The sequence below is a fragment of the Episyrphus balteatus genome, chromosome 4, assembly GCF_945859705.1.
Source record: "Episyrphus balteatus chromosome 4, idEpiBalt1.1, whole genome shotgun sequence".
NCBI classification, from domain to species: domain Eukaryota; kingdom Metazoa; phylum Arthropoda; class Insecta; order Diptera; family Syrphidae; genus Episyrphus; species Episyrphus balteatus.
Window position 1 is genome coordinate 63,364,493 of NC_079137.1, and position 144,179 is coordinate 63,508,671.

At 28.6% G+C, this 144,179-nt stretch overlaps 5 protein-coding genes and 1 long non-coding RNA gene across 8 annotated transcripts; 3 read left to right on the forward strand and 3 right to left on the reverse strand.

Annotated features, from left to right (window-relative positions):
• The first annotated feature begins 4,141 nt into the window (after nucleotides 1-4,141).
• On the forward strand, nucleotides 4,142-43,141 carry LOC129919309 (uncharacterized). The gene is made up of 9 exons (XM_056000165.1): nucleotides 4,142-4,230; nucleotides 37,238-37,445; nucleotides 37,509-37,647; nucleotides 38,081-38,190; nucleotides 38,249-38,411; nucleotides 38,473-38,540; nucleotides 38,595-38,739; nucleotides 42,611-42,668; nucleotides 42,773-43,141. Exons 2-9 carry the CDS (start codon nucleotides 37,241-37,243, stop codon nucleotides 43,139-43,141), a joined length of 1,257 nt encoding a protein of 418 aa, XP_055856140.1. The 5' UTR covers nucleotides 4,142-4,230; nucleotides 37,238-37,240.
• An 11,015-nt stretch (nucleotides 43,142-54,156) lies between these two features.
• Nucleotides 54,157-61,164, reverse strand: LOC129918648 (uncharacterized). Its single transcript, XM_055999275.1, has 5 exons — nucleotides 61,056-61,164; nucleotides 54,815-54,923; nucleotides 54,691-54,755; nucleotides 54,437-54,632; nucleotides 54,157-54,296 (listed from the first exon to the last, which is right to left on the reverse strand). The coding sequence occupies exons 2-5, from the start codon at nucleotides 54,919-54,921 to the stop codon at nucleotides 54,194-54,196; spliced, it is 471 nt and encodes a 156-aa protein (XP_055855250.1). The 5' UTR covers nucleotides 54,922-54,923; nucleotides 61,056-61,164; the 3' UTR covers nucleotides 54,157-54,193.
• Nucleotides 61,165-70,939: 9,775 nt separating this feature from the next.
• LOC129918650 (uncharacterized) lies at nucleotides 70,940-72,392 on the forward strand. Its single transcript, XR_008772980.1, has 4 exons — nucleotides 70,940-71,196; nucleotides 71,277-71,347; nucleotides 71,399-71,951; nucleotides 72,036-72,392. It is a non-coding gene; the product is annotated as an uncharacterized LOC129918650 (long non-coding RNA).
• Nucleotides 72,393-72,596: 204 nt separating this feature from the next.
• On the reverse strand, nucleotides 72,597-74,226 carry LOC129918649 (cytoplasmic dynein 1 intermediate chain-like). The gene is made up of 5 exons (XM_055999277.1): nucleotides 73,912-74,226; nucleotides 73,573-73,856; nucleotides 73,159-73,516; nucleotides 72,940-73,100; nucleotides 72,597-72,878 (listed from the first exon to the last, which is right to left on the reverse strand). The coding sequence occupies exons 3-5, from the start codon at nucleotides 73,325-73,327 to the stop codon at nucleotides 72,777-72,779; spliced, it is 432 nt and encodes a 143-aa protein (XP_055855252.1). The 5' UTR covers nucleotides 73,328-73,516; nucleotides 73,573-73,856; nucleotides 73,912-74,226; the 3' UTR covers nucleotides 72,597-72,776.
• A 32,468-nt stretch (nucleotides 74,227-106,694) lies between these two features.
• On the forward strand, nucleotides 106,695-107,666 carry LOC129919310 (uncharacterized). The gene is made up of 5 exons (XM_056000166.1): nucleotides 106,695-106,801; nucleotides 106,861-106,919; nucleotides 106,977-107,166; nucleotides 107,307-107,380; nucleotides 107,431-107,666. Exons 1-5 carry the CDS (start codon nucleotides 106,695-106,697, stop codon nucleotides 107,649-107,651), a joined length of 651 nt encoding a protein of 216 aa, XP_055856141.1. The 3' UTR covers nucleotides 107,652-107,666.
• A 6,494-nt stretch (nucleotides 107,667-114,160) lies between these two features.
• LOC129918644 (uncharacterized) lies at nucleotides 114,161-124,984 on the reverse strand. Of its 3 annotated transcripts, none has more exons than XM_055999271.1 (7): nucleotides 123,399-124,984; nucleotides 119,509-119,962; nucleotides 119,172-119,438; nucleotides 118,670-119,110; nucleotides 118,251-118,499; nucleotides 115,060-115,096; nucleotides 114,161-114,355 (listed from the first exon to the last, which is right to left on the reverse strand). In XM_055999271.1, the coding sequence occupies exons 1-7, from the start codon at nucleotides 124,883-124,885 to the stop codon at nucleotides 114,237-114,239; spliced, it is 3,054 nt and encodes a 1,017-aa protein (XP_055855246.1). In that variant the 5' UTR covers nucleotides 124,886-124,984; the 3' UTR covers nucleotides 114,161-114,236. The 3 variants fall into 3 exon arrangements, with proteins under 3 accessions (XP_055855246.1, XP_055855247.1, XP_055855245.1); XM_055999272.1 differs by having other exon boundaries at nucleotides 119,584-119,977; XM_055999270.1 differs by having other exon boundaries at nucleotides 119,509-119,977.
• Between the last annotated feature and the right edge of the window lie 19,195 nt (nucleotides 124,985-144,179).

Consider the following 144,179-nt stretch of genomic DNA (forward strand, 5'->3'; position numbering starts at 1 on the left):
TCATTTTTTTTTAACTCGTGGATGTTTAAAATCAAAGGATTTCAATCGCTTTACATAACTACAAATTACATTCCTATAGTTGAATTAAATTTTTTTTTTTTTTTAATATCTGCTGTTATGTGGCAATAACCCAAAACGACAGAAGGCGACTTATGCACAAAATTTAATAAATGATGCCGTAAACTTTGAACTAGTTAGCTATATGTACCTCTACCTATTCTACATTATTTTTATTTTGATAATTAATTTAAGCCAGGGTCTCCCAACCTTTTTTTTTTTGTGATATGTTGACATTTTGTTCCTAAAAAAAATTTAAAAGCAAACAAAAAATTTAAATGTAAAAAAAATTGTATGTCTAATAAAACTTTTTAAAATATTAAACAAAAATTAATTGACACAATAATGTCGTTTTCGATTGGCTCTCCGGAAGCGTCCGGAATCATTCAGAAGCCTTCTGAAAGCGTTTTATTCGCATGAATATGACAGGCAGAACGCTTCTCAGGATAGAAATTTATCTTCTTGATTTTTAAACAGAATTCAAATCAGAATTCACTCACATGTAAAAAAAAAAAAAAACACTCAATCAATGTTTTTTTGTTTTTCATTCAACAATAATTTATTGTTTTCTAAAATTTAAATTAATTACAAATCAAAAATTGATACATTAATTTAATAATAATTCATAATTTTCCAACTCTAACGCCAACGACGAAAGTTATCGTTTGCAAGAAAAAAAAAAATGGGCAGGTTCAGAAACGTTAGGCACTAAATATTTAGGTAATTTCTCGGTCTCTGATTGGTCAGCTGTCAAAAAAAATCTTTCCAATTTAGGTAATTTTATTGGAAAGCTAACTGGAAAGTTAGGCAAGAAAATTTTCCCTAAAAAATATAGGAAAGTTTTTTTTGTCAACATGACAGCAGATTGTTTTGAATTAAAGAAATAATTTAGCAAAATTAAATTTATTTCTGTGAAAAACGAGTAAAAAGTGAATTATTAATTATAATTAATATTATTTATTCATTAAAGTTAAGTGAAATTTAGTGTCTTCCCCATGCGATCAGTAAAATACTTAAGTAAATTTTGAAATTTGACAATAGCATCACATCCAAAATAATTTAGTCAATTTACTCAAATTTCCGTTCAGAAAATGACGTTGCCTAAATATCTAGTCCCTAATATTTCCTGAACGTGCCCAATAATACAAATATTTTACATTTGAAATTTCAGGCAAATAAAAAAAGAACAGAATTGAGTGGAAGCGATTTGACTTGTTCCATTGGGTTTCAGAATGAATAAATTCTTGAGTGAAACCAATCGAAAACGCCACACATTTGAAATAAAATAAAATCAATTGACGATAAATATTTGACAGCAAGTCTTGTCAGCTTTGAGAAGCTACAACAACATGTACATGTACATTTAATATTGTCAGAAATATGGTTCTAAGACGTTCTAATTCAAAAGCAGGTGGAGAAGATCTAGTTTTGAACTGTTCTAGACAGAGGGTATGCAGTTTTATTTGATATATTAACCCTCTGTAGGCACACCTCTTTTTTGCGAATTTGGTTTATACTTTTTCATGGCGCTAGAATTTTTTTTCGGTCTCACTATTTTATGGAGAATCATTTATGAAATTGATGAAGAATTTTCCGAGGAGTTCGAATACTGTATTCACAATTCCAAAAAATTGTATTTTCACCTTTATAAGGACACTTTTCTGTGATCACGTATGCCGCTGAATTTTCAAAAAAAAATTGTCAAAATCGTTAGAGCCGTTTTAAAAAAAAAACTAATTTTTTATAAATAGTTTTTTGGAAAAAAAGTTAAAAAAAAACTTGTATGCTATTTTGTAGAAATAACTGATCAATATCAAAAACTAAAATTTCAAAAAAACACAATGTACCGTTTTCGAAAATTTGATTTTTCAAAATAAAATACTAAAATCGGTGTATGACAAGTACCGTTATTTTTGGCCCAAAAAAATTAATTCCAAAAACTCTTCTGGAGAGTCACCAAATAACGCTACAAACCAAGTTTGACACCAATCGGTCTATCCGTTTAGGCTGTAGCTTCGTTTATAGACAGACAGACAGACGGACTTCCGGGACCCACTTTTTTGGCATTCTCTATCATCGTAATGTCATGGAAAAATGTTATCTCAACTTTTTTTTGTACGAATGCATAACTTGATATACCTATATCGCAAGTAAAAAAGTATTTAAGGACACATTTTTCATTGAATTTATTTTTTTTTATGCAGATAATTTAAAATTTTTATTTACAATAAAATATTATTTTCAATGCAAATATTTTTCAGTATCAATATTTTTTTTTTATGCAAAATATTTTAAGTTGCAATAAATATTTTTTATTTTAATGCAAATATTTGTTTTTTATTTAAATTATTATGCAAATAAATACAAATACTGGTTAACTTTCCTCAAAAACTTGCACTTTTTTGTAGTCTGATATTTATTTTCAAACTATTGCTTACTTTTATCGTGAAAAACCAAACTTGTATAAAACTTATACTATTGTTATCCAAAAATGTTTAACATTATTCACCAATTTCCATTATAACATTTATTTATTTATTTATACTTAAAGATAATAATAATTTAAAAAAATATATAATTTCTCATATAGCTATTATTTTTCATAGAAATTTTAAGCAACAAATTATATTCACCACACACATTAATCAAACTTTTCAATTAAAGTGTACCAAAAAAGTCTCCACTTACCTAATAATATCGGATAAAGGATGATTATGCAATATTTCTTCAAAAAGGACAACAACAACATATTAAAATGGTAAAGATGTGTGAAGTAAAATGACCAAGAACAAAAGGCGTTGAATATGGGAGGGGTTCTGATGATGGGGTCAATAATCCCCCCAAAAACTCAAAGCGGTTTTGTATACTTATTTAAACATAGTTTTTGAGATGATCGTACCTGATTGTTGATTTAAAAGAAAAATATTGTTATTTTAAAAGTATGAATGCGAGTGTTGTTATTGTTTAATGTGTTGAATTTATACAAGGGTTGTAAAATTACACAGCCACACAAAGTTCTGACCCGGGGTTGCGACTAGATTTTTCATATAGTTTTTGGGTCGTTGAAACCGAATCCGAAGTTCGTTTTGCCCCATCACGTCAGGTTTTCGAAATAACCTCAAAAAATGTCACGAAAAATAAAAAAGATTTTTTCTCTGATCTGGATGTGCGAATATGTTAATCATATAGTTTCTGAATCGCTGAATCCAGATTCGAAGTCAATTTTGCCCTATCAAGTCAGGTTTCTGAGATATCCTCAAAAAAATGGCAAAACCAAAAAAACAAAATTTCTTATCTGGGGTTGCGACTAAGTTTTTCATATATTTTTTGGGTTGCTTAAACCGAATCCGAAGTCTATTTAACCGTATCGCGTCAGGTTTTTGAGATATCCTCAACAAATGTCAGGTAAGAATTTTTTTTTTTTAGTTTAAACATTTTTTGAAGATTTTTCAAAAACCTGACGTGATAGGGCGAAATTGACTCCGAATCTGGATTCAGCGATACAAAAACTATATGATTAACATATTCGCACATCCAAATCAGAGAAAAAAATTTTTGTTTTCGTGACATTTTTTGAGGTTATCTCGAAAACCTGACGTGATTGGGGCAAAACGGACTTCGGATTCGGTTTAAGCGACCGAAAAACTTTATGAAAAACCTAGTCGCAACCCCAGGTCAAAACTTTTATATTTTTTTTGTGTGGCTGTGTTATCTATTAAAAATTGCAAATACAAAAAATTTTACTAAAAAAATATTTATTGCAATCGAGAAAAAAAGTTGCATTAAAAAATTTTTATTGCAGCTGAAAAATATTTGCATTAAAAAAATATTTGATGCATACATTTTGCATTGAGTTCTATTTCAATGCAGAAAATATTTTTAATTTGAAATAACATTTTTTTTTTCTAATGCAAAATATTTTTAGTTGCAATACAAATTTTATTTTCAAAGCAAATATTTTTCAGTTCCAATTACATTTTTTTAATGCAAAATATTAAATTATTAAAAATAAATATATATAAACCCCCCTCGAATTATTTTTACTACCCGAACCTGTTCAAACTTAGACTTTTAACATTCTGTTGAAAGTTATTAAACTTATAGAAAGTGCTTTTTGCTGTGAAATTTAAATTTTTCATTTTTTTTTTTTCAAAAAAATATCTAAAAAATCCTGTAAGTTTTTTTTTATTTATTTTTTTTTTTATGCAGAATATTTTTATTTGAACTTAAAATTTTATTTTAAAACACAAATATTCTTAAGTTGTATATATAATATAATCATTTTTATCAAAAAAAAAAAAACAAAACCGACTTCCATGGATTAAAACTGGGTTTTTTTGGTTTTTTTCATAGTTTCTATAGAATTATCAAAATTGGTTGACTCAGTCCAAAGTTATGAGGTAAAAAAAAAAAGAAAAATTGAATACCTCCTCCTTTTTGGAAGTCGTTAAAAATTATTTTTAATGCAAAATATTTTTTGTTGCAATCAATATTTTTTTTGTTTAATCCAAACAATTGCAATAAATTTTTGCAATGCCATTTTTTTCAGTTTCAATAAATATTATTTGTTCAATACAATATTGTATCTTTTTTTAATTTGTAAAGGAAAATAAAAAAAAAAAACATCGCATAGTGGGTGGGTCCAAAGATTGACGTAAGTTTTTTCATAGCTCATAGTTTACCTCCTCAAGCTGATAACAGCTAGGATAACCATGATGTGTGTGTCATCTTTCATGCGATCCCAATTTTGGCAATGAAAATATGTTTTGACGCTTTCCCGTCGGTTTATGCTAGACCGATATGCCGTCGGTGATTTGTATATTTGTATATTCAGCAAGATTAACTATTTAAAATAATTAATTTTTTGTAGGTAATTAATAATTAACTTTTTCATGTGGTTTCTTTTTATGAAAAGCAAAAAAAGTCACAAAAGAATTTCTATAATTAGGTATACATATCTCGTAGGTATGCGGTTTTGTAACTACTTGAGCATTTTTTTTTTGTCAAAGTTATGGGTTTTCGACTTCATTTAATTCCCGGTAAATACTTATTTCACATTTATAATATTTAAATAAATTAAAAATATTTTACTTTGCACCGCAAACTTCGTATAAAATGTTAACTATTTTGCGTTACCTGAAGTAACTGAAGTTTAATTTAATGTAGCTGTAGATATCTACATATATATAGATATATAAAATAAAACTTATAGCAAAGATTATAGAATACATTATTCTATATTCTATAATCTTTGCTTTAATGCATAGGTACGAATAGGTACTTTGAAATTAATAAAATTGTTTTTATTTTTTTTTTTTTTGTTTTGTGGTAAAAATTAAATCATACATACATACACATGTAATATTAAATAAAAAATAACCTATTTGCAAAGAGTTTTTTTTTTTATTTTTTGTAGAATTCTATATAAAATCTGAATATTCGTTTGTTTCCTAATAAAAAACGAATGAGAATGTATGTATGTAGGTATAACTATATTTTTCTATAACATAAACATTTTCTAGACTACAACATTTACATACCTATAAATTATGAAATGATTGATTTTAATTTAATTTTTTATCAAACAAATTACTAAGTACCAACAAGTAAATAAATTGATTTATTTATAACTACATAATTATTATTAAGAACTAACTATTAAATTACTGTAAGTAATACTGTAGTTTTTTTTATTGAATTTATACAGGAATTTGTAATTTAAATTTTTGTTTTTTCAAAATTTTCAAATTTTACTTTCATCAAATTTAAAAAAATGTTGTTTTTTGTTTTGTATGTTCAGCTAGAAAGGCTGATTGATACGAGACCCCAATAGAATAAACTATACTCCGCTTTTTTAGTTTTCTCAATCTTTGATTTTGTATTGGCTAAAAAATGAGATACCTACTTTGTTAGGTTGTTTTTTACTCATAGAAGTTTTTATTTCAGGTAGTATATTTACATAGTATTCGTATTTTTTTTGTTTAGGGTTCACTCAGTAAAGGAATAGATTTTATCGCAATTAACAGTTTCATCAGATAGGAATGAGTTGCTTCTTCTATACCATATTTATTAGGCGATGCGATGTAGTTCGCTTTTTAAAATTTTCTTTTTGAATACTAACATACATATTTATCACTTGAACAGGATAGTTATTTCTAATCAAAATGTGATTAAATTTTTTAATGTTATTTTCCATGACTAAATGAAAAACTTTTCTAATGAAACTTTTTACGGTGTTATACCTATTCAGGGTTGTAAAAAATCATTTTTGATGCATTTGTTTTCCATTGCAACTGAAAAATTATGCATTGAAAATATTTTTCTTTTTGCATATAAAAATTTCTGCATTGAAAAAATAATCAATGCAAAATTTGTGCGTTAAATATTTGTTTTTAATATTTGTCCAATTTTGAATACCTATTAAATAAATTGTATCTCCTTCGTATAGACCAGTGCCAATAATTTTTGAAAATAAAAAAATTATTAGCAGAATATAGGTGGTGGGAAAATTTAGGATAAATGGTATATGAAGGGGGAAAAATAAATTGCCCACAAAAAAATTGGGGGAAAGTGGGGTGGGTGTCAAAAATTATGGTTTTTTACGATTTCTGTCAAAACTAGACGTCCTATCGAAAAAAGTCAAATGCAAAAGTTGTAGGTAGTCTAAATGTCTACAACTTTTACTCAAACAATTTTTTTCTATAACCTCAAAAATATTGGAAAAAATGCAAAAATATGATTTTTTTATTTTTTATTTTTATCTTTTACAAAAATGGTTGGATTTTAACAAAACTTGGTTAAAAACTACTTTGTTATGATTTCTATCTATTAGAAATGTTTTTTGATCAAAAAGTGAGTTTTTGGATTTTTGACGAATTTAATTTGAAAAAATAGCCTAATTTTCAATCAAAAAAGTTACCGAAAAAATTTTTGATTTTTGAAAAGTTTGGAATGAAATTATTTAGATTAAAACCTATTATTTAAGATTGTGTGGAAAAACTATACTTTTGTTTAGAAAATATTGAGAAAAATTGAAAAAAAAAACAAAAAAAACATTTTTAAGATCGATTTTTCCGTAAATGACAATAATATTGGCGAGAAATAATTTTCCAAAGTAACTAAATTATACTTTTCTATTGTCCTTTAACTGTCTCAATTTTAATCTAGTATTAGAATAGCTCTAACAAGAAAAGTTTTTGAGATATTGAATTTTGGACGTCCAAAACACTATTTTTGTGATGTTTTGCATGGTAATACCTCAAAAACGTGATGTGCTTAACTAGTGAAATCGGACAGGGAAGAAAAAATCGAATGCCTTGTTCGAATTCACTAGTCAAAAAGTTTTTTTTAAAGAAATCAAAGTATATTTTTTTAATGTTTTTTTGTGCGCTGAGCTCGAATCTTTAGTCAGAAAAATTCTATCACATCACGTTGAGATATTACCATGCCAATACATCACAAAAATAGTGTTTTGAACGTTCAAAATTCAATATCTCAAAAACTTTGCACGTTAGAGCTATTCTAATGCTAGATTAAAATTAAGAAGGTCCAAAGGCCATTAGTATAAAAAAAGTATAATTTGGCTTGTACGGAAAATTATTTCTCGCCAATATTACTGTCATTTACGGAAAAATCGATCTTAAAAATCGTTTTATTGTTTTTTTTTTCAATTTTTCTCAATATTTTCTAAATCAAAAGTAAAGTTTTTCCATACAATCTTAAATAAAAGGTTTAAATCTAAGTAACTGCATTCCAAGCTTTTCAAAAATCAGAAACTTTTTGGATTGAAAAATAGGCTATTTTTTCAAATTAAATTCGTCAAAAGTCCAAACATTAACTTTTTGCTCAAAAAACATTTAAAAAAGATAGAAAACATAACAAAGTAATTTTTATAATGTTGCATTGTATTAATAGAATCTTCATATAAGAGCTCGCATTCTTGTTATCAGGATTTTTTTAAATTTTTGCTTCTTTTACTTGCCAGATATGTTACTGGTACAACTTATAGAGAATATTTTTTCACTTGTTCTTTATCTAAAAAAGAGAACAGAGGATTTTATTTTACTATTATTTTTAAAATAGTAAGGATTGAAAATTTGGGAATTTGGTAATTTTTCGCTTGAAGCAAATAAAACAGTGGTGTTGCAACGCAACATAATTTATTTTATATAGGTACCTAGTTAAATCGAAAATCTAGACTAGACCATTTATTACATGGTAAAAATGCAAATCACCGACGGCATGCATCAGCTTCAGCATAGCATAAACCGACGGCAAAACGTCACAAAACATAATTTTGGCAAAATTGGGAACACATGAAAAATGACACGCACGCCATTATCATATAGCTCTTATAAACTCGTGGGAAAAAATGGGCTTTGGCAGTCAGTCTTTCGACCCGCCCACAATGGGGGATGTTTTTTTTTTTTTAGCATTTATGCTTGTCACTATCGATCGATGAGAACTATAGAAATAAAACCTCTATAGTTTAATAACCTCAAAGAGAAAGCAGCTGATAGACGTCTGACAATAATGATGATTTCTTCCTTAATTGAAAAGTTGAAATTATTTAATTAATAGTAAAGTAGAGCTTTTTCTAAATCATTTCGCGCTTTTTTCCCTTTGAAATGATTTTATATATTTAAAAAAAAAAGTTGTGAAAATGGTTTTTTGTAAGAAAAAAATAGTGGAAGCATTTGAAAAAACTAAGAAAATTCAGACCTGTTTATTAATTTTATTATAAAAGGAAATTGTTAGTTTTGAGTAAATATGATACATTTTGATAATTTATTAATAAAATAATCAAAAAGTAAATTGTAGTTTGGAACATATTTTGGGTTTTAATGCAAAAGAATTGCATTTCTCTCTCAATGTTTCAGTATTCGGACAGGGTTACCTAAGTTAAAATATGTGTGTCCGGATACTGAAAAACTATATAGTTTGAATAGCTCTAAAATTATTTGAAAAGTATTGACCAGGAAGATATTTCCATTTATGACTAGAGACCAGTTTTTGTCTCTACCCAAAGTCTAGCAAAATTATATCACGGAGAAAACATAACGCCAGGGAAAACTTTACTTCTGGTATAAAAATCATAATATAGTTAATTATATTAGAAATTAGTTAAATGTACCAGAAATAAAGTATAATATACCAGAAGTTAAGTTATCCCTTCGTTATTTTCTCTGTGTAGCCTCCTAAGGCTGAGTAGTGAAACCTTTTTACTTGCTCAATAGGGCAAGTATTGGTTTCGTGTAAAAAAAAAAATTCGAGGTTTTAATCAAAACTAACATTACGATGATGGAGAAGCCCAAAAAAGTGGGTTTCGTCATGACGTCCGTCGGTCTGTGCGTCGGTGCGTCGGTGCGTCCGTGCGTCCATCTGTACAAGTAGCTACAGCCTAAACGAGTGGACGAATTTTCTTGAAATTTGGTATGGATGTTTTTTTCGTAATTTCCAAGGTTGGTTTTTTTTTGTTTTTTAATATCTCGCTTAGAACGTATACCTTCCATACAAAATTTTCGAGTTATTGCAATTTTATCGAAAACGGCTCTAACGATTTCGATTAAATTTAGCACACGTAATGCTGTATATAGTTCTAACATAACTGCGTTTTTAGTTTTTCTCAAAAAATACGGATAGTGGAAATATGGTCTTTATATTTTTTTAAATCGCGGATGTCGGCTCTTCCCGTACATTATTATGGAGTTATTGCAATTTTCTCAAAAATGGCTCTAAGGATTTTGATAAAATTTTGCATACGTAATATTCAAAGTAATTGCAGTAAAACTGCGTTTTTAGTTTTTCTCAAAAAAGTCAAGTCAAATAAAAAAAAAATTTATTTAACTAACATTTGGCCTCCTTCCCCTACATCAACCAAATTTCTTAAAAATGTATATAGAGGCAGCTCTAATAACCTACAAGTAAGCCAACATAAAAGTGCTTTGAACTGCAAGAGCAAGTACGTGCGGCCCCAGTCGTGCATTTTATTTGATTATGTTGCAAACTGCGGACACAAACACTTGATGACAAAGTGGAACATCCTGTGATGGACATAAGTCACACTAAAATTGAGTGAATTTTGTTCCAAAAATCTAGTTTTTTTTGCACGCATTGCCACCGAACACAACTCACATCATGCTGTCAATGTTAGTGTCTTTAAACCCCCCTAATCTGTTTGAGAGAAAACAATTCATGATTGGATTTAATCCAAGCACTTCCTAACTGAATTTTTCACCACTTTTAAATGAAGCAATAATGAAAAATATGGATATGGTACTAACAATGTGATATTATTGAGGAATGAGGACCCCTAAATTTTGTTGTCACCTTCAGTAATTATGAATTCTGGAAATATTCGTTCCGTGCTTCAATCAATCTCCAAGCCTACCAATTTTGACAATTCCTTCGTTTCCGAACGAGGTTTCAATTTCATCCCAAGAACCTCGTTTTAACATAAACGTACCTAAGTCCTCATTTATAATTGTTTTAGCGAAAAGTTTACTATAAGAAAAGTGGATTGTTACCCTTATTATAAGAACTAATTTCGTTTGTTTTGTAGGTACCCAATAAAAAAAGTTCTCATAGGATTTTTTTTAAACTGAAATGTATTATTAATTCTTTTAACAAATATAAGCTGTAAGTGTGTCCTTTTTGTTGATTGCTTAGTGATAACTTTTATTAAAAACTATTTTAACCTTTAAAAGTACCTACCAAACAGTTTCTTTCAACAATTAAGTTTTTTAATAAATTTTTTTGTATTTTTCAAAAACAAAAGATGTTTTATTTCATAAAAAAGAAAAAAAGAACCATAATTTCATACAAAATAATTGTGTCCGGATACTGAAATAAATTTGTCCGGAAACTAAATTTTGCGTCCGGACACTAGTGCAAATCGAACTTTTTTTATTGTTTTTATTTTTAAATATTAAAATGTTTTATTTAAAAATTATGTGAATGTAACATTATTACAAAAATGCCAAACTTTGAGAAACTACCAAAATATTTGCTCTAGCTTGAACAGCAATAAAACTATTCGACGTCAAAGTTCAAAAGTACCTTAACTGTCCGGATACTAGTGCCTTTACCCTATATGACAATTGTCGAAATGGATCGAAAATAATGATTAGAACAATTATTAAAAATTCATGCATATTACCAATAAAAGGTACAAGTTTCTATTAAAGGGACTTAATATCAGGTTGAGAAATTATTTAATTTTTTAAATAAAAAAGTAACCAAAAAAATATTCTTAGATAATCGAATTAGAATACAAAAAAAAGGGGCGAAATACAGTGAGCCCTCCAAAAGGGGTTGGGTTCGATATCCCGCTTTTTATATTCTCGTTTTTTTAAATCCCGCTTTTAAAATCCCGTTTTTCATAATCCCGCTTTTTATAATCCCGTTTCTCATAATCCCGATTTTTAAAATCCCGTTTTTTACTATCCCCATTTTGCAATCAAAACTTAGTTATTTTATTTTGATTGCAAAATCGGGATAGTGAAAAATTAAAACAAATTAAAAGTGATAGATTTTTCAAAACGCATCTAGCTAATTATAAGCTTTAACAAAAAAATATGACATATAAAAAAAATATATGAAAAAGTAAACAATGTAATATTAAAAAGAAATCAATTAACAAACTAATATTTACTTTTAAGTTTCCGAAGAGCAATCAAATCGTGATTTATATCTCATAGATTTATAATAACTTAAAATGATTACAACACCTTAAATTAATTACAAGTACAAGTACAAGTAATCAAAAGAAATTTCATTTAATTATATTTCAACTTTTAATCATTTTTTGTTTTTTTTTTTTTTTTAAGAAATACCGTTTTCATAATGTGCTGTAGGTACATATTCTGGGGGCTTTACGACGCAAAAAATTAGTTTTACTAATTTTTTGTCTATTTCTTATGATTTTTTTAATTTATGCATTAAGCATGTATTTTGTAAAAAACGGGATTTTCGGGATTTGACGGGATTTTAAAATGCGGGATTTTAGAAGACGGGATTTAAAAAATCGGTATTTTAGTAGACGGGATTTTGAAACTTTTTTTCGGGATTTTCGAATAACGGGATTTTAAAAAGTGGGATTCCGATACGCTCCCCTCCAAAAGGTATAGCCATCAAGAAATGGCTTTGCTTCGAATAACCAGTTTCAATACTATGAAATTAAAATTGATTGTTGTTTATACAGAGAAAAATAGTATAGGTACCACATAAAAAAGAAAAAAACAGATTGCCTTATTGAGCTGTTTTATATGGATATTAGAGTGGACCAAAAAAATTATTTTTCATTATTTTGATTTGCTCTACCGATAACTTGTTTTCTCGACACAAAATAATGCTACCCTAATTTTTTCAGAATTTTTCGATGATGTTTAGGGGTTGCGCGCACCCCTTTTATAAAAAAAATAAGCTCTTTTAGTTTTTATTTTTTTTATAGCTTAAATAATTTTTTAATCGAAAAGCTGTTTGAGTAAAAAGTATTGAGTTTCAATAGATCTACTTACATCAATTTTTCTTTTTTCAAAAAAAAATATTCTTGACTAACTACCAGGCGTTAGAAGTCGAAATTACTGATAAATGCTGGGAAAAAAGCCTTAAAACTATGTTTTACTGTTTTTTATAACGGTTAAAATTATTTTTATCGTATTCCTCATCAAATTTACTATAAAAACAGTGCTTTTATATTGCTCAATTCTTCTTAAATTGATAAAAAAAAAATAATTTTTAAAAAAGATCGTACCAAAACAAGTGAAGGAAAAATATGGGAGGGTACTATATCTTAGGCGCCGAGATTTGATAACGGTATTTTGTAGAGGAGTTGAAAACGATCATTTTTTACTATGGGAGGGGTGGTCTATCTGGCTCCATTTAGACGGGAATGGCAATTTTCTAAAAAATGACTTTAAATAATAAAAAAAATATTAAAAAACAATGGCAACACTTACAGTTATGAATGATACTTTTTTCAAAAGCTAGAACTGTACACTTTATTATAATTTTAAAGTGTAGTTATTTCAATCAATTGTTTTTGAAATAATCGATTTAAAAGTAACAAAATTGGGAAAAAAAGTTTAAAAAAACAAATTAAATACTATTTTTGTCAAGATTGTGGATTACAATACAAAAAATGGCTGATAAAATAAAGTGTCACAATTGATTCCTTATCAAATACTGAAGTCCACATGTTTGAATGCTTCCTAGTTTTTGAGAAAATTGAAAAATAAAAAAAAATCTTTTTTCTCAGATTATAGTTTTTATGGCTGTTTTCGATATTTTTTCCACCATCAAAAAACATATTCGATATTCAATATTATAAGACGCTGCATCAACAACAACATCATTAAAAAATATGGACAGATTTCAAATTAAAATTTCGTGGAACCAGAAGTACGATCTCGAGTTGGTCTGAGAAAAAAGATTTTTTTTTATTTTTCAATTTTCTCAAAAACTAGGAAGCATTCAAACATGTGGACTTCAGTATTTGATAAGGAATCAATTGTGACACTTTATTTTATCAGCCATTTTTTGTATTGTAATCCACAATCTTGACAAAAATAGTATTTAATTTGTTTTTTTAAACTTTTTTTCCCAATTTTGTTACTTTTAAATCGATTATTTCAAAAACAATTGATTGAAATAACTACACTTTAAAATTATAATAAAGTGTACAGTTCTAGCTTTTGAAAAAAGTATCATTCATAACTGTAAGTGTTGCCATTGTTTTTTAATATTTTTTTTATTATTTAAAGTCATTTTTTAGAAAATTGCCATTCCCGTCTAAATGGAGCCAGATAGACCACCCCTCCCATAGTAAAAAATGATCGTTTTCAACTCCTCTACAAAATACCGTTATCAAATCTCGGCGCCTAAGATATAGTACCCTCCCATATTTTTCCTTCACTTGTTTTGGTACGATCTTTTTTAAAAATTATTTTTTTTTTATCAATTTAAGAAGAATTGAGCAATATAAAAGCACTGTTTTTATAGTAAATTTGATGAGGAATACGATAAAAATAATTTTAACCGTTATAAAAAACAGTAAAACATAGTTTTAAGGCTTTTTTCCCAGCATTTATCAGTAATTTCGACTTCTAACGCCTGGTAATTAGTCAAGAATATTTTTTTTTGAAAAAAGAAAAATTGATGTAAGTAGATCTATTGAAACTTAATACTTTTTACTCAAACAGCTTTTCGATTAAAAAATTATTTAAGCTATAAAAAAAATAAAAACTAAAAGAGCTTATTTTTTTTATAAAAGGGGTGCGCGCAACCCCTAAACATCATCGAAAAATTCTGAAAAAATTAGGGTAGCATTATTTTGTGTCGAGAAAACAAGTTATCGGTAGAGCAAATTAAAATAATGAAAAAATGATTTTTTTGGTCCACCCTAATGGATATATATGGAAAATTAAAATCAACGATTAAGAAAGTTTTTCCATAGAGATTTCTTATTATTTTTATAGAGAAAATCTTATTAATATGTGAGTAAAAAATTCATTTATTTTTTAACTTGACACTAGATCAGACAATGCGACCAATATTTGTATAGTGAATTGGTTCACTATATAAAGTGTGCGACAGTCGCACTGCGACTAGTGATCTGATGCCAAGTTTTTAAAAAAATTATTTCTTGGTGAAAAATAAAAATTAACATTGAAATATTAGTATTAAAATAGTTTTAAGACCGAAAGGCATTAGTATTAAGAAAAATCAATTGTAACTTAGAATGCCCGTATAGGGCTAGTAAGTTAGTTTTAAGTAATTGATAAGAAGGATAGTTTTTATGAATTTTTTATCTAGCTTTAAGATAGTATTAAGTTGATGAATAATAAAAATGACTTTAAAATTGAAAAATAAAATGTGCGACTAGAGAGTTAACGTTTTGAGTTCGATCCCCGGCATGATCGTGTTGTTTTTTTCTTGGTAAAACCCTACAAATACAGATTTTAAAACAATAAGGAAAATTCGATTGTTTCAATAAGGATTCCTTTTCTTGGGAGAAATCTTTTCCATGGAGAAATCTTATTGTTTTTGTTCTATTTTATGTGGTCTATTTTTCTCTGTGTAGAAGATGAAGGTGCTAAGTGAAATTTAGCAGACAAAATTAATTGAGAAAGGTTTAAAAAGTTCTATTCGTGCACTTAAAAAGAAATCAACTCACACACCATTTTATATTTGTTGTTATTATTGAAATATGTTTGAATAGATTTTACTATTTGCTTATAGGGCAAACCAAAAAAATATGATTTTTACTCTTGAAAAAATATTTGTGTTTTGTGGTTTTTAAGGTGAAATGAAACAAATCAACTTAAGCTTCTTAACAGGAATTTTATATGTATGACGTTGAATCATTTAAGAATTCTAAGTCAAATAGAAATCGCCCACACCAGTGTATTTATTTTTTCTAAATGATAAATTAAAAAGAGGTCACTATGGTGTATGCGCTTGTGCAAGTTATGCCACCCATATTTCATATAAATCCAATTGCAATCTATGCAATAAGTAATCCATGAATTACTTTTTGGATTATTTTCGTATCTTTCAGATATAATATCCTACACCCCCACAAATAATGCATTATACTTCGTTGCAAAAGCAACACAGCATTATTCTTTATTCGTTGCAACTGCAACATGAAACCTTTTGCAATTCAGCAAAAGAACAAACAAAGAACATTCATTCACTTGGGCATCAATCGCTTCGCCCACACAATTTGGTTATGCTTCCCTAGCTTTAATAGATTATGCTAGGAATTGTATAGTTTAGTTTTTAAGAATAGTTCTAAGACTCCGGTCGTATGACCGTCAACGTTTATTATAAATAATAAAGGCTTTTAAGCCCAAAAAATATATTTTTTTATTCAAACGTGTGTGTAATTACTTAATTGGCGCCCAACTTAGTGGTAATCAACTAAATAAAAGTAACCTACGATAATTTCAAAAGCCCAACATAGTGGTAATCAATTAAATAAAAGTAACCTACGATAATTTCAAAAGCCCAACTTAGTGGTAATCAACTAAATAAAAGTAACCTACGATAATTTCAAAAGCCCAACATAGTGGTAATCAATTAAATAAAAGTAACCTACGATAATTTCAAAAGCCCAACATAGTGGTAATCAACTAAATAAAAGTAACCTACGATAATTTCAAAAGCCCAACATAGTGGTAATCAATTAAATAAAAGTAACCTACGATAATTTCAAAAGCCCAACATAGTGGTAATCAATTAAATAAAAGTAACCTACGATAATTTCAAAAGCCCAACATAGTGGTAATCAATTAAATAAAGGTAACCTACGATAATTTCAAAAGCCCAACATAGTGGTAATGAATTAAATAAAAAAACCCTTGATAATTTAAAAAGAAAGTGCAACTTAGTGGTAATTAAATAAAAAACCCACGATAATTTAAAAAAAAAAAGTGCAACTTAGTGGTAATTAAATAAAAAAAACCACGATAATTTAAAAAGAAAGTGCAACTTAGTGGTAATTAAATAAAAAACCCACGATAATTTAAAAAAAAAAAAAAGTGCAACTTAGTGGTAATTAAATAAAAAACCCACGATAATTTACAAAAAAATGCAACTTAGTGGTAATTAAATAAAAAATCCACGATAATTTACAAAAAAATGCAACTTAGTGGTAATTAAATAAAAACCCACGATAATTATAAAAAAAAACAAAACAAAAAAAGGTGCAACTTAGTGACAATTAAATAAAAATAACACGATAATTTTAAAAAGGACATAAAAGTGACAGAATTCCAATAAAAACTTTTCCACCTCTTCGATATCGATGGTCAAGGCTTCCTAGTGCAGGATCAATGGATAGAACACCTCAAAGGTCGATAAACTGAAGATCAACAAATATTTAGTAAGATATCATTTAGAGATAAATATAAAAAATATGAATATATTGTAAACATATATATATATATAAAAATATTCTGTAAATTTATCCACTCTTAAAACAAAAAAAACCTGGAGAATTTAATAGATAGATTCGCAAAACTAAAAGTATCTAAACCCATTAAAATTAAAAAACTCACAATGCCAGACTTAACTGTTGAGTTAATAACTCAACTCATAGCGACTTCGACTGCACCACTTTTAGACGAAATAAACAGACTCAAACAAGAACTAGAGAGCAAAAAGGACCAAGTCCTTGAATATGAAACTCAAAAAATTGACGAGCTGATTAAATGTGAAGAAACTTTAGACGTTATAAAGTCTCTTCCAGAGTTTTCGGGTAAACATACAACATACGTAAGCTGGCGAGAAGCCGCTTACAATTGTATGTCGTTGTATAAAATAGGGAGTAGAAAATTTTTCGCAGCGTTAACCATTCTGCGAAACAAGATCACAGCACAGGCCAATGATGTATTGACGAATCATGGCACGGTGCTAAACTTTGAAGCGATTATAGCTAGACTAGACTTCGCATACTCGGATAGAAGGCCTATCCACATTGTAGAGGAAGAACTTAGCGTTCTTCGACAAAACAATTTATCTGTAGTAGATTTCTACAACTCTGTCAACAAAAAACTGACTTTACTGATTAACAAAACGATAATGACACACGGAACTGACAGCTCTGTGACAAAAGAACTAAATGCAAAAAATAGAGCATATGCTCTTAGGGTATTCATAACGGGGTTAAATCCCCCATTGTCAAACATCATACATTCGATGTCACCGGTAGATCTCCCTAATGCCTTGGCAGCAGCCCAAGAAATAGAGTCTAATGAGCAAAGAGCTCTTTTTACGAGTATATATTACTCCCATAAAAATAAAAATAATAACAACAATAATTATAACAATAAAAATTATTCCCAAAATTATAAGACTCACCAAAATTTTAACACACTGAGATACCCTAAAAGGGAAACTAGTTCAAGGCCAAATAATTTTGCCTTAAGTAAACCTGAACCAATGGAAGTTGATCCTTCCACACAAATCTATCGACAGGCAACAAATTACCCTAATCATCAAAATCAACAGAATAACCCTAATGGTTATCAACAGCCGACGAACTATCCTCATCCTCAAAATCAGAGGAATAATCCTAATAGTTCAAAATTTTATCCAAATCAGTCTCAACCGAGAGGAACTTTCCAAAAAAGAGTTTGGGAGTCAACCCAAACGAATCAACCAAAACCAAAAAATCAAAGAATAAATAATATCACTGAAAATCATTTTTTAGGCGACTGGGGGCAGTCGGACTGCCATTCCTCTATAAAGTCGACCGAGACACGAACAAAGAATTAAAAATTTTAATTGACTCTGGGGCTACAGCCTGTTATATAAAAACAGGAACTTTTCCCAATAAAAAAGAACTTAACGTTTACAAGAGAGTCCAAACTGTTAATGGATTTTCCATTATTAAATACTATCATCAATGCGAAATCTTTGGCATTGATCAAATATTTTATGAAATAGATAATTTAGAATCCGATCTCTTAATAGGATTCAATTTACTTAAAAAAATTAATGCTATTATAAACCTTAAAGAAGGATATTTAGAATACGGAGATAAAAAAGAAAAAATATTTGATAATAATAATTATCAAAATAAAACTACCGCCTTGGAAAGGAATATTAATAAAAATAATTTAAATAAAAATAAAACTACCGCCTTGGAAAGGAATATTAACAAAAATAATTTAAATAAAAATAAAACTACCGCCTTGGAAAGGAATATTAATAAAAATAATGAAAATAAAAATAAAAATACCACCTTGGAAAGGAATTCAGAAATTACCGAATCCGAAAAGGATTCAAAAATTAAAAAATATTTAGCATCTGTTGCAAATGCAACAAATAATGATGTTTCAGAAACTTTAAGTGTAAACCCCACGATTCATGAGAATAATTGTATACAAAATCATGAATCAATTGATACAAAAATAATTCAGTTAAAATATTTTATTAAAAATAATATAAAGAAAAATCACTCAAAAATAAACATTAGTTTGCCTTTTCGAACTGATATTCGCGCTAGTATTCGCATGGAAACTGATACACCCATATGGAGTAGACAATACCCATATCCACACTCGTGTAATGATTTTGTAAATTCAGAAATAAATAGATTACTCAATGAAGGTATTATACGAAAAAGTAAAGGACCATACAATTCTCCGATTTGGATTGTGAATAAAAAAGGTTTCAATCCTGACGGAACGCGTAAAATGCGAATGGTCATAGATTATAAAAAAATAAATGAATTTACTATAGAGGACACATATCCTATCCCAGATACGAATATAATATTATCTAATTTAGGGAAGTCGAAATATTTTTCGACTATTGATCTCGAGTCAGGATTCCACCAAATCTTGATGGAAGAAAATGATATTGAAAAAACAGCTTTTTCAATTAATAACGGCAAATATGAATTTTTGCGTTTACCTTTCGGTCTCAAAAACGCGCCTCGAATCTTTCAAAGAGCAATGGATGATATATTACGAGACTTTATAGGCAAAATATGTCACGTCTATATGGATGACATAATTGTATTTTCAGAAGATTTAGACACTCATATCAAACACTTAGAAACCATTATCAACGTACTTAAAAACGCTCATATGAAAATCTCAATCGAAAAATCGAAATTTTTCGAAAAAGAAATCGAATTTTTAGGCTACATTGTAGCACACAAAGTCATTAAAACAGACCCAAAAAAGGTAGAAGTTATTGAAAACTATCCCATTCCCAAAACACTTTTTGAACTAAGAAGTTTCTTAGGAATCACGGGATACTACAGAAAATTCGTTGAAAATTATGCTTTTCTAGCAAAACCACTCACTAAAGTCTTATCAGGTGAAAATAGTAAAATATCAAAGCACATGTCAAAAAAAGTGAAAATAAATCTTAACGAGTCTGAAGTAGACTCCTTTAACAATCTCAGAAAAGCTTTATCAAATCATATTCAATTGGTCCAACCAGACTATACAAAACAATTCGTTCTAACCACAGATGCATCAAACGTAGCAATTGGTGCTGTACTATCCCAAGAAAACAATCCGATAACCTTTATTTCTAAAACACTAAACTCAACAGAGCGCAATTATGCGACTAACGAAAAAGAGCTTTATGCTATCGTTTGGGCACTAAAAACACTGAGAAACTACCTTTACGGGGTTTCAAACTTGTTGATATATACCGATCATCAACCTTTGTCATTTGCAATATCACCCAATAACCCAAATGCCAAAATGAAAAGGTGGCATTCATTTATTGAAGAATTCTCACCTAAAATTCAATATAAACCTGGCACAGCTAATAAGGTAGCCGATGCGCTATCACGAATAATCCTTTATAATATATCAGATGCTGACCCATCAGATACAGACATTGATTCAGACGATACCGATGAAGAAAATGAAATAGATGCTCAAAGCACCATTCATTCCGCTGCAAGTCTCGATAGTATAACTATACCAGAAACTAGGAAACCACTGAATCAATTTAAGCAACAATTACTTATCGCCCATAATGGCTTCACTACAATCCATGAATCCATTAAAATGTTTGGAAACACAAGACATTTAATTGAATTTGATACAGTAGAAAATCTACTTACAATTTTAAAAGAATTCTTACAACCCAAAGTTGTAACAGGAATTCACTGTACAATCGAAGATCTTTACCAAATCAAAAGATCACTCTTAGAAACTTTTAACATTAAATTTTTCTACACCAGGCACTTTGCTACAGATATAACAAATAAAGAAGATCAATTTATGATCATCGAACAAACACACAATCGAGCACATAGGAATTTTAAAGAAAATTTAAAACAAATTAACAAATTTTATTACTGGCCAAATATGGTTAAACAGTTCAAAGAATTCTCTAGAAATTGCGAAATTTGTTATAAACACAAATACAACAGACAACCCAAAAAGATACCTATTGGTCAAGCACCAATCCCTAGTAGTGAAGGCGAACACCTACACATAGATATTTTTTACGCACAGAAACTTAAATTTTTAACTTGTATCGACGCTTACTCAAAATACTTAACTATCAAATTTATTGATGATAAATCTGAAATTGAAGGAAAAATCTTAGAACTCCTTCAAATATTCCCATTTGCAAAACACATTACATTAGATAATGAGCCTAGTTTTGCCTCTGCTCAATTTAAATCATTTATGATGAGACAAAATATAGAAATATTTTATTCCGATCCTCACCATAGCACAACTAATGGTCAAGTGGAGCGTGTTCACTCCACAATCATAGAAATTGCAAGATGCATTAAAGAAGAATTTAACCTAATTAACGATTTAGAAATAATTCTCAGAGCCACTAAAGAATATAATAATTCAATACATTCTTCAACAGATCATAAACCCTCTGAAGTATTGTTCAATAAAATTGATCATAAAGGTTTACATAATAAATTATTTGCTATACAAACCAATATGCTTAAGACGCATAATAAAAATAGAGTAAAGAAAACTTATCAAACTGGTGATAAAATATTTGAAAAAAATTATGGAGAGAGAAATAAACTTAAACATAGATACAAAAAACAAATTGTCCATCAAGACAATAAAAGAAACGTTGTTATTAATAGCAGAAAAAGAATTGTTCACAAGGACAATATTAGATAAATAATTATTTTTACTTTTTATACCTTTAGCAAGTAGGGAAAATATTAAACATAAATATCCTATAATTACAGCAAAATGCTCATTCATATCATAATTACACAACTTTATATCATATCTGCACAAATCATTGAGTATACTAACGATGATTATATACTCCTGGAAAATGATGACGCACTGATATACCAAGACTACGGTGAATTATTTCATGTTTTTAATATTACATATTACGAAAATATTTTAACTGAGGAAAAAGAAAAATTTCTTACAAATAAGAAAAAAGTGTATTACACACATGAAGAGCACTTAGAGCTCGAATCAGAGCTAAATTTAATAGAATCATTTTTAACTCAATTAAAAATAAATAAGGTCAAAAGGGGAATAAACGAATTAGGAACTCTTTGGAAATGGATAGCAGGTACCCCTGACCACGATGATTTCCTCACAATATCCAATAAAGTTAATGATCTAATAGAAAATAATAATATCCAATTAACAACAAATACTGAAATTTTCAAAGAAGTAAAAAGACTTTCTGGACTTATAAACGACATAATTGGTGCAAAGTCATCAGTCGAAAAAATAATTAGAAAACAAAGACTACGGCTTACAGCCAGAGATTTACAAAATACACTACAAACAATAATTCTTGCAAAAGCAAACATCCTAAATACAAATTTTTTACATCTTCAGGAACTTAAAGACATAATAAAACATGAACACGAATCAATGACTTTAACGGACCTCTTAGACATTTCACAATTCAAAATTTTACAAAAAAATGAGTTAATAATTTTATATATTAATTATCCTATTATTTTAAAAAACTGTTCCTTATATGAAGCTAGAGCCATCGCACATGACGATGGAAAATTATTGATAGACAACAATATTCTTAAATGTAATAACACGTATTTTAATTCACACTATTGTAAAAACGAATTAAACAATAATTTTTGTAAAATTAACTTGAATAAAACCTGTTTTACAAATATCTTAAATAAAATTAAAACTAATTGCATTAAAATTAAAGAAAAAAACAAAAAAATTGAAGTGATTAAAGATGGAGCGATAATTATTTCGGGAACAAATATTGTAAACGACAAAATTTTAAATGGAACCTTTTTAATAATTTTTGAAATTAATGTTACTATCAATAATAATTTTTATTATAATCCTACGGGAAAAATAATCGAATTTTTGAAAAATTATCATTTTAAAGATTACATAATTACGGAATACATTATATCGAATAATGAAGAATTAAAATTCAGAAATATCAATTTTGTTAACAAAATCTTTGAACATTTTTCAAATAGTTCCGTCACTTCTAAAATAATCATATCTTGTACTTTTATTTTATTAATAATTTTTATATATAAATTATTTAAAATGTACAAGCGCAGGAAGCAAGAAGAAATTTTAATAAAACAAGAAAAAATTCTTTCGGAAATGTCCGATAAAATTCGAATTTTGCAAATTCGGCTGAATCGGGACGATTCAGTTTAAACAAGGGGGGAAGTTATGCCACCCATATTTCATATAAATCCAATTGCAATCTATGCAATAAGTAATCCATGAATTACTTTTTGGATTATTTTCGTATCTTTCAGATATAATATCCTACACCCCCACAAATAATGCATTATACTTCGTTGCAAAAGCAACACAGCATTATTCTTTATTCGTTGCAACTGCAACATGAAACCTTTTGCAATTCAGCAAAAGAACAAACAAAGAACATTCATTCACTTGGGCATCAATCGCTTCGCCCACACAATTTGGTTATGCTTCCCTAGCTTTAATAGATTATGCTAGGAATTGTATAGTTTAGTTTTTAAGAATAGTTCTAAGACTCCGGTCGTATGACCGTCAACGTTTATTATAAATAATAAAGGCTTTTAAGCCCAAAAAATATATTTTTTTATTCAAACGTGTGTGTAATTACTTAATTTGCATACTATTTTTTTGAGGTGAATAAAAACTAATGTTTCTATATAATTTTTAAATTAAGCGTAGGAAAGCGAAAACAAAAGTTGGGCTATCCTGGGGTCGAATTACGGCATACGTTCGTTAACGAATGGTTGCTATGTGTCCCTGTCGTTTTCTAATAATTAAATAGAGATAGAAATAGTCAAAACGTTAACGTATGATCGTAATCGTGTGCCGTAATTCGACCCCTGGACTAACTTTATGCAAACGAACTACAGTGCAAAACCGACAAGTTTTACACTGAACAAAATGATTTTTTGTTATATTTTTTATTTTGTTTCGCTAAAATTACAATATTAATATTTTGTGGTTGTATTGCTTCCTTTAATATTCATATAAAAACGCCATTTATTTTTAATTTGCCAATATATTTTGAGATATGAACCTCATCTTCAGGGCTAAAAATATATACAATAAGCGTTTTAAATATATTATAAACATATATAATATAAAAAACAATTTGTATGTTATAACAAAATATAATTTTATACATAATAGGTAATTTATTATTTTATTGACTATCTTGGGCTAACCTTGTGCAATCGAACCAGACAGGTTTGAAAAAAAAAAAAAAAAAATAGCATTTGGGGGTGCCAACTTCAAATAACCGTTAATGAAGTGTATTTTTCCTTAGCAAGTGCATGTGCTATAAAAAAAAAAACAGAATTGGCAGAGTTTGTTTGTTTAAATAAGTATATGCTGGCGGAGTTTTGAAAAGCATAATTTTAGAATAAAAGCAGAATTTAAAAAACCCAGAACTTTGAATTCAGAATTTTGACCGGTTGATATTCTTACAATCCTTCTCTTGTCTTATTTGAGATAAAGAATTTATTCGTTTATCATTTTAAAAGCATGTAAAACAATGGTGTTACAAGTAGGTAAAAGGCAACATGAATCATTTCAAATACATAGGTAGTTAATCGTAGTTAAATCAAAAACACAAAAATCTGACGGCATTCATCACTTGCCAAATAATGAAAATTACCGACGGCACATATCAGCATAGCATAGACCGACGGCAAAACATCAAAATTTATCTTGCCAAATTTGGGAGCTCATAAAAATGGAACTTACACCATTCTCATAGCTCTTATAAACCTGTGAACTATTTAAAAATGGGTTTTGACGTGTCAATCTTTAGACCTGCCCACTAAGCGATGTTTTTTCTTACCATGTACGCATTTCGATTAACAGTTGATAATAATCGATCTATAGAACTATATATAAAGTTCAATAATCTCTGGAGCAATCAGCTCATATGCAATAAAAAAAGTTCCTCCTCTTCCTCCACTTGTTGTTGGTGTGGCAAACGATCTCCACTGGTTTTTTTTGTGGAAATTTAGCACTTTTCGAATAATTAAAGACTAATTTAGGATTGTGTAGCTTGTAGAGCATTTAACTGTTTTGTGTGATTTATCCACTAGCGGCATAAAGTTAAGTCACCTATTAAAAAATAGATCATCTTTTTACCATTTTCTTAGAAATGTAACTACTTATGAAAATAATTGAATAATAATAAATTGAAAACGGATTTTTTTTTTGATGACCTAGTTTTGGAAATATATGTAGGTACATATGTATTAGAGCAAGAGCCCACGACGGCCAGACCTTCTTTATTTTATACCAGCTGAAAGTTTGTCTGTGCATATTCAATGTAATTTTTTAAACTTTTTTTTCACAAATTTTGACTTTGGAATCAATTATTTCAAAAACTATTGATTGAAATGACTTCATTTAAAAACTAAAATTAAGTGTACAATTCTGGCTTTTGAAAAAAGTATCATTTGTTACTGTAAGTGTTGCCGTCGTTTTTTAATATTTTTTTTTTATTTTGAGTAATTTTTTAGAAAATTGTGTCTGGCAAGGTGTTGCAACCATCAAAACTGTCTGGCTCTTGAGGTAACATCTTTTCATAGGACCCCAAATAACATATATAAAATTTAGCTGGTATACTATGACGAAAGTAGGGTCCTAATTTTTGCAAGTTTAGGGGTGTCTGGCAGGGGCAAACAACCGCCGTAGGTGTCTGGCAATGGACGACTAGACTTCTGAAGTTATCCTTAAGAAAATATAAAAAGATGAAGCGGTATACTATGACGAAAGTAAGGTCCTATTTTTTACACCTTTAGTACCGTTTACCTGCCAAAGCAACCACAACCCAGAATTAAAAAGTCTCTGGTCGTTCTTACCTCTATGGGGGGTATGCACAGACAAACTTTCAGCTGGTATAAAATAACGAAGGTCTGGCCGTCGTGGGCTCTAAGTCTATCATCGATCGATGAGAACTATAGAAATAAAACCTCTATAGTTCAATAACCTAAAATAGAAATCAGCTGATAGGTCCAGAGACTTCCGTCTGAAAATAATGATGAATTATTCCTTAGTTTGTAGTCAAGTTTAAATGATTTAATTAAAAGAAATTTTACACTTTTTTCCTTTTTAACTAACGAAAACTGTCGTATTTTAATGAAACTTTTCATAAAAAATTTTAATCGAGAATAAATGAATTTTTACATCCCTTTACTAAATTTTTTCATCGATTAACGTAAAATTTAATTAAAAACGGCGATATTTTTCGTTAGTCAATGTATTTTTTGATAAATTCATGTAAGGAACTGTCGTTTGCTAACGAGTTTTTTCGTAAATTTTATGAATATTTTAATTAAATAACGAACAAATATTCGTTAGCTAACGAAACTTGAAATGAAATTTTTCGTAATGCTACGAATTTTTTCGTTAATTTTTCTTCTCTAAATTTTGGAATAAAAAACCTGAAATTCAAAAAAAGTGGAGCAGAGCGAAAATTTTTAACCATTTCAGAAAAAACATTTATTATTTTGAATTTTTAATCATGGGAGGGAATATTGCAAATTGAATACATCGAATAAAAAAAATTAAATGAAATACATTGAAAAATTTGAATAATATGTATATGGTGAACTTAATCGTATCCGTTATTGTTTGGAACAGAACCCTTCCATTAGGATTAGGATGAGATCTATGGAATCTGAAATAAAAAACAAAAACAAAACAATAATGTTATAATATTTTAAGAGACAAAAATATTTTGTACCGACTTCCAAAAAGGAGGAGGTATTCAATTCGTCTGTATTTTTTTTTTGTGTTTGTTACCTCATAACTTTAGACTGAGTGAACCAATTTTTATAATTCTGGTTTTTGAAGTCCAATAAGTTTTGTTTTTCGATTCTCTCCATTCCACAGTGGGTCCCGCCATAGGTCAAAAATAAAAAAAGTAAATGTCAATTTTTTTAAATCCAATGATTAAACAACGTTCTACAATCTCCCATCGAACCAAAACCAAAAAAAAATTTGACGGTTACCCTTTTTTTCATTTCTTAATAGCCATTCAAAGTCGGTATATAAAAAAAGGTACAGTTTTTTAATCGCTGCAGTTATAAGGTGTGAACTTGCGATAGTGATAGCGGGTGTTAAAAATTGTGAACAGTATTAAATTGTTATGGATATTAAACGAGAAGGTTGATACTTTCTAAAAACATAAATTATATTGTTAAATAACATTAAGGCTAATTGTAATGGGGCTCGTTAGCGAAGCAATTTTAAAAATTTTTATTTAGCTCAATTTTCATTAAATTAGAGATTTAGTTGGTTTGCCTTCGAGTGCCCTCTACAATTTAAGTTCTCAAATGAAGAATACCGTCCTACCTTTCGAAATAAAAGCGCCGTTTTTTCCCCTTTTTTCCCCTTTTCGAGTAATACGAGTTTAAATGACGATAAAAAAATTACAACGTAAAACTAAAAAAATTCGTTTTTGGCACTATTATTTTTATAAAAGACTGAACTAGAGGGTAAGGGTAAAGTGCTCGACTGACAGGCAGGTCCATTTCCTACATTAACCATTTTTTTTTATATTTTCAAAAAAAAAATTTTTTTTACCTTTTTTTATTTTTCTTGATAATAACCAAAATTTAAAAAAACTGACTTGATGCATTTTTTTGCAATAATAAATCATATAAAATGATAATACAGGTGTTTCATTAAAAAAAAAATGGTCATTATATTCCAAATAGAAACACCTTATTTTTCTAACACAATATTTTTTTTATTTATTCCGCGTGATAAGTCTTCGCACTTTCGGGCAGTGCTGCCATTTCGAAATTTAAAAAAACATGATAAAAAACATGATTTCAGTTCAAAAAACATGATTTATACAAAAAGCAAAATTTGAAAGAAAATGAACAACCACATCGTGACTAGGGGTGAATAAAACAAATTATTTCGAGTTTATTTTAGAAAATAGTATAAAGTATCAGAGGTATAACTACACAGGGTAGGTACTTTTTGTTAAAATTCTTTAAGTGAAAATTATCAAACTCATTTTATGATGGAGAATTCTTAGATCTTGGCTTCAAAACGTTTATAGTTTTTTCATTGTATATATATTTCTATAGTACTATCAATCGAAGAAAATACTTTAGCGACATCTTTTGGTAGATCTGCATTTCAATTTTCTGCATAAGGTTCAAATATAAAATAAACTAGCGATCAAAGCGGTGGCGACGCAAAACAGAAAATTCTACTTCATGAGAGTACTATAGGAATATATATACAATGGTTTTTTTCGGGAAAAATTGCCCTTTGAAGGAAAAAATAACACTGTGCTACAAAATAAAAAAAAAGAAATACACCCGAGAAATAACATAGTGTAGGCTGTTCGTATGGTCGAATAATGCATAAAAATATTTTTGTTATATTTTTGGAACCCTGCATTTTTTTTTTATTTACAAAAAACCATTTTTACAGACCTTACGATGTAATCTATCAATATTTCAGTCATTTTTCTAACAACTCTCAATATGTTATATGTTTTTGGAAAGAGGATTTCCAGACCTTTTGAATGATGTATATAAGTCTATTGTTTAAACAAATTAAGTGTAGGTTTTTATCCCACAAATCTTGAAAAAGTGATTTTTTTCCCAATTTTTTCAACTTTACCCAATTTTTTTTGCAAAATAAAACAAACAAAAAAATAAAGTAAGGTTATATTCTGAAAGAATATACATTTAGGCACAAATTGGCGTATTTGTATGTTTTTTAAATTTTTGACATTAAACGTGTAAAAAGCAATTTTTGAAAAAGTCTGAAAAAATGACTTTTTTAACCAAGCTAAATCTCTAAAATTATAACAATTAAAAATCTGAAAAATTTTCACATGATAGCTACACTTATTAAATTTGAGTCTGTAAAGTTTTAAATTTTTTGAACGAATGGTTTGGCTGGAATTTAAAATTGATCGAACAAGGTCCAAGAAACCCCATGTTATTCCCATAAGAAACTTCAACCGCTTGGCGGCACGGGTTAGAATTAAGTTAGAGACTTGAAACTTGGAAAATATATTTTTTAGTTTATTTCCAACCATATAAAATCGTAGGAGCATAGAAATTCTTATTATTTTAAAATAATGAACACCCTATTGTGCACCTTGCAATTCACATCATGAAAAGCCACATTTTCTATTTACGAAAAAATAGCATAGATTCCGCAGTTTTGGTCAAATTCAATAAAAAAATACGCCAATTTGTGCCTAAATGTATATTCTTTCAGAATATAACCTTACTTTATTTTTTTGTTTGTTTTATTTTGCAAAAAAAATTGGGTAAAGTTGAAAAAATTGGGAAAAAATCACTTTTTCAAGATTTGTGGGATAAAAACCTACACTTAATTTGTTTAAACAATAGACTTATATACATCATTCAAAAGGTCTGGAAATCCTCTTTCCAAAAACATATAACATATTGAGAGTTGTTAGAAAAATGACTGAAATATTGATAGATTACATCGTAAGGTCTGTAAAAATGTTTTATTGTAAATAAAAAAAAAATGGAGGGTTCCAAAAATATAACAAAAATATTTTTATGCATTATTCGACCATACGAACAGCCTACACTATGTTATTTCTCGGGTGTATTTTCAGTGTCGCACCGTGTAATTATTTGCTTTTGTAATTTACCCACTTTTTTTCAAATGGTGGCCATTATAATTATAACTTAAATTACAAAAATGGCGGGAATAAGACTTGAAAACATAAATCAATTTATAATTTGTACTCATTTAAGGTTAATTTCATATATATGTACATACTTCATGTAGGTATTGAATGACTTATTGGGCCCTATCGTGAATCTCGAGGGGAATTTTGTTTCCCTCGGAATTTTTTGTGCGATTTTGAATCTCCCTCGGAATTTATTTTCAGTTAGCAAAAAATCGTAAGAAATGATGTCTACATTCCCCTGGAAAATTGATTGCCGATACCAATAAATTCCGAGGGAAACTTTTAATGATCATTTTCGATCCCATATTTAAAACATGGAAAACATTTCGAGGGAAATTTTTATTCATGATAACCCACATTAAAAATAACAGTTCATCTAGTGAAAAAGATACTGAATAACTAATAAATAATAAATTAGTTATAATTATGATCGAACAGTTTTCAAAATGGATCTAATAATGATTATAATAATAATTTTAAAAAATTCATGCATATTACTAATAAAAGGTACATGTTTCTATGAAGGGGCCTACTTCAGGATGAAAAAATTATTTAATTTTTTTAAATAATAAAAGTAACGAACAAAATAATTTTATAATCCAAATGAAGAAAAAAACTACGAAAAATGAATTAGAATTAAAACAATTTTGAAAATATAGAAAAAAAAAGAAATCCAGGGGGCGAAATACAGTGAGCCCTCCAAATGGCTTTGGTTCGAATAACTATAGTTTCAATAATGTAAAATTATAATTGAAGTGTTGTTTACACAGAGAAAAATAGTACCACCTAAAAAAAAAAAAAAAACAGATTGCTTTATTGAGCAGCTTTATATGGAAATCTTATTAAAATCAACGATTTCCATATAGATTTCTTATTATTTTTATAGAGAAAATCTTAATATTTGAGTTAAAAGTTTATGTATTTTTTAACTTAAGAAAATGCGACCAATACATATTTGTAATTTGTTCAGGTGGTAAAGTGTACGACTTGTGATCGTTTTTTTTTTTTCAAATTATTTCTTGGTGAAATTAATAACCATGAATAAAATAGTTTTAAGGCTGAAAGGCATTAGGTAGTATGTATGTATTAAGAAAAATGAATTGTAACTTAGAGTGCCCGCATAGCCATAGGGCCAGTAAGTTATTTGTAAGTAATTGATAAGTAGGCTAGTTTTTATGAATTTTTGTCTAGCTTTAAGATATATTTAAGTTGATGAATAATAAAAATGAATTTAAAATTGAAAAAAAAGTGTGTGACTATAGAGAGTTAACGTGTTGAGTTTGTTCTCCGGCATGATCGTAGTTTTTTTGTTTTTTTTTTTTGCAAAACTTTACAAATTCATACTTGAAAACAATAAGGAAATGGAAACCTCGATTGTTTTAATAAGAATTCCTTCTTGGATGAAAATATATTAGAGAAATCTTTTTGTTTTTGTTCTATTTTATGTGGTCTATTTTTCTCTGTGTAGAAAATGAAGGTGCTAAGTGAAATATAGCAAACAAAATTGTACCGCCTATGTTAGGTACATAGGTATAGGTACTCTATAATCATAAAAACATTAACAAAAAACACTTTTTAACCCAATATGATTGTGTGTTCACTCATTTTATTTTTTATTATTTTATTTTTATCATTAGTTGCACAAACACCATATTTTTCATCTATTTGTCTACTTATACCCTTAATTTTTAAAAACTAATCAAAAGTAATCGGTGATATTCTGGATCTGTGGTCATTATCTTTTAAAATTGTATTTGAGTTATTATAACATGAAATTTCTAAAACAAATCATTATCATTTTTCAAATTATAAAAAGTCTCAACATTACAGCTAACTTTACTATAAGAGCATGTACGGGCAGTCGTGCATTTTCACTAGCTAGTCATTGACCTTTATTTTTTTCTAAAATCAAGGATATTATTGTCTGGTTGATATTGGGAGCGGATGCAGTTATAATTCGGGTTTTTTCTTATATCTATGGTTTGTGGGGTTATTAAAGTGAACGCCGTTTTCCAACACTGAGAAAAAAAACCAAAAAGGTAGATTCATATTTGAATCAAACAGAAATACATTATGTTTTGGTATGGAATCGATTCGAGTTAAATTTAAACAAAGATTTATTTGAAATAATAGGTCTGTTCCAGACTTTTTGTGCACTAAATTAGGAAGTCTGTCAAATTAATGAGAGTTGGGAGAGAATTCTCTCAGTGGGAAATAAAACTACGAAATACTGCCAAAAAGTCAGGAACAAGTTGAACACCATTATACAACACAATTTCATATTTTATGCTTAATTCGATATACATTAACACTTTTTTAATGTAAAAAACACGTAAACGCGATTCAATTTAAAAATCACTACAATTTGATTTGTTTTCTTCTTTATTTATTTGTTTGACATACGTCAACTTTTCATTTGACAGAACTCATATTTCTGCCGGAAGAAATTCTTTGGGCTAAATTTGTCAGGGGGGGGAAATTTTTTACTCTCTCGTGTGCGCTCTCTTCTACACAATTTTTGAAGTTGGGAACAGACTCTGACCAAAAATAACCAAATATAACTAAATTCGGCAGTTGCAAACTGAGTGTGGAACGGACCTAATGTATAATCTGTTCGATTTAACTTCATTACAATTTGAAATTAATATCGTTGAAATTATAGATAAGCCAAAGAAAAACAAACAAAATTCAAAATTAGGAAAAATATCCAAAAATGGTATAAAAAGCTTTTTCTCAAAATTTAAGTTTTTTTTGAAAAATTTTAATTTTTTCTTGGTTTATCTTAGATTAAAACGGTATTTATCAATAAAATGTTCAAATAAACTCAAAAAAAAAATTGATTTTGCTCATAAAAAAGTAACAAGAAGTAAGTCATTTAGAACTGCAGAAATATGGTGTTTTACTTCATCTCAAAAGTTCAAACCTTCACAACAGAAAAACTGCTTGATGAATAAGCCTGAAACTTTGCATATTAATTTCAGGTATATTAAGCTTTAGTAATTAAGCCTCAGTTTAATCTTTTCGCCCATATAAATTAAATAGCGGTACATTTTCTAAAAAAACCGTAAAAATTCCTATTTTGATAGCTTTCCTAAATTAATCTCAAAAATAAGAAAACATTTTTTTTACAAAGCAAACTTAATTTCTTTGTAGAGAATTAAATGAAGTTTTTAAATGTGTCCTTAAATTTTCTGTTTAGTGATCCGTTGTTGAGATATTGATAGTCAAAGTCAAAAGTATGGTTTTTGGTTTGATGACTGATATTGCAGTGTAAAAAAAATCGTAGGAGTTTGAAACAAAAGGAATTCTATAGCCAAATAAAAAGCCTTTCTAAAAATAATAATCATTTTATCAGAAAAAATTTTCCCACTTCCTTATGAGAGAAGTAAAAACAAAAAAAAAATTTGAAAATTTGGGTTTTTGAACATTTCCAACAATTTTGCTATTTTACCGTTAGAAATAAAATAATTTAATATTTAATCCTAAAACTAGAAGAATAGAGCTTTCAGTTTTTACTGAGATACAGCCTATCGAAAATCACTAAAAAAATCACGTTTTTTTTTTGTTCCCTTAATTTTTTGGGCTATTGTATATATTAAACTGAGTACTTCCGGTTTTCCATGCACGAAGACCCCTCACTAAAACCTATGTATCTTCTAAACGACTTGAGATCCCACTGTGAAATTTGGCATGTAGTTTCTAAATTGTATAACCTTTATTTTAAGACTATTTAAAAAAATATCAAAATGGTCGAAGTTTCTTAAATTTGGATTTGAAGTGCCAACTTCCGGTTTTCTATCGAAAAAATAAATCTATTTCCGGTTTAGATTTCATATTTGAAAAGCACGTCTAATTTTGCATATAATCCATCATTAAAAGAATTTTGTTACCCCTTCGTTTAATTTATATAAATTTTTCAAATAAAATCTTCCCACAGTTTTCCAAAACTTTAGAAGCCCATAACTCCGCTATCAGGGCTTAAAATTCAAAATCCTTCCAGTTGTATTTTTTTAAGGAATTTGAGGAATACATATACCAAATATGAACAAATTTGACGACCCACGACATTTTTCGCTGCTGGTTTCACGTTTTTTTGTTTAAACATATGCTGGCCGAATTTTAAAAAGCAGAATTTTAGAAAGCACAGTTTTGAAAAACAGAATAGAATAAAAGCGGAATTATGAAAACACAGAATTTTCTTTAAAAAAGCAGAATTTTGAAGCCAGAATTTTGACGCGGCTCCCTGCAAAATATTTTTAATCGCAATAAAAATTTTGTTTGCAATGCAAATATTTTTTAGCTGCAATAGCATTTTTTTTAATGCAATTTTTTTAATTGCAATTAATATTTTGTTGTTTTTTTTTAATTTCAAATGCATTTTTACCTATTCAATTGATATTTTTACAACTATGCTCTCGTGTTATTTGAACTAAAGAATTTATTTGTTTTTCATTTTAAAAGCATGTAAAACAATGGTGTTACAAATATTGCTACAAAGCAATATGAATTATTTCAAATAGTTAATCGTTGTTAAATTTAAAACCTAGACAAAAATCTGAAGGCATTCATCACTGGACAAATAATGCAAATCACCGACGGCATGCATCAGCATAGCATAGACCGAAGGCAAAACGTAAAATTTAACGTTTGCCAAAATTGGGAGTTCATAAAAAATGGCACAACACCATTCTCATAGCTCTTATAAACTTGTGAACTATGTAAAAATGGGCTTCGACGTGTCAATCTTTAGACCCGCCCACTATGCGATGTTTTCTTTTTAGCATTTTTGCATGTCTATTAACAGTTGATAATAAGAGTACTATAAAAATAAAACCTCTTCAGTTCAATAACCTCTGAAGCAGTCAGCTGATATGCCAAAAAAAAAAAGTCAACCATGTCGAAATATAAAACTGACATTATGTCGATCTTCCTTCACTTGTTGTTTAGGTGGAATACGATTTTTTTTTAATGAGTGATTGTGTAGCTTGTAGATCATTTAACTAGTTTTTTGATTTGTCAAATAAAGAGTTATAGGTAGGTATTATCCACATTTTTCGCATGGTTTCAAAAACTCAAACCTACTCAAAAATACCTTTAAAAAATAGGTATTTTTCAAAAATGTATGTTTCGAAAACTAGCTAAAACTCAAGTTTTTGTAAAAAATTTCCCTAGTAACAACCATTTAGTCGAATTTGCATTTCTATTTGATTTAAAAAAAAAAAAAACAAAACCGTTCAAAACTACGTATTGTGCCAAGGATTTTTTTTCTCGTAAAAAGTCCAAATACATACAAAGTCGAAAAGGTCAATGTCATAAGGTTAGAAGTTAAAATTGGTGTCAAATGAAAGATATTTGATAGTCAAAATAAAAAAAATAGTGTTGGCATTTTTAAAATGGAAACTTCTCTCTGTCTTATCTTTTTAAATAGAAAATTAAAATGTTACGTATGAATTTATTGTCATATCTTTGTAAAAGTGGTTTGAATGAAAGTCTAAACAGGATGATAAAATTAATTAAATTATTATTAAAAATTTCATTACGTAAGAAATAATATAAAATCAATTTTTTATGTTTAATAAAACACCGTTTTAAATGATTTTATTCAGAAAACGAAGTATGCAACCCTGATTTCTTGTATTAAAATAAATTTTTAGGTAAAAAAATGATTTTTTAACATTTTTTTTCAAAAGGTGGTAGGGTCAATGTGGGTAAATGTAAACAGGGGTAAATGAAAACATGGCTCATAACAAGCTTCAGTTATATCCCTTTGATGCATACATAAGTACAAATCGAGGACGCATGTATGTTTTAACTTATACGTCAAGCTCATTGCTGTCAAGAGAGAATTCATTCGACGTGCGTATTTTCCGTGAAAGATAATTTTTTAAATTGCCAAACAAGTCGTTAGTCTTTCAGAAAAACTAAATATTTTTGCAGATTCAATTAAGTCAGTATAATTTGCAAATACTATTTAGTTTTTAATTTTGATGTAGATTCTATGTGAAACAAACAAATTTTAAAATACAGGACATTTATGTCGATTTGCATGTGTTTACATTTACCCCAGAATATTTTTCATAATGGGTAAATGTAAACAACGTATTGTGGGGGTAAATATAAACATATATTTTTGCTGAAATTATTGGTTTAAATAAAAAAAACGTATTTTTAGTCAATATTTTTAGTGCCGCGGAGTCCAATTAAAGTAGCCAACACCATACATTTCAGTGGATGATGTTGCAAAATCGGTCTTTGACGTAAAAAAAAAATATAACATTCAAAGCTGCACACAATGCATTTTGGGTGCCTATATAAAGATTCAAAGGAAGAAAACAAAAACTTTTATTGGAATTTGAAAAAGTTTTTGTCAAGTACCTTCTTGAACGTTTTTCAAGTTGTAATTCATATGATAAAGAGGAATTTCTAAATTTTAAACCACCGTTTACATTTACCCCGAATTTGTAAAAAAACACAAACATGGTGGGGTATTTGTAAACATGCCATATTTGACAGTAATTTAAACAATTTGGGAAATATTTGTTAATATTTATAAAGAAGAATTGCCATCATTTCATATTTGGATTTGAAGATACCATTCAAGTTGTTCCGTGAAAACATATAAAAATCTAAAGTCGAAAGAAAAAAAAGACATGAAATTGTTTACATTTACCCACATTGACCCTACCTACTTTATTTTGAATAAATAAAACTTAAAAACCAAATTTCGAAAAAAATTCACTAACCCGTTTTCAAAAAATTGAGTTTCAAAAAAAAAAAACTGAAATATATTTTTAAAAAATCAAAAGTGTATTTTGTACGGTATTTAAACGCTTTTGTTAAAAAAAAAATTCATTGAAATCGGGTTAGTCGGGTACGAGATATTCAGAGACCAAAACAACAATGAGTTTGAATGTTTTTACTTTTTGCAAAAAATGCTGTAGTAAAACCTTAACTCTATCAAGTTTTAATACATTTTGGATGAAAAAAAAATAAGTGTTTTTTCTTATACAACTCGCAACTAACATTCTTAAAACAGAAAAGGGTATCAGCTACTTGTGTATAAAAAATTTTTGTTGAAAAAAAAAAGATTTTTTTGTTTTTTTTTTTCTTTTTATTTGAGTAGGGTTTAGGTAATGGAATTGGACTTTGTTAAATTTTAACTGAATAACGAAGTCTCAAATAAAATGATGCAAATAAAAAAACTTTATTTCATCTGTTACCCAACGTTTCATCGCTATTCACGAATTCTTCAGGGATTTTTTATTTAATTTAACATTATGAAAAAAAATTAGTTTTGTTTATTTTTTTATACAATTTTTAGTTTGAAAAAATAACCAACTAAAAATTGCATAAAATAATAATAAAAAAAAATTTTCGGATTTAAAATCAAATTAAACAAAATAGAATGCATTAACTAATATAAATACAATATTCGTTAAAAAATTGGTCACATAAACATACAAACATTCTGTTGATGTTTTTTTTATTAAAAAATATATTTTTTTTTAATTCTTTTTTAAAGAAAATGAATGCGTACGAGTTGAAAAATTTGATTGCCTCGGTGGATTCCATCGACTTTATTGGGTTGGTGCGGTCGCACCCCTTACTTTACGACATGAAGTCGAGGGGTTACAAAAACCCCCGGGAGAAGGCAGACGTTTGGGGTGCAATCGCCCAGCAGGTGGTCCCGGAGTATAGCTCTCATTCGGACGAGGTGAAAGCCACTTTGGGTAATTTAAAAATCGACATCATTAAAATTCATATTAATTATATACATTTTTTTCTTTTTACAGAAGAAGGACTTCAGAAGAAGTGGAAGAGCCTCAGGGACAACTTCCGGAGGGACCATCACCGCAGAGCCGAGGGCAAAAAAATGAGGCCTATGAGCGCCCAAAATCAGGCTCTTCAATTTTTAGAGCCTTTCTTGATGAAGTAATTTCAAAATAAGTTCTCTAACGTTTATTAGATTACTAATGATTTTTTATGTTCTTTATATTAAACAGTGAAAGCGCGACGGGAAGCGTCGGGGGAAGCATCGCGGGAAGCGTCGAGGGAAGCATCGCGGGAAGCGTAGCGGGAAGCGTAGCGGGAAGCGCTTCTGGTCCCGTATCGGTGGGAGAGTTGGACCGCGGCGAAAGTTTGGATGATGATGGAGGTAATTTTTTGTTAAATTTATTAAATAATTAATTATAATTCATCATTAATTGTATCTGTTTTTTAGGAGACGCTTCATCAATGACGAGTATTAGCGCCCACAATCAGGCTCTCCAATTTTTGGAGCCTTCCTTTATAAAGTAATTTCAAAATAAGTTCTTTAACGTTTATTAGATTACTAATGATTTATTATGTTCTTTATATTAAACAGTGAAAGCGTGACGGAAAGCGTCGCGGAAGCGGTGGGAAGTGTGGCGGGAAGCCACCCACCGGTATCAGAGGGAGATTTGACCCGCGGCAAAAGTTTTGATGATGATGGAGGTAATTTTTTGTTAAATTTATTAATTATAATTCATCATTAATTGTATCTGTTTTTTAGGAGACACTTCAACAGTGTCAGAGAGACAAGAACTGGGGCGGCCATCAAATCTTAACTTTATGCTTGATTTTGCAATCGATTTGCAAAGAGTCAAAGGCAAAAGCCGGCGATTGAAGCTAAAGAGGATGGTGATGGCGGAAGTCATCAAAATTAAAAATGAAAAGTAAGAATATTTTTATTTGTAATTAAAAAGAAAACATAATATTGTTTTTATTATTTCACAGTGAAGATGACGACGAAGATGACGATGAAGCTGCAATCGGTGGAGATCGAAGTCCAGATGATGCTCGAGGTAAATTTTGTTTAGAATATTAATTTGCATATACTAATGGAATCTTTTATTTAGGGCATATGTCTGGGACAGAAGAGGAGGTGGATTCAGAGGACCCAGTTTTTGCATACGTCGTTGCAAACCGTATGGATGAGCTGGGTTTTTTTAAAAGAAATAAATTTAAATCCACTGTTTTGTTGCTACTCAACAGTTTTTTTAGGTACAATAAAAAAAAATAAAACATAAAAAACTTAATGTCTTTTAATTGAAAAAAAAAAATATCAAAATAAAAATTATTTTTCTTAGTTCTGGTACAGGCACCTCTAAAACGTAAGCAATAGCTGTTGGCTCCTAATATAAGTGGTTTGATCCACGGCTTCAGATTTTTGTAATGGGAAGATGGAAAAATGGAAAAATCGGAAAATAAGAAAATGGAAAAATAAGAAAATACGAAAATGGGAAGAATGGAAAAGAAGAAATGAGAAAATAAGAAAATGGGAAAGTAAGGAAATGGGCAATTAAGAAAATGGGAATAAGAAAAAGGGAAAGTAAGATTTTGGAAAATGAAAACATTGAAAAATGGAAAAATTGCAAAATAGTATAATATGAGAAGATGAGAAAATGGGAAAATAGAAATAGAAATAGAAATAGAAATAGAAATAGAAATAGAAATAGAAATAGAAATAGAAATTGAAATTGAAAATTGAAAATTGAAAATTGAAAATTGAAAATTGAAAATTGAAAATTGAAAATTGAAAATTGAAAATTGAAAATTGAAAATTGAAAATTGAAAATTGAAAATTGAAAATTGAAAATTGAAAATTGAAAATTGAAAATTGAAAATTGAAAATTGAAAATTGAAAATTGAAAATTGAAAATTGAAAATTGAAAATTGAAAATTGAAAATTGAAAATTGAAAATTGAAAATTGAAAATTGAAAATTGAAAATTGAAAATTGAAAATTGAAAATTGAAAATTGAAAATTGAAAATTGAAAATTGAAAATTGAAAATTGAAAATTGAAAATTGAAAATTGAAAATTGAAAATTGAAAATTGAAAATTGAAAATTGAAAATTGAAAATTGAAAATTGAAAATTGAAAATTGAAAATTGAAAATTGAAAATTGAAAATTGAAAATTGAAAATTGAAAATTGAAAATTGAAAATTGAAAATTGAAAATTGAAAATTGAAAATTGAAAATTGAAAATTGAAAATTAAAATTAAAAAATTAAAAATTGAAAATTGAAAATTGAAAATTGAAAATTGAAAATTGAAAATTGAAAATTGAAAATTAAAATTAAAATTAAAATTAAAATTAAAATTAAAATTAAAATTAAAATTAAAATTAAAATTAAAATTAAAATTAAAATTAAAATTAAAATTAAAATTAAAATTAAAATTAAAATTAAAATTAAAATTAAAATTAAAATTAAAATTAAAATTAAAATTAAAATTAAAATTAAAATTAAAATTAAAATTAAAATTAAAATTAAAATTAAAATTAAAATTAAAATTAAAATTAAAATTAAAATTAAAATTAAAATTAAAATTAAAATTAAAATTAAAATTAAAATTAAAATTAAAATTAAAATTAAAATTAAAATTAAAATTAAAATTAAAATTAAAATTAAAATTAAAATTAAAATTAAAATTAAAATTAAAATTAAAATTAAAATTAAAATTAAAATTAAAATTAAAATTAAAATTAAAATTAAAATTAAAATTAAAATTAAAATTAAAATTAAAATTAAAATTAAAATTAAAATTAAAATTAAAATTAAAATTAAAATTAAAATTAAAATTAAAATTAAAATTAAAATTAAAATTAAAATTAAAATTAAAATTAAAATTAAAATTAAAATTAAAATTAAAATTAAAATTAAAATTAAAATTAAAATTAAAATTAAAATTAAAATTAAAATTAAAATTAAAATTAAAATTAAAATTAAAATTAAAATTAAAATTAAAATTAAAATTAAAATTAAAATTAAAATTAAAATTAAAATTAAAATTAAAATTAAAATTAAAATTAAAATTAAAATTAAAATTAAAATTAAAATTAAAATTAAAATTAAAATTAAAATTAAAATTAAAATTAAAATTAAAATTAAAATTAAAATTAAAATTAAAATTAAAATTAAAATTAAAATTAAAATTAAAATTAAAATTAAAATTAAAATTAAAATTAAAATTAAAATTAAAATTAAAATTAAAATTAAAATTAAAATTAAAATTAAAATTAAAATTAAAATTAAAATTAAAATTAAAATTAAAATTAAAATTAAAATTAAAATTAAAATTAAAATTAAAATTAAAATTAAAATTAAAATTAAAATTAAAATTAAAATTAAAATTAAAATTAAAATTAAAATAAATTGAAATCAAAATTAGTTTTTTTTCTTTTTTCATTTTGAATTAAAAAAAATCATTATTCTATCTACGCAATGTATAGTTTCGAATAAAGTTAATACTTTAGAAAAAAAATATCAGGAAGTATAATTTTTTTGAAAACTTTTTATACACAAAATTGACAAATTGATGAAAGTTTTCTAGCTTTTTTGTTGGGTTAAGAAAAAAATATAAAAAAATAAAGTCTTAATCTTTAACTTAAGTATCATACTATGAGATGGTATTATTATCTTATAAATTGTTTATACGAAAAAGTAGACAAAAAGTTTGCAATGATTCGAATCCCAATCGAAGAACCCTTTAAGTCACCAATTGCTAAAAAGAGACCAAACGAAGTTCTAAAAACCACATGTTGTAATATCATTGACGAGGTTTTGGAGGGCAGGGGGAAAAGTGTAAAAACTTTATTTAAAAGTCAAGTAACACATGTAAAAAAAACAAAGTGGGACTCAGATGAAAAAGATTTGTATTTAAAATTCCACTACAAATCCCCTTCTTTTTATAAATTCTTACAAAAAGAAGAATTTTTGCACTCCCATCGGTGAGAACAATAAATCGGTGGTACGATAAGCTGCCATTTGAAACTGGAGTTTCTAGAAGCGTCCTTGAAAGGCTGAAAAGAAAACTAAAGGATGAACCAACTAGCCATAAAAAGTGTGTTTTGGTTTTTGACGAAATGTCTACAAAGTTGGAACTAGAATATATTGAAAGAGAGGACACGGTTTACGGGTTTGAAGATTTAGGGGAAATGGGAAGAAATTCAAATTTTGCGAACCATTGCCTTCTTCTCATGCTCCGAGGACTGCATAAATCTTGGAAACAGGTAAAATGCTAAACCCATGTTAGTAATTTTTTAACTTATAAAACAGTCTGCCTTTTCGCCTAGCAACTTACTAAAATGGCTTTAGCATTTCAATAAATCGTTCAAAATTTTTCGCTATTATGTTTTTTAATGTATACCTGCATTTGTAATTTAAAATATCTACATTTAAAACATGCGAACAATTTCTCAGTTTGAACAAACATGTTGTATATTTTCTTAAAAAATTCGAAATAATTTCTGAAAGGTAATTGGCTATTACAATGCAAATGTATCTGGGGCCGAACTTACAAATATCTTACAAAACAAACTGGAATTGTTGATTAAAGAAAACTTTGATGTCGTTTGCATTTCTTGCGACCAAGGGGCTCCAAACAGAATGGCCTACAAAAAACTAGGGGTGTCCAGTGCTAAGCCGTAATATATTTCTTTTTTTAGCTTACCAACATATAAAAATATGTTCTTTAAATATCCTTAGGTACTGTATGATATCACACAAAAAAATTTATTGCATTTTTGATTCAGTGCACCTACGAGTATTTAAAAGTATCCGTAATAATCTTCTTATTTCGGATATTATAATTGGAAAAGAAGTTGTGTCATGGAAAATATTGACCAAACTGTTTTTTTGTGAATACACTACTATTAGGTCCATGCATAAGCTTTCAGAAGCGCATACCCAACCCGACAGCTTCCAAAAAATGAATGTGAGGTTAGCAACGCAAGTTTTTAGCCACCATGTGGCATCAGCGATTTTTGCTGCTACCTCTACAAACACGTTCAATGACGAAGAAAAAATTATTGCATTGAACACGGGCAACTTCTTTTTTAAACTAAACAAGCTGTTTGACAACTTAAACAGTTCCAATAAATTCTCAAAAAATCCTGATAAGTGTGCCGTTTCTGATACCCAGATAGAGGTAATTCTCATACATACAGTATAATTGCCATTTCTTTTTTCTTAAGCAAACAATTATGTAAAATTTTAATAAAACAAAAATAAAGAATCTTATCTTATCTATAGGTATTAAGAAATATAAAGGAATCAATAGAATGGGTAAACTTGTGGAAACGACAGAAACCTGGAACTGTTTACTGTTTTGATGGTTTGTGTCAAACATTGAATGGCATTGTACAATTGTGGGATCACATTAAAAGTGATGTGCAACAGTATCTTATCACATCGCATCTGAATACTGATTGTCTTGAAAATACAATTTTCGTTATAAGAAACAATAAAGGTTCTTATGAAAAAAATCCCTCTTCATTTCGTCTTCATAAAAACTTGAAGCAAATGTGCTTCTATAACATAATGGCTCCCGAAACCACGAGTTATGAACTCTCTAACGCCAACAATGTTCTTAACATGGCTGACGTCGAAAGTACATTTTAATAATTTTAATTTAGTTTTAAAAAATAAACTTTGTTTGGTAAATTTAGATTTTTTGGACCCGGAAAAAAAACCGAACCCGGTAAAAAAAAAATGATGAATCCGAAAAGATACCACATGATGTACTTCCATTTCAAGCAATCCCTGGTAGTAAGCAATAAATGATCGATTACAAATAGCATAGTCTTAGCTTAACTCGAAAACCAAAATGCGTTGCAATTAAGCGGAGTTAAGTATAGAATTTTGTTTTTATTTTGTAACAACTAATTACAATTTTGAAAATATGTATTAACAGTATAAAAATAATTTATTTTAAAGATTTTGTTGAAAACATCAATGCTTTAAATGATTCTGTTTATGATGACGATGAACCTAATGTTTGTGAGTTTGACGACTCAAATTCAGAGGAGGAACAGTACCTTTACCAAAACAAAAGCAAGATGTCTAATTGTTACTTCGCTGGATACATCGCCAAATCAATATTCAGAAAAACTAAGTTCGACACGTGCAAACGGTTTATGATGAAAGAACGTCAGCAAAACAATACGTACGAATCAGGAGAGGAGTTAATAAAACACCGGGAGTATGAAGGGACAACCAATGGAGGCCTTACAGTTCCAAATTCAAAGTTTGTAAAATTTATTGAACAGATAATTAAGGCTTTTGAAAATAATTTTGAAAAAGTTTCTTATATAAAAAATAAGGTTTTAAAATTACTTTTAAATGAGATTAAAAATGAAATCCCATGTCCGGTAAAATAGCACACCCAAATTTTATTAAAACATACCTACGCTTAGAGTTTTGCTGCGAGCAAAAATTAAAATAATAAATGCCAATTTAAAATGTTCAAAAAAAAAACTAAAACAACTCGATATAATTAGACATTTATAAAAAAGAACTTATTATTAAATTACATTACATTTACTTATTATTATTATTATTAATTTCAAATTTTAAAAACTTGATAAAATTAGAAAAAGAACTTAAAACTTAAATTATTAAAATTAATTAAATTATTAAAATTAATTAAGATTTTTATACTGTAAGAAAAAAACTCAAAAATACTTGATATTGTTTTTATTGATATTGATATTATAAGACATTTATTAAAAAAAAAAAGAACTTAAAACTTTCATTATTATTATTAATTTAGTTTTTATGTTGAATAAAATAATTATATGCGTTCCAAAAAAAGGTTAAAGTTTTTGGCAATTATTTAAAGGCACATTGGAGTTTGTTTTAAGACGAATAGTCTTTGTAAAAATGGATCTTAAGGTAATATTTTTCTCATACACATTTTAATCGTTGTATTTAGCCAAAAGACACACTGTAAGCTAGCTAAAAGATATAATAGCTATATTATACTTTTGTTTGCGATTAACTTATGTATGTAGAGAAGGCAAGTTTAGGGTTCGTTACAAAAATTGAACTCGAGATAACAATGAGATGTGTTATTACGATGATATCCAGAAAAAACAGGGCCCGCTATTCTGTCTGGCTGTCTGTCAGCTTAAAGTACTGAAGCGATTTTCTTCAAACTTGGTAGCTATATGTTTTGTGGGTTTCCAAAAATTTAAATTTTATTTTTTGGATCATAATTATCAGTACTTGCCATACGAACAAAATGGAAAAAAGTATTGTTCTCATAAATATAAATTAAAAAATATGCATGTTCTTTAGCTAGAAGATATAAAAGCAATGTTTTTTTGGACGGTTGTTAAAGATGTCTGCCATAGAACCGTTTTCTTGATGCATAGCTTGCTCGTCAGTAACGAAACGATTAAAAAAAAAAACAATAATTTTTTGATGTTTTTTTTTATTATAATTTTTTAAAAAATTTTTATGTATTAAAAAACTATAACAAGAACGGGTCATCAATTTCCAAAAAAAATTCTAAAAATTCTTCGTAAAACAAGCAATTTTATGGCTAAAACTATATTATTTTCAAGTATTAATAATGAGTCTTTAAAAAGCTTTCTTTGTATTTACAACAATATTCATCAAAAGAGGAAGTACTTGCGACCCCAGTCGTTTACTAAACTTATACAGGAAACCATTATACAGGTCAAAACCATTTAGAAACACGTTTTAGAGTTTATAAAAACAAATTTTATGTATTTTTTAAATTTTGTACTGAAATTATAATTTAGTTTTTTTTAAAATTTTTTATAAGAAAGCAAGTGCGTGATACTAAGTCAGGCATATTTTTTGCTGTTTTTGTTTATTATGTTATTATGTGAAGCTTTGAATGTGTAGCTACATGAAAGTTGTGGAAAGTTTTTACGAACAAGCTGTTCTCGTTTTCAATTGTGAGTGCTATCATTTATTTGAGAACAAAAAAGTGTGGAAATGAATTTGAATAAACACAATGCATGTGGACAACGTACTTCAAAGTACGAAATTAAATAAATACTCATTGATTGAAATCTCCCATTTATCGTCAAAGTAAATAAATAAACAAATAATTTTCAAATATGAATAAAAAATGTATATTGTATCCTGTTTGAAAATATTTCTTCTGCCTCGTATATCCCGCTCATTGTTGGCATTATCATTAAAACAAAAAATAAACAAAAATGAACCTATAAGTCGTTTCAAATCAAAAGTCCCATGGAAAATTGAGCAAAAATAAAAAAAACTCATTCGCTTACTGGAAGGAAGCATTTATGAGGCAGCTGAACCTTTTCTAAAATTACGATAAAATAATGAAGAACAGTTCTTGATATCCCTATTTTAATTAATTGATCCGTCTGTGAGATTCACTGGGTTAGCCTCAGAAAGCGGAGTCTCCCGGGCTTGCATCACTCCATATCCGCGGACAATACAAAAAAACATACAATTTTACCATTTGAAGGCAGTTGGGATAACTTTGCCGAAGATATTGTTATAGGACTAGGTGAAAATGGACCAGAAATGTCCAGTTTATATGATAGCAATTCATAACTTAAAATTCTATTCACATCTTTTCATTTGTATAATTGGGCAGTAAATATTAATTTTTATTTTTCAATTATTTTGGAGTCGTCACCATAGAAATCATTAATAAACAAATTCAGATTTTTCGTTTGCTTATTTTTTTTCTAGCATTTCTTTCATTCAAACAAGCATGATTTGTTGTTATTTTTGAGTTGATTTGTCGCAATGAGCCAATAAAATTGAGTTTTTTGTTCATTTGTTCTCAATTTTATTGGAAGGGAGAAAATAAACTCTACAATACAAAAATTAAAAATAAATTAAATTTGAATATTACAGAAACAAAAATAAACAAACTCAAAACAAAACTAATACAAATACACCAAATATAAATAATATTGTAGTTGTGGTTACTTGGTAACCAAAAGTCCTTTTCAGGGATTTTTCGGCCATCGAATACACAATCCAATTTTCAAAAACTAGAAGATACAAAATGACATCATTATGATAAAGGAGTCACCTTAAAATTTATCAATTAATTTTATATTGAAACCACAGTCATGACAAAAATAATATTCAATTTATGTAGTAGCTCAGGGAAATTAGTCAAAATATGGGCATGAAATCGCATTTTTCGCGGGACAAAATTTTTTTCATGAAATGTGTTCGGGTGGTTGTCCTTATCATTAAAGTCAATTTGTTGGCATAATTGGAGGTTGGGAACAGCCGCCATCTTGGAAAAGAGATTGGTATCGTTTTTATTGAATAACTCCATTGTTATTCATTTTAACAAAAAATGACAAAGGTAAGACTTATTAACAATAAAATTATCTAAGAAATGATATACAAAACAATTCCGTGAGTTGATTAAATAAAATTTTATAGTTGGTCAAAGTGCGGGTTTGTATCGCAAGGTTGGGACAAAATTACATTTTTTCATATATCTGACGAACTTTTGATTTGTTTGGATAATTCTTCATGAATGAATTGTTGTACTTATAATTACCTATAAAATAAGCCCACAATCGTTATTGTCACCATCGTATTGTAGAAGTAATCTAACTCCGAATCTCTCCATGTACTAGTCAAAAGTAAGAAAAAAGCTGTTTTTTTGCTAGTAGGCCGAGAAAATTTTGGGAGTAGAGGTATAACCAAAATATAAGTACGCAGTTTTGCAGCCATACGCGTGTTTATGTCGATTTCGAAGGTTAGACAACTCTAATTTTGTGCTTTATACGGTTTTTGAGGGGTTAAATAACGTAAGTTTTCCAGTTAATGTGAATGGGCTAAATTTATACTATTTGAAATTATAAATATACAAGCTGATGCTCTATTATTTTTCCTAAATCTGAACACCCCAATCTTGAGGATGTGACCAATAGAACTATATATAAGCCGTTTATACGATTATGTTTTAGAAGCTTTTTTTGTTTATATTTTTGTTTGTTTATTTGAATTGAAAAGCCTGATATGGTTAGTTAAAAAAGCTTATATCGTGAGTTCTATTAACCCCATAGCCGAGATTGAGGTGTCCAGATTTAGGAAAAATAATAGAGCATCAGCTTGTATATTTATAATTTCAAATAGTATAAATTTAGCCCATTCACATTAACTGGAAAACTTACGTTATTTAACCCCCCAAAAACCGTATAAAGCACAAAATTAGAGTTGTCAGACCTTCGAAATCGACATTAACACGCGTATGGCTGCAAAACTGCGTACTTATATTTTGGTTATACCTCTACTCCCAAAATTTTCTCGGCCTACTAGCAAAAAAACAGCTTTTTTCTTACTTTTGACTAGTACATGGAGAGATTCGGAGTTAGATTACTTCTACAATACGATGGTGACAATAACGATTGTGGGCTTATTTTATAGGTAATTATAAGTACAACAATTCATTCATGAAGAATTATCCAAACAAATCAAAAGTTCGTCAGATATATGAAAAAATGTAATTTTGTCCCAACCTTGCGATACAAACCAGCACTTTGACCAACTATAAAATTTTATTTAATCAACTCACGGAATTGTTTTGTATATCATTTCTTAGATAATTTTATTGTTAATAAGTCTTACCTTTGTCATTTTTTGTTAAAATGAATAACAATGGAGCTATTCAATAAAAACGATACCAATCTCTTTTCCAAGATGGCGGCTGTTCCCAACCTCCAACTATCCCAACAAATTGACTTTTATGATAAGGACAACCACCCGAACACATTCCATGAAAAAAATTTTGTCCCGCGAAAAATGCGATTTAAATTACTAATTTCCCTGGGCTATAGGTATATTTTATTAATTTTTTTTTTCAATTCTTATTTCTTTATTCGAAAAATGTTACAATTAACAAACAATGCAATAATAACAAGATTAATGAATAAAGAATGCAAGCTTTTTTATTTCATTAGTTACAAACGGTGACATTGCATGTAAATTCTAATGAAATAAAAAAGCTACCATTCTCTCTTCATTGTTCTTGTAATATTGTATTGTTTGTTAACAGTAACATTTTACTCATTATCAAGTTCCTTTCAATAAATGGAATGCGACACAAAGCATTGGCCACGGCTCCCGCATAGGCCAGATCTTTTGCTTTCCTGGACCTTGAATTCCAGGAAGGCAATGGCTCTAACCGAAGAGATATACGATCTAAATGAAAGTACATTATTGACATTAATCATCAATTTAATTAAATAAATAAATAAAATTCACTTACATGGATCACCTGGACTCCGTCGCGATGTTGCCCGGCCGCCATTCAATGATTCACTGTTAAATATAAAGAAGAATAAAAAATGTTAATAAAGAAAGAAAGATAATAAAATTAATATTTATCTATTTATGTATCTTTCATAGAGCTTAGTAGGTGAGATAGGGATAAAATAGGCAATTGCGCAATAGGATTAAATAAGAATGAGGAAGTTCAATTCGGCATAACTCTAATGTTAGGTACTTACATTTCCTTTCTTTTTGCCTCAGCCAAAATATATACCATCTTCCTGAGATGTTTTTTCTCTCTTCTATCTCTTACATGCTCAGCGTTCCTCAAGATGTCCAACACGAATTCTACACTTGCTTCGAACCGAAAAGAATTCATTATTTCTGTTGGTTAAAAATAAAACAAAAATATTTACAATGTTAATATTTACAATATAAAAGCAAATTTGCTAAACAACAGCTGTATTTCCTTTGGGCTTCAGACCTACTTCTGAATGCATTCAAAGATAAATTTTAAATTAAACTTCTTTAAAATATTTTTTAAAAAAGAAATAAATTTATTAGTTTGAATCTCAAAGGTTTTCTTAAGATACGAAGTATCTTGTTCGATGGTCGACTTAAGATTTGATGTATGTTCTGCGACAGCCAACTTAAGATTAAATTATAATTTTTATATTTGGAATGATCCAACTGGGGATCGTTACAATGTTCTTTGTTTAAAAATGATGACACAGCATCTTACAGTTGCTCTAGCGGATGCTTGGGTGTCGAAGTTTATTACTACTTAAAATGATGACACAGCATCTAACAGTGGATGCTTGGATGTCGCAGTTTATTATTACAAGATAAATATTAGAATACACCAGAAGGGTATATGCTATGATCCAACATTGTAGATCGATACAATGTTGTATTGTTTATTTGTTTATGTCTCGCTATTTTGTTTTAATTTATTGTGGAGGCGCACAAGTGATATCGGAAAACTGATATTTTATCTATAGAAGAAAAGGAGTAGGTACCATAAGTACTTAGCACTTAGCACTAGATACTGGAGCCCAAATGAGCACATCTAACTACAGACAAAAAAAAATCATTTTAGTAAATTCAGGTAAAATGGACATAAAAAAAAATGTTTACATTCATGAAACTTGGCAAAAAGTTTGCTTTTGGGATAAGAACCAAGGATCAAAAAAGTCAATTGGAAGTTGAGTGGAAGGTTTGTTTTTTTTCGCGGACAAGAGGGATGGGGTGAAGGTTAAAAAATATAATGAAAACAATTTTTTGTCGAATATAATCCTATGAGATGACACATGTTTTTAAAGTATTTTTTTGATGCTGAATCTAATGACATAAAAATAAATTCAATGCGATTGCTCTTATTGCTTATTGCCGATTAAAAACAAGAATGCTTGATTTTTAACTTCAACAGGTAAAATATTATCGAAACCCATGTGAAAAACGAGATACACTGATGAAATTTGGGTTGAAGGTTTTGGATAAAGCAGGGATAAAGGATTCATAGGTTTCTTAAAAATATTCTTGGTGAAAGATGTTTTTTTGGTGAGAAGAGTTATGTGTGAGAAAGGTTTCGTAACAGCTGACATAAATTTTGTTAGTTTTCCACACTTGATGAAAAAGTTTTTTTTTGTTTTGTTTGTTATAAGAACTAAGAATCTTAATAGTCTACACAATTATCTTAAGTGAAAGGGTTTTTTTTTAAATGATGATATTCGGAATTAGTACTACAAAAACTGGGGAAAAAATGCTACACCAATGAAAATTGATACCAATGTTTTATGTACATATAACAGAAACTAAGAATTTAAGCAGTCTATACAAATATTTTAGGTGAAAGGGTGTTTTTTTTTTTGGGGAAATAAGGAAAATCCGCGATAAGTCCGATAAATCAATGGTATAAAAGTTACCCTTACGATACAATTTTCTTATTAATTGACTTCAAACACAAAAATAAAATATTTCAACACAACGGCAACACCTATAATATTTTAATATACATTTTTAAAAAGAAGCTTAGTCATATTTGTTAAATTAAAATTAAGTTATTTGAATAAAGGGCTTTTGAAGAATGGTAATTGAACTTAGATTTAAAAAAAAAAAAAAATTATTGATAAAATTTTAACATGTCGTTTTTAAAGCTTTTTCGTAATATAAAATGCATTTATTTTCAAATTGTTTTGGTCATATTTATTATGATTTAAAGTTATAAACGGAAATGTCAAAATGTATTACGGTTTTTGAATGAGAAGTTTTGAAATGGCAGCTTATTGTAAGTAGCACTTGCAAGAAATTCATATGAATTTTTATTGAAAATGATTAAACTGTCTTTAAATGACTTTTTTTTTTTTTAATTTTATTTGGAATTGCAAATGGTTTTTAAAATTAATTAGAATACATCAATTAAGATTGAAAATCGTTCAAATCACCAATATTGAATGAGAAGTTTTGAAATGGCAGCTTATTGTAAGTAGCACTTGCAACAAATTCATATGAATTTTTATTGAAAATGATTAAACTGTCTTTAAATGACTTTTTTTCAAATTTTAGTTGGAATTGCAAATGGTTTTTAAAATTAGTTAGAATACATCAATTAAGATTGAAAATCGTTCAAATCACCAATATTGAATGAGAAGTTTTGAAATGGCAGCTTATTGTAAGTAGCACTTGCAAGAAATTGATTTTTAAATTTTTTTCTCGATTTAAATCGTGAATAACTTCTTCAGAACTCAATTTAGGGAAAATTACTAGGAGACCTTTTTTGTAGAGAATTAAATTTCCTATAAGAATCTGTCGTGGTTTTATTTTTCTATTCACTTATTTGCTTATCACAAAATTCCAAAGTGAAACAGTCAAATTGAAAAAACACTTCGATTTAAAAAGCTTAATTACTCGAATACGGTTCGTCTGACGAGAATTTTCAATTTGATCTTTTTTGTAGGAAATTTAATTTTATATAAGAAAAAATGAACAGAAATTTTTTTTACTTTGATCGTCTAGCAGTTCTGTTGTAAAACATCATATCATGTATAAAAATAAAAAACACCGATGATAGACCTCTTAAAATTTTTTTTAAGGGCTCAAATTTTCACCAAATTTTTTTTTCAACATCCTGAACAAGATTTTCGAAGTAACTTTCAAAAAAAAAAATATTTTATTTTTTTGGCCCAGTCTAATATGTATATGTATGTTATATAACAAATGGTGTTGCAAAGCAACATGAATCTACTTAAACATGTAGTTAGTTTAATTTAAGAAGACAATATGCGACAGCATTCATCGTTTGGAAAATTTCAGAAAAGAAGACGGCATGTATAAGCCAAACCAATTACCGACGGCAAAACATTAAAAAATTATTTTTTTTTTTTTTTCATACAAAAGAACCTATTTTACATTTTCTGGTTTTTGTCTCTCGTTGTGTATAATATTAATATTTTAAAAGAAAATAGCTATTTTTAATATTTTAAAATTATTTTATTTTATTATTTTAAAATAAAATTGTTTTATTTAAAAAAAAAACATAAAATCACAATTTTTACGCAATTTAAAATTTAATTTATATGTATTTATTTTCTTTTAAAATATTAATGATCCATAATTTGCCAAAATTGGGAGCTCATAAAAGATGACACTCCACACAATTCCTCTTATAAATTTTTGGGAGTTATCCACCAACAAATTAACCTTGACGTGTCAATCTTTGGACCCGCCCACTATGCGATGTTTTTTTTTTGTATGTATGCAGTGTGAATATGAGCAAAATCAATGCGTAAAGTTTTTTTTATAGTTCAATAACCTTAAGTTGGACCACAAGAGAAATCAGCTGATGGACTGAGATTTTTTTAGCTAATGTAAATTTATTGTCAATTTGGTACCTAGTTCCAAATATAATGTTGAAAATTGTAATACAATAAAAATATTAATACTTCTTTGTAAAGTTGCTTGCCACTGATGCATTGTAAGTGTTTTTGATAAAATCATTTTTGTGCGATCCTTTTCTATAAAAAAAAAAACAGGAAATTGATTTTTTTTTTATTGAACATAGTAAAACTGTATAATATCTACGTTATTCATTATTTTGTTTTTAAGTTACCAACAAAATATAGATTTAGGGACAAAAAATGGTATTTTAGACTTTCAGTCTTTGTAAAGTTTATAGCTTCGTCAAATTTCCAACAGATTTTCAAAAATAAAATAAACCATCCGATCAAAAATTAATATACCTAGGTATATAGTTTTAAAAAATTAAAAATTTTTGTTTTGTAGTTGAAAAAAAAAATCCTTTAAATCGATGTTCGATTGTTTACTTGACAATTTTTCTTAATTATCGATTTTTAAAGTTATTTCAAAAATTGCCAAGTAAATAATCAAAATTTTATTGATACGAATTTGAACCCAAACTTTAGAACTTGGTACACTTTTACATCTCAGTACTTTTTGTGCCAGCATAATTTCAACATAGGAGAACTTGGCTCTATTTTTAACAGTAATGTTTTTGTTGTGATTTCACCACTTTTTGCAAGGTATGGCTGTAGAATATAAAATCTCTATATTTGATGAAAATTCAGTGAAAATGGGTGGTTACCACGCCCCCTGGCTGAAATTCTCAAACTTAAAACTTTTTCCTTTGTATAAACTACCAGCTCTACCATTCTACCAAATTTCAAGATTCTACGACAATCAGAAGTGCTCTATAATATTTGATGAAAATTCAGCGGAAATGGGCGGATGCTACGCCCCCTGAATTGAAAATCTCAAATTTTCGATTTTTTCCTTTGTATACACCACAAGTCCTATAACCGTGTAAAATTTCAAGTTTCTACGATATCGGGAAGTTCTCCATAATTTTGATGATCTGTCAGTGAGTCAGTTACGGTTTTTGCGATTTTTGAAGCCCTCAGAATATCTCAGAAACTACTCATCGTAGGAAGCTGTGAGGTGTTTGGTTTTGACGAGCTCAACAAATGTAGTGAGTTTGAAATTTCTAGCATCTTTGGTGTGGAAGTTAGAGGGGGGTCAAAAATGGCCTGAGTTGTTTCCTGTAAATAAGGGTGTAGTGCCAAAGTTGCTAGAGAACTTGGCTGGGCACTACTGTGCCCCTTGATCTTTTGTATTTAAGAAAATAAAAAAAAATCTTTTATTTGTTTAATTTTATTTTAATTATTTTATTTGTAACAAAAAATTATGCAAATAAACTAGAATTCTTTGTTTCAAGTCCACTTTTTTACACTCACCAAGACCAACCATGTAGTTGGCGACCGCTCTGGCGAACGTCTCGTCGTTCGCCAAAATATCATGGCTGGTCCTGGTAGTGGAGCTTGTCACCGGCACATCATCCACCAGTTCCTCATCCGTTATAGACAAACGCTCTAAATGAAAAAATTATAATTAAATGTTATTGGTTAATTAGGTAAATAAAATTAATTTACCTAGAGCATCGTCTACACCATCAAATGATGAGGATGCAAGTGGAACCGGTGACTCCGATTCTCCGCCGGCATCTTGTTGACTGTGAAATATAAAGAAGAATTTCGTGTTATAATAATGGCAACAAAAGTTTCTATTATATAAATGAATAAGGAACACAATTGACAATGACACAAAAGAAAAATTATGAAGAATATAATAAAATATTTAAAAAATTCTTACTTTGCATTATGCACCATCTGAGCTTCCGCCACCACCCACTCCTTGAAGTCTCTCCTCTGCTCCTCCGTTTTTATCTTCCTCATTGTATCGATGACGTCACGCATGAAGCCGATGTCTTTTGTGAATGGCGGCAATGGCTTGTCAAAAGCCAACAAAGCCGCCAATAATGCCTCCTGATTGGCAGAGGAGTCATTTGCTAAAAAAACAGTTGAAATTAGTATTGAATTGAATATTTTTAAATTAAATTTATCTACCTTCAACACTTTTATCCGAAGACTCACTGTCATTAGGACTCCGACTCTCTGACTCCGAGCTTTCACTGTAAGACAAATATATTATAATATAAGTAAAAGAATTTAATTTGAATTTCAAAATTACTTCCAAATGTAGGGCAGCAAAAACTGAAGCTCCGCAATCAATTCCGGAGTCATTTCTAAGGAGTCATCCAACTCGGCTACAGTGGCTTTCTGGTTTGAGGGATTCATCTCTGTTCAAAAAAGAATACAAAGGAAAATAATAACAATATTAATCAATTAAGTAAAATTTTCTATATATCAGCTGGAAAATTGTGATCGTTTAGTGGATATCACTATTTCAACTTTGAACGTAAACTGTACAAAAAATATCAATTTTTTGTGTATAGTTTACAAACCGTCCACGCTAATAAACATTTTCTGATGCAAAACTTAGCTACGCTTTATTATTATTTCTTTTTTTTTTAACAATTCCAAATAATCCAGTCAAATAAGGGTTTAACCTCGGAATGAATGTTAGTAGAAATTTTTTTTGCTAAATATCTTCCTTTTACCATTCTATAACATATCTCAAAAGTCTAGAAAAATCTCATGTCCGCTTGTCGCGATTTCAAGGTCAAATCGCGAAATGGAGATTTTCAATATTAGCAAAAAAAGCTATGGTATTATATACACATATGATACATGATTTCAAGGTATTTTTTAATGCTGATTCCAAAAAATTTAAAATCAAGACAATCTGACGTCTCTGGAAAAAGTTATACCTGTTTTTCATCTGTCAACTCATATTATTATAACAGTTGCAAACTTACTGCCGAAAAACCCTTAAAAGTTATGGTAGATGAACCAAATTTTGCATGAAGATTTTAGAATCCATCATTATTAAAAATCAAAACAATCCATTAAAAAAAAAATATATACCTACGAAATAATGGTATTTTTTGATGGAGGGGCAAATTTTAGGATATGCACTAAAGAAGATTCTTGTTCATCTTAGGAATAAGTGGAAATAGGCTAATTTTTTCATTTTAATCTTTGTTTGGATATTCTTTAACTACCCTCAAAAATCTAAAAAAATCTCATGTCCGCAAGTCCTAATTTTCTTGGTTTGAAGATAAGGTGCAGATTTGAAAAAATTGAAAAACTACTCTTCAGATATTTGTGTCAGATCAACATGAATAAGGTACATTACTTTTCAGGGATGGTCATATTGATTTGTTTGTGGGTTTTGTTGGAATCAACGTTAAAAAATACCTTGAAATGATATGGGTTATGTTGGTATACATATAAGAATCTAAAATTTTCTTATTATATTTTTTAAATCTGCACCTAACTTAGTTTAACCTGGAAAATAAGAACTTGCGGTCATGAGATTTTTTTAGATTTTTGACATAAGTTATAGAATATCCAAACAAAGATAGAAACAACAAAATTTGCCTATTAGCACTAGTTCCAAGATTGTACCAGGATGTTTTTTAGTGCACATCCCAAAATTTCCCCTTTTCTCAAAAAATACCATTTTGTCATAGATATAAATGTTTTTTTGCATTGCATTGTTTTGATTTTATTAATGATAATGGATATGAAAACCCTCATGCAAAATATGATTCCGCTACCATTACTTTTAAGGGTTTTTCGGTAGTAAGTTAGCAACTGTTATAATAATATGAGTTGGCAGATGAAAAACAGGTATAACTTTTTCCAGAGACGTCAGATTGTCTTGATTTTAAATTTTTTGGAATCAGCATTAAAAAATACCTTGAAATCATGTATCATATGTGTATATAATACCATAGCCTTTTTTTGCTAATTTTGAAAATCTCCATTTCGCGATTTGACCTTGAAATCGCGACAATCGGACATGAGATTTTTCTAGACTTTTGAGATATGTTATAGAATGGTAAAAGGAAGATATTGAGCAAAAAAAATTTCTACTAACATTCATTCCGAGGTTAAAACCTTATTTGACTGGATTATAATCCAAAAAATAAATTCTTCAATGAAAAAAATATACATATATACAAATATTGATATTTTTTTCTTTTTCTGAAAATTATTTGATGTCCAAATGACATTTAAGCAAAATATATTCTTATTCAGGCTCTAAACAACCTAAAAACTCGTTTAGCTTATACAACTTCTATTAAACGTTGCATAAAGTTTATAAATAACAATTTTCTGTTTAAAGACATTAGAAAGAGTACATAATGCTATGTACTGTCTATGATGAGTTTATAAATAGGGCTGTTTATTCAGAGTCGACTTTTTTAAAGACTATAATTATAACAAAATATTAATATAAAGTAACAATACTACAATAGGTACATATTTAAAAATTGCAAATCGTAATTTAGATATTTCATTGAACCGGCTAAAGGGGAAAAATCAACACAAAATAAAAACCATATTAAATTCGATTCTCAACAAATCCTCTACACTTGAAATTGTCATTGCAAAATAAAGCAAACACATCATGTTCGCAAAACATATAATTTAGTAAGTGTTGCATTTTGTTTTATTTCTCTAAATATATAAATTTTTTTTTAACTTAATATTATCAACATTTCTCAAATTATTCTATATGATGTACATAGGTACCTAAATTCTTTATATTTTGATCTTTCCCCAACTTATTCAATTTTGTATTGTTTTTTTTTTTTCAGCTCCAGAGCCTAATGCTGCCGATTACAATAAGGTAAAATTAATTTTAACTTCTATTTCATTTTTTAAACCATAGTCATTTTTCTAATACAAACTTTTTTCTATTTTTCCAGATGATGCATAGATTAAAAAACAAAAATTAGTTTAAAAATTATATTAATAGTAAAATGTATTGTGAAAGTGAGCAATAAAACATTTTTATAACGTTTAAACTTAATAATTTGTTTTATTTTTAAAAACAATTTTCATTTTTTTGTTTTTGATTCTGGGTTGTTTTCTGTTGCTGTTTGTTTGTTTGGAATTAAATTTTTTCATAGTTTTTATGATTTTTTTCATAAAATTTAAGCAACATTTCATTTAAATTTTTACGAAATTTATGAAAAAAATCATAAAGTTTAAGAAATATTCCTAAAATGTAAGAAACTTTTCTTAAAATCTAAGAAACTTTTCTTAAACATGTTCAAAACATTTCTAATTCGTTTATGAATAGAATTCTTATTCTTAATTTTTAAGAAAGATTCATTCCCTTATGAATTTGTTCATAAAAAGATTCTTAAATTTAATGAATTTGTACATTGGCTCATTTGCCATGAATTTTTACGTTAATTTAATGTACAAATTCATTAATTTTATGTACCTTTTTGGTTCAGTGTGGTTTCTATGGAAAAATATTTCTCGCCAATATTCCTGTCATTAACGGAAAAATCGATCTTAAAAATGGTTTTTTTTTTCAATTTTTCTAAATATTTTTTAAAGCAAAATTATAGTTTTTCCACACAATCTTAAATAAAAGGTTTTAAACTAAATAATTGCATTCCAAACTTTTCAAAAATCAAAAATTTTTTTTTGTAACTTTTATGATCAAAAATCCAAATATTAACTTTTTGCTCAAAAATCATTTAAAATAGATAAAAAACATACCTAACAAAGTAATTTTTAACCAAGTTTTGTTAAAATCCAATCATTTTTACAAAAGATAAAAATCGTATTTTTACATTTTTCTTAATAATGATTTGAGTAAAAGTTGTAGACATTTTTACTGTCTACAACTTTTGCATTTAACTTTTTTCGATAGGAGGTCTACTTTTGACAGAAATTGTAAAAAAAAACACGATTTTTGACACCCATCCCCCATGTTTTCGCCCACCCACCCCCTTTCCACCAGTTTGTTTGTGGGCAATTTATTTTTCCCCTTTTATGTATATGCCATTTATACTAAATTTTCCCACTACCCTTATACTACTAAAAAATTTTTCAACTTTTGCCCTCTGAAAACCGGTGATTGGCATTGGTCTAAGAAAATTGTTCTGACCTTAGCATATTTTTGTATTTTTTTTCGCTCTTATTTATTAACATATTCACTAAATAAGTACGTATTTTAATAGGTTTATTAATTTGTTTGAATCTTCTAATAAAATGTAACGGGTGTGGACGTTAGAAAGTCACATATATGTATTGAGCTTCAAAAATTATAAATTTTGACGTTATCACGTAAAATTGTCTTCCTTCAACAACCGGATTTACAGTAAACCACTTTTTTTCCTTTGATTAATTATTCAAGTTACAATAATAATTGTAAAGTAACTTGAATTAATCAAAGAGAGAACTTGAATTAATATCAAAGAAAAAAAATACTGCATAAATGTAAAATAAATAATAATAATTTAAAATCAAACTTTAAATAAATTAAATGTTGCAACTATTAAGTCTTTAAAACATAAATAAATTAAAAATAAAAATTATTTTTTTAATAAAAAATATATTTATTTCATGTAATTGCATATAAGTTGATAAAAAAATATCATGCAAAAGCTTTACCGCTGCAGTCGTCGAGTGTCGCAAATTTTTTTTTTTTTGTTGATGCAATACAAATTACCAAATTATGAGAGTAAAATTAAACTTCCTATTCCATAATATTTACATGAAATTTTAATAATGAATAAATGTAGTTTTATTTATGAATAATATGGAAATTAGTGAGGTGGCTTAGCAACAAAACCGTGCACTTTGTGATAAAAGCATGAAATTTATATCATTGGTACTACTCAATATAAGAGTTATTTTGAGATATTGGGCCACCTTGTATTCCATCCAGGAGGGTAGATACAAGAGCTTTTCTGTGTTGCACCTGCATTGTTGCATATCATAGTATACCTAATGAAACCTTTTTATTAATATAATACATGATTTCGAGGTAATTTTTAACGCCCGATCGAATAAAACCAATACCAATGTGTCTAGGCCGTCATGATAAAAGTTATTGCACTCTTTAGAAATAGTCATTTAGAATTAGAGCCAAAATATTACCGAGTAGGTACTCCTTGAAAATAAGTGGTAGGCTGATGAAATTTTGTATGTACGTTTACTGTGCCATAGAAAAAAATAATAAAATATAGTCATCAAAATATTTCCGGTTAAAGGGAGTTTTTTTAGTGAGAAAGAACACTTTCAAAATGGTACCATTGCACCAAAGGAAATTTTTTGCATTTTTTTGAACCGCATATATATTTTATTCATCGTATGAAAATCAAAGATAATCAAAAAATGAATTACATTTACCATGGAATATTGAATTTTCATGCAAAACTTAAATTGCTTGCTTTTATTTTCTATTCAATTTTCATACAAATTAATGTTTTGAAGGAGTGAGGTGCAAAAGTAAAAGTATGAAAAATAATTGTGCAAATTGTGATAAAAGGATCAAATTAATAGGATTGTTAGTAAAATATGTAACCATCATTTTCAGTTATTGGGCCACTTAATATTTCACCTATGAGGATGTTTATAACGATGCACAGAAAGCAATTTAAATGAAGTTTTGTGAAATTTGTTATTATTAGATGGCTCATGTACATCCTATTCACTAAATTAAGTATTTTAATACATTAACAATTAGTATTAACAATTTGTTTCATTAGCGCAAAATTTTTAACGATTTAATAAATTGCTAAGGCCATATAGTAAGTTACTAAATTAAATATCCTTCTGCTTTTTGGCTTAGTAACTTACTAAATTGACTTTAGCAATTTACTTAATCGTTTAAAATTGTGCGCCATTGTTTCTAAATATATATAGTAATTATTATTATTATTATTAATCTTTATTTTTTTCTAATAAAACATACAAACTTAAAATTAAATAAAAGATTTACAAGCATGGCTTATAAGCCGTCTTCCGGTTATTTCAAAGTTATTTCAATTTAAGAGAGAATTATTATTTTTATAAAGCAAATAAAAAAAAAGAAGTACAAAATAATTAATATTTATAATTTGTCTTTATTTTTGTTTTTTTTTTATATAATTATAAATATTAATTATTTTGTACTTCTTTTTTTTTATTTGCTTTATAAAAATAATAATTCTCTCTTAAATTGAAATAACTTTGAAATAACCGGCAGACGGCTTATAAGCCATGCTTGTTAATCTTTTATTTAATTTTAAGTTTGTATCTTTTATTAGAAAAAATAAAGATTAATAATAATAATAATAATAATAATAATAATAATAATAATAATAATAATAATAATAATAATAATAATAATAATAATAATAATAATAATAATAATAATAATAATAATAATAATAATAATAATAATAATAATAATAATAATAATAATAATAATAATAATAATAATAATAATAATAATAATAATAATAATAATAATATATAGTAATCTAATAAAATAATAAAACAAAAAAACTTACCGAATTTATTTAAAGAAAAGTTTTTTTCGAAAATTTAAAAAAAAAATTGTTTAAAAATTTTAAAATGAAAAATAGCACTTCTACTTTGTTATAACACTTGTAACAAAATGTTGAAAGTTCATGGTTAATCAGGTCCTTCTGAGAAAAAAATTCTAGGGGGGGATCGTGCGTGTCAGGATTTAAAAAAAATAGGATAAAAAGGATACAAATAATCATGATATTAAATAATAAAGATAATCATAATATTACTAGATTTATATCTGTATAAAAATATGATTATTCAATTGTCATAATCGTGTATAAATGGTAAAAATATTTGTCAATAATTTAATTATTTAAAAAAAATCAATTAATATATTGTCATTTAAATGGTATTGTATAAATGGGTTGTGACTAACATTTTGAAAATAATGCGTGTAATCATTAATGAAATGGTAAAGATTTAAATAAAAATTTGCCCCTCGTATAAATCCAGCATAGGTTATTCCGGTTTTGTACGAGTTACAAAATGTCATTCATTAATTTAACAAAAAATATTATTAAATTCAATAAATTATTAGATATTTCATGTAACAACAAAAAAAATAAAATGCACGACTGGGTAGCATGAACTTCCTCTTAGAGTTAAAGTTGCTTAAATTTTTAAGACTTTTTATATAGAAATTTGAAAAATAAAAATAAAATTCGTTTTTCAAAAAAATAAAATAAAATCTGAAATCAAATTGCCCTCCAAAAGAAGTATGCAGTTTTGATTGATATGTTAAGGTACATTTTTAGAAAAAAATTTTCAAAATCGTAAGAGTGGTTTTTAAAAAAACTAATTTTTTATAAATAATTTTTCGGAAAAAAAAATTTTAAATAAAATTGGTATGCCATTTTGTAAGAATCACTAATCAGCATCTAAAAACAAAATTTCAAAAAAATTCTATGTCCCGTTTTCAAAAATTTGATTTTTCAAAAAAAAATTTTCAAATTTTTTTTAAAAATCCAAACATTTTTTTTTCGAAATTTGTCTTTTGGTTTATACACTCCTGCTCAAATTTAACGCACATCATATTTATTTTACAAAAAAGTCCTACTATTACTTTATCTCACAGTATCGTGGTTATTTTCTCAAATAAGACAGGAGTTAGCTTAAATTGAAGGTATGGAATAAAATGTTTGTGGGGAAGATTTGGAGAGGTATGCTGAAGTCTATCTGTCAACCCGCGAACCTTTTAGAGATGAGTCATAAATTTTCATGGAGTAAACTCTGCCTCACAACACCTACGGAGTTATTGAGATCTCCTAGACCTAATTTAAGTACCCAAAGATACTTGGCTGATATTCTCGAACAGCATGCGGTTCCAATCACCCCTAGATTTGGTCCACAAATCAGTCTGATGCACGATAATGCATGCTAGAGTGGTTTGAGAATATCTTCATGATTAAAATGTGCCACCTTTGAATTGACCACACAGATATCCGGATGTAAATTCAATAGAACATGTCTAGGAAATGTTGAAAAAAATGCATTTGCGGCCGAAATCCACCTCCAAGCATTCTTGATTAACAGAAAACTGCAGTGAAAGAAAAGTTACAACAAAACCTTCAAAACTTAATTCGTGGAATGAATAGACGACTCCAAATTACCATATGCGCTAGAGGAGACAATGCCAAGTATTGAAAAAAATTATTGGAAAGAACTGTCACGCGTTTCCATTTTTTAAAATTTTTTTTCTTAAAAAACAAAAATTATTTTAATATCAGTTTTCAGACCTTGAATTGCTAAATTTGGTTTATCTTTTTTTTGGTTAATAATACTGTTGCAATTTAGCATTTTTCTGACTTGCTAAACAATAAGCAAACACAAAAAAATACAACAAATAATTTTAAAGCCATTTCAAACAAGATGCAGGGGTATAACTAAAGAAAAAAAAAGTGTGCGTTAATTTTGAGCAGGAGTTTATTTAAATAAATGCTTCTTCACAAAAAGTTTCGTTGAAATGGAATGGAGATAATTGGATTTGAAAAAAAAAAAACGGTTCTATGGCAGGTACCGTTAATAATCATGATCAAAAAAAATTTTTTTTATTAAAAGATAGATCTTAGCTTAAAACTAACATTTGAATTTTTTAAACAAAATCATTGGAGCCGTTTTCGAGATATTTCAATTTTACTAAAATCGGTATATGAGTAGTACCGTTATTTTTGATCCAAAAAAATTTATTCCAAAAACCCCTCTGGAGAGTCGCCAAATAACGCTACATACTAAGTTTGACATTAATCGGTCCATCCGTTTAGGCTGTAGCTCTTTATACAGACAGACTGACAGACGGACTTCCGGGACCCACTTTTTTGGCATACTCTACCATCGTAATGTCATGGAAAAATGTTATCTCAACTTTTTTTTTGTAAGAATGCATAACTTGATATATAGTACCTATATCGCAAGTAAAAAATACACTTTTAGCTATAGATACCTAATTTATATAGATACAATTTTGTACACGTGAAGTACAACATTTTCGTATTCATATTTTTGAAACTACCTACAGCTTTTATGTAAATCAACCAACATATCTCGAAAACTTGACCTAAGATAAATAATTTCTTTTATTACACTTCAATTGTTTGGGGATTCTTGAACCCCCCATCATCAGAACCCCTTCTATGTAACACGCCATTGCCTTTTTCTTATTTTGTTTCACCCATTTTCACATTGCAAATAGTTGTTGTTGTCTCATTTTGAATCATAAATGCATAATCATTATTGTGTACTAAAAAATAAGTGGAGACTTTTTTTTGGTAGGTAGAGGTTGGTAGAAAAGTTTGATTTGTGTGCGTTCTATAGGTATACATGGTTATGGTACAATGTTTCATTCCTTTACCTATAAAAAATCATTTTTGTTGTTTTAAGGAATAAATATATTTTTGTTATAAAAGATACTAAGATCGATAAAATGATATTTAAACATAATTTTTTCGATCTTAGTATTTTTCGTAATCATAAAAAATAAAATGCACCACTTGCCCTTATTGTAAAATTATAATAAAATTTATGCCGTGTGTGAATTGCGTTAAATATTTAACATCGTGTAAAATTTTTGACACTATTGAGATTAGTATGGATTATTGTTTGAAATTTTTGTCTGCCTTTTTTCTGCCATGATACTCCTTTTTAATAAAAAAAAAATAAAACAAAACCATCTTCAAAAAAAATTTAACTCAGATTTAACCAGATCCCAGAGCCCAATACATTTTTAACAGCTGTACATTTTGTATTCACCTCAATATTAACTATTTAACGCAACACGGCCCTAATAATGGAATAACACCAAGTAATGTAAGAAATATAAAAATCTGTTTTTTAAATTAATGAAACACCGTTTAAAACGATTTAGATTACAAAACAAAGTATGCCATTTGATTTCTTGTATCAAAAAAGAATTTTTAGAAAAAATATTTGAAAATCGTTAAAGCCGTTTTTTAGAAAAACAATATTTATTAACTCACCACAGTTGTAAACCAAAATCGAAAAAAAAATTATATTCACCATGATTTTTTTTTCTCCCAAAACAATGTGCAGCCCATTGTTTTTGCGGGAAAAATCTTACAACTGTCATCTGTTTACGACATATATTTTTTTTTTCAAGAAAACAAAATTTTTTCCTCACCACTTATTTTATTTTTTTATCAAAAAGAACTGTATAGGTACTATATAAAAATGAAATTTTGAAACATTTCGCCAACCTGTTTTCAAAAAATTGATTTAAAAAAAAAACAAATTTTGAAATACATTTTTTTAAATCGAAAATGTGTTTTTTGAAGATTTTCTTTTGTGTAAAATTTTTTTTTGTAAAAATTTTCGTTGAATTTGGGTGAGTCGTGTAGGTATAAGATATTCAGAAACCAAAAGAAGTGCTCTATGGCATGTAAAAAAATCGATATCGAGATAACAATTTAACATGACATATCGATGATGGAGAGTGCCAGAAAAGTGGGTATGACAATTCTGTCTGTCTGTCCATATATGTAGGCACCTATACTGCGCACACCTAACAGAAAAAAATATTTTTTGCACCGCTATTAACGGCACCTGCCACGGAACCGAAAATTGTGTTTTTTTTATATAAAAACATAATTTAAAAAAAAAGTTCTAACGATTTTCAAAATTTCTTTTCTAAAATTTCATTTTCGTACAAGAAATCAGCCAGCATCCTTTTTTTTCCAAGTCATTAAAACGCTGTTTCATTAATTATAAAAACAGATTTTATGTGTTTTTTTACATTATCAAAATGATTTAAAAAAATCAAATTATAATTTTCCCTAATTTTTTTCCATAGAAGAAACTTTAAGATAAGTGCTACTTTTAACATAAGAGATATTTTTAAAAGTAGACACAACAAAAACATTACTGTTAAAAAAGGAGCCAAGTTCTCCTATGTTGAAATTATGCTGGCACAAAAAGTACTGAGATGTAAAAGTGTACCAAGTTCTAAAGTTTGGGTTCAAATTCGTATCAATAAAATTTTGATTGTTCTCTTGACAATTTTTCTTTTAATTACCGATTTTTAAAGTTATTTCAAAAATTGCCAAGTAAACAATCAAAATTTTATTGATACGAATTTGAACCCAAACTTTAGAACTTGGTACACTTTTACATCTCAGTACTTTTTGTGCCAGCATAATTTCAACATAGGAGAACTTGGCTCCTTTTTTAACAGTAATGTTTTTGTTGTGATTTCACTACTTTTTGCAAGGTATGGCTGTAGAATTGAAAATCTCTATATTTGATGAAAATGGGCAGTTGCCACGCCCCCTGGCTGAAATTCTCAAACTTTAAATTTTTTCCTTTGTATAAACTACCATCTCTACCATTCTACCAAATTACAAGATTCTACGATAATCAGAAGTGCTTTATTATATTTAATGAAAATTCAGCGGAAATGGGCGGATGCCACGCCCCCTGGCTGAAATTCTCAAATTTTAAATTTTTTCCTTTGTACAAACTACCAGCTCTACCATTCTACCAAATTTCAAGATTCTACGATAATCAGAAGTGCTCTATAATATTTGATGATAATTCAGCGGAAATGGGCGGATGCCACGCCCCCTGAATTGAAAATCTCAAATTTTCGATTTTTTCCTTTGTATACACCACAAGCCCTATCACCGTGTAAAATTTCAAGTTTCTACGTTAACGGGAAGTTCTCCATAATTTTGATGATCTGTCAGTGAGTGAGTGAGTGAGTGAGTGAGTCAGTCAGTCAGTCAGTTACGGTTTTTGCGATTTTTGAAGCCCTATATCTCAGAAACTACTCATCGTAAAAGGCTTAAATTTTGTGAGGAGTTTGGTTTTGACAAGCTCAATAAATGTAGCGAGTTTGAAATTTCTAGCATCTTTGGTGTGGAAGTTAGAGGGGGGTCGAAAATGGCCTGAGTTGTTTCCTGTAAATAAGGGTGTAGTGCCAAAGTTGCTAGAGAACTTGGCTGGGCACTACCGTGCCCCTTGATACCTATCTACTTATTTTTTTTAAATCATAAAGCTTATTATTTTACATAATAAAATAAAAAAAAAAAGAATTAAATTTCAAAATGTTCATAATTCTTTTTTGTGTCTCTATATTGTGGAACCCGTCACGAATAATTTTAAGTGAATTGTAAAGTATTAACAAAAAAAAAATACGCTAATATTATTTGAATTTAGCGAAGACATCCTCCTTTTTCGTTTCAAACGTAAATTTGTGGAGACTTAAAATTGTTTCGTTTCGCTCCAGCTGCGTTCTAGGCTTAAATGCCAAGTCATATGAAGCCAAGTGCAACTTAAGACAGCGATATATACACAGAGTCAGCAAGTCAGTTGGTCAAATTGCTTTGCGTTTCGTTTTTTGCACCAGCAGAGGCATAGAGGAAGGAATATTCCTTCCTCTATGAACTGCACCTTATGATTGGAGAGATGATGATACAATTCTCTTAGGTAAGTCGCTTGTTTTTATGTTATTTATTTTAATTATTGGTTATTGTCTTCGCTATAGTGATGCATTTGTTGTAAATTATATCGTTAGTTAAGTTACAATTCACTGAAAATAGTTCGTTCCAGAAAACGATTTCAATATTAATTAGCCATAAAATGTAGATAGTATAATGTCAGGATTAGAGTGACCGCAACTCCCATAGAAAAAATTTTTTGTCGAATTTTTTTCGGGGGAACCCCATAAAATGTTCCGCCTTTGCAGATTTTTAGATAGCCAAAATTTCAGCTCGATTGGATAACTCTAAATGGTGCCGACACTCGCTCAAAGTATCAAAAATCTCTGTTTTTTCACTGTTTTTCCAAGAAAATTAGCTCTAGCTCCCAAACAAATCGGGTTATTTTCACTTTTTATATATTAAATTAAAGGTAGTGTTGTTACACATAATTCAGATGCTAAATTTGTTTCGTTTTACTAAAAACGAAAAATATTGTCATCAATTTAAATTTTCAGTACTTACCTCAAAAAGAGCTGAAGTGCAAACTCGATTTAAAATTAAACTTTTTTTTAACTGTTTTATTCTGCGGATTGGAATAGAATGGATGCAGGGCCGTCTTTAACTATCCTGGGGCCCTTGGGCACACAAGAATTTGGGGCCCTTTTGGTAAGTAAAATAAGTACAATGGTTGGCTTAAGGGCAATGGTTATGGTTAAAAAGGTGTGCCAATATATCGGTTCATATAAAGTAAAGGGGGTGCCAATAATACGTGCATCGAGACATCAATCGTTGCCCACTACCAATAACTGTACCCTGTATCCGTTATAAGTTTCAGTTTGAAGAATTGGAAAAAAGAGCTCAAACGGATTGATAGATTTGCTAAAAACTCGGTACAGACGATTTCTACGTAATTTTCAAGAGCCGTTTTTTTTTATTTTTTGCCTTTTTATTTTAATATCTCTTTTTCAACGGATATCTACAATATAAAGTTTTCGAGATATTGCAATTTTCTCAAAAACGGATAACGATTTTGCTTTGAAAAAAAATATGTTTTGCTGCAAATAAGGCCGCACTTTTGAAAGAAGAAAAATATTTTTTGGACCGTTATTAACGGTACCTACTTGCCATAGAACCGATTTCTTAATGAAAACGACACAACCGATTTTAATGAAAATTTTTACATAAAAAGGTTTATACTGACATTAAAACTAAGAAAACTTAAAATAAAAATTATTTTGTATTTTTTTTTTTTTGTGTGCCGGGGATGACAGCAACATGTCGCGACAGTGCCAGCACACAAAAAAAAAGTTGTATGTACTAGGAACCAGACCTATCTTTCTATATGTGTTTGGACCCACTGAATCCGAATTTCAAGTCCGTTTTTCCCGGTCACCCTCCAGTTTTGAGAAAAATGCATGCAAAATGTTCCTGGTACATGACACTTTTTTTTGTGTGCCGGTGTTATTTCTGGATTTAAAAAATATATATTTTTTTTTTTTTGAAAAACAATTTTCTTAAAAGTTATTTAATGAATTTTATGTGTCAATCTTTAAATACGAGATCAATTCGCAATTCAAATTAAAACCATTGTACCATGGCGTTTTCCATTGAACCAAAACATTGATGTACCGTCGACGAGCCGGCAATAGTTTTTTCTCAAACGTTTTCCAACGGAAAAAGTATTGATGTTTTTTTTTGCCGACGAATTGATTCTTTTTCGTCTTTTAATACGAATTACTCATATTTTTAAACTACAAATTTGACAGTTTTGCAAACTTCAAACGAAATTATTATTTAAGGAAAAAGGTAATGGAAGAGAATTCGTTGTTTTTATTAATAAATAATAAATAATCTTACCTACAGTGGAAAAAAAGGTATTTTTCTTGTTTTTTGAAAATATTGTTGTCTTATTTTTTTTTTTGAAAATTGAATTTGGGTTTGGTGGTTTGGATTTAAAATTTTGTCCGCTATGCGGACGCCACATAGTTTGTTTTCTTTTTGAAAACATATATTTTCCGTATAGGTGTAGAAAAAAATTTATTTGATTGTTTGGTTGCCATATAAAAACTAAAATTTTTTGGTAGATGGTCTGACCGACAAAAATGTTTTGAGAATATAATATTCGTTCCTTGGGGGCCCCCCTGAGAATGGGGGCCCTGGGCACGGGCCCCGTGTGCCCTTATGGTAAAGACGGCATTGAATGGATGTTTCTCTATCTCTGGGCCCTCGGGTAGCAAGAGTATGAGGTATAGTCGTGGGGTGAAAGAGCTATTAACAATGAAACTTTCTATGTTATTGGATCGATGTAAGGCATCTGATAGAAATGCTTTTCACATAATTATAGCTACAATAGAAGCACTAGGGCAAAATCAAATTGACGTTGTAGTTTCAAAATCAAACTTACATTCGACAAGAAAAACTTTTGCTTGGTTTAATGCCCCAAGAGCTTATCTGGCTCCTAAACAAGATCTTGATCTTTTGCGTAATAACATTGAATACCGCAAGATAGACAAAGATATTTCAGAGAAGGCTCTTGCTAAATTCTCAAACCATTTATGGTATTTGAGTTCAGAGCTGGCAGGTCTGGCGTTCTTTGACCTAACTTTACGAGATTGCGAAAAATTAGAAACAGCCAACATAATTTTGAAAACCAGTGAAACGGAAACCAACAGAATAGTAAATCCAAAGCTACAGACACATGAAGATGAACAATTTGTCACAGCAGGGTTAACAAATATTGTGAACAAAGAAACATTGAACTTTTTAAGCCGATTGAAAATAGACACAAGTTTTCTCAAAGAACCTCCAAATCTTTGGCCCGAAAACCCGCATTTTAAAGATGGCTTTAAAAAAGTGCAATCACTTAAAGTCGTAAATGACATGACAGAAAGAGGAGTCAAATTAATAACCGATTTTAATAACCTTTTAACTAAAGATGAGGAAAAAAAACAATATGTACTTCAAGTAGTCAGTGAGTACCGAAAATTTGTATCCTGATGCTTCCAAAACTACTTTGTAAATCTCTTGATTAAATTTTTTAAGTAATTACTTCATTAATTATGTATAAAAAATGTTACACGATGTTATTTTTTTTGTTTTTTAGGACGTGTGTGAATTGCGTAAAATAGTTAACATAGTGTAAAATTTTTGACACTATTGAGGTGAATAAAAAAATTTTCAGCTGTTAAAATTTTATTGGGCTCTGGGACTTGGCTAAATTTGAGTTAATTTTTTTTTGTAGATGGTTTTGTTTTGTTTTTTTTTTTTTATTAAAAAGGATTTTCATAGCAGAAAAGAGGCAGAGAAAAATATTAAACAATAAGCCATACAGCTGAAATTTTTTTGTTCACCTCAATAGTGTCAAAAATTTTACACGGTGTACTATTTAACGCAATTCACACACAGCCTTAGAATTCTGTTAAATGTTTCGTTTTTTTAAATAAAACAGTTTAAAAAAAAAGTTTCATTTTAAATCGAGTTTGCACTTCAGCTCTTTTTGAGGTAAGTACTGAAAATTTAAATTGATGACAAAATTTTTCTTTTTTAGTAAAACTAAGCAAATTTAGCATCTGAATTACGTGTAGCAACACTACCTTTAATTTAATATATAAAAAGTGAAAATAACCCGATTTGTTTGGGAGCTAGAGCTAATTTTCTTGGAAAAACAGTGAAAAAACAGAGATTTTTGATACTTTGAGCGAGTGTCGGCACCATTTAGAGTTATCCAATCGAGCTGAAATTTTGGCTATCTAAAAATCTGCAAAGGCGGAACATTTTATGGGGTTCCACCGATTAAATTTCGAAAATCGATTTCTTGCGGTCACTCTAGTCAGGATTAATAGATGCAAATAATTATTTTATTCGTTTATTTAATTCAATAGAACAATAGGTGTGTTTTTTTGTTTATCTATATAGATTTTGTGCAAAAAAACGACATCGAGATTTTTGAAATGAAAACAATTTACGTGTTAATTACAACAAAAACTTTATCTGTATAGATTTTTGAAAAATCCAGATAATTATCCAGATTTTACTTTCTCTCGATAGAAAACAGTACTGCCAAGGTACATTACACTTATTAAATGTCAGATTCCAATAAACGACAGCTGCAGTTGACAGATATATGACAAAAAAAAATTTAATATTTAAAATTGAATTCAATTAGGAATAACAAACAACACAAATCAATGTAAGTATAAGCATATTTTTTGGAAAAAGATGAAAATTGTACGATAAACTTTGGTTTTTTTTTTAATTTAATAATTTTAGGATTCACGTGTTTGCAAGAGTGCGATATCTTCCCCAAAATTAAAGAAAAAAACCTGAAAAGGAGATGGAAAGTAAATCAATTTATTCTTACAATGAACTAGCGTATTAATCTTTTTTTCTAGGAATTATTTCACAAAAGAAGAATTCTGTGTACTATGCGCTTGGGTCTTAATCGTGTCGGTACCTTCAACCCTCACAGCCAAAATGTAATGTCAAATGCTCTTGGAATGCGCGCTCGTTTGCGAAAACGTCTATTCTTAGACGATCAACATGAATAAATGATAACAAAGCTCTTGTTGTTAATAAATTGCATCGTTAGAATGCCCACCACAAAAACAGTCTCTTACATTTTTAAAATGATACACGTCATGTATGCGTGCGCTGCGAAGAAAAGCAAATACAAACATACCTCCCGACACATATTCCCCCAGGAAACACTTTTCATCCCAAACAGCAGACAGCAACAAGCAAGACAATCCTAACATTGCATTATGCAGCTCATTCAACACCCAAAAATCCTTCAGCTCCCGTTGATGAAAAACCATTTCATAAGAGATCGCTTCACTGCGTTCAAACTTGGACGACATGTGCATGATAAGTGAAGTGTGGAAACAAATGGCATGTTGAAAGTGGTAATTGTTTCAGAGCATCATTTAGCTCCCCAATTGGTTGCAGGTAATATTTTTATTGATTCTCCTTTTTTGGTTCGATATATTCCTTATGTACTCTGCCTGCATTGATGTCGTTTTGTTTCTGTAGGACATGTCTTCTACAAATGGGTCTAAAGCCCCCATCGAGCTCCCGAGAAAATCTGCATGAATCTTCTTCGCAATTGCTTTCCCCTCCTAAACAGTTATGCAGAGGGAGGAATTAAGGCAAAACACATGGATTCCCAACCCAACTTAACCAACCCTACAACTGGACATCCGGGTCTGAACAACTCGAGTACGGCAGACTTTTTAAACTAAGTTTATCCATGTATTATATTTGTTTATATTTTATAACTTTGTCATTATTATTTAACGTTAGACCCCCTTTGTGCCATCAAAATTTTAAATGTATCTTAGAAATAAGTTATTTTATTATTAAATTGCAAATTGCAAAATTAAAACGTAATCCGTTTTGCTTTTTCTCATTAAGATTTATCTGACAAGTTTCCAATCCGATATGAAAATTAAATGAACAAATTTGTGCGCGCCTCACTGCATAATCTCGGAACTGCACTTTTACATCAGACTTACAAAATGTTTCCATAAAAAATTCAACACATAACTTTGTATTAGTTTTTAGAAATAAAAAACATACTCAAAGAAAGAATTACTCAGCTTTTGACAAAATTTACCTATATATTTATTTAACATTTTTGTTTCATGTTTTTTTTTTTTTCATAAGTAGGTACCTACTCAGTAAATACTCTTTTACTAATTTTCATTATCATACATACACAAAACAAAAAAAAAAACAATCACCGATGCCGAGGGCACTTCGGTATTCCATAAATCAAGGCGACCACTGCCGTCGACAGAAGCGAACAAGGCGGGATGAATTGGAGACCATAACATAATTTGAATTTTCTTCAAATGAATATAATGGTTTAGTGTCCTACAAGTAAATACAAAAAATGTAATACATATTGGTCGTTATAGTAGATATTAAATTTCACCTTAAGACTCCATAACTTTATTGTCCAATCAATGGACGATGTAAGAAACAAATCACCAAAATCTGTTGTAGATTGATTTGGATGAGTTGATATTCCCGTCACTGGACCCAAATGTTTCTCATAGACTTCAGACACACCCGAACGTATTCCATGTCGATAAGCTTGAGTAGAAACAACAATTTATTTATAAGCAAATGAAAAATCACAACAAACTTTTACCATAATAAACATTGCCATCTTCACTACCCATAACCAGATTGTTAATCTCATTCGATGGAAAGGACATGCAACTGATAGCAATTGGGTTCGATTGCCGTGGCTGCAATTCCAGTGTATCTCCATGAGCAAAGCTTGCCATCGGATGAGATCGATAACACATTGTCTGCATTCTGTGTGCCAACCATTTGCAAACAATACACTGGATGCGTATGTGCAGTTGCACTTAGAGGTGCTCTGCTGGTTTAGCAAAGCATGTTGACATAACGGCACTTTGACAATGGAATACATCTTCGGGTGTTTGTTTTTTATATTTTGTGTTCCAGACCATTACAACACCATCTGGTTCATTGTGACTCTCCTTAAAAAATTTAGTGGGTTTTAGATAGAATCGTAGAAAAAAATACAAATGCAAACCTCATGATTGTGATATGAAACAACAACCAAAATGTGTTGGCCAATCCATTGAAGTGACGCATCGATTCTTAGACCATCGGTCTTCGTGGAAATCTCGATTCAATGACAACCTAGCATGTGTCCTCTCATCGTTTGACTCCTATCACCACCTCCAATGTATTCGGTGTAGATGTCGACATTCTCAGATCGAGCCCTTTCGAAGACACGTCCAGCGGGTAAAACAAACCTTTGAAAGTCCGCCGACAAGATGATCATCTGTTTTTGTTCTTCCGATAGTTCCTTAACTGAAAGCACAAATGTTAAATTAATGTAAAGAGAGGAGAGAAAAAATTCACTTACTTTATTTTTCTCTTCAGGTTCTTTTTTGTGTTCAAGTGGTGTTATGGCTGATGCAACTTCCTTCATAGTGGGCAAACCATGTGGTAGAATTCCTGGTGGTAGTTTGGAATGGAACCCATTGTCGATGTGTGGCAGCGATCTCTGTTCGTCATCTCCTTGGGCATCATAAGTAAGCATAGGTAAAACAGGAACAATTCTACGATTTTTTTTGTTTGTTTTTTTTTTTTCTCTCATTTTGTTTAGAGCTTTGTTTTATTAAATTTTAATTTTTTAAATAAAAAAGCAAAAGCAAACTTTTTGACAGACAGTTGTCAAAGTAAATGTTCAGTGCTGCCAAATTTTAACACGGATTCCAAAATCTCGATGTCGTTTTTTTGCACAAAATCTATATAGATAAACAAAAAAACACACCTATTGTTTGAAATTCTATATCAGAACAAATATATTTTTCAATATTTTATAAACATTATTTTCAAAAACTATTTCTATTTAAGTTTGATAAAGTATATTCTAAATATATAATACAGTAAATAACTAATCTAATATATACATAATGGCTATGGCTATTACAATAGTAATAATTTTAACTATAATTTTAAAAGTGTTTGCAATTAAAGCACATTTTAATAAAAAATACCTACCTACCTATAGAGTAAATTAAACCAAAAATTTTAAAGACTTTTTATAAAGAAATTTTTAAAAGACTAGGTTACCTACTAGGCATGGGTACAAAAAAAAAATCATTTTTTAAAAAAATAAAATAAAATCTGAAATCAAATTGCCCTCCAAATCAAGTATGCAGTTATGATTGATATACACCCACCGAAATAATTATAAAGGCAGTCGATTTTTTTCGTTTTTAAACCATATAAAGGATATTTAATTTTTACTCCTTGCACGAATAACATAACAAGTATGTACTGGATTGTTTGCCACCCTTTGTTTTTATTTAATTCGTTAAACTTAATTTTAAAAATTATTTTTTGAATTTCTGGTGCGAAATAATTATAAAGGCACAACTGATTTTCACATTAAAAGTGTGGTTTAGCGGGATCAAATGTAACCAAAAGTAAGCAAAACAGTGGGAAAATGAATTTAACCCATTATGAACATTTTATAAGTAAAATTTTTCGGTTATTTTTAAATAAGGCGTGAAAACCCCTTGAGGCAGGCAGAAATGGGCAAAATCAAGTCTTGCCATGAAAATTGATTGTCCAACCGCGAAAAATCTGGAGGAGAAGAAATGTCCGATTGTGTAATTGATAATTGTAAGTATAACCTACACAATCTAGCTTTTTGGCACATTACTCCTGAATCACCCTGTATATCGCAAGTAAAAATTTATATATAAAAACATTTATTTTTTCAATGCAAAACATTTTTCAAAAATTTTATTTTCAATGCAATTTTTTTTTTTTCATTTGCAATAAAAAATTTTTCAATGCAAAATATTTGTATTTAAAACAAGTTCTTTTTTTTTCAATGCAAATATTTTTCAGTTGCAATAAAAATTTTTTTTAATGCAGATATTTTTTAGTTGCAATAAAGATTTTTTTTTCAATGAAAATTTTTTTTTATTTACACTAAATATTTTTTTTTTTTTATCTCAAATGCATTTTTTTAAATTGATATTTTTACAACCCTGCCATCAGCATATTGCATTTTAAAGGCACTTTAAGGTTACAGTATTGAGAAATTTTATATAAAGTGTTAAAAGCAGAAATGCATTTTATACGGCCGCAAATTTGTCCATTATCTTTGTTTTCTGTATTTTGTATTTTGTATTTTTTTTTTTTACTTTTTATACGACTTTTGGTTTTGATCCAATTAAAGCCTAAAAAAATATTTAAAATAAAATTTTGTTTTTAGTTGCAACAAATATTTTTCTTTTTCAATCCAATTTTTTTTTTATTTGCAACATATATTTTTTTATGTTGATATTTTTAAAACCCTGGTCTTATATAAACATACCCTACGTAATATAACACAATAACATTTAGATAAACTAGACTAAAACATAAATAAAATTATCAAATCTTCACCAAAATAAAATAGGTACGTATACAATATCCAATTTTTTTTATAAATTCAACAATCTTTGATTTTAAGATGCTCCATAATATGCATAGCATTAGTATAACCTGAGTTATTTCTTAATATTAATAAACATAAATTAAGAGCAACTCTTTTCTATAAAAATAAACGGATCGATTTTCATGCATTTTCTTACAAACTAAAATTCAAACGAAATGTCGACTCTGGTGACGTTATTGCATGATTGCCCACTACAATGCAGGCAAATAACTGAGCAACTAATTCCTGCTTTCCTACACCCACAAGAAGCCCCACAATTCCCTTTGCATTTGCACGAAATAAGTTTTAAAAGTTCAGGAGGTGCGGGTTCGGCTGTGCTGGTAATTGGTTCAAGTCCGTGATTAGTTTGTCGCCAACCCCATTCCTGAGGATCTTTAAAAAACCCGAGCCAGGTTTGCACCTGCAGATATGTTCGGAATATGTGCTGGCGGACAGCGCTGCTCGTTGGTGGGAGTAGTGTTAGGTGATTCGTTTTATTTATATGCATTGATTTTGCGAAACGATGGAATCGCAAAATATTTATTGATTTTTCTTGCTTATCACCGCCATATAGGGCAATTAGGAATTGCTCTCCTGCGCAAGTTAAGGCATCCGGATCGACCTTTTTTTGTTTGAATAGTTCTATCGATGACCTTAGTTCCGGATGCTTCTCGAGAGTGTTAATAAATTTAAGTTTTCCCATGTTGTAAAACGACGATGTCGTATCGCAACCGCTAAAAGCGTGAATAAAAAGAATATTCTTAAGAACTGACTTACCGTGCTTGAAACTGCTCTGGGAGTACAGCTTTGATGGCGTATTTCCTTTTGCTGGTTTGCGGAAAAATATATTTTTTTTATCCTGTGCAAGTCCAGTAAGTAAAACCAGAAGATCGATATCTTCGCCAACTATTTCCAAACTATTATTGATGAAGACATTGATTTTTCAAAACAAAAAAACCTAAGTTTTCTTATAAAAATAGCTTAAAATTTAGCTTCAACTCCATTCAGAAAACCACAGGTATAAGTACATACTTTATATATTTAAATTTTTATTGCGGGGAGGTACGATTACATGCTAATCTGACCTGCACAATTTTTATGATATTCCCAAAAAATGGTGATAAGAAAGGGTTGAGTAATTTCAAAAATTAAAAACGCATGAATGAAACAATAAGACAATCATTAAGTAGCATGGGATTTTCCCACAGCTAATTGATACCTGCTTCTAAAACAATGCTCCTTAATAGAGCAATAAAATTCTGTATATCTTTCTAATCACCCACCCCTAATAAAGAGGCATCTTCTTCACATACCTAAATGCTCATACATACAAATCTTGGATATGTAAAGTTATGTTTTTTTTCAAAAAAGTTTAATGAGTTGCGGTTTGCAATTTTGATAAATAAAATAATATAGAGATTGAAGCAAATTGCAAACACAAAGAGCCGGTATACTGTATTTAAAAAATTTGGGTTAATAAAACTGGGGTTAAAAAAACCATTACCATTTTCTTCTCATTATGTTTTTACTAAATAAATACATACATTTATGTATGTATGTATGTGTTACTGATATAATAATATAAACATTAAAAAAAAAAATGAATAATTTTTTTTTTACAACCGAACGAGCGGTTTGCTTGGCGACTTTGCGGCCAGCTGGAGGTCGTAATTTTTGTCCAAAAAAAAAAATAAAAGTACGAAATTGTAGGTCTGAATAAGGTCTACAAATTTTATGTTAATAATTTTTTCGATATTCATCACCAAAAAATAGATAATGTCAAAAAACAAATGGCATGTCCTAAATTTTTGACTTTTTTAATCGATATCTCGAAACCGGTTCATGATAGACAAAAAATGTGTATGCATGAATTGTAGAACTCGTTAAAAGCTACAAAAAAGCTCCTTGTAAAATTTTCGCATCTCGTCAGATAGCCGAGTTATTGTCAAAAAACCAATTTTATCCTTTTTTTCAAAATGGCGGAAAAAGCTCATAGGAAATCTTGGTCGAAAACTTCAAGTTAAGCTTTTTTAAGCATCCTCTACAACATATCCAAAATTTAGCTTCCTCGCTCATTTTGCATTTCCAAATGTATATAATGACTGGCCTAATGTACTTTTATCATTTATGACTAAACCTATGACATTTGTACCGGGTGGCAATGATATTATTTTTTCTATAACAAAAAACACAAATTTCTAACGACCTCTACCTACCAAAAAAAAAATTAATTTTTAGTACACAATGATGATTATGCAATTATGCTCCAAAATGAGGCAACAACAACTATTAGAAATGTGAAAGTGGGTGAAGTAAAATAAGATAAGGGACAATGGCGTGTTACGTGGGAGGGGTTCTGATGATGGGGGTTCAAGAATCCCCCAACAATTCAAGCGTTTTTAAAGAAATAAATTATCTTAAGTAAAGTTGTTAAATAAGAAGATTGTTTTCATGAAAATTGTAATTTTAAAAATTAATATGAATGTGTACAAGTTTGTATTATTAAATTGGTATTTAAGATAAAAGTTATAATCATATTGTTAACTATAAGTGCAGGTATATTTTTCTTTATGAAATATTTAATAATTTTAATTCAATAAAAATTTTTTTCTAAAGCGGCAAGGAATTTAATTAATTTAATCAAAAAATGTTTGTCTTTAATCTTTGTTATTTAGCTCAGCGTTGCCAGAGTCGACTATTTATCACCAAACTGGCTTTTCGTTCGCATTTTATTTGAATTTTATTCGCTCCATAAAATTTTGTTTTATTTATCAAAATTTGGTTCTTAAAAAATTTTAAACTTTCTTAGTAAAGGGTCCTTTAAAATTAAAGCATTTTACAAAATAAATCCATCTTAGATATGAATAGAGACAACAAATTTGCTAACATTTTTAAAAACTTATTAATCAAAAAATATTCAAATTTATCTTATTAAAAAAAAGCAAAAATCTCATAAAAAAATATACTTATGGGTTTTTTGGACCATTTTTGAAAGCTGATATTTTTGGCTCCATAACAGTGTAAATTTCATCTTTTTCAATAGAAATTTTGTAAATCGTTAGCGTAATGACATGCAAGATTGCCCCTTGATTCTATTTTTTTTCACACGGACCTGCTTTAATAAGAACTTTTAACATTCTGTTGCAAGTCGTGAAAGTGATACGCAGTGTTTTTAATTTCTTTTTTCATTCTTTTTAAAATATTTCTTTTAAAATAAAATTCGGTAAGTTTTTTTTTATTATTATTAAAATATGAAAAAAAAAATAAAAAAAAAATAGGTATATTTATTGAAAATAAAAAAAAAATGCATAAAAAAATATTTATTGCAACTGTATTATTCAGTTGCAATAAATATTTTTTTATGCATTTTTTTTTATTTTCAATAAATATACCTATTTTTGCATTGAAAAAAATTTGTATTGCAACAGATAAAGTATTTCCATTGAAAAAAAAGAAAAATATTTATTTCAACTAAAAATATTTTCAATTAAAAAAAAAAGTTGTATTGCTAATGAAAAAAATTTGCCTTGAAAATAAAATTTTCATTGCAAATAAAATTATTGAAAATAAAATTTTATTGGAAATACAAAATTTTCTGCATTGAAAAAAAAAAAGTTCAATGCATAATGTGTAAATTAAATATTTATTTTTTAATATTCGTCGAATTTCCTAATTGTAAAAATTCGACGAATATTAAAAAACTAACTTTATGTGTGATATATCAAATAAAAGGTTATGTTATCAGCATGCGTATTAAAGTTAAATCAAATTTGCATGTGCACTAGATCAAAAGATATAACGTGTGTTGGAAAAGAACATCTTTTTACCGTTATCTCCAAATTTTGAATATGAAATTAATTGAAATTTTGTACAATTATAATTTATTTAATTACCTATCTACAGTTCAAATTTCATTCATCTATCTATTAAAACAAAAAAGTAATAACAAGTAGAAGTCGTGTCGCGTTTTCGTTTCATCTTGTTTCAAATCACTACGATACTAAAAAAGTTTTCACTTCAAAAAAATATTATTGCAAATTAAAAAAAATTAAATTGCAACTGAAAAATAGTTGTAGTGAACATAAAATTTTTATTGCAAATAAATTTATTTTACATTGAAAAAAATATTATTTCAAATACAAAAATATTTCAAATCATAAAAAAATAAAAAAACTGGGGTCGCACGTACTTGCTCTTATGCTTAAAGTAACTATAATGTTAAAGCTTTTCATTCAGAAATTTAAAATTTGATATTTTGAAGAAATTTCATAAGTAGTATAAAAAAATTAAATCTGTTTTTATAATTAATTAAACTCCATTTTAAATTATCTTAAAAAAAAAAACAAATATGCCATTTTATTTCTTGTATAAAAAGGTATTTTTAGAAAAAAAATTTCGAAAATTGTAGGAGCCGTTTTTTAAAAAAATAATTTTTTATGTATAAAATTTTTTTAACATTTTTCAAAAAAAAAGTTGGTATGCCATTTTGAAGAAATAATTAATTTACACATAAAAACTAAATTTCAAAATTTTTCATTGATCCGTTTTCAAAAAATTGATTTTTCAAAAAAAAATTTTGAAATATTTTTAAAAATCCAAAAATGCGTTTTTTGAAAATTTTCTAAAATTTTAATATTATTTTTACTTACACACTTTTGTATAAAAATTTTCATTTAAATCGGGTTAATGTTGTACGAGATATTCAGAAACGAAAAAAAAACCGTTCTATGACAGGTACACTGAACCAAAAAGGTACATAAAATTAATGAATTTGTACATTAAATTAATGTAAAAATTCATGGCAAATGAGCCAATGTAAAAATTCATTAAATTTAAGAATCTTTTTAAGAACAAATTCATAAGGGAATGAATCTTTCTTAAAAGTTAAGAATAAGTTCTTAAATTTTATGAATTCTGTTCATACACGAGTTCGAAAATTTTTGAACATGTTTAAGAAAAGTTTCTTAGATTTTAAGAAAAATTCATACAATTTAAGAATTATTTCTTATAAATTAAGAACAAAGTTTAAGAAAAGTTTCTTACGTTTTAAGATTATTTCTTAAATTTTATGATTTTTTTCATAAATTCTCGAAAAAATTGAATGAAATGTTGCTTAAATTTTATGAAAAAAATCATAAAAACTATGAACTTTCTTCAAGTTTTATGATTGTTTTCATAAAATGTAATACACTATTCATTAAAATGTATGCATTTATTTATATAGATGCATATAATATACATTACCATTCCAAGCATTTAATTTGTTCATGAAAAAAATTTTATTCCAATCAAACAAACAGCAAAAGAAAACAACCCAAAATCTAAGACAAAGAAATGAAACAGTTTTTCAAAATAAAAGAAAAGTTATAAAAATGTTTTATTGGTCACTTTCACTACAAATATCACTATAAAATTATTTTTTAATTTAATTTTTCTTTTTTAATTGATGCATCATCTGGAAAGATAAAAAAAAGTTTGTATTAGTAAAATGACTATGTACTATTTGGTTCAAAAAAATCGAAATAGAAGGTAGAATTATCTTTTACCTTATTGTAATGGGCAGCATTAGGTTCTGCAGCTGAAAGAAAAAACAATACAAAATTGAATAAGTTGGGGAAAAATCACAATATAAAAAATTTAGATAGATACAGCATTAAATAGAATAATTTGAGGAATGTTGATAATATTACGTTAAAACAAAATTTAAACATTTAAAGGAATTAAATAACATGCAACACTTACTAAATTCTATGTTTTCCAAACATGATGTGTTTGCTTTATTTTGCAATGACAACTTCGGGTGTACTGGATCTGTTGCAAATAGCCTTTAAGATGGTGCAGTATAAAGTGCCCTTTTTCCGGTTCTATTATTTTTCGATTTTTTGCGAAAATAACACTGTCTGAAATTGAAGATTACTCACGTGCCTACTCGTTTCACAAAAGTATCTAAATTATGTAACTATAACAGAAAATTTTTAAATATATTTAATATTTGTATAAAAGAAAGAAATGTTTAACAAATTATGTTTTTATACTTATCTGAGTATATGGGAAAGAGGCAACGGGAACCAACAAGAGTATAATGTCTTATACCTACAAAATTGTTTTCGTGGTTTAAAATGCTTAACACTGTTTATAATAAATATTGTTTTTTATTCACAAACTTGTTTCGGCAACGACTAACTGTCCACTTTGAATATCAGATTTTAAACTAAATCTGCAGAGAAAACCTTCTAAGGCATAGATTCAAAACAACAGTTATTATTTTCTAGATTGATGAAAAATACATAGACTTTAAGAAAATATACTTAAAACCTCAAAACGTAAGAATTTTTTCATAAATTATATGTATACTTTCATAATATTTAATGAATTAATTCTTAAATTTTGGAAAAATATGAATTTCGAACATAAAAAGTATGAACAGATTCTTAAATTTTAAGAATAAGTTCTTAATACTTAATACACAGGATAACGGTAAAATATTCGTTATTTTTCTATTAATGAAAAAATACATTCATTTTAAGAAAAAATACTTAAAAACACAAAATTTATGAATTTCTTACAAATGTAATTTTGAAAATAGATTTTATCAATTTTAGAAGGGAAAAAAAGTCAATTTTAAAAATTATCTTAACTCAAAATACAACTGAATGGAAAATAATAGTGAATTTCGTTCATAAAAGTATGTCCAGATTCTAAGATTCAGTAAAATATTCTTTCGAATTGGGACTAGAAGTTTATGAATTTATTCATTAACCTTCGTATTTGTTCTTAAAAAAAATTCATAAAAATATTTTCCATAGGAAAATTTTTATGAAAACTGATTCTTAAATTTTATGAATCTTTCTTAAAACTAAACTTTTTTTTTAAGAATTTGTGCTTAAATTTAATGAATTTTTCTTAAAAATGTATGAATTTTGGTTTATGAATGAGATTCATAGTTTTTAAGAATAATACTTTTTTCAGTGTACCATTAATAACGGTACAAAAAATATTTTTTTTATTTTAAAAGTTGGCTCTTATGTGTAGTACTACACACAAAAATTTAAATCAAAATCGTTAGAGCCGTTTTTGAAAAAAATTAACTTTTCTATTTCCGTTATATGGCAGGTACCGTTAGTTTTGGTCATAAAAAAAAAATTTCAATTTCCCCTCTAGGGAATCACCAAAAACTGCTAACTACCAAGTTTGAAGAAAATCACTTCACTCGTTAAGGCTGCAGCTCCAGATAGAGACAGACACACAGACAGACAGACAGACAGACAGAATTGCCGGACCCACTTTTTTGGCATTCTCCATCATCGTAATGTCATGTAAAATTGTTATCTCAAGTTCGATTTTTTTTACGAATCCTAAACTTGCCCTATAGTTACGGTGACCATCCGTCCCGGTTTACCCGGGACTGTCCCGTATTTCTATAACTTGTCCCTGGTTTTTATTTAAGAAACCCGGGACGTATAAGCGTCCCGTATTTTGTTATTTGTCCCGTGATTGTCCCGTATTTGGACATTCTCTAATTTTTGTATTCAATATTTTAAATACTTTGTACGGAAAACAAGAAAACAGTGGCTGGAAATTAAAATTTTTCTAATTTTTCGGATAAAGCATTAAGCATAGTACGCAGCTGAAGCAAAACGAAAATTGTTCTAAGTCTCCAAAGTCAAAAAACTTTCGCTGCAAGAAAAATTGCCTGGACAAATAAATGGGAGTGACAAACGATTGAAAAATCTCCATATATTCTAGCACAGGTAAGAATTTCGTTACGTAAGCTGCGTACTGTGCAACGAAAAGCAAAATTTTGTGCTGGTTTTGTACACAGAAAAAAATATGACCCGCTAAAAACTAACAGATTGCCATATTGTTTTACCGTTCATACATTTCATAAGGAAATCTTATTAAAATCAACGATTAATAAGGTTTTTTTAAGGAGATTTCTTATTATTTTTATAGAGAAAATCTTATTAAAATTTGACTGAAAAGTTGATTTTTTTTGCAAGTTAGCACTAGAACAAAAATCGCGATCAATATTTTCATGGCAGGTTGGTTCAGGTGGTAAGGTGTGCGACTAATGATTTGAAGTCTCCAGTTCGAGTCCCAGCCTGGTCATCGTTTTTTTTATTTTTTTGCAGATTATAAAACAATAAGGAAAACCCGATTGTTTTAATAAGGTTTCCTTCTTGGATGAAAACCATAGAGAAATCTTATTGTTTTTGTTCTATTTTATGTGGTCTATTTTTCTCTGTGTATGAGAATTTTCGTTTCGCATCTAGAGTAGGCTCTAGTTTTTTTTTAATGTTCGTCAATTATTAAGTTCCAGCTTCCGTTTGTCAGTTGCTACACTAGGTAGAATGTTTTCGAATAAAGAACATGTTAAAAGTTGTGTTAAAGATCATAAAATTAGTTTAGGAAATCTTGATATCAAAATAAAGAAAAATTATGAAAACTCGTTTAAAAAAATTTAATTTTTTTGAAAAATCAATATTTTCAAAACGATCCAACGAATTTTTTTCTGTCCCGGGTTTCGCTTCCAGAAATATGGCCACCGTACCTATAGTACCTATATCGCAAGTAAAAACAATATTTGAACAGAACGCACGTAGCTAGATACCTACAATACCTACCAAACCAATTTATACTTTTTTTTAAGTTAGGAGTTTAACCATATACAATTGAAATCATCGGCATTGTCTATATGAAACCTCAGTGTCGGTACTGTCCAAGACAGCTGATCTATCCAGAGACCATTGACCCTTCGTGAGATTACGAATAATTTTTGCAAAGGCTAAATTTGTAACCCTGCCCGCACATAATAATTTTCTATATCGAGCTTGACCATTGCATAGGTAAGGTACATGGAAAAAAAAACATAGAATAGTGGGTGGGGTGGGACCAATTGATAAGCATCTTCTATTATTATTGTGTTAGTGTTACTCCCACAATTTCCTTGCTTATCTTATCTCACACAATTTGTTTGTTTTTTGTTATGAGTTATTTTCATGATCTCCCAATTTTGGCAAAAGGTATACTTCTGATGACGTAAGTTTTCGATGCTTTGCCGTCGGAAGTGTTAATCTTGAATACAGATTGCCGCCGGCAATTATAGTTAATGGATTTTTTTTGGCAATGATGCATGTTGCAACACAAAGTCAGAATTTTGTATTTAAAAAATCTTTATTTTTTTTTTTCAAAACAAAAAAAAAAAACAATTAAAAATATATACATGGTCCAAAATATATAGTGCCTAAATTTTGCCTGAATTTTGAAAAATATATGGACATTTTTATGAATATATTATCATATATTTTAGTTGACATAAAATGGTTATACTTAAATCTTTTATTAAATAACATTTGCACCGATATGTTTGGAATAATATTTCTATATTTATGAAAGTTTAAACACAAAGTGATCAAAACCAAACAACTGCGTTACTTTACTGCAAATTTCAGGTATATTTGTAAAATAATATAACTAAGCTCTCTGATATTCCTATTTGAAATTATAGGAACAACGTAAGTCTCCTATGAAGGTAAATCACAGAAAAATTAATTTCAATTAAATATTCTTAATAGTTTATTACCAAAAATCAGCTTTAAACCACAATGTTACCGCGATTTGTAAACAATTCAATCCAAATTTGGGTTTCAAACTTGTAAAAGTAAATAATGTTAATTTTATAACTCAATATAGTTTTTCTACTCATTTGTATTTTTTCTTCAAGAAAAATGAAATTAAAAAAAAGGAATTTTTTTTAGGCACTAAATAGTATTTTGGCCCACATATACGAGTGCAAAATTAAAAATCCCCTAAATCCTGGCATTTACTGAAAATAGATCAATAAAAAGATTTTTTTTTTTTCATATTTAGACCAAGTTTTTCTGCGTCTTTTTAAAATAACATTTTCAATCAAAAAATGAATTAGATGTTAATATGTATCTTAATTACACGGTGTAACACTCAAAAAATACGCGGGCGGAGACCTATCAGGTTTTGTAGAGCTAGTCGCACTGAATACGAAACGGTATTTGAAAATCCCCTAACACCCCCAAAATCTGGAGTTACGGGCAAAAAACGGTTTTTTGGACCTTCACCCATTGAAAAAATTCTAGCTTCGACAATTTTTTACCCATTTTCGATTTTTTTACAGTTTCTGATAGAAGATAAATATACCTTTTTAACAATGTATAAAACATGTAACTCGGTTAAACCACTTAGAATTTATAAGATGTCAAAGTTCAAAAATTCAATTTTTTTTGTCATTTGCCCAACTTCGGCATCAATTTAAAGTATATGTTTTCAAAACAACATGCTATTTAAAAAATATATTCTAAAACTATATCTATTTCCCAATCGATCGAGGTATTTTTTATGAAAATCACTTCAAAATTGGCTTAGAAAAAAAAATTTTTCGATTTCAACCCAGATACAGAAATTCGAACTTTTAGGTATAGGTAAAACAAAAATGTTGTTTTGGCACGTAGTAAGATAAGTTGGGCGCCAGGATTTGATTAAACGTTTTTGTAGAGGAGCTCAATACAAACATTTTTTTTCTTTGGGAGGGGGGTCTATCTCCCCCCGTTTAGGTGGGAGGGGCATTTTTCTAAAAAAAATTATCAAAATAAAAAAAAATTATTAAAAAACAACGGCAACACTTACAGTAATAAATGATACCATTTCCAAAAGGCATAATTGTGCATTTGGTTCTAATTTCTAAATCAATATAATATTACCAATAGTTTTTGAAATAATCGATTTCAAAGTTAAAAATAGGCGAAAAAAATTTTGTAAAAACTCATTTTATACTATTTTTGTCCAGACTGTGAATTTTAGTAAATAAATTACTTAGACAGAAAACTGCCTCAATTAATTCCTTATCGAACAGTGAAAACTATATGTTTCTATGTCTTCTAGTTTTTGAGAAAATTGAAAAATAAAAACAAATAAAAACAAAAAATATTTTGAAAAAAGAAAAATCTGATAAAATAATTTTTCAATTTTCTCAAAAACTAGAAGACATAGAAACATATAGTTTTCACTGTTCGATAAGGAATTAAGAGGCAGTTTTCTGTCTAAGTAATTTATTTACTAAAATTCACAGTCTGGACAAAAATAGTATAAAATGAGTTTTTACAAAATTTTTTTCGCCTATTTTTAACTTTGAAATCGATTATTTCAAAAACTATTGGTAATATTATATTGATTTAGAAATTAGAACCAAATGCACAATTTTGCCTTTTGGAAATGGTATCATTTATTACTGTAAGTGTTGCCGTTGTTTTTTAATAATTTTTTTTTATTTTGATAATTTTTTTTAGAAAAATGCCCCTCCCACCTAAACGGGGGGAGATAGACCCCCCTCCCAAAGAAAAAAAATGTTTGTATTGAGCTCCTCTACAAAAACGTTTAATCAAATCCTGGCGCCCAACTTATCTTACTACGTGCCAAAACAACATTTTTGTTTTATACCTAAAAGTTCGAATTTCTGTATCTGGGTTGAAATCGAAAAATTTTTTTTTCTAAGCCAATTTTGAAGTGATTTTCATAAAAAATACCTCGATCGATAGGGAAATAGATATAGTTTTAGAATATATTTTTTAAATAGCATGTTGTTTTGAAAACATATACTTTAAATTGATGCCGAAGTTGGGCAAATGACAAAAAAAATTGAATTTTTGAACTTTGACATCTTATAAATTCTAAGTGGTTTAACCGAGTTACATGTTTTATACATTGTTAAAAAGGTATATTTATCTTCTATCAGAAACTGTAAAAAAATCGAATATGGGTAAAAAATTGTCGAAGCTAGAATTTTTTCAATGGGTGAAGGTCCAAAAAACCGTTTTTTGCCCGTAACTCCAGATTTTGGGGGTGTTAGGGGATTTTCAAATACCGTTTCGTATTCAGTGCGACTAGCTCTACAAAACCTGATAGGTCTCCGCCCGCGTATATTTTAAAACCTCATTTTTGTAACACCGTGTTATTATTTTTTTTGTTACTGACTGATTATTTTTGTACGCATAGGTAATTAATTAATTTATATATTTAATTACACTGTGTTACAAAATAAAAATCATGTCAATTGCTTTGGAAGTGACTACCAGAGGTTGTAGGTATTACTGAGTACATCATATTTCGACACTTGAAATTTTTCATAGACCTTCAAAATTTCGAGTTATCGTTTCGTTTTTCAATGTTTTCACATTTCCCCATTTCTCTAAACAGAGCAAAACATGCTCTTTTTGAAAGTATTTTTTTATTTTACTCAAGAACCAAATTGGGTGTAGATTTTATGGAATCCCAAAATAGAACATTTTTTCACCGTTTTTTAGAATTCGGAGACCGTTTTAAGCTACATGTTGTGTTTTTTTTATAAACAGTTATTGTTCTATTCATGCTGAATCAAATAAATTTATATTCATTGAAATTAGTTAGAAATTGTGGAAGCTATGATTTTTTTTGAAGGTCTATGTATTGAACCTTCATTAAAAAAAATGAATAAAGATTTTCTTCAAACTCGCATCCGATTATAATGTAACGTGAGTTACCATTTTAAATTAAAAAAAAAAAAAACAAAATATTTATTGCAAATTAAAAAAAATGTATTGCAACTTAAAGAAATTGCATTAAAAAAATTTTATTGTAACTGAAAAATATTTGCATTGAAAATAAGATTTTTATTGCAAATAAAAATATTTTGCATTAAAATAAAACTATTTCAAAAAAAAAAAAAAAATTCTGCAAAGTGTGCATTAAATATTTGTTTTTATTTATTATACCTACATATTATTATTATTTACCATGGGAACAGACAAATTCCATTTATTTTTTTAAATGTGAACTTATGTAGGTTTTTTATACAAAAAATATCCTTATGAAAAAAACAAGCCCAAGAAAAATTGAATCGTTTATTTTCAAAACATTATAAGTCCATTTCATCAAAAAAAGTTTCTGACAAAATATTTATTGTATTTAACAAGTTTGATTTTTACTTTAAATGCAAATATTATCCTTACACAACAAATTATTTATTAAATTTGAATTCATAAGAATAAATAAAATCATCGTTTTTGTAGGTTCAACAAAAAAATTCAAAATGGACTTATCATGTTTTGAAAATAAACGATTCAATTATGATCGATTTTTGTTTATACTCAAAGTAAAGGTGTGCATATTAAGTATTCATACAACCCTCACCTAGCGATTAACGGGTTTAATTTTAATTTTAATCTATGCTTTTTTTGTATTGATTGGTTTTATTGTTGTTGTTGTTGAATATTATGTTTTAAATTGGTCGTAATGAGGTTTAAATTCCATAAAAAGCCACAAGTTTAAATAAAACAAAATACCCGGGCTCATAATAATATTATTTTTTAATATAAACCATTGAATAATTACATATTTGGTTTCTATGGAAAAATATTTCTCGCCAATATTACTGTCATTAACGGAAAAATCAACTTAAAAATCGTTTCTTGTTTTTTTTTTTTCAGTTTTTCTCAATGTTTTCTAAAACAAAAGTATAGTTTTTCATCACAATCTTTAATAAAAGGTTTTAATCTAAATAAGTATATTTTTTTTCAAAAATTTTATAGGCTTAACTTTTAAGAAAGTTCTTTAAAAAGTGTTCGATTTCAATCATTTTGCATACGACATAATATCTATCTAATTTGCATGCCCATGTGGAAGACCAGTGCCTATAAAATTTTTGAAAAAAAAATATATTAGGAGCATTTTATGGCTGATAGGAAAAATTAGGATAAATGGTACCTATATGAAGGGAGAAAAATAAATTTCCCACAAAGAAATTGGGGGAAAGGAGGTGGATGGGCGAAAAACTGTAGTGGGTGTCAAAAATCATGGTTTTTTTACGATTTCTGTCAAAAGTAAACCCCCTATCGAAAAAAAATAAATGCAAAAGTTGTAACAGATAGTAAAAGTGTCTACAACTTTTAATCAAATCATTTTTTTCATATAACCTTAAAAATATTAAGAAATGCCAAAATACGGTTTTTTTATTTTTTTTATTTTTATCTTTTACAAAAATAGTTGGATTCTAAAAAAAACTTGGTTAAAAATTACTTTGTTATATTTTCTAACTATTTTAAATGTTTTTGAGCAAAAAGTTAATTTTTGGATTTTTGGCGATTTAATTTGAAAAAATAGCATATTTTAGAATAAAAAAAAATTACCGAAAATTTTTTTGATTTTTGAAAAGTTTGGAATGCACTTATTTAGATTAAAACCTTTTATTAAAGATTGTGATGAAAAACTATACTTTTGTTTTAGAAAACATTGAGAAAAACTGAAAAAAAAACAAGATTCGATTTTTAAGTTGATTTTTCCGTTAATGACAGTAATATTGGCGAGAAATATTTTTCCATAGAAAAATATTTTTTCAAAAAATTATGGGTGCCTTTTTTTACAACTTAGAAAATGGCCCTAAGAATATCAATCTTAAAAAGTTATATCTAAACATGAATGAATAAAAAAATAAAATATAAACAATTAAATAAATAAAGAAATTAATAAATATCAAATAACTAAATAAATAAATTAATTAAGTATACCTACGTAAAAAATATTAATCAGCCAGTAACTAATAAATAATAATTATTATAATTAATTGTAATTAAGTAAGATATTAACATTTAATTCACTTTTTGATTGAAATTTTATTTTTAAAAGATGCGAAAATCTTAGTCAAAATATGAAACAAAAAAATTATTTCTATTGATCGATTTTCAATAAATGCAATATTTTTAATTTTTTTTTTGAAAAAAAGACAATATTTTTTATATGTTTTTTTTTTCAAAATTCTGACTTTGTGTTGCAACATGCATCATTGTCAGAAAAAAATCCATTAACTACAATTATTGCCGGCGGCAATCTATATTCAAGATTCACACTTCCGACGGCAAAACATCGAAAACTTACGTCATCAGAAGTACCTTTTGCCAAAATTGGGAGATCATGAAAATAACTCATAACACAAAACAAACAAATTGTGGGAGATAAGATAAGCAAGGAAATAATGGGAGTAACACGAATTCTATGATGAAATGCTTATCAATTGGTCCCGCCCAAATTCTATGTTTTTTTTTGCATCACGTACCTTTGCAATGGTCATGGTCAAGAATGATGTAAAAGCACGAAGATGACCACAATTAAGTGCGGTGCAACGGTACAGATTTTGCCTAAGCAAATATCCATAATCTCACGAAGGGTCCATGATCTCAGAATAGATCAGCTGTTTCATATATGATGATGTTTTTATTTGATTTTAATTTTTTTTGGGTTAAACTTCTAACTTTTTAATTAAAAAAAAAGTATAAATTGATGGGTGTTGGCGTTCTGTTCATACATTGTTTTTTATGTTTGAAGTCATTTTGTGAGAAAATTGCTTCAATATTAATATAGCTTATGTACCTATGTAAAAAAAAAATAAGAAATTGAACGAATATTTTGATACAAAATAATTAATGCACACATTTTGCATTGTTTTTTTTTTTAATGTAGAAAAATTTTTATTTGCAATAATATTTATTTTTAATGTAAAATAATGTTGTGTAAAATGCAATACAAATTCTATGTTTAAGGCAAATATTTTTCAGTTGCAGTATGGTTTTTTATTACATTTTTTAAAATTTGCAATTAATATAGGTATGTTTTTTTAATTTCAAATGCGTTTTTTTAAATTGATATTTTTACCAGGGTTGGCGCTGTATATCTTTATAAAAAAATAATTTTGCACTATTTTGTCTTTGGAAATTTTTAAATAAATCAATGGCCGTACTAGGGAGATACAAAAATCGCTTAAAGACTTTACCTACTACTTCGAACGATACGGTTCAATTTGAAATTATGGCTCTTTATGAAACTCAGCAAAAATCTATATGTACATTGGATCGGATACAACATTTATGTTATGATATGAAAAAAAAAAAAATCAATCATATCTTAACATAAATGTTGTAGGCGGAGAAAAAATAATTTATACACCGAAAAAAAAAACCAATATCAATTTAACATTTTTTAAATATCAAATTAACATTTTTTAAATATCAGTTAAAAATGCTCTATAAAATGTCTTTTATGATATTTAAAATGTTAAAACAATATTTTTATTATCAGGATGATATTTAAATGTCACATTTTGGAATTTTTTTTGATATTTTATTATCATTTTTTCATATCAATTTCTCATTCCAAATTATTGAAAAATATTTTAAAAAAATTATTAATGTGTACTAATATAAACGCGCTTTGTGTTTTTTCAAAGTAAAATGAATGATTTGCTGAGAAAATTTGATCGGCAATAAGATTTTACTTCACATAGTTTGGGAGAAAATAACAAAACAATTATATCACCTATAATAGAAAAAATAATATCACCACTATTTTATAAAGAATATTCACTTTCAGTAATTTTTGAAAAAAGAAAGAAAATACTTAAAATAATAAAAATAATAAAAAAGAAAAGGGAAGTAATAGGTTTCATAATAATAAACTTAAACGTAAAATCTATTCAACATTGATATTTTAATTTCCAAAGTGAAATTTTCACTATCCCATCTGAAATTAAAAAATGTCAAAATGATATGATAAAATATCAAAATTGATATTTTAATTGTTGGACGACTTTCGTCACTGAAAAATGTTAATAGTACGAGAGCTAGTGGCACATTTGACTAAGGTAGCTCTTGTAAGGCTGAAAATTCGTACAGTGGTAGTTTTTAGCATTCTAAGTAAGAAAATCTTGGTCTGGCAGGCCTCAGCGGTGCACATCATATATATATATATGACCTTGAAAGTTTAATTTTCAACTTTTTTTGCCAAAAATTTGACTTTGAAATCCATTATTTCAAAAAGTATTGATTAAAATAACTTGATTTAAAAACTAATATTAAGTGTAATATTCTGCCTTTTGAAAAATGTATCAGTCATACCTGTAGGTGTTGCCGTCGTTTTTAAATAATTTTTTTTTTATTTTGAGTTACTTTTTTAGAAAATTGCCCCTCCCTCCTAAACGGGGGGAGATAGACCCCCCTTTCCATAGTAAAAAATGCTTGTATTTCACTCCTCTACAAGAATCCGTTACTAATTTTCTCCGCCTAAGAAAACCATTTTTGGTTCAAATTTTTATTTTTGAATTTATATTTTTTGAGGAATTTACGATAACTTAGGCGGCTAAAATTAGTAACGGATTCTTGTAGAGGAGTAAAATAGAAGCATTTTTTACTATGGAAAGGGGGGTCTATCTCCCCCCGTTTAGGAGGGAGGGGTAATTTTCTAAAAAAGTAACTCAAAATAAAAAAAAAATTATTTAAAAACGACGGCAACACCTACAGGTATGACTGATACATTTTTCAAAAGGCAGAATATTACACTTAATATTAGTTTTTAAATCAAGTTATTTTAATCAATACTTTTTGAAATAATGGATTTCAAAGTCAAATTTTGGGCAAAAAAAGTTGAAAATTAAACTTTCAAGGTCATATATATATATGATGTGCACCGCTGAGGCCTGCCAGACCAAGATTTTCTTACTTAGCATGCTAAAAACTACCACTGTACAAATTTTCAGCCTTACAAGAGCTACCTTAGTCAAATGTGCCACTAGCTCTTGGACTATAATTTGATAGGTTTGGGCTGGAATTAAAATTAGTGTTCCAGGCGCAAAACCCCATGTTATCCTATAAGAAACTGCAACTATTAGGAGCCAGGAACGTATTAAAATTGAGTTGAAGACTTAGATATTAGACCAGGGTCGATAATTTTTGAAACCAAAAAAAATCATAGTAGAATGAAACCCATTGGAAAAGGAGGTGAATATGATGAAAATTAAAGGAAAAATAAATTACGGGCGAGCCGAGTTCGGGAAGTGGGTGGGTTGAGTTTTTAATGGTAAAAAATGGTATATCTCGATTTCCGGCAAAACTACAAATCCTATAGAAAAAATTTGTATGGCAAAGTTGTAGGTAATAAAAAGATCTACAACTTTTGTATCAACAATTTTTTCACATAACCTCAAAATTTATGTGAAAAATTAAAAAAACCTAGTTTTTGGTTTTTTATTTTTATCTTTTTCAAAAACAAAAATTTTTCTACGAAATTTGGTGAAAACTTACCTTATAATGTCTCAAATACACTGTAATTTATTTGATTTAAAATATTAATTTGTTCACCTTATTTTGACTTAATACCAAAAAAACACCCTAATTTTCAATCGAAAATTCACGTGTCAAAATATCAGCTTTTTTCAAAAAGTCGGTAAGCATGACGTTCGTTAAAATGTCTATTTTCTGATGGTGTAAAAAAAATTTTACATTAATATACTATAGAACATGTTCTAGTAAAATTCAAAAAATGAAAAAAGCTTGAATTCGAAAAAAAATTTTTATCATTGTTTACAATTTTGGCCTATTTATTCAAATTTACACTTTAATTACTCAAAAAACGTAAGATTTCATGTAACATTGATTAATCTTACGTTTTTTGAGTAATGAAAGTGTAAATTTGAATAAATAGGCCAAAATTGTAAACAACGATAAATTTTTTTTTTCGAATTCAAGCTTTTTTCATTTTTTGAATTTTACTAGAACATGTTCTATAGTATACTAATGTAAAATTTTTTTTCACCATCAGAAAATAGACATTTTAACGAACGTCATGCTCACGGACTTTTTGAAAAAAGCTTATATTTTGACACGTGAATTTTCGATTGAAAATAAGGGTGTTTTTTTGGCATTAAGTCAAAATAAGGTGAACAAATTAATATTTTAAATCAAATAAATTACAGTGTATTTGAGACATTATAAGGTAAGTTTTCACCAAATTTCGTAGAAAAATTTTTGTTTTTGAAAAAGATAAAAATAAAAAACCAAAAACTAGGTTTTTTTAATTTTTCACATAAATTTTGAGGTTATGTGAAAAAATTGTTGATACAAAAGTTGTAGATCTTTTTATTACCTACAACTTTGCCATACAAATTTTTTCTATAGGATTTGTAGTTTTGCCGGAAATCGAGATATACCATTTTTTACCATTAAAAACTCAACCCACCCACTTCCCGAACTCGGCTCGCCCGTAATTTATTTTTCCTTTCATTCTTATCATATTCCCCTCCTTTTCCAATGGGTTTCATCCTACTATGATTTTTTTGTACTTTTTAATGTTTTTGAAGGCATCGGCACTGGTCTATATGGCTTGGGGAATATTTTTTTAAATTTATTATATTGTTATTTAATTATATATTTTAAGTTTGTTTTGCTGAACTGCAATATTTTGAGGTAATATAAACCTCATCTTCAGGGCTATGATATAATTACACGGTGTAACACTCAAAATATACGCGGGCGGAGACCTATCAGGTTTTGTAGAGCTAGTCGCACTGAATACGAAACGGTATTTGAAAATCCCCTAACACCCCCAAAATCTGGAGTTACGGGCAAAAAACGGTTTTTTGGACCTTCACCCATTGAAAAAATTCTAGCTTCGACAATTTTGTACCCATTTTCGATTTTTTTACAGTTTCTGATAGAAGATAAATATACCTTTTTAACAATGTATAAAACATGTAACTCGGTTAAACCACTTAGAATTTATAAGATGTCAAAGATCAAAATTTCAATTTTTTTTGTCATTTGCCCATCTTCGGCATCAATTTAAAGTATATGTTTTCAAGACAACATGCTATTTAAAAAATGTATTCTAAAACTTTATCTATTTCCCAATTGATCGAGGTATTTTTTATGAAAATCACTTCAAAATTGGCTTAGAAAAAAAAATTTTTCGATTTCAACACAGTTACAGAAATTCGAACTTTTAGGCATAGAACAAAAATGTTGTTTCGGCACGTAGTAGGATAAGTTGGGCTCCAGGATTTGATGAAGGGTTTTTGTAGAGGAGCTCAATACAAACATTTTTTTTCTTTGTTAGGGGGGTCTATCTCCCCCCGTTTAGGTGGGAGGGGCATTTTTCTAAAAAAAAATTATCAAAATAAAAAAAAATTATTAAAAAACAACGGCAACACTTACAGTAATAAATGATACCATTTACAAAAGGCAAAATTGTGCATTTGATTATAATTTTTAAATCAATATAATATTACCAATAGTTTTTGAAATAATCGATTTCAAAGTTAAAAATAAGGGAAAAAAAATTTTTTAAAACTCATTTCATACTATTTTTGTCCATGAATTGAATTTTAGTAAATAAAGTACTTAGACAGAAAACTGCCTCAATTAATTCCTTATCGAACCGTGAAAACTATATGTTTCTATGTCTTCTAGTTTTTGGGAAAACTGAAAAATTATTTTATCAGATTTTTCTTTTTTCAAAATATTTTTTGTTTTCATTTGTTTTTATTTTTCAATTTTCTCAAAAACTAGAAGACATAGAAACATAATAGTTTTCACTGTTCGATAAGGAATTTATTGAGGCAGTTTTCTGTCTAAGTAATTTATTTACTAAAATTCAATTCATGAACAAAAATAGTATAAAATGAGTTTTAAAAAAAATTTTTTCCCCTATTTTTAACTTTGAAATCGATTATTTCAAAAACTATTGGTAATATTATATTGATTTAAAAATTATAATCAAATGCACAATTTTGCCTTTTGGAAATGGTATCATTTATTACTGTAAGTGTTGCCGTTGTTTTTTAATAATTTTTTTTATTTTGATAATTTTTTTTTAGAAAAAGTCCCTCCCACCTAAACGGGGGGAGATAGACCCCCCTAACAAAGAAAAAAAATGTTTGTATTGAGCTCCTCTACAAAAACCCTTCATCAAATCCTGGCGCCCAACTTATCCTACTACGTGCCGAAACAACATTTTTGTTCTATGCCTAAAAGTTCGAATTTCTGTAACTGTGTTGAAATCGAAAAATTTTTTTTTCTAAGCCAATTTTGAAGTGATTTTCATAAAAAATACCTCGATCAATTGGGAAATAGATAAAGTTTTAGATTACATTTTTTAAATAGCATGTTGTCTTGAAAACATATACTTTAAATTGATGCCGAAGTTGGGCAAATGACAAAAAAAATTGAATTTTTGAACTTTGACATCTTATAAATTCTAAGTGGTTTAACCGAGTTACATGTTTTATACATTGTTAAAAAGGTATATTTATCTTCTATCAGAAACTGTAAAAAAATCGAAAATGGGTAAAAAATTGTCGAAGCTAGAATTTTTTCAATGGGTGAAGGTCCAAAAAACCGTTTTTTGCCCGTAACTCCAGATTTTGGGGGTGTTAGGGGATTTTCAAATACCGTTTCGTATTCACTGCGACTAGCTCTACAAAACCTGATAGGTCTCCGCCCGCGTATATTTTAAAACCTCATTTTTGTAACACCGTGTTATTATACCCACTATTTTTATTACATATACAGCTCTTGTATTAAAGCAATTTTCAATACAAAAAATATTACATTCATACATACTTCCAAAATATTTAAACTATTATTAATTTGTTTTGTATTAAATTTCAATATATAAGAATTAAGTTAACTATGTACTTGTAATACAAAAGTTATTAGAAAATAACCTTCGTGGGTTAAATTCTAATCTTGTATTGAATTTTAATACCGCTGTATTAGATTTTAATATTTTTGTATTACATTTTAATATAATTGTATTAAAATGTAATACAAATTTATTAAAAACTAGTATAAAAAGTATTAAATTGTAATAGAAGAATATTAGCTGCGTTCCTTTGGAAATATTTATCTACTTTTTAGTACTTAAAGCTGCTTTGAACTACTTTTTCAGTATAGCAAAGTAGATCAAAGTAGTTTTAAGTACTAAAAAGTAGATAAATATATCCAAAGGAACGCAGCTATTAAATTTTATGTCGTTTTCTTTCACTCCAATGAGAGTACCCTTTTAGTACTTATTTTTGCACTTTTGAAGGTTTTGTGTTCTTTGACGCCACAAAAGTGTAAAAAAAAAATTACTCCGGAGTAATTTTAGTACTACGGAGTACCCCGGATTTACTCCACATTTTTAGTCAGATTTACACCGATTTGCACACGCACTTGCACACACACTTATGAATTTGAAGTTTGACATTTTAAAATTTTGTTTGAAAATTGAAAAATGCGAAAAGTTTTTCTTTCAAACTCTTTTGTTATTAACAGAAAATGACCCTTATGAATATATTTTCTACTGTATTATATTCCGCCAGATATATTTCTTCCATTTTTTCGTTAATTCTTCCCTTTTTTCCAAACTGAAATTGAAAACCGAATAAAAAAATTTTCCGCCAGTGTTCTTCATCAATAAAAAAAAAAAAAAAATCCTGTGCCATATAACAACAAAATCCAATTTTTTTTGCGTTGATGGGATATTTTTATTTTAAGCCTGGTACGCTGCTCGCGCTAAATTTTAGCTCACATACAAATTATCGAAAATTTTTAGCCGAGATAAAATGGATCCCATACAAGTTATCGATAACTTGTATGGGAATTTTATCTCGGCTAAAATTTAGCGCGAGCAGCGTACCAGGCTTTACAATTATAAAATCAAACTAAGGGTGTGTGTCAATTAGGCTGAAAAAAACGATCAGAAGCATAATGAAAAATATACCAAAAGTAAAACTAAGTCCGCTTCTACACGAAGACGCAAAGCGCGAGACGCACATAAGAGCAAAGGAGAAATAAAGTTCGAAAAAAAGGGAAGGAAGATTTTCTACCGTGAGTCTGCGGAAAAAAATTGTGTGACTCTTTTTGACGTTTCTCTTTGATCTTGTTCTTTTTATTGCTGGTCTGCTTTATTTTATTTCGTCGGTTGCGGAATCTGCTTCGTCGGTTGTGTATTATTTGCGTGTATAGTAACGTTTTTAATTTATTCAAAAGTTTTCGTTGCATATAGACTCCGCACGGGAGTTGTTTTTTTTGTATATTTTGGTGTTTTTTTTTTTTTTTTTGGAATTAAAATACATAGTCTGCTTCTACACGAAGACGTAGACGCACAAGATACAGATAAGAGCAAATGAATCGATCTTTCTGTCTCTCTTGTTCTTATGTGCATCTCGTGCGTCTACGTCTTCCTGTAGAAGTCAATCGTCATACGAAAACAGGAACAAAATAAAACCAAAGAAAATAACTGTCAAATTTGCGTCTTAAAAAAAATAATACGTGTAGAAGCGCGTTACGCACCGAAACGAAAATCAAAAGGAAATTGGAAGATGATTTCTGCGCCTTCCGTCTTCGTGTATTATGTTTCATATGTTATTAATATTAATTTTTCTTTTCAATTCATAAAATGTTTTCCCTAGGCCTGTTATCACTATTTTTTTCAAGGAAATTATCGATTTTTGCCTTGTCACACACACAATTACATAAAAAAAAATTACTCTCATTATGTTCTTTCATTCCAGAAAAAGGAGTAAAAATTTAGAGTACTCCTTAATAGAGTGAAAGAAAACGACATTAATCAAACGACGCCAGCAGCCATTTTAAAAAAGAAAAAATCCATTGTTTGAAATACCTTTTCTAAAAAAAAAAATAAATCAAAAACTGTAAATTTGTACTAATTTGAAGGCGCTTTGTGTTTTTTCGAAGCAAAATGGATATATTGCAGATGAATTTTGATCACCAGTATAAGATTCTGGTGTGGACCTATATGTATGTAACCCAAAAAGTATTAAAAATTACTCCAGAATTTTTAACCGTGTACTTAACGTGGAGGGATTTCTTTCTCCGCATATGGAGCCTTTATCAACTTCAAAATCTATCTTTACTGAAAATGATCCATAGTTCCTCTAATAAGGTGTAATGAGCTACAGCCTGCAGTTGAAAAAAAGCACGATCCTTTTATTAGCAGCATGAGACATGAGATTGGTGGGGAAATTAAGGATAAATAGTAGGTATATGAAAGGAGAAAAATAAACTACCTACAAAAAAATTCGTGGAAAGGGGTGGGTGGGCGAAAAAGTGGCGTGAGTGACAAAAATCGTATTTTCTTAAGATTTCTGTGGAAAGTAGACGTCCTATCGAAAAAAGTTGTACAACTTCTTCTCAAAAATAATGAGAAAAATGCAAGAAATACGACTTTTTGTTTTGATTTTTACAAAACTTGGTTTAAAACTACATTTTTATTTTTTTTTATTTTAAATGTTTCTTAGCCATATTAATTTTTGGATTTTTTACGAATTAAATTTGAAAAAATTGCCTATTCTTCAATCTACAAATTTGGGATGCTACATTTTAGATTAAAACGGGCATGACTGCTTTTCTAAGGCCGTGTGTGAATTGGATTAGATATATACCTATTTAACCGAGTATAAATTTTGACACTATTAAGGTGAAAAGATAAATTCTCATCAGCTGTCAAAAATTTAATTGGGATACATTATACATTTTTGAAGTGGCTAAATATTTTCTTTTGTTGCAAAGCAAAAGAATTTATGGTATTTAAAACATTTATAAATATTTACAATTTACAAACTTCGAACAAGCGTTTTCCAGTGAATTTTATTTTTGTGTTACCATTCAATAACAATTTTTTTCATCATCAACATAGTGAAATTATAAATTGAAAAAAAAAAAAAAAAATAATTTTTCCCCAATAGTTACAGTACACACTTATAATGTTGTACAATGTACAAAGTACATATTAGTTTCTCAATTTTCTTTCTTTATTTTTCAGTTCTTAATTATAATTATTTAAAAAAAATACACAAAACTTGTCAAAAATGTATCCTCTGGAGATAAAAATTTAACACACAGCCTGAGTCTAAGAAAAAAAAAAAATACTCCAAATCTAATACGTACGTTGTACGTACCTACTTATTTGTTTTTTTTTTTCGGTAAAGGCCAGACATTCCTTATTTATATAGTACCTATACGTTATTTTCTATCAAATTGTATGATTTTTTTTTATTTCAGTTTTTAATTTTAATAAAAATACCATTACGGTAAACAATACCATAATACTGAATACTACTAAATAATAAATAAATTATAAAATTGCGAAATTCAATTTGGGGAATCGAAAAATTCGCGCGAATTTTTCGATTCCCCAAATTGACCTCTTCGTAATGCCTTAAAATTTTTTTTCAGTCTCCATATCTGATCGTCAACTTGGATTTCGTTTTAGTTTACAAACATCCTTTAACTACCTTGCAACTAAAATTTAAAAAAAATCAACATTCTTAAAATCAGAATTTAAATTATTGAAATAAATGGCAACAAATAATAATGTAATGAACAAAACATTAATTATAACTATTATATACATATATAACATCGACAGCGATATCTGTCCACAAAATGGGAGTTTGTGAACAAAAGGAATTTTTTTTAATTTCTCGATTGTGTTCTTGATAAACATCAGGTTTTATCCAGAGATTTTATTATTTGTTTTTTTTTTTTTAATTCGTAAAAATTGAAATAATGCCAAATTGGTATTATTTCATTTTCTAAAACGAAATAAACCCAAATTGAGAATTTGGTCTTATTTCGTTTCCAAAAACGAAATAATGCCAAATTTTTGGAATTTGGCTTTATTTCATTTGGCGTTATTTCACGTCACCGCACAGTGTGGTAATTCGCCAATCTGACTGGACAAAATAGAAAAAAAAAAGTTTAGCCACATGATTTTAAATCATGATTTGAGCTTCTCAATATAATGGGTAATTGTAATTCATGTTTTGTTTTTTTGTTTTCATCTCGGATTAGCGTAAGCTAAGCTTGAAAGTTGGTTCTTGTCAACAGTTGGATGGAGATAATACAAAGTATTCTATTTTTCGCTTGAGTTTGGTTGCCGATTAAAAACGCTGTGGTACTTTTTTTGTTGCAATTGTTTTTTTTTATTGTTAATCTACATTTGGAGGTAAAGTATTATAATTTTTATTTATTAATTACCATTGGAACTATTTAAAAAAAAATAAATTCTGTAAGAAGGCTAGGAAGTGCAAAAAAAAAATATCTTTGTTTTTCAAATAGAGGTAAAGTTAATTTTTCCGCATTTTTCCGGTCTGAAATTAATTAATTAATGTTTTGTGGAGTGTTGTCATTAAGATTAGCTAGTTACATGTCTCGCGTTTTCTCGACCGCCATACAACTTTTTTCACTTTTCAAAATGAAGTCAACATTTTCAAAAAAACAAATTTTCGAAAAATGTGTCAAAACTGCCAAATAAGATCGAAAAGACAGTTTTATTTTATCTTTTAATGAGCAAGTATCATCTTTGGAACATTTTTGACGATAAACAAAAATTAAAAACATATATAAAAGTTTTGTGCTTCAAATTAAGCGAAAAAAAGACAATAAAGGTGGAAAACACATTGGATCGCTCTTTAAACATGAATTTCATTTTACTTGACCAATATTATGTGGTAACTAAATAAGCAAAAACAGTAGATAGTGAAACAAAAGTAGAAAAGAATTTTTAAAAATTAAAAACGGGAGATATATAACAAACGGAAGGTTAAAAGTCTCCTAAGTGCACCTATCCATTAGGAAATAGTTAAAATCAGTAGAATCGCTCTCCGCAAATTTGAAAAAGCATATTCCAATAAAACCGTAAAGGTTTTATCGAAATTTTCTTTGAGTGAAGGATCAAAATGTATAAAAGATTAAGTTCTGATCCTATGAAACCACTAAACCACTGGAATTTTCAACTTATGAGGCATTATCATTGATGAATGATGCTTTTCTGTCGGAACATCTTAAACAAGTTCAATGCAAAAAAACAAGCAAGTGTAAAAGGCCAGAAATAGGGTCACGAAGAAATTCAGAGAATTATTAGCTTGAAAAACATCGAAAATATAAACACAGCTGTTTTTAATAGGCCCTTATGTTTCAAGTTTGCATTGCACAAAAAGGAGTTACTTTTTTAAATTATATGCAGATATTTTTAAAGGTGATGCCATTTTTTATAATTGTGAAACATATTTAATTAAAATCATTGCTAAAATTTTAATTTAAAGCATGATATTGAGAAAATAAATCATGTATGTCACCTTTCAAAAACGTGTGTAAAAGTTCTATTTCTTATTAAAAACTAATTATTCTGCCTCTCTTTTTTCGTAATAGCAATAGCGTTTATATTTATTGAGATTTTTTAAGCGTTTTTTTTAAATAATTAAGTTTATCCAATCATAGAATATGTTTATGGAAACATAAGTTCAAATACTATAAAAATGCATTTTCTTCATCACTATTTTGACCCACTTTTTGCAGAAATTATAGATTTCTTTTCAAAAAATCTTTCTTTTTTATAGAATTTTATCTATTCACATTCATTTGTTTAAAACTGTTTAGAAAAAAAAGTCGATTTAACGCGAGTTATTAATTTTGTCCAGCTAGATTCGTGATTGGCCACACTGTGCACCGTGTGGAATGACTCTATAACCAGATTTCGTATAGGAAAAAAACTATAGAGAGTAAGAACCTCTATAGTTCAATAACCTATAGCTTAGATGGACTACAAGTGGGGAATCAGCTGATGAATCGTGATTTCATCGGTCCTACATATTATGATTCCAAAAGCAATTATTGAGTTTTTCTAATGAACCTACGCACCTAAATATTTGATTGATGATTGATTGATATCTAAACCCTTTCAAGCCATATGTATAGGTCTCATTTTAATCGGTGTTGCTGGATTTTGTCTCCATATATTTTTGGGCGTTTTCCTTTCTCAAATATAAAAAAGTAAATCTTTCAACATTATTCTATAAAACGAGCGGTTAATAAATGGAACTTAAAAGCTTTTTACTTTTTAAAAAATTCAACAAGATAAGCCTTAAAAATTAGCTCAGTCAATGTCTTCAAGTCTCAAACAAATCTAAATCCATATCTCAGGATAAGAAAAGTGACCTTAACCCTTTCGGACCCAGCGTTACTCTCATGTAACATATTTTTTAAAATTCGTAAAAAATATTCCATTAAACAACTTTTTTGGTTTCGATGGCTTAACTGAAATATAATAATGCCTAGTTACTGGATTATTACAAAAATTAGTCGATTAGGTATTATACTTTTATTTTTTTTTTTTACGAAAAAGGGACTGAAATTCACATTTTTTTTTTTGCAATTTTTTTTTTAAACATATGGTCATAATTTTGAAAAAAAAATTAAATAAAATGCATGACTGGGTCGCACGAACTTGCTCTTGGTGTTAAAGTTGCTTAAATTTTTAAGACTTTTTATATAGAAATTTGAAAAAAAAAAAAAAATAAAATTCGTTTAAAAAAAAAAATAAAATAAAATCTGAAATTAAATTGCCCTCCAAAACAAGTATGCAGTTTTGATTGATATATTAACGTGCATTTTTAGAAAAAAAAATTCTAAATCGTTAGAGCCGTTTTTTAAAAAAACAATTTTTTATAAATAATTTTGTTGGAAAAAAGTTTTAAAATAAAATCGTAATGCCATTTTGTAGAAATCACTAATCAACATCTAAAAACAAAATTTCAAAAAAATTCAATGTCCCGTTTTCGAAAATTTGATTTTTCAAATTTCAAATTTTTCTTTAAAAATCCAAAAATTATTTTTTTTTTGAAATTTTATTTTTGGTTTATATTTAAATTATATAAATGCTTCTTCACAAAAAGTTTCGTTGAAATCGAATATAAGGAGTTTCGGAGATATTCGAGTTTGAAAAAAAAACGGTTCTATGGCAGGTACCGTTAATAATGATTTTCAAAAAAAAATTTTTTCATTGAAATATAGACCTTAGCTTAAAACTAACATTTGAATTTTTTAAACAAAATCGTTAGGGGCGTTTTCGAGATATTTCAATTTTACTAAAATTGGTATATGACAAGTACCTACCGTTATTTTTGGTCCAACAAAATTAATTCCAAAAACCCCTCTGGAGAGTCGCCAAATAAGGCTACATACCTAACTTGATATATAGTACCTATATCGCAAGTAAAAAATAAAGAATTGGGTTGTTTTGATAACAAGTACTTAGAGACAATAGACATCAATTTTTTCCTGTAAAACAAGGCTATTAAATACGCACTAAAATAAAAAAAGTAAGAAATTAAAAAAAAAAACAGACAAAAAAGGGTATTTTTTAACAAAAAAAAAGTACCTATTAATAACTTCTATGTATATGCAAAAAAAAGTTGTATAGCAGAGTTGTAGAGAATTTTAAGGTGAACAATCTTTCCTCAGAAAGTTTTTTTAAAATGTTGACAAAAAGCTTTCAAAGCTTAAAAATTTTCTTTTGTTGCATTTTTTTCCTGTCACTAGTGAATACAAAATAATGCTTCTAAAGTAGCATTTCAAAAAATTTAATGTCTTGTTTTCGAAAATTTTATTTTTCAAAAAAAAAAAAAAAAAAAAAATCAGAATATTTTTAATAATGTAAAAATTATTTTTATCAAAATTTGATTGCTGATTTAAATTGATTATATATAATTGCTTTTGTGAAAAATTTTGTTGAAATTGAATCAGTGGTTTGACAGAAAATTAGATTTGAAAAAGGTTCTATGGCAGGTAATGTTATTTTATTAATGATTTTCCAAACAATTTTTTTTTTATCAAAATAGACCTTGTCTAAAAACTAACACTTGATATTTTTCAAAAAAAAAATTGTTCGAGGCGTTTTCGAAATAATTAAACTGTTCCGAAATGTACATATTTAAGACTGACTAAAAAAAATATTTTTTTTCGTTCATAGTTATATCGAAAATATTGTTGGAAATGACGATATGACGTAAAAAAAATATTGTAAAACTTACAGCCGTTTAATATAAAGTACTGCCGCATCGCAAATTTCTATTTCCTATATGATTTACATGTGAAAGATTGTGTTTTTGAGTTTAGAGATTTTGAGTTTGGAAACAGACTTTTACTATAAAAACAGGTAAAAGTGACCCATTCGTGTTTGACTTGCTGGTCTAAAATCGGTATTAAAGAGTTAAAATAAAAAATAAAAATAATTTTTGTCTACTTTTACGTTTGAAAAACTATCAATCTTAGAAGAAAAATACATTTGGTTTTGGAATTGTTAAAAAAAAAAAGAAATAATAGGGCAGGGGTATTCACGATCCGATGCAACTGGTCTAGTATCATTGCAAAAGTGTAAAATCTTACAACACTACAACAACAAAATATATGGATTGAAATTTTACAATGGTCTTGCACTTTTGCTATACCCTAACCCTATTGCAAAATAAAAATACAATGGAGTAAAATTATTTTCGACAGATGGCATCTCACCGTCGCGTCGCCCATGATAAACAGTTTGTCTTTTTTATTCTGTTTATAATGGTTGTCGCTACTCATGTCCCGTAATTTAGTTTCTAATGATGTAATAATGATGTAATAATTAGTGAAAATTAATTAACCCGAACAAAACAAAGAATTAAATTATAAAAAATGGAAAAAAGAAGAAGCAACGGTGGAGGAAAAAAAAAACATCATTCAATATTTACTATAGATAACAAGAGAGGTTTTCATGATCTATTGTAAAAAAATAAAATTTTACATTTTTACTAGGCCTGTTGCACCAGATCGTGAATACCCCTAATAATAAAGTGTAGCTAAGTTTTGCATCAGAAAATGTTTAATAGCGTGGACGGTTTGTAAACTATACACAAAAAATTGATATTTTCTGTACAACGTTCAAAGTTGAAATAGTGATATCTACTAAACGATCACAATTTTCCAGCTGATCTATAGCAAATTTTACTTGATTGATTAATATTGTTATTATTTTCCTTTGTATTCTTTTTTTGAACAGAGATGAATCAATCTACTGAAAAAGCCACTGTAGCCGAGGTTGACTCCGGGGTTGAAATGACTCCGGCCTTGATTGCGGAGCTTCAATTTTTGCTGCCCTACATTTCGAAGTAATTTTGAAATTCAAATTAAATTCTTTTACTTATATTATAATATATTTGTCTTACAGTGAAAGCTCGGAGTCAGAGATTCGGAGTCCTGATGAGTCTTTGGATAAAAGTGTTGAAGGTAGATAAATTTAATTTAAAAATATTCAATTCAATACTAATTTCAACTGTCTTTTAGCAAATCAATCCTCTCCAAATCTGCAGGCGATATTGGCGGCACTGGAGTCATTTGACACACCATTGCCGCCAAGAACTATCGACTTCGTATTCATGCGATTTATCGTTTCGAATATGAAGAAGATAGAAAGCGAGGAGGAGAGGACCGAATTTAAGGAGTGGGTGGTGGCGGAAGCGCGGCATATTGCAAAGTAAGAATTTTTTAAATATTTTATTATATTCTTCATTATTTTTCTTTTGTGTCACTGTCAATTGTATTCCTTATCCATTTATATAATAGAAAATTTTGTTGCCATTATTATAACACGAAATTCTTCTTTATATTTCACAGTCGTGCCGGAGGCGAATCGGAGTCACCCGTGCCACTAGCGTCCTCATCATTTGTTGGTGTAGATGATGCTCTAGGTAAATTAATTGTATTTAACTAATAACATTTACTTAATTATTTCATTTAGGGCGTTTGTCTATTACGGATGAGGAGCTGGGGGATGATGTCGATGTGCCGGTGTCAAGCTCCAGGACCAAGACCAGCCATGATAGTTTGGCGAACGACGAAACGTTCGGCAGAATGGTAGCCGACTACATGGATGGTCTTGGTGACTGGAGCAAATTAGATTTAATGGGGAGGATAATTGGGCACATAAGCCATTATATGTTTAAGATTAAAAAAAAATAAAATAAAATAAAATTTAAAAAAAATAAAAGATTTTTATATTTTTTTTAAAAACAAGATTTACTTTACAGCAGAAGTTCCCGATAAAGGACCACCTAACCAGTTGAGAGTTAAATTAAAAGGTAGTATCTAAAGAAATAGTTTCTAATTAAATGTGGATATGGATAGCGACATCCTGTCAAGGTATAGGAATTAAGGGAATTCGTAGAGGTTTGAAAAAAAAAAATATTATTTCAGAAGAAATTTACCTAATTTAAAAGCTTCAATATTCAGGATTTTTAGAAATTTGTGTAGGTATGACTTTTTTTTAAAACTTTTTCGTAGTAAAATTATGAATTTATTTTTAAAAAATTTTGTCCATAAATATTATCAGATGAGTTCCGAAGAGGAAAATGTAATATTTATTACAGAACTTAAAAAAAAAATTAGTAGTATTTTTTTCAAAAATTCTTCGAAAATAAAATACTTTTTAATTTTTTTCATAAACTGTAATACTTATTGACATTTCTTTTTATAATTTCAAATCATAATAAATGTGACCAAAAAAAAAAAAAAAAATGAAAAATAAATGCATTTTATATTACGAAAAAGTTTTAAAAAGGACATGTTAAAATGTTGTCAATAATTCTTTTTTTTTAATCTGAGTTCAATTACCATTCTTTCAAAAGCCCTTCATTCAATTTACTTAATTTTAATTTTAGAAATATTAACAGGGATCTAGCTTCTAGCTTTTTAAAAAATGTATATTTAAATATTGTAGGTGTTGCCGTTGTGTTCATATATTTGTTTTTGTGTTTGAATTCAATTAATAAGAAAATTACATCTATCGCTGAAAGATTGTCCCTCACTCCCATATATTTTTTTTCCTTGAATTTCCTAGACAATCTTTTGGCATCAATTAATTTATGAAATTTGAGCAAAATTTTTGAAAAAAATTTTTTTGTTCACAAAATACTTCAATTAAATTTAAAAAAATCAAAACGGCAATACCGGCAATTTTGAATCTATAGACTTTAAAGTATTTTTAATTCCCGACGTTTGAAATAAAAGATCATCAAAATCTAAGCTGTTTGGCTGGGTTCCCTAATATTGCCATTTCTTATTATTTATTATCTTTAATGATTTTCAAAAAAAAAAAAAAGTTTCATGAAAAGATAGACCTTGCCTAAAAACTACAGTTTAATTTTTTTAAAGAAAATCGTTTTAACCTTATTCGAGAAAATCAAACTTTTCCGAAATTTGTATATGACAGGTACCGTTATTTTTGGTCAAAAAATAAATAATTCTAAAAACCCCTCTGAAGAGTCGCCAAATAATTTTTTAAGGTCTATATCTCAGGAACTACTCATGCAATGTCGAATGTAGCTCAACAAATGTTACGAGTTTGAAGTTTTTTGGCTTTTATGGTATAGAAATAAGAAAGGGGTCAAAAATGGCCTGAGTTGTTTTCTGTAAATAAGAGTGCAGTACCAAAGTTGCTAGAGAACTTGACTGGGCACTACCGCACCCCTTGATAAAAGAAAATATTGGATTTTTTTCTTAAGTTGTCTAACAAATTTGCGTTGGTATTATATAAATATTTTTAAATGTTTTTTTTTTCTCCAACAGAAAATGAATTTCACCGAATTCGAAAGAGATTTTTGCTTTGCTTTAGATCTGCTAAGCAGCGCCGAAGAACTAAGGCCGATGCAAAAAAAGCATTTGAAAAAGATGGCTTTAATTTTAAGCCAGCAAAAGAAAAAAGAAATGTAAGAAAATTTTAATTTGTATGTAAAAAAAAAAAAAAAATCATTTCATATGATTTTATGATTGAACTTCCACATCCTTGTTTGATCCTAATGTCCAATTGTCTATTTTGTCCCTTTATCTTCTCTATTTAGCTGTTTGATAGACATGATTAATTAATTGATTTCTGTAACATGTTATTCTTTACATTTTACAGTCAAAAATTAAATGGAGTCCAGGCGTCGACGGCGAGCTCAGGTGATCCATGTAAATTAATTTCATTTAACTATTTAATTAAATTGATCAATAATGCCATTACTTTTATTTAGCGGATATAACTACACCAATGGAGGAGTTGCCTCGCTGGAGTCCAAGGTCCAGGAGAGAAGAAAAAGATTTTGCGTACGCAACATTAGTCGCCAACGCCATGAAAGGTCTCCCAAGGGACACGAAAAGAGAGTTAAAAATAAAAATACTATTGATAATAAAAAATGAATTAAGGCCCTCATAAACAAAAAATGCAAGTTTTTTTTTTATTTATTAGTTACAAACGGTGACACTGTACGAGCATGCAAGGGTAAGTCTATCACTTATAAAAATTAAGCACTGAAAATTTTATTAAAATCATTAGAGTCGTTTTCGAAAAAATTTATGTGTGCATTATGCAAACTACTCGTATCAGCAGGAGTTAAAGTTTTAAAGTACACTACTAATATAAAATTTTACTAAGCCCTGATTTTTCAATCGTCAGTTAGACTATTAGAAGAATAAATGTCAGTATAAAAAAAACTTTTATTCCTAGGAATAAGCTCTATCTGAGGTTTATCTGACTATTGAAAAATTGGATCTAAATTAATAATTTTTTAAAAGCCTTACAAATATCATTAAAATTGATAGTTGATTCCGAGAAATAGATACATATTATATTATAAAGCTTTTAAATTTTTAAGTCGCTCAAAAATAAAAAGGTTCAAAAATTTTACCATTTCTATCATTTCCGAGAAAAATATTTATTAAAAAAGTGAGTATGGAAGTCGGACTTTTTGTGCTTGAAAGTGGGCGGATTTGTCCAAAAAACGACTAATAAAATATTTTATTAGTTTCTAAGAATAAACTTTAAAAGTTCCATCAAAATCAGTTGATAACATAATCCATTCAAAAGTGTTCCCGACTGTGGATATAGTTATTTTATAATTAAACATTTGGAAATATTGATTATTATCATTATTTTATTGATTTTTTTTTTTATTATTTTTTTATTTTAATTCAAAAGTTAATAATGTATGTATTAATCTTTCGAAATATACATGATGTTGGTTTTGATATATTCTTAAACGGATATGCCAAAAAAAAAAATATTAAATTACATTTATGTAAAAACAAAAAATGTATATGCCTATTGTAAAAATATCTACTCTATTTGTATTTTATTATATATTTAAAATTTTTGTATGTATGAAAGAATTTTTATTAATACATATTATTTTAATATTTTATCTTCTTCTGCAGCTTGTTGTTAATTTTTTTTATTTTAAACAAAAAAAAACATTTTTTAAATTTTGGCATATTGTATAGTTACTATTATAAATACTGATTTTATTTATAGATTATTTTGTTGTACAATAAGTTTATTATTTTTTTTTTATTAAATACAAATAGATACAAACTATGGTCACATAATAATTTATTTTTCCATTATTGTTCTATTCAGTATTTATTTAGGCTTTGTTATAAAACTATAAAAGTTTGTAGGTATGTAAAAAAACAAACAATCTATTGTTTATGGATGAAATACGTTTTTTTAATAAAACAACAAAATTAAAAAAATATGCCTGAGTTTATTTTAGTTCATTGTTTTTATTATTTTGAAGCGGGTGTATACAATCAATCCAATTCTGAAGAATCTGTAAATGAAAACTTAAATAAATATATTTTTTATGTTTTTTTGGAGAAGAAAAATTCCTTCTCGTCACGAATTCTATTATAAAGTAACAAAAAAAACAAAAGAACACTTTATTTTTTGCTTTTCAAATTAGACTTTTATTATTTTGAATGCAATAATTTTTTAATACAAAAAAAAAAATGTTCAGTACATTTTTGAAAAACACATATTTACAGTCATTTAAGGTTATGCTAGGAATTATAAAACCGGAATACGCCAATTAACAAACTCCGACCAATCCCCAGCTATAATTTTACTTTGTTGAACACCAACCCAATTCTTCAAGAAGAACATTTTAACAATACACTCATCCTCAAATTTAACGCACACCCTTTTTATTCTATAGAAAAAAATCTATTATTTTATTACCTTTAATCTCAGAATTATGGTTCTTTTCTCAGATGAAAAAAGTGTGAGTTCAAATTCACAGGATGGAATTTGCTGAAAGTTGTCTTTCAACCTGGGAAAATTTTAGAGGTGAGTCATAAATATGCTTCACAACATGTGCCAAATAAATGAGCTTTCCACCTGGGTAAAATGGCCAAATATGCGAGACAGAAATCCTTAACAGCATGCTAATCAGCCTTAGAATTGGTTTACAACGAAAATACTCAATAGAATATGAAGATAATTTAAAATATGTAATGTACAGGGATCTAACTACAAAACTAAAGAGATGTGCGTTAATTTTGAGCAGGAGTTTATTTCACATAGGTACTCTACTCACCTTCGATTGACAGTGGGAGAAACATTTCAATAATACATGAGTTTAGCAAAAAGCCAAAATATTCCAGTGGAATTGCATCTTGTCCAATCAATTTATCATAAACACCATCAACCAACCCAACCTGCTGGTGAAAAGATTAATGACCGACCATCCATGAACGACAAGGATGAACTTTGGTATGTGAAGGCCAGGGAAATCTAGAATATGATGCAAGCAGTATAATTTTACGCTGCTTACACTGGTCAGCTTTCAAAATTTCAAATAAACAAACCGAAACGGAACAATATTTGAGCATGTCATCAGTTACGATCTCCAATAATTATAATTACAGTTTTGAGAACCATCGTTATTCTTTTGTGATGAGGATTATTTTAAATGCCTACAGCATGACACATTAGTTTAAGATCCTCTTTAATCGCTAATACATAGATGATTAACACTGGTTAACAAAATTAAAATCAGACAAAAATTAATCAGCTCCCGTTTTTGAAATATTACTATTAGAAATTGCAAAAAAAAAACGTTGTTTTACTGCTTTTATATAAGAAAAATTGTTAAAATACATTTAGTAACGAATTCTATAAGAACTGCTTTCTTTCTTTCAAGACCTGATATCTATTTTACTGTCCGAGATATCTTCAGTTGTTTGGCATATTATATCTACCATAGAAATTATAACGTCATTATCTCCTTTATGATAAATGAAGCCAAACCCTCAAAGTTGCAAAAGCAACCTCGTCGGGTTGTTCGTTCCAGAGACTTGTGTATTAGAATTCAGTGAATACATCAATGATATTACAAAGCGAACTCTATGATCGGATTTTTAAAACGTTGGGCAAAGAAGCTTAACGACCACTATGCTACTCTATGAGAACTCCATGCATGAAATGACGTAATACTTATGCAAACTATTCCTGACATTTATTTGAATGGAATAGTGCTTTCCAAAATTGTGAAAATTGTATATATTTGATCAATAGCAAAGCAACTAGTGATGGCGTAAAGCGCAGAATGGATGAAATGGCAAGAAAGTTGATTGAAAAATGCGCCCTAAGCTTAAAAGGAGGCTCTACACCGATCGCTCCAATGCGGTTAAAAATCTTGACTTGGATCCTGATGGACAAATTGCCATATTTGAAAAGAATTTGAAGAGGACACTAAAAAATTCCTATATGTTAGACAATGTACAGAAAGTATGAGGGTAAGTTAAAGACAGCTCAAATAAAGATGCTTAATATGAGAGAAAGATTAGCAAAACTTGATAGAATTAGAAATACTAATTCAAAAAAAAATAGAACAAGACCTAGTCTCTTGCTGTTGCCATGTTTAAAGGAGACACCCAGAGATCCCTATACAAAAAATCAATATTGCACCTTCAGTAAAACAACGACGTAAATACAAATGTTGATGCTAAGAAAAACGGAATTGAAATTTTTAAATGACGGTGTTTTAATACTGTAGGTACTAGTAGGTCTTTTTTTGGAAAGCACTATTATTTTGAATACTTAACTTAGAAAATCTAGTTTTTGCATTTAGGTCGATGTTTTACTGTCGGTTTCCAACCCCGCAATTTAAAAATTTAAATAAAAAAAATCTGTTAAAAATCACTTTTCATAATTTTCATTTTTTATTATTTCTAAAATGTTCATAGGTATGAGAGAAAAATAAACATGATATTGGTATTTGGTCCTATTTTATTCCTACAAGTTGCGTTTTATAAAGCATAAGTTAAAAACACTGTGAAATAAATTCAAAAAATAAAATATAGAAAATAATATGTTTGTATTTATTTTTTTTGTTTTTTGTTGAAAGGGAATATTTTATTTTTTTGTTCTATACAAATACATACTTATAATAATTATTTTTAAAACAAACAAAATTATTTTTGTGTAATTATTATTATTTTTTTGTTTTTATAATAGGAAAACATAAACACACGTATAATAATAATAGTTTTGTTTAAAAAAAGCATATTCTACCTTTGTGTACGATGTACGTGCGTTAATTTAAATATGTTTTATTTTTTTTATTATTATTAATCATTATGTGTATCTTATTTATTTTGTTTTATTTTTTTATTTATTTAATTATTATTTTGACATATAACATTTTATTTGTTTTTTTTTTTTTTGTTCTGAATTTTATTGTGTGTAGTTTTTGTGTGTTCTTTTTTTTTAACTTTATTTCTAAACATTTAGTAAAACTGGGGTAAGAACTTATTTTTCTTTCTTCGCCTGATAATTAAATATTCTTCATCTTTCTCTAAATCTCTAGATTTCAACATATTAAAATTATTTCTGATCTGTTTGGTAGCTGTGGGGGAAAAAGAGAAAATTTATAAAAAAAAAATAATAATCATCAATTTTTTTTTTTTTTTTAGTTTGTATTGGTATGTTGAATGAAAGTTGAGCTTGAATAGATTAGAATTGAGTCTTGGAAAATAAGATTTGTTACTAAGTTTTGTTTTTTTTTTTTTTTTTTTAAATTTTAAATTTTGTTTTAAACAAAATACTTAAACGGCCAAAAGAGATTTTTTTTGTTTTGTTTTTAAATATAGTTGCCGAATGTAGTTAATATTTTTATAGAAAATAGAATTAGAAGAAGAAAATTTTATTTCTTTTGGAAATTCATTGGTCTACTACAAAACTAATAGATTTAATCAAATTTTTAATTTTAATTTGTCGCAAATTAAATAAACATTATGTTTTTTTATTTTTGCATTTTGTTTTGTTTTGTTGTTGTTTTTGGTTTTTATTTAAAAACTAAAGTTCTACGAATAATAGGTAATAAGAATGATTGCAAAAAAAAAATTTTCTCTTCGGTTTTATTCTCTCCGAATGAATATTTCAATAAAGATAAGAAAAAAACCTTTAGAAATATATAATATATATATATGTGTTTTTTTTATATAAATAATATACTTTGTATGTTCTTTTTTTTAATATTTCAAAATCTAAGTCTATATGTAATTAAATATAACTTAAAAGTAATAACTATGAATTTTATAATTAATTAACCTGTACAAACTTCCGAGTGATCATCCCACGCTGATACCTGTAAGAAAGGAGATTGTTAAAAGTGCACATTTTAAGATTAAATATAGAAACTGTTAGAACGAATTTAAGTTTAATAAATAACACTGGTCTAGAAAATTAAACTTTTTTTGGATTCAGAACACAAGTATACTTTTCTGGAGGTTAAAAGGGTGCTAAACCGAAGTCAGATAAATAATTAGTTTCCGTTTTTGAAATGTTAACGTTAGAAAATGCAAAAAAAAAACCTTATTTTGACTGTTTTTGAGGTAGTGCTTTAATATATGGTGATTTGTTTCAACATAATGGTGTCTATAAGAACTTTTTTCCTTAATTCAAAAACTGTTAAAATCTGACATCTTTTTTATTGTCTAAGAGAGACTATAATAAAAGATTATACAAAAAATTAATTTTATGTAAAGTAGGTTGGATTCAAACAAAGACACCAACATACTTGTGGAATAATAGATTTTAAGATTTTTGTTTTATTAAATATTAAAAAAAAATGTTTATGAAGCTTGGCATTAACGATTTGGGAATAAAAGTTTTAAACTCATTACGGTATATTTTCTTCTTAATTCCCAACAATTATTTTGGCCTTGGAACTTGAAGATTTATTACATCCATTTTAATAGTTGGTTTTTAAAAACCAAACACATTGAGTGAAAATTTGAACAACTCCTTCAAACTATTAAATTGTAGGACTTATTTTTTTTTTCTAAAGAGTGTTTATGGCTAAAGTTACAAGCACTTGGTTGTAGCACCTTCAAGATTCTGTTGTTGTTGTTGTTCAAAGATTATAATGGAATTGAAGGAAAACAGCAGCCTAACAGCAAGTATGGAAAAATACGAAAATTGAAAAAAAAAATTTAGTTTCGATTTTAAATCAAACTTTGCTGGCCTGATGTTTTTTAACTCACTGTTTCACTGTTCATTGGGTAAATTTATCTGCATATTTCGCCGCTTCAGAAGCAAAGTGTTCTATCTCAAAATTTAGAGTTTTTCAGAAAAGCGATTTGAAATATTTTTATTCTTAAAAAAACTAATTTTCATCTAGAGTTTATGCGAAGAGCTAAAAGTTGTAGAATAATTAAAATTTATTTTTTGGTCCTCTATCTTTTAAATAAACAAGAAAATCTTATGTCGTTTCACATAAAAATAATTTTCTTGTGTTTTTTTAGCAATGCTTGAAAAAGTGTATTTTTGCATTAAATGAAACCAATAATTTTATTTATTAAAAGGGATTGTACCTTTAATGCAAAACGATATTATGCCCTCACGCCTTCAGTTTAAGAAGCATTTAAATGACAGTTTGACCAGAAAATAGCTTATTTGTTTTGTGATTTTTTCTGTATACTTAACTCAAAAGCGCTTAATTTTGAGATATAACACTTTGCTTCTGAGGCAACGATTTATGCCATATTAGAGTTTTTAGAAAAGTCAAAGTCTCATCTCTACTTTCAGATTTTTTTCATTAAAAGGTTGTTCGCTTAACTTTTGTATTGAAAAAAAATTTGTATTTTGTTTCTTCCATCAGAGAGAACCTGCTAATCGATTATTCCACTCAGAACCCTACAACACGTGTTTTTTTACAAGTATGTATGTATGTAGCAGTCGTTTAATTTATAAATACATTTTTTTATGTGAATTTACTCTCACAGGTTTGTTTGTAAATTTGATGTAAAATTATACGTATAGCTTGGAAAACCAATTTGTTCCCTTTTTCCACCTAAAGTTATTCTTATGAGCATTTAAATAATTTTTCAACATTTCAACAGTTCATTTTTTGAATTTTCCACCAATAAAGAGTTTGAAATTTTTATGGTTTTTGGTATAGAAATTTAAGGAGGGTCGAAAATGGCTACAGAACTTGACTGGGTAGGTAACAAAAAGCCAATTTATTTCAAAGGTGATACTATCCATAGATCTGAAATATGGATGTACCTCATTTGCATATAAAAATAGCCTCCTATACCTAGGGAAAGTCTAACTTAAAAAAGCATTTCTTCTTAAGACTGAAAAGCTCAAATTTCTAATAATCGAAAAATTGTTAGGATTTTTACAAATCATTTATAGGGTTTTTGTTTGGTAACAAGTATCAATTTATTTCTGATTAAGATGTTTTAAAAAATTGATATTGACAGTTTTTGCCTTCGATTGGGCTTATTTTTTCAATTTTCCAGAACTAGATTTTTTGCAAACCTACCCCTCTTTTAATAATATCACTATGCATCATAATTGACAGCCATCGCTTTGACAAGTTTTTGTTTTATAATAATTTGTTTCAGTTCAAGAAAGAATTAAAATAGTTTTGAGTTCAAATGGAAGAAGTTTTCAGTGAATTAATTTATTCGTCCAGCTCATCTTCGGACAAAATAAAATCAACGAAAAAACATTAAAAAAAAAATCAATTTTATTTACTTGTTTTAATGGTTATATGAATTTCATTACTTCATGGCACATTAAGGATTACTAAAGGATTTATGGCATTTTACAAATTCACCCATTAAGTTTAAAAATCTGTACAGTACAATAAATGATTGTTGAATTTATTCTTAAACATTATTAAAATCCGTTTATCCATAACAATCTTCTTAAATATTTCTAAGCATTTGAAAGTAAATTTAAATGCACAACATTTAAGTTTTCTTTTTTCTGTGGGTTATTTAATGTTCAGTGCAGATGTTGAGAGAGTTCGTTTATTTTATATTGAAAGAAATTGCTCCAACAAATATTTTTGATCCTCAATAAATTTAAAAGATCCTCTAATGTAGGAAGGAATCTTTACATTTGCATTTATCTCTATCTCACCTAAAGATTTTCTAAAATGTTGGAAGGCTTTTCAAAGATTATAATAGCTGTGTTTTTTTGGCATTGCTATCCGTATCCGCAGTTGGCGTTTACATGCATTACAAAAACAACACGCAGCTGCCGATATGAATAGAAGCTAAATTAAATTTATGTTTTCCTTTTTCTTGGTGCGTGCATATGAATTTTTGGTCAATGTTGATATTTGGGAAATCCTACTGCGGATAGCTTTGCCAAAAAAACACGCCTAATGGCTTTTTCTAACACTTGATTGAGCTCATTATTCAAAGAACCATAATAAAATTAAAAAAATAACTTAAATTCGCCTACAACAGTCAATACAATACAATAATTATTTCAAAACTCACCTGACACTCTCGACTGCAATACCATTGATTACCACAACCGGCACACACAAATTGTGCTTCGTGCTTCTTGCATCCTTGACAAACAGGAACTTCATTCTCATTGAATTCTTGGCCAATTGCATGCGGTGCAATTCGATGATGTTCTTCACCACCCACATTCATTAAATCACCTTCATCAATAACCAGCCGATCAACACTATCTTCGGCATCGTCATCATTATTAGGAGCAGATGGCGCTACAAATGATGACTAAATCGACAAAAAAAATGAAGAAGAAAAAGAAAAAAAAACGAGAAAAAAGAAAAAACAAATAAAAGAAAATACAAAAGCGATAGAGAAAAGCAAAAAGGGACCCAAGATTAAATTGACATTAAATCACTTAACTACTAAAAAACTAAATTTCAATGAAATATTCTTACAAGTTTCAAAAAATGCTCATCCTTGGCACTATTATTGGCAGCACTAACAGCAGCAGCGGCTCGCGTTAGTACATCCTTGATTTGTTGCTGTTGCAACTGCTGTTGTAGTATCGACTGTTGATTCATGTGATTCATGGAATTCATAACCGGTGTGATTGTTATCTCACTATTATGACCAACCACTTTGGATAGGTTGACCCCAAAGCCAGGCATAGATTGGTGGCCACTGCCGCTGTTGTTAATATTGCTTCCTCCGTCACCACCCATTCCAACTGATGAATTGTGGTGACTCTGATTTGGTCCAGATCCAGCTCCACTCGGAGAGATGCGTTCAGGGGCTGTTAGTAGCCTGGCGAGAGTTGGCGAGAAATTACTTATGTAATTAGCTGATGCTTGGTTAGCAGCAGATTTGGTATTGGCCGACTCACTCGGCCGAGAGAACTGCAATGCAAAAGGGAATATATTAATGAAGATATAAAATCAAAAAAAACCTCGAACTTACCTTTGTAAGAATGCCATGAAGAAGAGACCCAGTCGGTTGATCTTGTCCCCCCGACGCATTTAATGGCGTCGAAACTGGATGCAGTGTAACTTCCGGATACGGAGGATTCTGTTGTTGTCCGCCAGCCGATCTAACAGCTCCTTGAGATTTCGAGAAAGGTGCCAAAACATCTTTAAAGGAATTCACACTATTGTGATTGGTGGTCACTTGATTTGTGTGGGTGGTCATGCTTTGCGAAGACGAATCATTACTCGAGGGGCGGGAATTCTATAAATGAGAGGAGAGAGAAAAAAAAATTCTTTACATGCCTCGTTCTGATTGGTAATCCCATTCCCACCGTATCAGATTTCAAAGCGTTCCCCAGAATCGTATTGGAATCCGATAAGTTGGAATTATTGTTATTAGTCTTTACTCTTCGGCCTCGGCGTGGCACCACCTCCGGGTGCTGTTGTCTAAAGTCTGCAATAATGCTGCGCACATCTTTGAAGGGTCCCTGTCGACCGACCATAGCTGCTGCTGCTGATTGGCTGTTGTTTGCTAAGCCATTTTGTAGTCCACTATGATTGTGATGTCCATTCATCATATCAACTAGTTGTTGGACACTATCTGTTGCTGTTAAATAACTGTTTAGAATTGGTTGATTGCTGGCATTAGGTTGTTGTTGTGTGGATGTTGGACCATTTGTTGAAGGACTCTGTTGTTGTTGTTGTTGGCTATTGTTAGTTGGAGCAGCAGTATTAGATGCAGTTGATGTGTTGGCCGATGCTGTGTTGGGCTTCGGAAGGATATTTCTAGAAACAAGAAGGCTGTTTTTTTCAGAAAAACAGGAGGAGGTGCAGGTTAATTTTTACAAGACAAAAAATTAATGTGGCGATGAGTTAAATTATGAGTGGGATGAAATAAAAATAAAATTAAAAAACAAAATCAAATAAAAATTAAAAAAAATATTTTGTTAATGAAAATGTTAAGGTAATTGGTTTGGTTAGTTAGTGCAATTTTTAAGATTTGTTTGTCTTTAAAGCCGAAAGTTATCAATTCTTAATAAGGACGCAAAAGAAGAAGAAAATACGCTCGTTTTTGATTGTTACGTAAAAATAATTGCTATTATCAAAGCTACATGCAAAGTTTCCGAACGAGATAAGATTGAGCTAAGGTAAAGGCAAAGCTGCGTACTTTGACCAGTAACTTTTTTATTGATAATATAATATCATAATAGTGATAATTATCTTCATGGTCATGATTATAATCAGTTATTACTGCCAGAAACGGAGATTCTCAACGGAATTTTAGTGGACAACTACTAAAATTTCTGGAATACTCGGAAAACTAATATTGTTTTACAAGATTAAAGATGACCATTAAAGAACAATAAGCTTGTGTTCTGCAGAAGGAAAAACGTCCGAGTGAAAAATTAGGACAGAGTTTCAGAACTAGTACAACAGAAAGTTTCATTTAAATTTCCATCAACTGTACTAATTAGTTGATAAAAATTGCAATAAAAAAAGATCTTGGTGATTGATGACTGATGAGATTAATTTTTTTCGTATTTGTTTTGATTCATCATTTATTTGAAAATCCATAAGAAATATTGGAAACAATTATTCATCCACAGTAGGCGATAATTTGGTTTATTCTTTTGATCTGTTGGTACCATGGGCCCATAAGAGTTCGAAAATAATAAAAATGCAAGCGATTCAATGAATAAGAATGTCTTATTGAGCAATATTGACAAACCTTTGTTAGAATATGGACTCAAATGATATTTTTTCCACCATGTAACTCTATTTTTGGAGATTTGGTAGTGAAAGTAGAGAACTTTCAACGTACCGGAAGGTACGATCAATAAAACTCCTTCCCTAGTGGTTGTACTAGCTTAGGTGATAATTAACTTTGGGATGACCAAAAAATGTGTGCATCATATATTTAATCAAGATTTACTCATGGAAAGGTATTGGTGCGATGAGTGCCCCGTTTCCTCACTTTTGATTAAAACAGTTTTTAAAACTTTCCTCTTGGTGCAGCTTAGGAGCAAAAAATCAGAGTTTTTGCACTGGTTAAGTAACTAACCAAGGAGGCGCTTTACAAAACACTCAACATCCCCGTCCTATTATATGGTGCATAAACATGGACTCATGCTGTTAAAACCTATCTTGGTGTCTTCCAAAGCAAGAGCGTACGTACGATTTATGGTGCGGTTTGTATCAATAGGTAGGAAAGCATCTAGTCCAGAAGACTAGACAAAAAGTAACGCATTAAACGTTTAGAAGGAAAAGCTGGGACCCATGAAAGAAATTAACATCTTGCCTGCAAAGTCTTTTTAATCAAGCCAGAGGATACACAAAACAAATTGAGGCCTAATCTCCGACTGAGCAGCAGGGTTGAATGAAGGTGATTAACAACGACTTGAGGTACAAATTAAGATGACTGGATAAAAATCGACCTGGCTGGAAAAGGCAATAGTATAATCAAAAGTTAGTCAGTACATAATAATTACTGTTAACGAAACTTGAACATAAAATTGTATTTTCGGTTGGAAAAATGGTGAGTGTTTTTTTTTTTTCTTTTTGATAGTCTCATCGAGTTATCTTGTAATACTCCGTGGCGCGATGGTTAGTGCAATGGCCTATGCTGCCCATAATCTCGTAAAGGCCCTTACTACATTTTTCTTACTTCTGAGTTATAGAGGGAAACAATAAATCTAATATCGCAATTTGCATATAAAAATGAAACAAAAACCAAAAGTACATTTTGAATTTTCTGACTTATTTAAAAACCTAGGCTAAAAAAATAAATGAGGATAAATCAGAGTCAATGCCCGTACTCCAAATATGAAAACAAAAAAAATCAAAATCGAAAATTATTAGTTAGGGCCTTTACGATATTATGGGCAGTATGGCACCAGAGGTCGTGGGTTTTATTCTCAACTTTGACCACCTTAAAAATTAATTTATCAATAGATATTAAAGAGACCTTTCTTTTGATACCTCACAGTCGATAGATATGAAAGAAAAATTTTGAAAATGCATTTTATTTTGGCAAGGGGTTAACCTTGATTTTTTTCAAAAATCTTAAAAAATAGATTTGTAATTTTTTAACCTAAATGGATGCACTTGTTCACTGCAAATCCATATCTTCAAACCAAAACTTGTTTCGAGAATTGGTCCCACAGATATCTTCTAAGTTACCTAACAAGGCTTCCAAGAGTATCATTTTCTTGAAAAAGTGCATCTCTGCTTCTTCCCTTGTATTTTTGCAAATTAATTACACGCACATAAAAATAGTTGAGAGTTGTAAGTCACTAGGCCTGGCTCCTTTAAATGATGTCGCATGTACGACATATCGTCCCACAATATTTATGTAGTTATCTTAAGCAAAAGTTTTTATTTCCTGAAAAAGGGTCAAACTATTCTATCTCTTCGGCTAAATAGCATGTTAACAGAGGATTTTTAACCTTTTAACTGATATTGACCACATTTGAGTAACGAATAAGCATGGTAATTGAGAAGAGTGAATAAAAATCTTCTGGGTTGCTTTGAGAGAAAAAAAGTCTTCAAATAAGTTTCGTTCCAATGTGTATCGGCGGAAAGATGAGAAGAAAATTCAACAACGAGCTATAGTATTTGTATTCAATCCAGATGGACAACGTGGCAAGGGAAGACCACATTTTATGTGATGTGAAAAAGTCGTAAACATTCTTAATCAATCGAACCCAGCTAAGCTGGAGATCGGGCTGGCTAGGGAGGTTTGCTGGTAGATGTCGAGACCCACCTTGGACTATGATCGCTTTCTTAAATAAGTACTGGTTAAAGTTAGCTTCTGTCATTGATATTTATTTTAACCGAAAAGGAGTAAGTAATAAGAAAAAAAAAAAAACAAATGAAATTAAAAACAAAATAAAAATGTGATTGCCACTGGGTTATTTTTGTCACTAAGAATTTTGTTAACTAATTAGAACAAAAAAAAAACACATTGGCTCTTATACAAAAAGAACGAGCTTAAGCTCTATCTCACTTTTCTGTACATTTTCTAGAGATCTATCTCAAGAAAATGTACTGAAAAGTGAGTTAAGAGCTTAATCTCATTCTTATTTCATACGTGCCATTTAGTGTTGGAGAAAGAGTGTTAACATCTCCTTCATCTATCCAACATTCTAGCATTCCAAAAACAAACAAGCAGGAAAAAAAGCAACTTCAAAACTACAAAATAAAAAAAAAAAAAAATACTCACCGATGCAGTCTCAATGTATTCGCCTTCTCTTTCACCAAATCTGAACTCTTCATATTTGCTCTATTCTGTATAATCAGTTGAGCAGTTGTTGGTGCTGTCGTCGAAGAACTACTCACTGCTGTAAAATTACAAATATTGCTACTTAGCGAACTAATAGCCGCTGCAATTGGTGTCGATGATAGTTGAATATTTGTTTTAGCTGGTGTACTATTTTTACCACCCAAAATTATTGCCGATTCATTGCCCATCATATATTCATCATCCAGTCCCGCTGAACGACCACCAGTTTCACCAACTTTAGTTGACATTATTTCTAAACATTGCTTTCGTCTAGTTAATCGAAAGCATATTTCTTCTTTAACTTTCTTCAGATGCAACATATTATTCCATTCGACTTCTTTGGCTTTGATCATATCATTGAGCGTATGAATTTCCGATACCATTTGATCAATGTGCCTTTGTATGGTATCGATGGAGTCGTTGGAGGTTTTCTCAATGTATTCATTGAGAATACGATCATGGGCGGGATAGGCAATTTGTAATTCTTCACGAAGTTTTTTAGTTGGATGAATGTATTCTTCGTCATCTTCTTGATTCGATTCTGTTGTTGTTGGTGCGATGGTTGATTTGGATGTCTTGGATTTATCTACAGTTAATGAAGATGATGATGATCGGCGACGTTTATTAGTGCTTGCTGATGATACTGGATGTGGGGAAGAGGCAGCTGCATTTGTTTCCTTCTCTGGTACATCTTCGACTGTAACTTTTGATGCTGTTGAAACAACATCTTCAGTTACTGGCGGAGTTGTACTTTCATTGTCGGGTTTTTCTTCTTTGATATCAACTTTTAGAGTTGACACTGAAGATATGGCCAAACCCGACGATGCCTTGATTGTGCTTTCGTCGTTGGCCTCTTGTTCATTTGTATCCATATCTTCAATCGATGCAGCTGCTGCATCCTTGGCTTCTGTTTCGACTTTCATCGTCACCACTTCGTTATCGCTATCTTTTTTGAGTGCTTCATTACTCTGAAGATTCTCTTTGTTCTGTTCACATTTCAAACGGTCCACTGCCCCGGACTTGACTTCTTCAACTTCTTCGGTGGATTTTTGTATACTATCACGTACCTTATCGGTTTGTTGCATTTTTGAAGAGTCTTGATTATCTTCGTCTTCTTTTTTATTATCAGGTGGTTTTTTAAGATCAAATTCTAATTTTCTTTGATCTTCAACTCCACGAGGTGTTGATTTACAATCTTGTGTCTTTTCAGGTGACGAATCTAAATCAATAACATTATCTTCTTGAGGTCTTGATCTTTGTGTTCTAGATGCTGGACCAGGTCTGGATGATGATGATGAAGATTCAACTCGTGATATGATTGGAGTTGAGGTAGTAGCTTTGATAACAGCTTTTTGATTGATCAATGTAACTGATGATGGAGAGGAAATTTTTAAATGCAATAGTCCACCCGATTGATCACTTCGCATAGCTGCTTCACGGAAATTGCGAGGTTTATGTTTTGGTAGAATTAATTTGTAGGCTTCTCGTTTTTTTCGATTGTATAACCTGGAAGAAAATTAAGTAAAAATTAAAATTAGTTAATAAAAAAGGGGATTAAAAAATTTGAAGTGGAGTTTTTAACTTAGGAAGGGATAATTGAATTTTCGCCCAGACTCGTTTGAACCCTAATTATTGATTTATATTATTCTAGCTTTTGTTTTGAAGCCACAAACACACACAGAAAAAAATATCTGCAAAGCTTTTCATGGTTTAATGACGATTATTTGCATATAAAAGGATGCTATAAATCAAGTCCTGATAGAAAAAAAAGAATGACTGGTGGAAGTCAAGAACAACAATGGTAACCACCACCAACCATCATCCCTTAATCATTCTGACCCCAACAACAGTATTCGCATAATTAATTTGCATCCGTTTTCTCTTGTTTTACTATTTGTTCAGAAACAAAAAATCAGAAGAATACAGGATAGAATCCTTTCCCTCTTTTTTTTTTTTTGAAGAGTTTGAATGCCTGAATTGATATCATTAAAAAAAATTATAAGTAAATAAATGAGGGAATGATATAGAGAGACTTTATTATGATGTTCAATTGTTTGTGGCTAAAATGTTTGTTTGAATTTATGGATGCTTGTATGCAAAGTCATTAAGGCCGTTTCTGAATGAATGACTTTAAACTTTTTTTTTTAAGTGAGGTTTTGAATTATAAAAAAAAGCAGAATATGGTTTTGTATTCATATGTAAATTGACAAATCTCATCCCTTACAAAAAATTGGTCTTTTCGTAAAAGGTTAGATTAAGCTAGGCTATTCAATCGATATTGCTAAAGAAGGGATCTTAAATCCAATCATGTTTTTCGAGAATTTAGCGTTGACAGTAGTTGTTATAATAAACGAATTGAGTAGCCTGCTTTATGCGAAAGGCCTAGTTCAGAGGAATAATAACCATGGGGCCTTTTAGATGATCGTAAAGAAGTCGATTTTCGGTCAATATTTTTAAGAGCTTCTCAAACTGAAGTTCTATGTAAAAATGAATAACCGATATGATTTGACATTGACTTTTTAAAGTTAGAAATTTGTTTTCAATCCTGCACGTACAGACAAAATACGTCACTTTTCCAACGTATCTGATTGAGTGTTTGTTGCAATGGTAAGAAATTGTTTATTAACATTCAAAGTTTAAACTTGATCGGCCACGGTGGCGTATGTGTAACATTTTTTTCTAATTAAGACATTTTTTTTGTCGAACAAATTTTTTTTTTATTTATTGCTCAATCAAACTCGCTGGTATCTATTGACTGTACCTATGGACATTCTTTTTTAAGTACTGGACGTTAAAATGACAAGTAAAACAGACCCCAATAATATATTCCACTTCCACAGTCATTTGGTACGGCTAAAGAAAGAATTTCCGTACTTAACGGTACGTCCAAAGTTTGGCTCAAGGGTAAACTGTTTAATAGATTACGGGTTACGGCTAGATCAAGGGATGTAAAGATTTTTTTTGCACTTTCAGAGAAGAACTAAGCATTTCGCAGAGTTTTTATCGACATCGAATATAAGTTAATTCCACAGTAGGTTTTTTAAATGATTTTTAATGCAACGTGTAAGATCATTTAAAGAAATCAATGCACCATGAAATCGAATTGTGCAACATGTTTAATTAAATTTGAGACAGACTTCAACATTTTTTGTTTTTTGAGAGATATAAGGGATTACAAGCTGTTAGAACTGTTGATGTCAGTTTATATCAAATTAATTACCTGAAAATAAGAAAGTCACTTATTCCGTTGCAAGCACAAAAAAATAACTTCAGTACAAAATTTCGATTTTCTACCTCTTTCTATAGATTTTTGTATTAATTTTTTTTTTTATTTTTTCAAAAAAGTGGGGTTATTGGCTCTGGCACTCGATGTTCAAGTTTTGAAATGTAAATACTAATGATTTTCTGCTTTAAAATACGTGATGTGATAGGCAACTTTTTGATGGGACTTGTGTTATTGTTTCTAATGTGATTTGTTCGAAAATTTTATTTGCAAATTTCTTTAATATAGATAAGAAAATATTCCATTAATTTTGGTTTAGGTTTAATGCATGGCTTATTAAGTCAATTTCAACATCGTGCACAGATTCTGCTAAGAAAATCTTTGTTTCGGAAAAAAAGAAAATTTTGTCTGTTTCTACAAAGATATGTCTGCGAAGAAGAGCAATCGAGTTCTTCTATATTTAAATTAATGGCGTTTTCGATTGGCAGTCCGGAAGCGTCCGGAATCATTCTGAAAGCGTTTTATTCGCACAAAACTGATAGTTTTGTGTGAATAAAACTTTTTCAGAATGATTCCGGACGCTTCCGGACTGCCAATCGAAAACGCCATAAGTCTCGCCCCAAAAATAATCTTATATATATAATTCTCCTGTGCGTTTGTTTGTGAGCCTACTCCTTCTAAACGACTGGACAGATTTTTCTGAAATTTGGTGGGTGTGATAAGGTCCATCAGAGACAGGTTTTGTTTCATAATTGGACCCGGTAGGTGGCGCTGTTGTCGAGTTGTAGGAAAATTGCATATTCTGAACGAACGACTGGACAGATTTTTGTGAAATTTTGTGTATGTGATAAAGTCCATCCGAGACAGGATTATTTTATAATTGGACCCGGTAGGTGGCGCTGTTGTCGAGTTTTAGGAAAATTGTATATTTTGAACGAACGACTGGACAGATTTTTGTGAAATTTTGTTTATGTGATAAGGTACGTCCGAGACAAGTTTTTTTTTATAATTGGACCCGGTAGGTGGTGCTGTTGTCGAGTTTTAGGATAATTTCATATTTTGAACGAACGACTGAACAGATTTTTGTGAAATTTTGTTTATGTGATAAGGTCCGTCCGAGACAGTTTTTTTTTTATAATTGGACCCGGTAGGTGGCGCTGTTGTCGAATTTTAGGAAAATTGCATATTTTGAACGAAAGACTGGGCAGATTTTTATGAAATGTTGTGTATGTGATAAAGTCTATCCGAGATGGGTTTTGTTTCAAAATTGGACCCGGTAGGTGGCGCTGTTGTCGAGTTTTAGAAAAATTGCATATTTTGACCAGACTGGAGAGATTTTTGTGAAATTTTGTGTGTGTGGTATGGACCCAGTAGGTGTCGCTGTTGTCAAGTTATAGTTAAATTCCATATTTGAAGTCCGAATGACAGTAGATATAGATTTTTATGAAATTTTGTGTGTGTGTGTGTGTGATAAGGTTCGTTCGAGACAGGTTTTGTTTTATAGTTGGACCTGGTATGTTGTCAAGTTATAAGCAAATTCAATATTTGGGGTTCAAAATCGCTCATATTCAAGGGTAATAAAAACAAACATGAATTAACTCTTTAAAATGTTAGTCCCGCAAAGAAAATTGTTTACCATCAGTATATCTCAATTAAATTTATGACTGCATCTTAAAATTTGTTTAAGTTGTTTCAACTACCATTAATACAATTTCCGCATAAAAATCAAATGATTTATTTTTTTTAAAGAAATATTTCGACGTATGTATGAATAGAATTAAGACGAAATCTTTTCATTTTTAATCGTTTTTTTTTAAGATTTTATCCTATTGCTATTGTTTCGGTTACTGGCTCCAACATTACTCACACGGTAACGGTTTAGAAACGAACAAATACAAACTTCAATGAAACCAAAATATGTAAGAGAGAGAATACTATTTTTAAAGTGGATTAAAAATGAGCGTTGAAAGTGGATGCTACATTCCGCAAATAAAAATTTTGGAAGTTAAAACGAAAGTCAACAAAACAAAAACAATGGTTGTTTGTATAGTCGGTTTACGGACGATAATTTTACGTGATAACGTCATAAGAAAACAGGTTGTTTAAACAAAAAAAAAGTAAAAAGATCGTTCTTGGTGTTGGAATTCCAGGCCTCTGGTGCAAAACACAAATCATTAACAGTTTCACAAAAGAAAGGGAGAATGAGTCATATTTTTCTATAATGGCAGGCGGGATTCATCGATTTAGGCACTTTTTGCAACAAAAAAAAAAAGAAGTGAAACCAGAGCCAGTTTTTGTATATTTGTGAATTATATAACCTTTATTGGTTGAATAAATTTCGATAAAAATTTGTAATAGCTGTCAAACAAATGATTTGCTTTGTTTAATATTTTAAACAGTTTTACATATGTATGTACCTATGTGTAATGGGAAAAGGTTAACACATTACAAAATCAAAAATTGGAAATAAAACTTGGAAAAGGGGGAACGAAGTCCGCCGGGTCAGCTAGTTATTATATAAAAATGTTCATCAAGATTGAAGATTTGTTTTCAAATATTCATTAATTAAATTCTGATTGATTCACTTGCAGCTATTTTATAATAAGCGAAAACTCAGAGTAAAAATATTCATGTAGAGTTTCAAGAATTGCAAAATTTAAACAAACCCAAAATTAAAACAAAAACAAATCAATAGAAGGAACCCAAAAACAACAAACACGAAAACTTAAATGTATTTTTTTTGGAGACATTAGTCAGCGGCCAATAATTCTGTGTGAAAAAGTTTGGAGACTTTTCCAAAAATTCTTTTATAAACTTCAATTTAACTGGTCGAACTATGTACGGCAGCAAAAAAAGGCGGTTTTGTGTAATTAATGATTTCGTTGTGTGATTTTTGTGAGTGGATCAGAATTTCAATCTCTACACTTTTTTTTTTAATTTTTCAAAAGAGGCAAATAAAAACAAAAACCGGTAACAACCCAAACCCAAACACAACAAACACAAAAACTCAAATGCCATTTTTTTGGAGACAGTTAATGTCTTTTTTTCTTTTTCTGTGACACAAAGTTTGAAGACTTTTACAAAAAAAAATTGATCTGGTCGAACTACATAATGTATGGCAGCAAAAAATAAGCAGTTTTGTGTTATTTCTGATTTCATTTGAATTTGAATTCGTGGGTGGATGAGAATTTCAATCGCTACACCTTTTTTTATTTTTTCAAAGAGGCAAACAAAAAACCGGTGATATTTTAGAACTTTCTATACATACATATGTATTATGTATATCTGATTCGGCAAATAGAAAACGAAATAAGAAATAATGTTTATCGACCCCTTACAAAAAGAAAATAATAACAATAGGAAGCTATAAGGGAAAAAGAAGACGTCCCTGATTACATTTCTGAATGCCACCATAGTAGCTAACACCTCCTCCGCCATCATCATACTTCATACAATTCAATAACACAACAAAAACTGATAAATAATTGTATACCTTCGAGTACTTGACGTTATATTTTTATTTACATTATAGGTATGCACATAAAAAACAAAAAAAATATTTTTATATTTATTTTAAAGGCCATTCGTCAAATGCAAAAAAACAAAAGAAGAAAAAAAAAGAAAAATGTTGAAAAATAAAACTCACTCTCTACACTCTCTCAATGTTTTATAATAATATCAAGAAATTGGCAAAAGGTGTGCTGCTTGGCTTGCTGCTGCTGTTTGCATATAATTCGCTGCTGCTACCAGCTACCAGTACCTCATCTTCTCTACCTTTTTTTTTCAATTCTTTCGTTACTGTCGTCGTCGGTCTTTTTTTATGACGATGATGCAGTAGAGTCTTGCTAATACCTTATCTCCACTGGTATCCCATCAAATATACTATCTAATGTCTAATAAAGCTTTTTTGGTTCTGTTGTTGTTATACGTGATATGTCGTTGCTATATCACACTTCACTTCACCGGTCGCGTTACCACTTCACTTTTAGAGTCTCTCCACTCTCCCACATTTGCATATAATCATCAAACAGTCCAATAACAACAACAAATAAAAGTTGTATTGTTAATGTAAATATTTCTCAAAACCTGCTGCTGCTGCTGGATAAAGTTGCATAATATACCAACAACAAATACTTTCAAGGGAACAAAAAAAAAGTAAGAGATGGGAATTTTGTATCTGTGGTAGTTTGGTTTTTCTGCCAAAGGCAAAAAGGGTGATTATGGATGAACGAACATCGATGGTCTACAACTCGACACTCGAATCGACTCGTACCCTCCTGATTGCACAAAACGCCCACCACCACCGGCAAAATTGGACACTTCTGGTTGATGGCAATGGAAGGTTTTTTGTTTTTTCTTTTTCGTTTTGGAGAGATGCAAGGGGATTAAAGTCCGTATACTTTAATATCAAGCTTCAATTAGAAAACCGAAAAGAGGGGGATTGCAAGTCAAAAAATACAAAAAAAAATGGTCTTAATCCATTTCGTCAGTTTGCACTTTCGCTTTCATTTAACCTTTTTTTTTGTATGCCTTTGCTTTTTTTTTCTTGTTTATTTATTTTTGGCCAATCCCGGATGGGCTTGTGAAGAGAAAAAGCAAAAAAAATATAATGATTCCCCGGCGGAGTATAAAAATTTTGTTCCGTGTAACTGTAACGTGTTCAATGCCGCTCCGATGCAGACTACTGGCAGCAGCGCCGATTGAAGGTGAATTCTCCTTCGTTTTAGCCCGTCCAGCAGCGATCTGTTGCAAATTGGACACATTTTTCTATAAGTAGACAGAGAGAGATTGGAGCATGGAGCGCATAATAGAGAGCTAGAGCAGAGTTTATAAAGCTTTAAAAAATTGTTTATTTTGAAAATCCAGCAACAGAGAGAGAGAGAATAGAGATACACTCTGAGAAAGAGAGAAAAATTGGAAAATTGAGAGGAAAATGGAAAAACTTTTTCGAGACATGCGTTATTTTGAATTGAGCTACTCTCGAGACAAAAAAGCTTCTTTTTTTTTTTTGTTTAATATAAAAATTGCATTGAAAATGTGGATGGACATCATCAAGAGGCTAGAGGCATATAGTCACAAGTCACCTCGCCATCACCACTCTCATTGAGTCTTGAGACTTTGGGTGGTGATTGTTTTTTTTTTTTGTTTTTTTTGTACAAGGCGAACAAAATATATTTTTTTTGTTTGGTTTTGGATATATGGATGCGGTACACACGGGTGTGCGGATGCACTTTTAAGTTGACTGAGTGTCGATGGCATTTTTATTTTGTCATTGACAAGTGCATTTGTGGAGGCTTTTTGTGTTTTTTTTCGTTTTTTTGTTTCTTGGGAATTTTTTTTATTTTTGGGAACAAGGTTATTCGATATGAATTTTCTTCTTTTCTTTTATATATTTTAGGAGGTGGTGTATATTTGTTTTGTTTGAAGATAATTGATTCATTGTATCTAAATGGTTGAGTAATGAAAGTTGGAGATTTCATTTTTGTATATGTCCTTTTGTTACTTGCGATATAGGTAGGGGAAGGGTGCGGACAGTGAGACACCCTTTTTTTAAATTGGTATATCTTAGAATGCTTAACAAAACTTTGAAGACAGTTTAAGACACATTTTATCTTAATGTTGCAAAAAAAATTGTAGTTAAAGAATGAATGAGGGCATCACATTGGACTTAAATGTAGAAAAAGTCAAAACGTCTCACTTTTTGCAAGGGGTGCGATCAGTGAGACATTCTCAGGTGAAACGACAACGTCAAATAATTAGGTAATTGACAAGTATATAAATAATTAATTTATGTTACTTTAACCCATTTTTTCAAATAAAAATAACAAAAAGCCCAAAAAAAAAAAAACGAAAGAAAAAACACTTATAAATCATATTGAACATTCTAAAATAATAGATTTTTTTAAAAACTATATGTCTCACTGTTTGCTTTTTAAAAATCTTATGTCTCACTGTTTACTTTTTGTCATTTTTCGGAAAAATATAAAATTATAAAAAACGAGAAGGAATTCTAATTACATGATATTTTTTTTATGAAAGAACATATAAATATAATACATATGTAAAAAAAGTTCTCTCCACTAACCAGATTTTTTTGTGTTATACACTCTTTTTATAACACTCCAAAAACTACTTTCACCTGATTTTGTGTGATATTTTACGGTGTAGGGAAATGGACAGCTTTAATTAAGTCGGGACAAAATTAAAAGACGCAGACGGGGAAATAAACGTTTTGACCCAAACTAGCGTTACTGTGCTTATTTTCAGAAAAGAGAAAAATGGATTGTCTCACTGTTTGCACTGTCTCACTGTCCGCACCTTTCCCCTACTATATATCAAGTTATGCATTCGTACAAAAAAAAAAGTTGAGATAACATTTTTCCATGACATTAAGATGGTAGAGAATGCCAAAAAAGTGGGTCCCGGAAGTCCGTCTGTCTGTCAGTCTGTCTGTCTGTCTGTAAACGAAGCTACAGCCTAAACGGATAGACCTATTGATGTCAAACTTGGTATGTAGCGTTATTTGGCGACTCTCCAGAGGGGTTTTGAAAATAACGGTACTTGTCATATAACAATTTTAGTAAAATTGAAATATCTCGAAAACGGCTCCAACGATTTTGTTTAAAAAATTCAAATTTTAGTTTTAAGCTAAGGCCTATCTTTTAATGAAAAAAATTTTTTTTGAAAATCATTATTAACGGTACCTGCCATAGAACCGTTTTTTTTTTTTCAAATCCGATTATCTCCGAAACTGCTTTTACGATTATTCGAATACAATTTTCAAAAAAATAATTTTTGGATTTTAAAAAATTCGAAAACGGGACATTGAATTTTTTTGAAATTTTGTTTTTAGATGCTGATTAGTGATTTCTGCAAAATGGCATACCAATTTTATTTTAAAACTTTTTTTCCAAAAAATTTTTTATAAAAAATTAGTTTTTTAAGAAACGGCTCTAACGATTTTGAAATTTTTTTTTCTAAAAATGCATCTTAATATATCAATCAAAACTGCATACTTGTTTTGGAAGGCAATTTGATTTCAGATTTTGTTTTATTTAAAAAAAAAAAACGAATTTTATTTTTTTTTTCCAAATTTCTATATCAAAAGTTTTAAAAATTTAAGCAACTTTAACTCTAAGAGCAAGTTCGTGCGACCCAGTCGTGCATTTTATTGTTTTGTTTTTTGAGAGATCATTCACAGGATATGAAAATGAGGATGCTGAGATTTTTTTTTAATGCCAAAATGTGTAGTTTTTAGAAAACATTATCCGAATTAAAATTGAAATACCAAACCGATATGTACCTATATTAGGTTTAAATTTAAGATACAACGAGGTGAAAAAATTAGGTACCTAGTACAGCTGAAAAAATGGGAATTGTTGTTTAATTTCGGATAAGTGCGCCTATTTTGTATAGATTACCAACTTAAAAAAAATCCCGTCATCTTCTGCAGAATAATTTTAATAGCTTTATGTTACCTGACAACGTTTCAAATTCATTTTAGTTAGATATCAAGTATTGGTTTACAAGAATCACTTTCTTCTGCTAGCAAACCGCAGGGCTCCGTTCTTTCATCTATACTTTTCCTATTTTAATTGAAGCATTGGGCAACAAGAGTTTTGTTTTACTAAGTTTGGTGAAGGTTTTTCGGGTGCTAAACTCGAATCTGAAGTCAAAAATTTTCTATCAGCTCGTGTTTTCAAGATAATCCCGTTATGAAATCTGAATAATCGATTTTTTGCTACTTTTTAAGCGTTTCCCTAGCTTCTTATTATAGTGGTTTTGTTTCAGGAACAAACCAATATTTTTCTGCAGATCTTGGGTGTGCTGAACTCAAATCTGAAAACAGAATTTTTCTATCAGCTTGCGTTTTTGAGATATTCTCATTATAAGATCTCAATAATCAATTTTTTTGCTACATTTTAAGCTACAGTGTTTTTAAACTTACAGTGGTTTTTTTTCAGGAACAAAACAATACTTTTCTAAAGGTTTTAGCTGTGTTAAACTCGAATCTGAAGTCAAAAAATTTCTATCAGCTCGCGTTTTTAAAATATTTCTGTTAAAATTCTCTATTATAGATATTCTGCAAAATTTTAAGCTACAGTGGTACATTTCTTAAAGTTTTGATTGTGTTTTACTTGAATCCGAAATCAGAATTTTTCTATCAGCATATGTACGTTCTCAACACCTCAATAATCGATTATTTGCTTCTTTTTAAGCATTTTTCTAGTACCTGTATCACCCAAACTGCAGCTGCTAGAAAAAAAACTGAGGGAAGATTTGAAATCAGCGAATTAGTTGGTAAACAAAAACAATTAAGAAACTTCATAAAACAAAAAAAGGTGCAATTTTGTTTACCAGTGTAATTCTTTTCCAATTCAAATTCCATTCAGATTCTTTGTTGAATATGACGATCTGTACGTGACCTTTTTTTATTTTTGTAAATTCCATGATAAAATAAGAATAGAATTAAAATTTTTGTAATAGTCGAGAATGACTGATGGCTTCGACTAATACAATCTATATGAATAACTTCAAATGGGTCCGTACGTGACGGTGGAATGCATTATATTAGCCTCATTTTTGGCATCGTACTTTCTTAGAAAATATCATTTTACTTCCTTGTTTAATATTAGTATATCAAGTCTTTTTTTTTTAAATTAATTTTTTAAAACAGTATTATATTTAAGACACATTAAATAAAAAGAAAAACCCTAACAATATCAAAAAAAGTTATTTTATTGAGTGCACCATTTGCCCAATTGTATTATTATATCTTTTTATTTTGTTCATTCAACTCATTCATTTGTTTTGAAAAACTGATAGTAAAATTTAAACACCCGAACTCGAACCCTCCCGACTTGGTTGGTTGAGTTATTTAAAATAGTCTACTAAAACAACCAAAATCGTTCAAAAGCTAAATTGAATATACAAAAATATATGGTACACAATCTAAATAAACTGAATAAACGTGTATTCATTGAAATAGATACATGTCTGGCCTAGTTTGGGCAATTATATTGTTAACCATTTCGGCTTGAGTTTTTCCGTTCTATTCCAATTTACTACTATACACAGGAAAAAAAACAAAAAAAAAGTATTACATTGCAATGTTTAGTTTTTTTTTCATTGTAGCTATTAGTATTTTTTTTTTATTGCTATATTGCAGCCTTTCTTGCATATCTGTCATTCATTATTTTTTACATTTTATGTAGCCCAATTTGAATAGTCAGTCGGGGTTGTTGAAGCTTTTTGATTCACTTTTACAATGGTCGGCTTATTTACTGAAAAAAACAAAAAGCAAAGAGAAAATAAAAAATGGTCATTGCACTTTTCATGCTAATATATGTCACTGATTTATAAATGTTCATTATTTTTTGTTTTGTTTTATCTATGCCGCACGGTGGGCAGGAAGCATCGATAGGTATCACAAAAATGTCGACAAAAACTGCAAGTTGGGTTGTATTCGTTGATGATTATACGTCCAAAATCCGTTGGAATTGAAATCCTAGCTGCTCCTTTTCAAAAGTTATTCATATTTTTGTGTTTCTAATCGGGACAATTTGGGATACAAATCTTGGGGAGAGTACGATAACTTAGCCGACAAGAATTGATAACTCTATTTTGTAGAGGAGTTTAAAACAATAATTTTTTACTATGGGACTGGGGGTCCATCTCCCCCCGTTTAGGCGGGAGGGGCAATTTTCTAAAATATCAAGTTAAATACAAAAAAAAATTATCTAAAAACAACGGCAACACTTACAGTTATGAATGATACCTTTTTCAAAAGCCAGGATTGTACACTTGATTCTAATTTTTAAATAAAATTATTGAAATTAATTTTTCTCGAAATAATCAACTTCAAAGTCAAAATTTGGGAAAAAAGTTGAAAAAAAAACACATTAAATACAATTTTTACCAAGATTGTAAGTTTAAATATGAAATAAATCAATGAAGTAAACTGCCTCAATCAATTTCTTATCAAATACTTAAAACCATATGTTTCTATGAATTATAATTTCCGAGAAAATTGAAAATAAGAAAATTACCTTTTTATCTGATTTTCATTTTCTAAACTATTTTCGCCAATATGAACAGCTTTTTAACTTAAAAGTATCATGTCTGGCTCACTTCGCGGGTTCTCAGGATTCAAATTTCAAATGCTGCCCCCCTGCAACCCCCCAGCTTGGGCAGTGAGCACACTATAGGAATTTGGGGTGGGGTCAAGGTTGGGTATGTACAAAGTTTCTTTTGAATTCAAAAAAACTTTTAAATTCTGAAGAAAATTTGTCTTCACCCAAACTCGCATCCACCCCAAATCCTATAAAAGTGAGCTCAACCAGGGGGGTTGTAAGGGGGCATACTGCTTGCAAGCATTATGTTTATGTAAACACGAAAACAGCTAAAAAATAGAAATCCGATAAAAAGGAAGTTTTTTAATTTTCAATTTTCTCAAAAACTAGAAAGCATAGAAGCATATAATTTTCAGAATTTGATTATAAATTAATTGAGGCAGTTTATTTCATTGATTTATTTCGCATTTAAATTCACATTCTTGGTAAAAATAGTACTTAAAGTGTTTTTTTTTCAACTTTTTTCCCAAATTTTGATTTTGAAGTTGATTATTTCGAGAAAAATTAATTTCAAAAATTTTATTTAAAAATTAGAATCAAGTGTACAATCCTGGCTTTTGATAAAGGTATCATTCATAACTGTAAGTGTTGCCGTTGTTTTTAGATAATTTTTTTTTGTATTTAACTTGATATTTTAGAAAATTGCCCCTCCCGCCTAAACGGGGGGAGATGGACCCCCCCTCCCATAGTAAAAAATTATTGTATTAAACTCCTCTACAAAATAGAGTTATCAATTCTTGTCGGCTAAGTTATCGTACTCTCCCAAAGATTTGTATCCCAAATTGTCCCGATTAGAAACACAAAAATATGAATAACTTTTGAAAAGGAGCAGCTAGGATTTCAATTCCAACGGATTTTGGACGTATAATCATCAACGAATACAACCCAACTTGCAGTTTTTGTCGACATTTTTGTGATACCTATCGATGCTTCCTGCCCACCGTGGCCGGGAGGTCTGCATTTCAAGGATTTTTTTTTTCTGTCTAATATCTCATCTTGATATCTATGCAAAACATAAATCATGCAAAAGCATATTCCTACTTTAAATGGGACAGGCAGCATGAATCATTGTTTTAGTGTTTGCAAAAATATAGTCGTAGTAGATGAAGATGCTGAGGAGGTATATCTTTAGCAATTTTAATAAAAAAAAGAAGTCTAGGGTCCATATTTATAGGACGGCTTTTGAATTTCTTGCTTATCTATTTCTATTGACAGTTTTTTTCTCTTTGTTTATAATTTATTGCTATTTATGTTTAAATCGTTTTTGCAGAGTTGTTAAAACTGATTGAAGCTGATGCATTTAATTGAGCGATTCTAATCTTCGAAGTGACTTACTATTACTATCTTTTTTGTATAATTTTGATCTTACGTTTAGTGTATAAGTAATGTATTAAACTTTATTTCGAGTCTCTTGCCTCAAAATACTTTGAACTAAAATATTGTAACCAGAAGACTTAAGATGAATTAAAAGAACCACAGTTAACTCTCTCCTGTTAAGACTTTACATTTTTAAGAAACAGAGCCCAGGGGTATGCCATCAAAAGGAAGTGATTGGTGTAAGCTAAAGGGATTTTTTTTTCCTAGTTGGTAATTGATAAACATTGGAAGAAGGAACGTTTAAATGTAAGATGGAGAGAGAAGAATTTTCTAGAAAAATTTAATCCCATATATCATATATCAAAATTTAATTGAAAAAAAAAAAAAAATCAATGCAAAAGGGGTGCATTAACCCTCTGTAGGCACACCTCTTTTTTTGTGACGTGATAGGCACACGGGTGCGAATTTGGTTTATACTTTTTCATGTCGCTAGAACTTTTTTCGGTCACAATATTTTATAGAGAATCAAGTATGAAATTGATGTAGTAGAATATTCCGAGGAATTCGAATATTGTATTCACAATTATGAAAAAAAATATTTTTACCCTTATAAAGAAACTTTTTTGTGACCACTTTTTTGAAAAATCGTACTTTTTTTTATTTTTGTCCTGCCAAATTCGCAACCGTGTGCCGACAGAGGGTTAAATATATTTTTTTTTAATATTCGTCGAATTTCGTACAATTTTGGCTATTTGACCATTAGCTTTTCAATTATAAGCTAATATAAGGGGAAATGGTCAAAATTGTAGGAAATTCGACGAATATTAAAAAAAATATTAAGTGCACAATTTTTGCAATGAATTTCTTTTTTATTTTCACAACTTTTTTTATTTGCAAAAATTTTTTTTTTTATAAGTAATGCAAAATATTTTTATTTGTACCTCAATAAAATCCTATTTTTTTTCTTTTGCAATAAAATTTGTTTTTAATAAAAAATATTTTTAGTTTAGGCAATAAATATATTTTTAATGCAATTTTTTTTTTTTTAATTTATAATAAAAAGCAAATGCATTAAAAGTAACACACACAAGTTGTTAATGTTCATTCAAAACCTTCTTGAATATTAAATTAAACTTAAAACCGATGATGAAGTCAAAAATTGGTAGGTAGGTATACTCGTGAATATAAAAATTTTGGTAAATGCTTACAAAAGAGTTGCCAACAGTCATAAAAATTCAAAAAGAATATTTAAATTTTTTTTTATAGAATTTTAATGTTTGAAGCTCGGGGAATTTAAATAAAGGCTTCTAAGATTGGAGCTTGTGGTTCCAGTTTTTCTTGTAATTGACAAAAAATTTGTTAAAATTTTACAATGTAATTTTCTCGGCGAGTAAAGCTTCCGGACTAAAAAGTAATGTGTTAAGAACGCAACCCAAAGGTTTTAATCTTTGTATTGATGGAAAGGATACCAATGAAAGTCACTCAGTCTATGTTTGCATTAATTAATAAATACTGTGACTTTCCCTAATTATTATAAAAAAAAACAAAGCTTTCTAGTCAAGAAATCGTGATTTTTTTAACAATTTTTTTTTTTTTTTGAGAAAAAATATAAAAAAAAAAAAGGAAATCAAGAGTAAGAACAAAAATTTAAGGAGGAGAAAAGCTTCAGGCATGTCAATTGTTTCATCCTCTCTATTACGAAAATAATATTTTATTTCCGGGAAAAAAAGCTCATCACAATCACTGATTTGGTAAGGAAGATGTATCTGCCGTGAATAGTATCTATGGTTAAAATCTGGTGCTACATACATACATATATTAATTCCTTAGGATGAAATTAGAAATGATACGAGTACAAAATGGTGGTTATTTTATGGAAAAAAACCTACATAGATACAAATCAACTAGTCTCCATTTTGAATCTTTGACTTACAAGTATGTCCGATTAAATTCTTAACGTTAGATTTTTCTTGAAACTATATAATTATCTTTCATACTACATAGGTACTATATAAAATTTCATGAAAATGTAATTAAAATATTTTCCTCTCATAAATCACTGTATATTCAAACAAATCGTGGGAAAATAAAATACATTCTAGGAATATAAAAGTTAAAAAAAAAACAATATTCTCTACAGTAAGCGAATAAAAAGCTCCCCACATCTACAACATCCCTCAATATGCCCCCCATCATCATTATCATCCATAGAAAAACTTGCAAAAAACACACAAAACCCAAACTCATTCATTTTTAGAAGATAATAACAAATACCTAAAAACTGTGCGGGAGAATAAAATAGAAAAAAGATTGTGAGAGAGAGACGAGAGAGCAAGCTGCCGATGAAGATAGAGAGTATAAATGATTTCTACAACAACAAAAACATAAAAAAGATACAAGAAAAAGTTGAGAAAAATAAAATGCAAAAAGTTCATTGGACTTTTCCGACAATAATCATTGCACATTTTTTTTTAAATTTGTATCTATGTGTATAAATATAATGATGGTTTTGTGTCTGTGTGTGGGTTTGGCATCCCATTGGTTGTTTGTTTTTTTTTTGTATATTATTTTCTAAATTCATTTTGCTATGTATTTACTTTTTTGCTTATTATTTCGCCGAATTGTTTTTTCTTTTGAATTTAGTTTCATTTTGTTTGTTTATTTATTTTTTACTTTGTTGTTTTTGATTGCAAAATAAAATTTAGTAGGTAAACTGTGTTGAAAAAGCTGTCTACAGCAAAGAGATCTTCAACAAAGATAAATCTATCTCTAGTCAGCTGCAAGAGAAACTATACAAAAAATACAATCATAATGTATGCTGCTGGAAGAGATTTTCGTTTGTTGTATTTTTGTTTGACTACAGTGCGGTTTTTTAAATTAGATGCATTTGCAATAGAAAGCGTTTTCTAAAGCTCAAATTTCATGACATAATGGAATTAAAATTTTAATCATATTTAAAAAGTGCAACAAGTTAAAAAAATATTCTTTCTATAGCGCCATTAGTTTTTGACTGCAAAATCTACAGTTTCAGACACATTTTTTTTTTTATCTTCAGCTGTTTGTTAGTTTAATGAGCAATTTCATAAAACCCTTTAAATATTTATCAAGCTTTTACATCCTTGTTCCATACAAAAAACGTCTTTTAAAAATTTAAAAGCCTATTAATTGTTTATGAAATCGGCTATAATAGTATACAATTAAAAAAGCTTACTTCTGCACTTTTTGCAAAAAGTTGCTATGTATGTATTTTTTGTGTTTAAAAATTTGAGGTGTTCAGCAAACACCTCAAATTTCAAAAAAGAAGCTTTAAAATTTTATATGTTAAATTTTCTAGACATTTAGCATAATAATTACAAATTGTGCTTCATTTTTATTTTTTGATACTAAACTTGGATTTTTTTTAAGAGATAAAAAAATTAAATTGAAAATTGTTGGTACATTTTTGTTTTAATTCTACGTATTTTCAATTTAAGCAAGTTAATGGTAAAGAACATACGTCCAAAGATATTACCAAAGGTAAAACTTGACTGAAGGATAAAAAAAAGTAGAATCAGTAACAAATTAACTTTAATTGACTAAAATCACTTCTACATACCTACAGGAAAGTTTTGATTTTCTTCTTAAAAAAAAAAAAACAAAAATAAAATTATAATAAACAAGTATTGCAATAAAAATACTTTGAATTAAATATTAAATTTTGTTGAAAATTTAAAAAAAAAAATGGAATAAAAAAAATATTGGTTGAGTTTCTTTCAATTTTGACTATTTGGTCTAACAAAATCTTTAATATAGGTACAGTACATTCTCGATTAACGCAACTAATTAAAACAAGGGTGGTTGCAATGACCGAGTAAATATTTTTTTAGGCTCTCAATTCTGAGATGGAAAGCGAAAATATCAGAAAACCAACCCTAACAAATATATTTAATGCAACAAATTTTTGTTCAATAAAATATTCATTATGATAAGTATAAATTAATTATGCGTAATTATTTTATTTCGAAAAAATGGCATATTTTTGTTTGGATTTTTTAGTTTGTTAGACTTTTAAAATTAACATAATCTCGCAGTTTTTGAACAATCGAAATTTTTTCAATAGGTAAGGGTTAAAATTTGGTCAGTTTATCGAATTTTTGTATTGAAAGTTGCACTTATCGAATCAATTTTTGTAGAAGAGTTGCGATTACTGCGTCAACAATGATAAAAATTGAGGTGTTGCGAAAATCGAGGAGTTGCGTTAATCGAGAACGTACTGCAATATAATTACATTTAAAATAGCTTATGAAAGCCAAATACCTAGTTAAAATTAAAAAAAAAATTCGATGATTATTGTCGAATTTCATATTTTGTTTTCAGTTGCAATAACATTTTCTTTATTGCAGAAAATGTTTGGTTGAAGTGTTTTTATTTGGAAAAATAGTTTTGTAATATAGAATGCATTTAATTCAAAAATTATTTTTTATAAATCTGAGCTGTACGTGTATACACAAACCGCTCGGTGGAAAATTTCGTACAGATGATTTTTTGAATTATGATTTTTTTTTTTTTTGTTTTTTCATTCTTTTTATAACTCTTAGATAACTCTTGGATAACTCCGTACAAAAGAACATATTTTAATTTTTTCGAAATTGGCTCGATTGATTTTGAAAAAATTAACAGTTATTTTACTAGTATGAACCAGAGTTGTAAAAATATCAATTAATACAAATTGCATTTAAAATTAAAATCAAAAATATTTGTTGCAAATAAAAAAAATTTGCATTAAAAAAATATTTATTACAAAAAAAAAAAAATTGATAAAATAAAAATTTTATTTACAACTAAAAATATTTTGCATTAAAAAAAAAATATTTATTGCAACTAAAATTATTTTGCATTAAAAAAAATATTATTGCAATTCAAAAATATATGCATTTAAAATAAAATTTGTATTGCAAAGAAAAATAAAAAAAAAATTATTGCAAATAAAAAATTTTCTGCATTGAAAAAAAAAAAAAAAAAACAATGCAAAATGTGTGCATTAAATATTTCTTTTTTTTTTTAATATTCGTCAAATTTCTTACAATTTTACTATTGAACATTAAAGCTTATATAAGGCCAAATAGTCAAAATTGTAAGAAATTCGACGAATATTTAAAAAAAAATATTTAATGCACACTTTGCATTGAATTTTTTTTTTTTCAAAAATCTGCTCAGACTCAGTCTACAGAATTTATAAGGTTACTGGGTTAATTTGCTTGATTCGGAAAAACATTGTATACATCACACCTTTGCGACCTTTCTAGAAAAAAAAAAAAAATTGTTTCCAACATTTTTCACTTGTGTCTAAATATCCAATGTTATGACATTTGCATTAACTTTTGTATTTCATGGCTCAACTTTAACTTTTATTTTAATTAATCGGGCCGATCAGATTTATAGTTATTGCTTAATAAAACTGATTCCGAAAAAAAGAGTTTTAAACAGCATTTAAACAGCCCACAGCATTGGTCCACAAATGATCTTTTGGTAAAATTACTCAGTATCCATCCTTTATAAATTGGTGAATTTTTTTTCAGTACCTATGTCTCGAAATCAGAGTGTACATTTGTGTTTATTGTGTGTGGGGGCATTTGAAGGCAAACATATAACATAGTTCGATGAACTCTTTTGCATAGTTGAATGTTTCTCACACAACAAAAAAAAAAAAATGAAAGGTAAAAAACCATCAAAAGCGGTTACATTGGGTAACCTCTTCCGAAATGCAACCTTTTGAGAGAAGAAGAAAAATTAACATATTTCTAATAAAAAAATGTATCGATATTGAAAGAGAAAGGAATTCCCTAATTCAAATATTTAAAGATACCTATTCTAAAAATGAGGAAATTCGTTATCTTTTTTTAAGCTCTATTGAATCAGTTATGTAAATATTGTTCAAGTGACGTAAACAGATACTATTTACAAAAACAAATAACCTTCCAAATCGAAGGTTAAACTCGATATATTTTTTTTTTTGTATATAAAAAAAAGTCAGTTGAAGAAAATGATAAAACCTTCGGATTTGTATCT

Bases quoted from the DNA above. Each gene is read 5' to 3' on its own strand.
- LOC129918649 (XM_055999277.1), bottom strand. From the start codon at position 73,327: ATGCAGACAATGTGTTATCGATCTCATCCGATGGCAAGCTTTGCTCAT. The intron at 73,101-73,158 runs GTAAAAGTTTGT...TTTCTACTCAAG, and splicing joins AGATGGCAATGTTTATTATG to CTTATCGACATGGAATACGT. The intron at 72,879-72,939 runs GTGAAATTTAAT...ATTTACTTGTAG, and splicing joins TAAAGTTATGGAGTCTTAAG to GACACTAAACCATTATATTC.
- LOC129919310 (XM_056000166.1), top strand. From the start codon at position 106,695: ATGAATCAATCTACTGAAAAAGCCACTGTAGCCGAGGTTGACTCCGGG. The intron at 106,920-106,976 runs GTAGATAAATTT...ACTGTCTTTTAG, and splicing joins TTTGGATAAAAGTGTTGAAG to CAAATCAATCCTCTCCAAAT. The intron at 107,381-107,430 runs GTAAATTAATTG...TATTTCATTTAG, and splicing joins TGGTGTAGATGATGCTCTAG to GGCGTTTGTCTATTACGGAT.
- LOC129919309 (XM_056000165.1), top strand. From the start codon at position 37,241: ATGAATGCGTACGAGTTGAAAAATTTGATTGCCTCGGTGGATTCCATC. The intron at 37,648-38,080 runs GTAATTTCAAAA...TATATTAAACAG, and splicing joins TTAGAGCCTTTCTTGATGAA to TGAAAGCGTGACGGAAAGCG. The intron at 38,191-38,248 runs GTAATTTTTTGT...TCTGTTTTTTAG, and splicing joins AAGTTTTGATGATGATGGAG to GAGACACTTCAACAGTGTCA.
- LOC129918648 (XM_055999275.1), bottom strand. From the start codon at position 54,921: ATGAATCCCTCAAACCAGAAAGCCACTGTAGCCGAGTTGGATGACTCC. The intron at 54,756-54,814 runs GTAATTTTGAAA...TTTGTCTTACAG, and splicing joins TTGCTGCCCTACATTTGGAA to TGAAAGCTCGGAGTCAGAGA. The intron at 54,633-54,690 runs GTAGATAAATTT...CTGTTTTTTTAG, and splicing joins TTCGGATAAAAGTGTTGAAG to CAAATGACTCCTCTGCCAAT.
- LOC129918644 (XM_055999270.1), bottom strand. From the start codon at position 124,885: ATGCGAAGTGATCAATCGGGTGGACTATTGCATTTAAAAATTTCCTCT. The intron at 118,500-118,669 runs GTAAGAATATTT...TTGTCGATTTAG, and splicing joins ATGAGCATTTTTTGAAACTT to TCATCATTTGTAGCGCCATC. The intron at 115,097-118,250 runs GTGAGTTTTGAA...CCTTTCTTACAG, and splicing joins ATTGCAGTCGAGAGTGTCAG to GTATCAGCGTGGGATGATCA.